The following is a 144,179-nucleotide window of genomic DNA, read 5'->3' as shown; positions in this document are numbered from 1 at the left end:
GAATTCGCGCTTTAGCACCCATCTCTCACTCGTTGCGTTCACACAGACCGAATACCAGATGTTTTGTTTATGTTTCACTCACTCCTGTTTATTTGGGAATGAAGAGTTGCTGTAGGACAGTCCTTTCCAATGGTCATTACCGTAACATATCCAAACCTCTGTCTTTCACCAATTTTTACAGAACCAAACACAGAAACGATAGTATGTTTTGGTAAACTGTTGCCTGAAGAAGGCTTAGTCTTGTGAAGTGTTAGTTGCTTATGCAGTCACTTTGCTTGTTTATCCACACTGTTACTGCAGAGAGACAGAGGGAGAACTGGTATTTTTTACATTGCGCCAAGCAGATGGTGTGTCCCAAAAATAGCACCCAATTCCCTATTTAGTGCTCTACTTGTTTTATTTTTTGAATTTGACCCCTTTTTTCTCCCCAATTTCATGGTATCCAATTGTTAGCAGCTACTATCTTGCCTCATCGCTACAACTCCCGTACGGGCTCGGGAGAGACGAAGGTTGAAAATCATGCATCCTCCAAAACACAACCAAGCCGCACTGCTTCTTAACACAGCGCGCATCCAACCCGGAAGCCAATGTGTCAGAGGAAACACTTGTGCACCTGGCAACCTTGGTTAGCGCGCACTGCGCCCAGCCCACCACAGGAGTCGCTGGTGCGCGATGAGACAAGGATATCCCTACCGGCCAAGCCCTCCCTAACCCGGACGACTCTATGCCAATTGTGCGTCGCCCCACGGACCTCCAGGTCGCGGCCGGTTACGACAAAGCCTGTGCGTGAACCCAGAGTCTCTGGTGGCACAGCTGGCGCTGCAGTACAGCATTGCGCCAACCGGGAGGCCCGTGGTCTACTTTTAACCAGGGCCCATTTGGCTCTGGTTAAAAGTAGTGCACGTTAAAGGGGAAAGGATGCCATTTAGGACAACGACAGCTTGTGAAATGGAGAGAGCTGGTATTTTTACACTGTAAAGCTGATAGAGAGCCTGTCGGTCCTTCAGTCTCTGCTCTGCTCCCTTATCTAAAGACCATTCCATTAGTAGGCCCCTTCAGAACCTCTTACTCTGTCCTTAATGGGCTATCTTCAGTGCTGCCAGATCGCTTAAGTCTTTTAGGCTGATTGCCATATTCAACAAACTGCATTGCTGACATTTTAGCTTTCTACACAATTGACTGTTTGCAAACCTGACCCCTTTTGCAAATGGTGAATTATTAGTGTTCTACTCTGTGGTTTGAATGCATATCTGTGTGTGCTCAGCACATACTATCAGTAACCTGGGCGGCATAGACCCCACTTAACCTCTGACCTTCGACCTGGATGCGAAGCTTTGTTCACATCTGACAGGAACCGTCTACTGCAGGACAGTGAATGTAGACTGTTTGTGTGTTGGCATCCATCCACGTGGTAAAGTTGTTTTCTCCTCTTTTGTGATAGTTTTTTCCTTCTCTTTTTACTGTCCCTCTGTTTGGCTCATCATCTCTTACAGTTGACCCACATCCGTCCCTCCTTCCATGGAGATTGTTCTAGCCAATGACTCCTTTTGCTATCCTTTTCTCTCAACGATAACGAGTTCCATTGCGCCAACGACAGTTCAGCCTGTTGATTGGTTAACTCTTCTCTGGGCAGAATCCTGTAGGGCCAGAGAGAAACACACAGTAGACTTAAGGGTGTGTCCTAATAGCACCCTATTTCTTACATACTTTTGGTCAAAAGTAGTGCAATATATAGGGAATAGGGTGCCATTTCGGATGCAGACTAGCTGTCTAATGGCCGTCCGAATAGGCAGGTGACAGCAGGCCAACCTTTTCCTGTCACCACCAAACCCTGTCACTGCCCCATGGCTTTGTGGGTCGTGTTGGCTGTGGTTACCGGTGGGGAGCCCTGGCCTGGCTGGCATAGGTAGTGTGTTCCAAATGGCCCCCTATTCCGTTTTATAGTGCTCTACTTTTGACCAGGACCCGTAATGCTCTGGTCAAAAGTAGTGCACTATATAGGGAATAAGGGGCCATTTGGGACGCACGCAGGAACTGGGAACCGCCAGTTAGTTTCTCCCCCAGTCTGGTTGTCATGTGACTTAGTCCTGCCCTGCCTCCCTCTTCTCTTTCTTTCTCTTCCCACTCTGGACCAATCTGGCATCGGAGGTTGTTTGTCAGAGGACAGATCTACACCGTTCACTGAGACAAGGGCATCATGAAAGGTAGGCTTCCGTGGCTCTTTAGGGTTACCAGACGCAGCTGCCTTTTTGGGCCATGCATAGGCCTCCTCCTCTCATTCTCTCCATGTCTCTGTGTCTTTGTCTTGTTACTACTGTTCATCCATATTTTGAGCTAACATATCTGCATGTTAATGCATGTAATTTATTTGCTGTGGCTGGCCTGGGGCTGCCGAGCAAAGTGGCAGGCTGTGGTGGAAAGGAAGGGGTCTGGTTTGTGTAACTGATTTTGTCGTCTGTTGAGTAAGCATTTAGGTCAGAGAGGGGTGGGTGTTTTTTTTGGGGGGGCGGGGGGGTGAGAGAAATTATATGAGAGCAGGGAGAGCCTCCTGCCAGCACTGAAGCCTGCTCAGATAAGAGGCTCTGACACACATGGCTCCCAAAAACCTCTCCTCTTCTCTCTCCCTCTATGCACCAGTTCTTTGAAGGCTTATGTATTCTGCAGCCTTATCTCTCTGTGTCTGCTTCCATGTGGGGTTGCTGTATTTTGTTGGAATTGTGCAATCCACAGCGTCTTGTGCAGTAACTGGTGAACTTACATACACCCACCCAGCCAGTCTGTCTGAAGTGTGGTGGGTTACTGGGGTTGAGATGGGAGTATATCTGTATAGTACTTGTAAAGGGATACTCTTTTCTTTATCAGAGTGCTTCAGCTCCCCTGGTTACTGAATAAGCAGTGTCTAAGTGTGCTTCTGGGTCATGGTGGAAATGTTGAGGTGTCATAATAATCGTGGGGGGGGGGAGTGCGAGAAAGAGCCTATTTGAAATCTGAAAGGAGCTGCTGCGATTTCATTTTGGCCAGAGCCAAGATGTGGTCTGTGTAGTTGCCACTTAAAGTACACTTTTTGAAAAGAAAAGCTTGGTATAGTCCAACCCATCCCTAAAGTTGGATTGATATTTGGCATGAGGCTGTGCCGTTTTTGTCTTTTGTTTTGAGGACACAATTTAAACAGGGCTCTCATTGTCTCACTTCAATGGGGACTGGGTGCTCATGCTCAGTGCGCTGTGTGAATGAGGAACCTGGTTGTGCCGACAGAGGGAGAGGGAGAGGAATGGAGAAGGGGAGAGCAAGGAGAGTAGATAGGATCCAGTCTGCTTTGGCCCTGTGCTTGAAGAGTCCAGAGACGATGGTCTGAAGAAGGTCCTGCAAAGAGGAATGTTTTAATTGAGGAGTTTTTGTTGTGCTAAATGCTATAGACAATAGCCTTTGAGTACACTCTGGCATGGTTGTCTTTAGAGTAGTGTGTATCACACAGCAGAGGAGTGGTAGTTTTATATGTGCAAATATTCCCACTTTGTCACCATCGTCTCTGGCATTGTTGTGGTACATTTGCTGGTGTTATGGAAAAACAGAAAGGTAGTTGGCTAGCTATTTGCGGTGACTGGACAATTTGTCTCAGTCTGTTGTGCTGACTGTTCCCATGTGATCAACTCTGGGCATTTTTGTAATTAGCATTCTGCCCTGCCTCACAACACAAGAAAGCTAAATTGAAAAGTCATTCGCAACTCTCTCTACCATGTGTCTACTGATCCCGTCTTTGAGCAGATGTCCCGGTATTTTCAAACATGTTTGATTTTATCAGAACAAAGGCTGTAAGAACGGTGATCAGCAGCAGCTAATGAGCGCTCGCCAGAGACGAAGCCAGTGAGACGATGTTTCGCATCACCATGACTAGGCTACTACTAGTAGGCCAATGTGTTTGTACTTGCCTTTAACCAAAGCCAAAGTGTCAAATCGTTACAACTCTGAAGTTCACAATAAATATTATTCGATTGGTTCGATTTTTTTTTACTCTGTATGGCAAGCATTAATGTCTGACTGAAAACGTTTATTAGGCTACTTTGAGCTACAACTCGTTCTAGCTATGTTAACAATCTATCCACATCATCACATTGTTTTCACGAGACAGCGTGGGGGTATCGAGAATCTTCACGACCAAGTGAAAAATCTTGTAGTGTGTGATACCTAGGGTTGAATGGCGGGAACCAGGTTACCAAAACCACACCCCTTTCCCGGGATAAATAACTGCGAGAAACCAGGAAATTATAAATCAATTATTTGTATAAACAGCGTGATGTGAAATGGAACTGTTAAATTCTATGCAATGTCTAAATGTGCCTTCTCTCTGCTCTCCATATGATCAATCATCAACACTCAGGGTGGAGACCGACAGCCCATCTCGGTATGCATGTAGGCCTATCATCACATCATGGTATCTTTTTTTTTTCTTGTGACAGGTAGGCCTAAATTTGCTGCAGCATAGCCTATTCAACAGTAATATAAGGACCGAATGCACATCTCCATCTGGCTTTCGGAGGTCACTTTTTTTTTTTATTGTTAAGATTATATTTTTTTTAAATTGAAGCTGCAGTGTTTTTTAAAACAGCCTATCGCTCGAATATCATTAATTGAAATCAGTGCACGTGCGAGCACTCTCACGCAGTCTTTTTCTACAGCAATTCCGTTCAAATTGCATCCAAAATAGATCATCCTGTTCAAGGTTGATATAGATACAGTACCAGTCCAAAGTTTGGACACCTACTCATTCAAGAGTTTTTCTATATTTTTACTATTTTCGAATTGTAGAATAAATAGTGAATATATCAAAACTATGAAATAACACATGGAATCATGTAGTAACCAAAAAAGTAGTAACCAAATAAAATATTTGATATTCCTCAAAGTAGCCACCCTTTGTGCAAATGTCATCAAGGCAATCTATGCATTCTCTCAAACAGCTTTATGAGCAATGCTTTTACAACAGTCTTGACGGATTACCCATATATGCTGAGCACTTGTTGGTTGTATTACTTCACTCTGCAGTCCAACTCATCCAAAATCATCTCAATTGGGTTGAGGTCGAGTGATTGTGGAGGCCAGGTCATCTGATGCAACACTCCATCAAATAGCCCTTACACACCCTGGAGGTGTTTTGAGTCATTGTCCTGTTGAACAAAAACAAATGATGGTCCCACTCAGCACAAACCAGATAGGATGGTGTATCGCTGCAGAATGCTGAGGTAGCCATGCTGGCTAAGTGTGTCTTGAATTCTAAATAAATCCGACAGTGTCACCAGCAAAGAACCACTACACCTCCTCCTCCATGCTTCACGTGGGAACAACACATGCGGAGATCATCCGTTCACATACTCACAAAGACACGGAGGTTGACACAGAGGAACCAAAAGTCTGAAATTTGGACTCATCAGATCACAGGACAGTTTTCCACTGGTCTAATGTCTATTGCTCGTGTTTCTCATCCCAAGCAAGTCTCTTCTTATTATTGGTGTCCTTTAGTAGTGGTTTCTTTGCAGCAATTTGATCATGAAGGCCTGATTTCACGCAGTGTAGTTAACTCTAATGAACTTATCCTCTACAGCAGAGGTAACTCTGGGTCTTCCTTTCCTTTGGTGGTCCTCATGAGAGCCAGTTTCATCATAGCGCTTGGTGGTTTTTGCGACTGCACTTGGAGAAACTTTAAAAGTTCTTGAAATTTTGCAGATTGACTGACCTTCTTGTCTTAAAGTAATGATGGGCTCCTGTCTCTCTTTGTGTATTTTAGCTGTTCTTGCCATATTATGGACTTGGTCTTTTACCAAATACGTCTATCTTCTATATACCAGCCCTACTTTGTCACAACACAACTGATTGGATCGAACGCATTAAGAAGGAAATAAATTCCACAAGTGAACTTTTAACACACCTGTTAATTGAAATGTCATCTAGGCGACTACCTCGTGAAGATGCTTCAATGAATGCCAAGAGTGTGCAAAGCTGTCATCAAGGCAAAGGGTAGCTGCTTTGAAGAATCTCACATATAAAATATATTTTGATTGGTTTAACACTTTGGTTACTTCATGATTCCATATGTGTTTTTTCATAGTTTTGATGTCTTTACTATTGTTCTGCAATGTAGAACATAGTCAAAATAATGAAAACCCATGAGTAGGTTCGTCCAAACTTTTGACAGGTACTGTGTATATTGAACAAAAATATAAACATAACATGTAAAGTGTTGGTTTCATGAGCTGAAATAAAAGACGCCAGCATTTTTCCATGTGCACAAAAAACTTCTGGTTTTCTGCACATTTGTTTACATGCCTGTTAGTGAGAATTTCTCCGTTGCCAAGATCATCTATCCACAAAACAAGTGTGGCATATCAAGAAGCTGATTTAAACAGCATGATCATTACACAGGTTCACCTTGTGCTGGGGACAATAAAAGGCCTCTCTAAAATAGGCAGTTTTGTCACACAACACAATGCCACAGATGTCTCACGTTTTCAGGGAGCCTGCAATTGGCATGCTGACGGCAGGAATGTCCACCAGAGCTGTTGCCAGAGAATTTAATGTTAATTTCTCTACCATAAGCCGCCGCCGTCATTTTAGAGAATTTGGCAGTACGTCCAACAAGCCTTACAAATGCAGACCACGTTTAACCACGCCAGCCCAGGACCTCCACAGCCGCCGCCTTCACCTGCGTGAATCTCCCGAGACCAGCCACCCGGACAGCTGATGATGAAACTGAGGAGTATTTCTGTCTGTAATAAAGCCCTTTTGTGGGGATAAACTCATCCTCATTGGCTGGGCCTGGCTCCCCAGTGGGTGGGCCTATGCCAACCCATGGCTGCGCTCCTGTCCAGTCATGTGAAATCCATAGATTAGGGCCTAATGAGTACTTAATTTGAATGATTTCCTTATGAACTGTACCTCAGTAAAATCATTTAAATTGTTCCGTGTTGCGTTTTATTTTTGTTCAGTGTGTATATATACACATCTCTCCGTATCCTAGCCTACCTCTTTCGGCTAATAAATTCAATGCAGTATTAGCCTTATATTTAGCTAATGGATGATGGGTTATTCATAATAAGCTTATAATTTATAGACTGTCTCGTGAACAGTGCGCATGCACCTGTGGTCTGCTGGCCTCTCCTTAAAACATGCTCCTTAGCTATTGGAGTCCCATGCAGGAAAAGGTAGACTAGAGTAGTTAGCAAGACATTTTTTTGTTCTTGCATTTCTTATACCAATAGACTATTTAAAGAGGGATGCAAGTTCTTGTTTGCCCAATGTTAAATAGAGAAGCCAAGAGAGCGGGCAGGCAGGAAGGCAATAGCAGTTCTTTCAGACCCACAGTAATGATTTTAGCATGTAAATCTTGGTGGGGCAAAAAAACTCTACTTTTTAGATACTTGCCAGCAATACCACTAAATAATACACTATAACAGTACATAAAGCTGTCCCTACAGCAGAGCTTTCTTTTCAGCACCATGGAGTGAGTTCTTACCATCGCTACACCTGGCTATCAGCGGAGCCTTGTCTGGCAGCAAAACAGTTAATTCAGCCTCATGTACTGCTTTTTTAAAAGTAACATAGCTGATATGGCTGACTTGCTTTGGCAAATATGGTTTCTACTGACAATTGAGATGTACAAACTATGGCATAAGTGAACGACAAGCGCATAAGAGGCAATCCGTTATTTCAATTAAGACCTTAATGAGCGAGCTACTGTAGGACGGACGTGGTCAATATAACTACTTGTTCAACACTTTTGAAATGTACAGCGACAGAATTCAGAACATGCTCCGTTCTTACAGTATTCTCCCTGTACACCAAGTTAGAAGCATAGGATAAATAAAGGGGTTATATAAGCAGTCAATGAAAGCTCTTAAAATATTCAATTACATTTCTCTAAAACAGGCTATAGGCTACATGTGCACCACCAAGTCAGAACAGTAGGCTAAAATTATGAGGGGGGAAAAGTGACCAAATTATGCAAACCTAGTGACACCCTGCCCGTGCCATAACGTTTAGTGTGTGCACCATTACCTTGTGCAAAAATAACCACAGGAAAGATTGTTTAATGTGAGGGGCTCAGCGACATTACGATTTTGAAAGTTGTGTTGTGGTCGGCTACGAAAGTGCTAATATTTCCCCTCAGCTAATTAGTCTGTGAGTCAGTCTCCTCTCCTCTGCCTTCTAAGCTAACCGTTGCTAACCCACTGAGAGAAAGCACAAAGCGATGTGCCTTGCCTTTGTGCTGAATAACCTCAAAGCTCTGGCCTCATGCCCAGGACCCAATTTCCCAACCAACTGACAGAACATAAATCAGCTTCAGGGTTGACGTTTGTAACACAAAGATAAACAAATCAATAAAAAAAATATGTTTTGAAATACAGTTAATTCATGTTATTGTTGAGCCAGCCGTTGGCTAAGTAAAGGGGGATTCTCAGTCAGTACCTGTCGGTGAACACCAGAGGGTACTGTTTGATGAGAAAATATCTCTTTGAGTGGCAGGTGACTATTTAGGCTCTGTGTTGCTTGCTGACTTATTGAGTACTTTTCCTGAGATTTTAACCTATAACGGTCAACATGTCTTTTCATTTAATGGGTGTATTGTCCCAGTGTGAGTCCAAAGAAGACAGAACAGCCGTCCTCATTGAGTCTTAGTTACGGTTAGTTGCTCTCGGTCAGTTTCATCCCATTCTTTTTGAACCCTCCACCCACACTTAGTTCCCATCGAGTAAATATAGACATGATGACAGTGGGATGATAATTTTACGCCTCTTCTCCTCTGTTAGTTAAGTGACAAGGTGTTTGGCTGCTCTTTATGTACAGTAATGTGAATGTCATGAGCAAGGCATGGACACAGAACAATGAGCCAGATATTTAATCGGATGTATAAATGTGAAGCATCCGGTTGGTGTTTCCATTCACTAACAAATATGGTGATGAGAGCAAGCCCAGTGGCCGTCAGTGGGAGAAGATGGAAAGGCATGGATTTTGTCTGAAATTCTGCTCATTTTCTCATCTATGAAACATTTGATCTCCATACAGTTTTCTGTTTCCAAAACTATAATCTGTAACAGAGTGGACTGCATTTTGTGCACTTTACCCTTTGCCCAAAGTTAAAAAGAACGCGGTGTTTAGGAGAACACAGGCGAATTGAGTTATTGCACATGCGCAATTCAGTGTAGCCATTCCCTAACGGAAATTTGGCAAATAAATGCTAGAACTCGCCAATAGGATCTCACTAGCTTGTGCTAGGCTCTGCCCACCACGTTGCTTGTTCTGCTCGCTATGATTCATTTTCTTCCATTGGAAACGACAGGCTCTGGTGTCTTGTGATGGTTATAAAAGTATTTGGCATGGAGGCTGCCTTCTTGGCTGTCTTGGCAACAGGACAATAGTGTTTAGTAGTGGCCCACATCCAGAACATGCCCTCACCCTGTCATCGACACAGGACAGATTTAACCCACCACATCAACCCGAAACGCTATGGCAAACCTCATCTTTCATCACTTCCTATAGGCCAATATGTTACACGAGTTACTGCCTATGGGTTGTTGTTATGATCTTAAAATAGTGGTCCAGTGAACTTTTCTCTTAATGCTTTTGAACCCATGTGAAACCTTGACTTACATCTTGTTGTCACCTGTACACCCTCTGGAGAAGGTAGTAGTTATCACTAGTCATTAATAAAATATATCAAAGGGATTCTGACAAGATGGCTGCCTCATCCTTAAACACTACCAAGTACATAATGACTAAACCCTCCAGGCAAGCTTCAATGCCATACAACTCTCCTTCCGTGGCCTCCAATTGCTCTTAAATACAAGTAAAACTAAATGCATGCTCTTCAACCGATCGCTACCTGCACCTACCCGCCTGTCCAACATCACTACTCTGGACGGCTCTGACTTAGAATACGTGGACAACTACAAATACTTAGGTGTCTGGTTAGACTGTAAACTATCCTTCCAGACCCATATCAAACATATCCAATTCAAAGTTAAATCTAGAATTGGCTTCCTATTTCGCAACAAAGCATCCTTCATTCATGCTGCCAAACATACCCTTGTAAAACTGACCATCCTACCAATTCTCGACTTTGGCGATGTCATTTACAAAATAGCCTCCAATACCCTACTCAACAAATTGCATGCAGTCTATCACAGTGCAATCCGTTTTGTCACCAAAGCCCCATATACTACCCACCATTGCGACCTGTACGCTCTGGTTGGCTGGCCCTCGCTTCATACTCGTCGCCAAACCCACTGGCTCCAGGTCATCTACAAGACCCTGCTAGGTAAAGTCCCCCCTTATCTCAGCTCGCTGGTCACCATAGCATTTCCCACCTGTAGCACACGCTCGAGCAGGTATATCCCTCTAGTCACCCCCAAAACCAATTCTTTCTTTGGCTGCCTCTCCTTCCAGTTCTCTGCTGCCAATGACTGGAACGAACTACAATAATCTCTGAAACTGGAAACACTTATCTCCCTCACTAGCTTTAAGCACCAACGGTCAGAGCATCTTACAGATTACTGCACCTGTACATAGCCCACCTATATTTAGCCCAAACAACTACCTCTTTCCCAACTGTATTTAATTAATTTATTTATTTTGCTGCTTTGCACCCCATTATTTTTATTTCTACTTTGCACATTCTTCCATTGCAAAACTACCATTCCAGTGTTTTACTTGCTATATTGTATTTACTTTGCCACCATGGCCTTTTTTGCCTTCTCACCTCATTTGCTCACATTGTATATAGACTTGTTTATACTGTATTATTGACTGTATGTTTGTTTTACTCCATGTGTAACTCTGTCGTTGTATCTGTCAAACTGCTTTGCTTTATCTTGGCCAGGTCGCAATTGTAAATGAGAACTTGTTCTCAACTTGCCTACCTGGTTAAATAAAGGTGAAATAAAAAAAATAAAAAAATAAACCAGCAACATTGAGAAAATAATAGCTAGCTACTGTTTTAAAAAGTTGGCGAAAAGTCTGTGTTTTAAGTGTCGAAAGTTTGGTGTCAATCCGAGAGTGGATTCTTGCCCTGTGACCGCTGACTTGTTCCTTTTTTGTGTTGAGACTGAGCAAGAGAGAAATATATTTCTGGGAGATTGAGGGCTATCAAAGCTCCAGCATTGAGGCCATCAATGGTTGCTGGCGTATCCAGTTATAACCTAGGACATGAATCATGGTATAGCTCTCTCGCTCTCTGTCCTTTCCTCTTCTATCCTCTCTGTCTCTGTTTGTTTGATTGGCCTGGCATCGCCAGAGTGTAAAAGCAGCTTTCTAAATTGGTCAGCTCCCTGAATCATGCCTGTTGCAGATGAAGCTACCACACATGCTTTCCTGAGAGGGGGGTGAGCAGGGGGGAAGGTGGTCATCATTCCACTGGTGCTGGCTACTCGTGCCTCATGCCACTCCTGTCAGTTGTCCCGCGAGCCCTCCTGTGCTCAGCTGTGACTTTATTCCAGACCCACTGTGGAACTACCCACCCAAACTAGGTACTACTACCAACAGACCTACCCCGGCCCAGGCATTACTCTGTCACATCTAATGTAGCCTGAGAGGAAAACTTGAGCCAAGTAAGTAAGGAGTTGTGTTGCTGACATGGCAGGAGAGAGTTTGTAGTGAGAAGATAACATTTTTAGTAGACTCATTGAAATACTTACTGGCTTCTAAATGCTTTTATATGGTTTGAAGCGAAAGCTAGCTGGGCTGTGTTATTATGTGTTCAGTGAAGAAGTGGTCTGATTGATATGATAGTTGGCTGGATAGCTCGTATCAATTTGATCGCTAGCTGGCCCAATCCTTATCTATTGGAAGGGAACTGGTTTGTAGAACCCATTCTGGTTCTTGCGTAACATTCCCAATTCCCTATGAGAACCTGGCTGTTTGACTTGGAGCTGATCAGCAACTAACCTAGCCCAGGACCTTGTTTCCTCTATGACAGGATTCTGACAAGATGGCAGCCTCATCCTTAAACACTACCAAGCACATAATGACTAAACCAGCAACATTGAGAAAATAATATCTATTATTACCTCTTAGTAATAGATGATATGCACAGATATAGGTGAGCTTTGAATTGGGCAAACTCTATTGTCTGATTTAAAATGACAATTGTGCACTTTCTGTTGATCAGTATAGCTCTTTATTTATACAGCATTTTATATATACACTACCGGTCAAAAGTTTTAGAACACCTAAGGGTTTTTCTTTATTTGACGATTTTCTACATTGTAGAATAATAGTGAAGACATCAAAACTATGAAATAACACATTCTGTAATAATACAGCATTCTGTAGTGATACGCCACATCCCATCTGGTTTGGGCTTAGTCCCACTATCATTTGTTTTTCAACAGGACAATGACCCAACACACCTCCAGGCTGTGTAAGGGCTATTTTATCAAGAAGGACAGTGATGGAGTGCTGCATCAGATGACCTGGCCTCCACAATCCCCCGACCTCAATCAAATTGAGATTGTTTGGGACGAGTCGGACCAAAGAGTGAAGGAAAAGCAGCCAACAAGTGCTTCGCATATGTGGTAACTCCTTCAAGATTGTTGGAAAAGCATGGTTGAGAGAATGCTAAGAGTGCGCAAAGCTGTCAAAGGCTTTGCCAAGAGTGTGCAAAGCTGTCAAAAACCCTTGAATGAGTAGGTGTTCTAAAACGTTTGACCGGGGGTGTGTGTGTACACCTACTCATTCAAGGGTTTTAATTTTTTATGTTTTCTACATAACAGAATAATAGTGAAGACATCAACTATGAAATAACACATGGATTCATGTAGTAACCAAAAAAGTACAAATCAAAATAGATTTTATAGTTGAGTTTCTTCAAAGTAGCCACCCTTTGCCTTGATGACAGCTTTGCACAATCTATGCATTCTCTCAATCAGTTTCATGAGGAATGATTTTCTAACAGTCTTGAAGGAGTTCCCACATATGCTGAGCACTTGTTGGCTGTTTTTCCTTCACTCTGCTATGGTAGCCATGCTGGTTAAGTGTGCCTTGAATTCTAAATAAATCCCTGGTAGTGTCACCAGCAAAGCGCCCCTACAGCATCACACCACCTCCTCCATGCTTCACGGTGGGAACCACACATACGGAGATCATCCGTTCACCTACTCTGCGTCTCACAAAGACATGGCGGTTGAAACCAAAAATCTCACATTTGAACTCATCAGACCAAAGACAGATTTCCACCTCTCTGTCTATTGCTCGTGTTTCTTGGCCCAAGCAAGTCTCTTCTTATTAATGGTGTCCTTTAGTAGTAGTTTCTTTGCAGCAATTTGACCTTGAAGGCCTGATTCACACAGTCTCTTCTGAACAGTTGATGTTGAGATGTGTCTGTTACTTGAACTCTGTGAAACATTTATTTGGGCTGCAATCAGAGGTGCTGTTAACTCTAACTTATCCTCTGAAGCAGAGGTAACTCTGGGTCTTCCTTTCCTGTGGAGGTCCTAATGAGAGCCAGTTTCATCACAGCACTTTATGGTTTTGCAACTGCACTTGAAGAAACTTGAAAAGTATTGACTGACCGTCATGTCTTAAACGACAGTCCATCATTACTTTATCTTCTTATTTGAGCTTTTCTTGCCATAATATGGACTCAGCCTTATTTGGTAAAATACAATTTTCTGTATACCACCCTGTGGCAAAGAAGGGGGACGAGTGATAAATGGCAGATATGTGAGAGCAGAACTAATAAACGGGCTCTGCCCGATCACTAAAATGGCCACCCCTGTCAGAACTACAGATCACAAAATGGTCGACCGCCAAAACTACAAGTCCCAGAAGCAAGGGGAACCCTCAGAAGGTGGAGCCGACCCAGAGATAAAGAGTTAAGGAGAGGGCTGGAGAGAGGGCTGGAAGGATCTATGAACAATAGAGAAAGAGACTATAGAGAGTGGCTGGATTGTTTTGGATTTACCTGTTGGCGTTTGGACCAGGAACTACCGAGAACCCGACTCGAGTACCGAACCCTGCTATACTTGACCTCGCCTACGGCCTGGGTGGACCAGGACGGAGAAACAAACACACAGGTACTGTCCTGTTCGAAAGAACTCTCATTCTTGGGTGATTTGGTGACAGTTTACCACTTAATTTATGACAAACGCTCCTAACCTTGAAGAGGTTTGCCACACGTGGTGGAGAATGCGGGGATGAACTAACCATACCACTGGTTAGGTAGAAGAAAAATAAAAATGTTCAGTTAGCACTCCAAAGGGGAGTCAGGTTTTTTTGTGGCTTTGTTTGGTTAGGACAGTTTCTCAGGAAAATGAGTATGGAGGGAGCCATACAGGCCCTGTTACATGCGGCGGCCGCCCAACAAGAGGCAACTAGAGCTCAACAAATAGTTTATCAGGATGCAATGCGAATGTATCAGGACACGTTACAGGTCCAGCACCGCACCAACCAGCTGCTCAGAGAAGAGCAAGAGAGAAACACCCGGGAGTTAAGAGAAGGCCTAAAGGGGCTAGCGGACCAAATTGGGGCTCAATTACCAGCTGCAAATACCCAGTTGCGGGCCAATCATTTTCTTACAAAAATGACAGCACAGGATGATGTGGAAGCATGTCTTACCACCTTCGAAAGTACGGCAGAGAGGGAGAAGTGGCCGAAAGAAGAATGGGCAGGGCTTCTGGCACCATACCTGGCAGGGGACGCTCAAAAAGCGTCTTTCGACCTGGAGTTGAAAGATGCACAGGATTACGATAAACTAAAGGGAGAGATCCTGACTAGACTGGGAGTGACCAATACCGTGAGGGCACACTGCTTCCACCAGTGGTCCTACCAACCGGGACAACCCCCACGAACACAGATGTTCGACTTGATTCACCTGGCACGGAAATGGTTGCGACCAGAGACCCGGTCATCCGCCGAGATCGTCGAGACCATCGTACTCAACCAGTTTCAGCGAGGTCTACCCCAAGAAGTGAGACGATGGGTTGGCCAGAACGAGGTACTTTCCGCCGACCATCTCCTGGGCCTGGTTGAACGGTATTGTACGGCAGGAAAAGCTGAGCAGGCACAGGAGGAAAGATTCCCGTTCCCCAGGCCTGGGCGAACCAGCGGACAGGGTAAGGCTGTCCCAACATATGGAGGGGGAAGAGAGCAGCGTGGGGCCATGAGGAAAGAATCAGAATCAGGCCGAAACACTAAGGAAAAAAACGGAAACCGGGACTGGGTGTCGAGGGGGGCCTCCCCCCCCGAACCCCTATTATCTGTTACAATTGTAATCAACCAGGACATATTGCAGCCTACTGCCCTAGTAAAGAAGAGCCAACGCTATGTAACCTCGGTGAAAATGAAGATGATATACGGTATGCATGTCCTGTTGTAACCACTGTACTTGAAAGATCAAGAAACAAACATATATGCAGGGTGAAGGTTGAAGGGAAAGAGGTTGAAGCACTGCTGGATTCCGGCAGTATGCTAACCCTGGTCGTTGCAAGCCTAGTGCCAAATAATAAACTGGATACAAGACAGGATATCAGTGTTACATGCATTCATGGGGATACCCGTCTGTACCCCACGGCCTTAGTGAGCATACAAACAGAGGACGGTCTGCTGGATTATGAGGTCGGCGTGGTCCCAAAGATGCCATATGATGTAATATTGGGTAGAGACTTTCCTAACTTTGCAAAGTTAGGCCACAAGAATGACATATTTGAGAAGCCAACAACCCTGACCAAGCAGGAAGAAGCATGGGACCTTCAACCAAAGCCAAAAAAAGAGGTCTCCCAGGGGACAACATCACAGGTGCTAGTAGGGGAGGAGGAGGATGAAGTGGCAAACTTTGACTAATTTTGGGACGGCCCAAAACCAGGATCCGACCCTGCAGCAAGCCAGAGCAGATGTGCAGGTCTTAGATTGTACTCCCATAAATGTTGGGATGATGCCTAATAGTTTTCCCCACTTCATCATGAAAAAGGGTTTGGTGTACAGAGTCTCGAAAATAGGGGTTGATGTGGTGGAACAGTTGTTGGTTCCCACCCGGTACCGGAGGACAGTACTGGATCTAGCTCATGGGCACATTCTGAGTGGACACTTTGGTATCGAAAAAACCCGAGACCGGATTGTAAGGAGGTTTTACTTGCCAGGAATTCAAGCTGAAGTGGCTCGGCATTGTGGAGAGTGCCCGGAGTGCCAGTTAACAGCTCCCCGACCAGCTGTTAGAAGCCCGTTAGTGCCACTCCCCATAATCGAAACGCCATTTGAGAGGATAGCGATGGATTTAGTGGGCCCACTACCCAAATCCACCAGAGGGCACCAATACATTCTGGTCATTCTAGATTATGCCACTCGCTACCCAGAAGCCATTCCCCTTCGGACGATGGCTTCCAAAAATATCGCAAAGGATTTAGTGCTCTTGTTCACCAGGGTAGGGGTTCCAAAGGAGATCCTTACCAACAAGGGGACCCCCTTTATGTCCCGCCTTATGGCGGACCTTTGTAAACTGTGGCAGGTAACAGTTGAGGACATCGGTTTACCATCCTCAGACGGACGGGCTGGTTGAGAGATTCATCCGGACCCTTGAAGTCAATGCTCAGGAAGGTAATCGATAAGGATGGGAAAAACTGGGATTGCATGTTGCCGTATCTGATGTTTGCCATTAGAGAGGTTCCTCAAGCCTCGCTGGGGTTTTCTCCCTTTGAGCTGGTATATGGGAGGCATCCCCGGGGAATCTTAGACATCGCCCGGGAAACCTCGGAGCACCAATCCACCCCGTATACTAGTGCCATAGAGCACGTCACGGCAATGCAAGACAGGATAGCCACAGTCATGCCCATCGTCAGAGAGCACATGAGACAAGCACAGGAGCACCAGTGGCACCCTTATAACCGGCAGGCTACCCTGAGGGAATTTCAACCGGGAGATAAGGTGTTAGTGCTGATCCCCACGGTAGTGTAAACTACTAGCCACGTGGAAAGGACCATATGAAGTACTGGAGAGAATAGGAGAAGTTAATTATCGGATCAGACAGCCAGGTCGATGGCCCCAGGAACAGATTTATCACATCAACCTGTTAAAAGCATGGAGAGAGAGAGAAACACTAATGGTCACATACCCCACACACACTCAGGAGACAGCCGAAGTAAATATTTCACTCACTCTGTCCCCAGCACAAGTACAGGAAGTAAAGCCCCTGATCCAGAAAAACAGATGTGTTTTCAGAGGTACCTGGCCGAACGGAGGTTACGGCTCATGATATCGTTTCCCTACCAGGGAGAAAAGTGAGCATGAGGCCATATCGGGTACCCGAGGCTCGACAGGCCGCGATTCGAGCAGAGACCACACACCCCTACCTTGTCACAACACAACTGACTGGCTCAAGCGCATTAAGAAGGAAAGAAATTCCACAAATTAACTTTTAAGAAGGCACACCTGTTAATTGAAATGCATTTCAGATGACTACCTCATCAGGTGGTTGAGTTAATGCCAAGAGTGTGCAAAGCTGTCATCAAGGCAAAGGGTGGTAACTTGGAAGAATCTCAAATATAAAATATTTAATTTGTTAACATTTCGTTGGGGTTACTACATTCCACATGTGTTATTTCATAGTTTTGATGTCTTCACTATTATTCTACCATGTAGAAAATGGTAAAAATACAGAAAAACCCTTGAATGAGTAGGTGTGTACAGCGCCTTGCGAAAGTATTCATCCCCCTTGGCGTTTTTCCTATTTTGTTGCATTACAACCTGTAATTTTAAATTGGACATACACAAAATAGTCCAAATTGGTGAAGTGAAATGAAAAAAATTACTTGTTTAAAAAAAATTTAAACGGAAAAGTGGTGCGTGCATATGTATTCATCCCCTTTGCTATAATAATAATAATAATAATATAATAATGATGAATATGAAGCCACTAAATAAGTTCTGGTGCAATCAATTACCTTCAGAAGTCACATAATTAGATTGCACACAGTCTAATGTATGTATGTATGTATGTGATTTTCTGGATTTTTTTTTCTTTTCATTTTGTCTGTCATAGTTGAAGTGTACCTATGATGAAAATTACAGGCCTCTCATCTTTTTAAGTGGGAGAACTTGCACAATTGGTGGCTGACTAAATACTTTTTTTTCTGTGTGTGTGTGTATATATATATATATAATATAAATCCTTTGCGATATATATAAAAACCTGCAATATCGGCAGTGTATCAAATACTTGTTCTCTCCACTAATCTCTCCACATATATATATATATATTAGTGGAGAGAACAAGTATTTGATACACTGCCGATATTGCAGGTTTTCCTACTTACAAAGCATGTAGTAGGCAACCTTCCTCACCCTTGGACCACTCCTTTTGTTAATCGAGTTTCCAGTCTCTGGGAATAGGTGTTCTATCTTTGCCAGCAGCATCTTCTGGTGCTACAGTTGTTTTGGTATGCCAAGGGAACAGTCTCCTACCCGTTGGTTTACCTTGTGTTCTGTTGACTGTTCTGGCCCTTCAGTGGATGGAAAAGAGATACTAAGTGTTTCCAGTATCGACATCTCTCCCAGCTCTTCCAATACACTAAACAACGGGATGACAGTTCCCGGGAAGACTGTGTGGTGAGAATGGAACAGAATGGGAATAACACATGGAATACTTTAGCAAATTGGATCAGTGAAGTATTCTGGTACTGAATGTTGCGTCTCACTTGATAGAGCTGCCAATATCACAAGTGGACTTCTGTTTGTGTTTTCTGTTTTTCTCTGTGGAAATGTCTTTGTACCTGTGTGCACATTTTTCTCAGGGTGTACAGTAAATTAAAATCTCATGTCAGGTTTCAACTCTCAAGCTGCATGCTGTTGACCACCACTGTGGGGGTAGTAGTCGATGGTGCCCTTCAGAGATCATTCCACCTTGAGCCATTGAGCCCATTAGGCACACTTTTATCTGGTTTATTTTGGGTTAACCTGTCAGGGGTGAGGCAACAGGGCATGGCTAGCTGTGTGTGTTCCAAATGATGGTGTTGGGACGACGTTATCTTGGTCCTCCTATTCGTGTCAGTTATGTTGAAGACCAGGCTTGGGTACAGTAAGTAGAGGCCGTGGTCTTTTTGAAAATGTTGACGTTTGTGTGAACTGTCTTGGACATTTCCATGGTCTGGTCTTTTGAACTGATACCTGGGTTTTGTGACTGGCCATGGACCCTATAGAGATGGTCTGGGTAAGGCCAGACCACGCCTGGGTACCAGCCAGTAAACAGTGACGGTACATGCCCAGCCACTTGGTCAACACCTCACCTTATTAGGGTAGATAGAACAGTGAGCTACAAACAAGGTCAACCTACCGTCCAAGCTGTGTCAGCATGCATGCGTCTGAGTGTGTATTGTGAAGGGAGCATGTCTGACCTTGTGCAATTCTCTCTAACTGTCCAAGGACCATTATAACAGGAAAACAATCAAGTAAATGTGGACCCGTGGTCCTTTCAGAGCTGTCTGAGGAAATGTATCTGTCCCAAATGGCACCCTCTACCCCATGTAGTGCATACATTTTGAACAGAAACATATGGGTCCTGCTCAAAAGTAGTTACCCTACTATACATAGGGAATGGGGTGCCATTTGGAACACAGCCTCAACTGTTGGGTTGAAGGTGTACTTTGAAGTCATCAGTGTTGCCTTGTACCTTATCTCTACCGTATGTCCTCTATGAAACAATGGCCTTTTACCATCAACCAAGGTGAACTTTGATTCCCTCCATCCCAGTTCTGTACAAGCATGAGTGCGATTATCTGAATATCTTTGACTTTCATTTTCTACCCCCTGTATTAATTTAAGTCTCTGTTGGATTCAAGAGCTCTGGGCGGAGCACTACTATCTGTCTGTAGAGCCAAACGTGCTGGTCCACTCCATTTGTCAACTTGCCAGAAGAGAGGGATATTTGTCCTGTGGGAGAAACCAGTATATCTGGACTATTTCCGAGAGAGGCCTGGGTCCGGAGTTTGAGACAAACCTGCTAAAGTTTTCCTTCCAAAAGACAAATTATTGAACAAACCGTGTTAACTTCCAGGATTTCACACACACCCAAGCATGCACACACTTCATCACCGGGCTTGAAACGGCAGGGCTCATTTAAAGTGCCACACTGTCGCTGGATCTCTTTTTAAGTGTTTTTATATAGAAATCACCGGTTTCACTGTATGCAATAATACAAGTCTTCTATGTCGAATTATTGTGACATCCAGTCATCAGTGTTGTGCATGATTGGTGAGGAGGTGTGGACATGCATACATGTGCTGTTATGATGATCGAAGACCTGGGTCTGTATCCATAAAGCATCTCGGAGTAGAAAATTGTCACAAGTGCTGAGAATAGACATTTTACGCTTACTCTTATGGGGCCTCTTTAGTCGTGTGTCCCACCTAGTTGACAGATATTTAAGACAACTCGTGAGCTGTTCTAACCAGTTAGGAGTTACCACCAGGTGTCTTGATAATAGAAAAAGGGCAGTGAGTCAGTGGTTGTTGCGCCACATACAATTGCTTTGGAATTGTTGCAAGAAGGTTTCTATATGATCAATCCATAAATAGATATTCCTAAATACTTATAACCACAGAGTAGTAAATAATCACATATTTCCAGAGATTATTTAATTAACCTACGTGTTATTTCAAGCTATCCCTTTGTAGCGCAATATCACATTGTATTTTTAATTGGGCATGCCCATAAGTGGGCAATTGAAGGCAACTAGGACCTATGTTAACGTTGACTGTGTTCAATGAACATTATAGACCTGTAAAATGTGTTATGCAACATTATTGGCAAGTGAGTTGATGCCAACTGTGCCAAAGCTATTTCGTTGTTAATTGTACAAATTCCACTTTTAACAACCATCAGAATTGGTTAAAAAAAAGGTAATGCATGCCATCATATTAGCCAAGAGTTAAGAGTAGGCAAAGTGATTTCTAGACGAAAATGACAAAACGTTTTACCATTGCAACATTTGATGTACAGTTACATTCATTGTGGTTGTCTGAAGTGTGCACAGCTTGCGGTTTGATTATTCCCCATTTTCAGCCATGTCAATGAGCGTCGTCGCTTTCCTGTGCGGTACCTCCAACCGTTGTGATTACTAGCATAGGTAAACTTTTATCAGTTGATTTTACTCCTGGCTCAGACTTTGTCTGGTCAGTGTCTTAACATCATCCTAAAAACCTTATCTGATCTGGGATTTTGTTGTGGTCTTAAAACAGGTTTTAACAGGATTCCTAGGACCTTTTCTGAGTTGCTTTGTGGATACGGGCGCTGATGTCTCATCGATGGCCTGTTTCTCTTCAAGATCCCCCACAAAAAAAGCGATTTGCTTTGGATTGTACCTGTCAAATTACTGACATTTGTTTAGTATTACAATCTCTCTCTCTCTCTCTCTCTCTCTCTCTCTCTCTCTCTCTCTCTCTCTCTCTCTGTCTCTGTCTCTGTCTCTGTCTCTGTCTCTGTCTCTGTCTCTGTCTCTGTCTCTGTCTCTGTCTGTGTGTGTGTGTAGCATCCCACTGCTGCCTTGTCACTGGGCCAAGGGAACAGAGCAGCACGCTCTTAGTACTGGAATCGAGTCAATCATATCTTGTTAAAACATGGCATTTTGATCTTTGTCAGTACAGGTGCTGAAGTTAGGCCTACATAGACTAACATTGTGTTCTAGTGGTTTACCTTGAAGATTTGATTTGGGATGCATTTGCCATATTGGGTAACCTTTTTGGCTTGAATGACCTGTAATCCCTCCTAATGTGGAGCAGCAAGGTTTGACTGTAAGGCGTGTAACTACAAATGAACATGCGTGTGACGGCATTTTGAACTTGTGCATAAGCGTGATCTGTTTTGTGCTGTCTTGCCAATTCCTATGGTCATTCATTGTTATGTTGGCTACGCAGCACAAACAGATCTGGGACTGGGCTAGTTAACTGTCTCCGTAATTCTGAACTACATTGGTAATCACAGAGCTAGCTACAGTACACGGACAGGGCCAGGCATGTGTTATAGCAGAGCCTGAATCTACCTGCCCATCCTTTGACACGGTAGGGTCGTCATATTTAATGATAGGCTTCACCACCAAGTCATTTCAAGTCCTGATGTCATCCTTAAACCAGGTGAGTAAATCACGTACAGATGCATTTTTCCCAAGGCTTTGACTGTGCCCATCGACAGATGGGGGGCTGGGGATGGGGGGGTGGAAGCTGGGACAGATGATAATAATAAGGACGTTAGTCTGCAGGTCTGGTATGCGTCAGATGGTGATAGTTTTCCATGATAAAGGTGGATCAGAAGGCTCTGTTCTCCTGTTCTCTATTAGGCTGTTAGCCCCACCCTCTATGTGAGCCAACCACACCTGGGTTCAAGTAGTATTTTGTTTTCGTTGAAATAATTTTGCTGCACTTGAGTGAGGTTACCCGGGAGAATGGGACCGGTGGAATAGTTTCAAAAGTACAGACCCGGCCCCATTTGGGACACTAGACCGGCTCAATCAAACACTCAAAGTATCGGAAATACTATTAGAACCCAGGTCTGGAGCCAGCAGTAGAGGCATGAACACCAGAGCATGGCCCATGTCTGTTTCTTCCCAGGCCTCTCCACAGACTCGATACTGCATTTCTCCAGTGACAGACCCCAGTCCTCTTCAACTCCTCCTCGGTCTATATGGGATGAGTGTTAAGTGTCAGTGAGAACACTGCTGTGTAGGTCTGGGGTGCTTATGGTTTTTTTATGGCTGAGCTGCTGCGGCGTCCTGCTGCCACTAGAGACAGTAGAGCTGAAATGTTTTGCTTTTTAAGAAAATGTTTGGTTTCTCTCTGCTTTGGTATGGTGTAGGCTACAGTAGATGTTTCTCTTTAGCCATTTCCACGTCTCATTTGGTATGTAATTCAACTAGCTACATACTTGAAAATTAATGGGTTTACAGTGCAAGTTAAGCAGGTCTGTCAGGTGGCAACTTTTACTGAGGATGATATGGTTACTAGCCTAGCATGTAGACTACAGCCCAAACGTATAGCTGTCTGTCTCACCCACGGTGTGACTTGTGAGGTCTGAAGTGCGTCTGCTTTTATTATAAAGGTGCTTCTTTTATGGTGAAAATGATCTTCCCCAAGTATAACTCACTCGCTGCTTATGTATGCCAGTTTGGCTCTACAACCAATGTAAAGCGGATTCATGTGCTTAATTTTAAGACGTTATTTGGCCACTATAGGCCTATGGGCAAGGCTACATGATGTGTGCCACTATGATTCAAAAAAGTGAACAAAAAAAGGCGTTATTTCTTATGCTGGGCATCATTCACAAGTGACAGGTGAATATTGCCACCCATCATATTATTGTTGACTTCTTGTCTTTACATATACTAAATAATATATGTGTGAAATTTGTTTTAATTTACAATGGACCATTTGTTATGCACCTGTATCGAAACAACAGGGGCAGCTGGAAAGAATAGATGTCATCAACAGTTTGCTCTAATAGCGAATGGAGGACACTATTCCCCATTGGTTTATTTTCATGCCAGGTAGACTATACTCCTGTTTTTGTAAATATAAGCAATGTGCTTAATATTAGGAAAGTAAAAAAAAAAATATATATATATATATAGTGGGCCTAGCCTATAGTGAAAGCTGAACTTCCTCTTTTCAGTAGAGGCCATCACTGTTTTTCAATTGCATAACCTATTGAAATGTTACACAACATGAGCTCATGGGCTCTCATGAAGTACTTGATTCGATTTTCGAATAAATTTGCATTGATGTCAGAGAGATTTAGAGGGACAATTAGTGTGCTGAGTAGCAGGCAGTTAGCAAACCTGCCACCTCTAATAAACTGATCGACTGTCTTTCATCCCCTCCTTAAGAACACTCCACATCACACCTGGGTTCAAGTGGGATGTGTTTGGACACATCGCATGCATTTCTTGGCTGAGAAATCAAAGTAATCGTCTTTGTCGCCCTGTGTGTGTACACTATCAGTTATTGTGTGATTCTGCACGTCTGAACATGTATCCTTCTCCTTTTCAATCTCATTCACTTTGTGTGTGTGTGTGTGTGTGTGTGTGTGTGTGTGTGTGTGTGTGTGTGTGTGTGTGTGTGTGTGTGTGTGTGTGTGTGTGTGTGTGTGTGTGAAGCTGTCAGACAATAAATCAATATTTTTCCTCCCACACTGCTCCTCTTTTGCCTTGCTCTGGGGATGGATTGCTTGAGTATTTACCATAATGATACGATTAGTCAGACGAACAATCCCATGATCTGAGCTCCATCGCAGCTGATTTCCCATTCTCTCTTTCTCTCTCCTCCCGCTGTGCGTCTCTCTCTCTCCTCTCTCGCTCTGTAGCATCCCACTGCTGTCTTATCACTAGGCCAAGGGAACACAGCAGCACACTCTTCGTACTTCCTGACTATACATTTCTCTCTCTCTCGCTCTCCCTATCTCTTCACCTCTCTCTCTCTGAGTTTCTGTAGGAGAGGGATGTCCTGCCTCTCAGGTCCAATCTGTTAGCGTAGCGATGGGGCCTAGACTAGCTAATTTCTTGGCTGTAATCAGATTAGCAGGCACTGAGCAGCTTTAGTAAGCCCCTGTCTCCCTGCATGCCTGCAACCTGTCTAGTTAGCCAGTTAGCTATTAGCGTTAGTGCTGGAGGAGACGAGAGGGGAGCTCTCAAGAGACTCAGCCTAGTGTCGTAGCCACAGCCTCGACGCTCCACTCAAACGCGACACTGCCGACGCTACTACGTACTACTACTCCTGCTCAGCTCACTCCCTCTCCTGTCTTTCTGTCCCTGTCTATCTCTCTCTCTCTCTCTCTCTCTCGTGCTGCTCATCCCGGGGCAGTTACTGACTGCCTTTGTTTCTCTGCATCACCTTGCAGTCAGTTGCCTGCCTGTGGGTTGGACCTCAGCAATTCTCACTTTTTTTCTCTCCAGCTCTCTTTTTATTTCAATCTGTCCGCTGTACCTACCTGGTCTTGCAAAAATGTATCGGAGCGCAAACCCATGGATCTCAAACTACCTGAGCCATGTCAAGTTCTGCGGCCAAGGTAAGAGAGAGGCTGGGACTGAGGATAGGGTTGGAATTGTGGGCTGTAGCTGGCTCTCTTTTTAAATGCCCCAGTTTCCAGCTTTCCTTGCGCTGTCTGCAGCTGTAGCCTCCAAGGACAGTACGTAGCAGCCAAGATGAGAGACTAGCTGATTGCAGGAGGAGGGAGAGCTATTTCTGGGCTCAACTTTGTCTGAGGTTTATTATGGAGAGTTATGTTCAGGCATATTATGTGTGTGTGTGTGTGTGTGTGTGTGTGTGTGTGTGTGTGTGTGTGTGTGTGCGCTTGTGTAGCCAATGTTTCTCATTCTCATAGCTGTATACCATTCTCACCCTCTCAATAATGCTTCCCGGGTGTTGAACGGAGTGTTGAATGGGGGTTCTGCTTGGTTAACTGGCTGAGAATTCACAACAGATGTTCCTGGTGGTGTCCCAGGATGGGTTCCCAGCCATTCAAACCCAGTAGGAGGGGTTGCATCCCAAATGGCACACTTTTCCTTAACCTAGTGCACTACTTTTGACCCAGGCCCATAGGACTCTGGTCAAAAGTAATACACTATGTAGGGAATAGCATGCCATTCTGGTCTGGTGAGGGATTTTGTGTTTGTGGTTCAGGTTTTTACAGCACATTGACCATACATAAGAGTCTCCTGTACACGCCATGTACTTAGCCATCTGTCATTTGATCAGCTATTAACTACTTGCGCACAACTAACGATTCCACAATGGCTACACATGCAATGCTCTTGCTAATGGAATAAGACTAGGCTTTGTTAGCTGTTCATTGTCTTGATTGATTGTCTATAATTGGCTTATAGTAGTATCTACTGTAAGTCCTCTGTTTGTAGGGAGGGGTTTTAGACTTTAGTTGGCTCAGTCTCACCTGACTTACCCCTCCTTGGTTTTCTGAATAAACTAAACCTCTCCCTCATTTTAGCTCTTTACTCTATAAGCCTCTCATGCCACATCCTCCTTTGATTACCTTGTCTCTAGGAGCAGAACATCAGGGAGGTCAGGGCAGGTGGGCGTCTGTGTGGGTGGGGGTGGGTTTTTATTTTATTAGGATCCCCATGAGCTGCTGCACATGCAACAGATACTCTTCCTCGAGTCCAAAAATAACGTACAAATACACGATGATGTACAGAACAAAAATAGACAAGAACAATATAAGATATTACATTAAATTCTAAATAAATGTTATACAGTACCAGTCAAAAGTTTGGATACATACTCATTCAAAGGTATGTCTTTATTTGTGTCTTTATTTTAACTTTTTAAAAAACTTTTAACTAATCCCCCCCCCTCATCAGTCTATATACAATACACCATAATGACAAAGGAAAAACAGGTTTTTAAATCATGTAGCAATAAAAACATAGACCCTATTTACTTAAGTAAAAACCTGCTCCAGAGCGCTCAGGACCTCCGACTGGGACGAGGGTTTACATTCCAACAGGGCAATGACCCTATGCACACAGCCAAGACAACGCGGAGTGGCTTCAGGACAAGTCTCAATGTCCTTGAGTGGCCCAACCAGAGCCCGAACTTGAACCCGATCGAGAGACTTAAAAGTAGCTGTGCAGCCACGCACCCCATCCAACCTGACAGAGCTTGAGAGGATCTGCAGAGAAGAATGGGACAAACTCCCCAAATACAGGTGTGCCAAGCTCGTAGTGTCATACCCAAGAAGCCTTGAGGCTGTAGTCACTGCCAAAAGGCGCTAAAACAAAGTACTGATTTAAAGCGTCTGAATACATACAATGGGGCAAAAAAATATTTATTCAGTGCAAGTTCTCCCACTTAAAACAATGAGAGGCCTGTACTTTTCATCATAGGTACACTTCAACTATGACAGACAAAATGAGAAAAAAATCCAGAAAATTACATTGTAGGATTTTTTATTTAATTATTTGCAAATTATGGTGGAAAATAAGTATTTGGTCACCTACAAACAAGCAAGATTTCTGGCTCTCACAGACCTGTAACTTCATTGGACACCAGAAACAAAATTGTAGACCTACACCAGGCTGGGAAGACTGAATCTGCAATTGGTAAGCAGCTTGGTTTGAAGAAATCAACTGTGGGAGCAATTATTAGTAAATGGAAGACATACAAGACCACTGATAATCTTCCTCGATCTGGGGCTCCAAGCAAGATCTCACCCCATGGGGTCAAAATGATCACAAGGACGGTGAGCAAAAATCCCAGAACCACACGGGGGGACCTAGTGAATGACCTGCAGAGAGCTGGGACCAAAGTAACAAAGCCTACCATCAGTAACACACTACGCCGCCAGGGACTCAAATCCTGCAGTGCCAGACGTGTCCCCATGCTTAAGCCAGTACATGTCCAGGCCCGTCTGAAGTTGGCTAGAGAGCATTTGGATGATCCAGAAGAAGATTGTGAGAATGTCATATGGTCAGATGAAACCAAAATACAACTTTTTGGTAACTCAACTCGTCGTGTTTGGAGGACAAAGAATGCTGAGTTGCATCCAAAGAACACCATACCTACTGTGAAGCATGGGGGTGGAAACATCATGCTTTGGGGCTGTTTTTCTGCAAAGGGACCAGGACAACTGATCCAAGTGATCCCAAACACACCGCCCAGGCAACGAAGGAGTGGCTTCGTAAGAAGCATTTCAAGGTCCTGGAGTGGCCAAGCCAGTCTCCAGATCTCAACCCCATGGAAAATCTTTGGAGGGAGTTGAAAGTGTGTTGCCCAGCAACAGCCCCAAAACATCACTGCTCTAGTGGAGATCTGCATGGAGGAATGGGCCAAACTACCAGCAACAGTGTGTGTGAACCTTGTGAAGACTTACAGAAAACGTTTGACCTCTGTCATTGCCAACAAAGGGTATATAACAAAGTATTGAGAAACGTTTGTTATTGACCAAATACTTATTTTCCACCATAATTTGCAAATAAATAAATTAAAAATCCTACAATGTGATTTTCTGGATTTTTTTCTTTCAATTTGTCTGTCATAGTTGAAGTGTACCTATGATGAAAATTACAGGCCTCTCATCTTTTGAAGTGGGAGAACTTGCACAATTGGTGGCTGACTAAATACTTTTTTGCCCCACTGTATGTAAATGTAATATTTCAGTTTTATATTTTTAATAAATGTGCATGTGTTTTTGCGTTGACATTTGGGAGTTGTTGTGTGTAGATTGGGGGATCCCCTCCCCCCCTCCCCAATCCATTTTAGAACAGGACTGTAACAAAACAAAATGTGGAAAAAGCCAGGGTTCTAAATACTTTGTGTGTGTGTGTGGACAACCAATCAAAAGTTTGTAAATACCTAGAAATTCAAGGGTTTTTCTTTATTTTTACTATTTTCTACACTGAAGAATAATAGCGAAGGATTCAAAATGATGAAATAACACATGGAATCAGGTAGTAACCAAAAAGTGTTTAAACAAATGAAAATCAACGTTACTTTTGAGATTCTTCAAAGTAGCCATCCTCTTCCTTGGTTACAGCTTTGTACATGCTTGGCATTCTCTCAACCAGCTTCACCTAGAATGCTTTTCCAACGTTCTTGAAGGAGTTCCCACATATGCTGGGCACTTGTTGGCTGCTTTTCCTTCAATCTGTGGTCCAACTCATCCCAAACCATCTCAATCCGGTTGAGGTCAGGTGATTTGCGGAGGCCAGGTTGTCTAATGCAGCACTCCATCACTCACCTTGGTCAAATAGCCCTTACACAGCCTGGATGTGTGTTTTGGGTCATTGTCCTGTTGAAAAACAAATGATAAGCCCACTAAGCGCAAGCCAGATGGAAAGGCGTATCGCTGCAGAATGCTATGGTAGGCCTCCTGAGTGGCGCAGTGGTCTAAGGCACGGCATTGTTGCTAGCTGTGCCACTAGAGATCCTGGTTCGAGTCCAGGCTGTGTCGCAACCGGGTGACCCATTGGGAGGCGCACAAATGGCCCAGCATCGTCCAGGTTAGGGGAGGGTTTGGCCGGGTGCATGCACGCTGACAAAGTCACCAGGAGTATGGTGTTTCCTCCGACACATTGGTGAGGCTGGTTTCCGGATTAAGTGGGCATTGTGTCAAGAAGTAGTGCTGCTTGGTTGGGTCGTGTTTCGCAGGACGCATTAGTTTTGACCTTCGCCTCTCCCGAGTCTGTACGGAAGTTGCAGCAATGAGAAATTGGATACCACAAAATTGAGGAGAAAAGGGGTAATAAAGAATGCTATGGTAGCCATGCTGGTTAAGTGTGCCTTAAATTTGAAATAAATCACCGACAGTGTCACCAGCAAAGCACCTACACACTATCACACCACCTCCTCCATACTTCACAGTGGGAACCACACTTGCGGAGATCATCCGTTCACCTACTCTGGGTCTCAAAAACATGGTGGTTGGAACCAAAAATCTCACATTTGGATTAATCAGACCAAAGAGCAGATTTCCATCAGTAAATGTCTATTGCTAGTGTTTCTTGGCCCAAACAAGTCTCTTATTGGTATCCTTTAGTAGTGGTTTCTTTGCAGCAATTCAACCATGAAGTCCTGATTCACGCAGTCTCCTTTGAACAGTTGATGTTGAGATGTGTCAGTTGCTTGAACTCTGTGAAGCATTTATTTGGGCTGCAATCTGAGGTGCAGTTAGCTCTAATGAACTTATCCTCTGCAGCAGAGGTAACTCTGCGTCTTCCTTTCCTGTGGAGGTTTTTGTGACTGCACTTAAAGAAACTTTCTTGACATTTTCCATATTGACTGACATTCATGTCTTAAAGTTATGATGGATTCACGTTTCTCTTTGCTTATTTTACATGTTCTTGCCATAATATGGACTTTGTCTTTTACCAAATAGGGCTATCTTCTGTAGACCAACCCTACCTTGTCCCAAATCAAATCAAATGTTATTTGTCACATACACATGGTTAGCAGATGTTAATGCGAGTGTAGCGAAATGCTTGTGCTTCTAGTTCCGACAATGCAGTGATAACCAACAAGTAATCTAACTAACAATTCCAAAACTACTGTCTGATACACAGTGTAAGGGGATAAAGAATATGTACATAAGGATATATGAATGAGTGATGGTACAGAGCAGCATATACAGTAGATGGTATCGAGTACAGTATATACATATGAGATGAGTATGTAGACAAAGTAAACAAAGTGGCATAGTTAAAGTGGCTAGTGATATATGTATTACATAAGGATGCAATCGATGATATAGAGTACAGTATATACGTATGCATATGAGATGAATAATGTAGGGTAAGTAACATTATATAAGGTAGCATTGTTTAAAGTGGCTAGTGATATATTTACATAATTTCCCATCAATTCCCATTATTAAAGTGGCTGGAATTGGGTCAGTGTCAATGACAGTGTGTTGGCAGCAGCCACTCAATGTTAGTGGTGGCTGTTTAACAGTCTGATGGCCTTGAGATAGAAGCTGTTTTTCAGTCTCTCGGTCCCAGCTTTGATGCACCTGTACTGACCTCGCCTTCTGGATGATAGTGGGGTGAACAGGCAGTGGCTTGGGTGGTTGATGTCCTTGATGATCTTTATGGCCTTCCTGTAACATCGAGTGGTGTAGGTGTCCTGGAGGGCAGGTAGTTTGCCCCCGGTGATGCGTTGTGCAGACCTCACTACCCTCTGGAGAGCCTTACGGTTGAGGGCGGAGCAGTTGCCGTACCAGGCGGTGATACAGCCCGCCAGGATGTTCTCGATTGTGCATCTGTAGAAGTTTGTGAGTGCTTTTGGTGACAAGCCGAATTTCTTCAGCCTTCTGAGGTTGAAGAGGCGCTGCTGCGCCTTCTTCACGACGCTGTCAGTGTGAGTGGACCAATTCAGTTCGTCTGTGATGTGTATGCCGAGGAACTTAAAACTTGCTACCCTCTCCACTACTGTTCCATCGATGTGGATAGGGGGGTGTTCCCTCTGCTGTTTCCTGAAGTCCACAATCATCTCCTTAGTTTTGTTGATGTTGAGTGTGAGGTTATTTTCCTGACACCACACTCCGAGGGCCCTCACCTCCTCCCTGTAGGCCATCTCGTCGTTGTTGGTAATCAAGCCTACCACTGTTGTGTCGTCCGCAAACTTGATGATTGAGTTGGAGGCGTGCGTGGCCACGCAGTCGTGGGTGAACAGGGAGTACAGGAGAGGGCTCAGAACGCACCCTTGTGGGGCCCCCGTGTTGAGGATCAGCGGGGAGGAGATGTTGTTGCCTACCCTCACCACCTGGGGGCGGCCCGTCAGGAAGTCCAGTCCCCAGTTGCACAGGCGGGGTCGAGACCCAGGGTCTCGAGCTTGATGACGAGCTTGGAGGGTACTATGGTGTTGAATGCCGAGCTGTAGTCGATGAACAGCATTCTCACATAGGTATTCCTCTTGTCCAGGTGGGTTAGGGCAGTGTGGTTGAGATTGCATCGTCTGTGGACCTATTTGGGCGGTAAGCAAATTGGAGTGGGTCTAGGGTGTCAGGTAGGGTGGAGGTGATATGGTCCTTGACTAGTCTCTCAAAGCACTTCATGATGACGGAAGTGAGTGCTACGGGCGGTAGTCGTTTAGCTCAGTTACCTTAGCTTTCTTGGGAACAGGAACAATGGTGGCCCTCTTGAAGCATGTGGGAACAGCAGACTGGTATAAGGATTGATTGAATATGTCCGTAAACACACCGGCCAGCTGGTCTGCGCATGCTCTGAGGCGCGGCTGGGGATGCCGTCTGGGCCTGCAGCCTTGCGAGGGTTAACACGTTTAAATGTCTTACTCACCTCGGCTGCAGTGAAGGAGAGACCGCATGTTTTCGTTGCAGGCCGTGTCAGTGGCACTGTATTGTCCTCAAAGCGGGCAAAAAAGTTATTTAGTCTGCCTGGGAGCAAGACATCCTGGTCCGTGACTGGGCTGGGTTTCTTCTTGTAGTCCGTGATTGACTGTAGACCCTGCCACATGCCTCTTGTGTCTGAGCCGTTGAATTGAGATTCTACTTTGTCTCTGTACTGACGCCTAGCTTGTTTAATAGCCTTGTGGAGGGAATAGCTGCACTGTTTGTATTCGGTCATGTTACCAGACACCTTGCCCTGATTAAAAGCAGTGGTTCGCGCTTTCAGTTTCACGCGAATGCTGCCATCAATCCACGGTTTCTGGTTAGGGAATGTTTTTATCGTTGCTATGGGAACGACATCTTCAACGCACGTAATGAACTCGCACACCGAATCAGCGTATTCGTCAATATTTTTATCTGACGCAATACGAAACATGTCCCAGTCCACGTGATGGAAGCAGTCTTGGAGTGTGGAGTCAGCTTGGTCGGACCAGCGTTGGACAGACCTCAGCGTGGGAGCCTCTTGTTTTAGTTTCTGTCTGTAGGCAGGGATCAACAAAATGGAGTCGTGGTCAGCTTTTCCGAAAGGGGGGCGGGGCAGGGCCTTATATGCGTCGCGGAAGTTAGAGTAACAATGATCCAAGGTTTTGCCACCCCTGGTTGCGCAATCGATATGCTGATAAAATTTAGGGAGTCTTGTTTTCAGATTAGCTTTGTTAAAATCCCCAGCTACAATGAATGCAGCCTCCGGATAAATGGTTTCCAGTTTGCAGAGTTAAATAAAGTTCGTTCAGAGCCATCGATGTGTCTGCTTGGGGGGGATATATACGGCTGTGATTATAATCGAAGAGAATTCTCTTGGTAGATAATGCGGTCTACATTTGATTGTGAGGAATTCTAAATCAGGTGAACAGAAGGATTTGAGTTCCTGTATGTTTCTTTCATCACACCATGTCTCATTAGTCATGAGGCATACGCCCCTGCCACTCTACTTACCAGAAAGATGTTTGTTTCTGTCGGCGCGATGCATGGAGAAACCCGTTGGCTGCACCGCCCCGGATAGCGTCTTCCCAGTGAGCCATGTTTCCGTGAAGCAGAGGACGTTACAGTCTCTGATGTCCCTCTGGAATGCTACCCTTGCTTGGATTTCATCAACCTTGTTGTCAAGAGACTGGACATTGGCAAGAAGAATGCTAGGGAGTGGTGCGCGATGTGCCCGTGTCCGGAGTCTGACCAGAAGACCGCTACGTTTCCCTCTTTTACGAAGTCGGTTTTTTTGGGGGTCGCTGCATGGAATCAATTCCGTTGACCTGTTTGTAAGGCAGAACACAGGATCCGCGTCGCGGAAAACATATTCTTGGTCGTACTGATGGTGAGTTGACGCTGATCTTATATTCAGTAGTTCTTCTCGACTGTATGTAATGAAACCTAAGATGACCTGGGGTACTAATGTAAGAAATAACACGTAAAAAAACAAAAAACTGCATAGTTTCTTAGGAACGCGAAGCGAGGCGGCCATCTCTGTCGGCGCCGGAAGCAACACAGCTGATTGGCTGAAACGCATTAAGGAACGAAATTCCACAAGTGAACTTTTAACAAGGCACACCTGTTAATTGAAATGAGTGCGCAAAGCTTTCATTGAGGCAAAGGGTGGCTACTTTGAACAATCTATTTAGATTTGTTTAACACTTTGTTTTGTGTAGTACATGATTCCATAATTGATGTCTTCACTATTATTCTACACTTTAGAAAATAGCAAAAATAAAGAAAAACCTTTGAACTTTTTGATTGGTAATGTATAGTGGAAAGACACCAAGAGACAACAACAACAATACTGTTTACACACTATTCATAGATAGATATATTATTATATACAGTACAGTTAAATTAGATATTTAGTATGAGGAGAGGTACTGTGATTCAATATATATATTATTTGTTTTAAAGCTAAACTTGCTTTTTATCTGAGTAACCTCTTGTGGCAGGTCATTTCACGATGACATGGCTCTATACGTAACTGAGCGATGTATTAAATCAGTTTTTATATTGGGTTTCTTGAAGACCCATAGTGGCGTGTCTGGTGGGGTATGTGTGCATGTTTAAAGTGTATGTGAAAGATTATACAAGTGGTTAGGCATTTTCAACACACAAACTGTAGTGGTGGGGGGGGTAGTCGGAGTAGTAATGTAAGTGATCCTGTTGTGTAATTTTAGTGACATTTCCTTTTGGGCGCTCTCTAATCGCGGGCTGTTCTGCTCAGGGTAATCCCATCTCAGCAGGGACATATGCTCTTGAATGGAGTGAGTATTTTCTGCACACACTTACTTAATAAGCCCAATGTGGGATTATTGCCTTCTCCAAGTATTAGCATTAGTGTATAGAGCCTGTAGCTAGAAAGAACTTATAGAACAGTAAAGGGGCATCTCGCTGTCAAACACAGTCGGTTTGTCATTAAATAAATCATGTCTAATGCAGTTTCAAGCAATCAGCATTCAGGATCAGATCTACTGTGCCTTCAGAAAGTATTCAAACCCCTTGACTTACTCCATATTTTGTTGCAACCTGAATTCAACATTTATTAAAATGATATTGTGTTTTACCCATCTACACACACTGCCCCATAATGACAAAGTGAAAACATGTATTTAGAAATGTTTAGCAAATTTATTGAAAATGAAATATGGCTAAATCAATGAGCAGTTTCATTCCTCTCCAGCAACTAAGTTAGGAAGGACGCTTGTGTCTTTGTAGTGACTGTGTATTGATACACCACCCAAAGTCTAATTAATAACTTCACCATGCTCAAAGGGATATTAATGTCACATTTTTTTATATCCAATAGATGCCCTTCTTTGAGAGGCATTGGAAAACCTCCCTGTTCTTTGTGATTGCATCTGTTTTTGAAATGTACTGCTTGACTTATGGACCTTACAATTATGTGTATGTGTGGAGTACAGATTTGTATTCCTGAACCTATTTAGACTTACAATAACAACGTGTTGAATACTTGTTGACTCGAGACATTCCAGCTTTTCATTTTTTATGACTTTGTGACATGTAATTCCACTTTGACCTTATGACGTGTGTGTGTAGGCAGACCATTTGACCAAATAATCTCAATGTAATACATTTTTTATTCAGGTTGTAACACAACAAAATGTGGAAAAAGTAAAGGGGTGTGAATACTTTCTGAAGGCACTGTACCTATTGAAGTTGAGCACATACATTTGATTAAAATGTATATATATTTTTTAATTGAACCTTAAATAGTCAAGTCAGTTATGAACAAATTCTTCTTTATAAACGGGGAACAGGGGTTTAACTGCCTTGTTCAAGGGCAGAACGACAGATTCGTACCTTGTCAACTCAGGGATTCGATCCAGCAACCTTTCGGTTACTGGCCTAACGCTCTAACCACTAGGCTACCTGCCGCTCCATAAAGGGGTATGAAGTCTATGCTATGATCTTTTGATATCTCAGCTTAGACCTAGGGGGGCGGGGGTGTATGCCTATGAGACTCCATTGAATCATGAAATCAGTTCATCCCCATGTTTTACTAGTGCAGGGCAACTTTAATAGCTCTGTCTGCGTGCATATTATGTTCTTTTAACACTAGCATCCCTAATGGCCTGTAGATTACATCTTTAACATCAAAGGGTTTGGGACGTCTGTGATGATCTTAGTGGTTTTATGCGTGTGTGTGTATGGAATGTGTAGTGCATTGAAGCACCCTCCTACTATTTATCTTTCCTCTGCTCTAAATGGACCTGCATGCTGCCATTGAGGCTGTTGAAGTAACACAGGCATGTATCTGATGTCCTTCTATGCCCCCTGTAGGCTCCAACATGTTGACTCATCCAGCACCATTTTAACACTAGGATCTCAACAGCTAAATGTGGTTTTACACTGCAGTGATAGTATGGTATAGCCTGTTTGTGGCGTCTTGCCAATTCCTCTGCACAAGCAGATTAGTGACCAGGTTAAATCAAATGTAATTTGTCACATGCGCCGAGCACAGCGGATGTAGACCTTACCATGAAATGCTTACTTACAAGCCCTTAACCAACAATGCAGTTAAGAAAATAAGTTTTGTTTATTTAGTAAATATTTTAAGTAACACAATGAAATAACAATAGTGAGGCTATAGACAGGGGGTACCGGTACTGAGTCAAAGTGCTGGGATACAGGTTAGTTGAGGTATTTGGGTTAAATGTACATGTAGGTAGGGGTAAAGTGACTATGCATAGATAATAAACAGAGTAGCAGCAGTGTTTAAAAAAACATGGGTGGACCTAGACTGTGCACTCCGAGACCGCTTGTCTTGCAGTAGCAGAGAGAACAGTCTATGACTTGGGTGGCTGGAGTTTGACAATTTTTGCGGCCTTCCTCTCATACCGCCTAGTATAGAGGTCTTGGATGGCAGGAGGTTGGCCCCAGTGATGTACTGGGCTGTATGCATTACCCTCTGTTGCGCCTTAGTCGGATGCTGAGCAGTTGCCATACCAGGTGGTGATGCAACTGCTCAGGATGCTCTCGACGGTGCAGCTATAGACGTTTTTGAGGATCTGGGGACCCATGACAAATCTTTTCAGTTTCCTGAGGGGGAATAGGCATTGTTGTGCCCTCTTCACATCTTGGTGCGTTTGGACCATGATATTTTTGTTGTTGTTGTGGACACCAAGGAATTTAAAGAGCTTAGTTTTCCTGAAGTCCACACTCAGCTTCTTTGTCTTGCTCACGTTGAGGGAGAGGTTGTTGTCCTGGCACCACACTGCCAGGTCTCTGACCACCTCACTATAGGCTTTCTCATCGTTGTCTGTGATCAAGCCTACCACCGTTGTCGTCAGCAAACTTAACAGTGGTGTTGGAGTCGTGCTTGGCCACACAGTCATGGGTGAACAGGGAGTACAGGACTAAGCATGCACCCCTGAGGGGCCCCCGTGTTGAGGATCAGCGTGGCAGATGTATTGCTGCCTACCCATGCCGCCCCCAGGTGGTCCAACAAGAAGTCTAGGATCCAGTTGTAGAGGGAGGTGTTTAGTCCCATGGTCCTTAGCTTAGTAATGAGCTTTGTGGGAACTATGGTGTTGAACGCTGAGCTGTGGTAAACAAACAGTATTCTCTCACAGGTGTTCCTTTTGTCCAGGTGGGAAAGGGCAGTGTGGAAGGCAATTGAGATTGCGTCATCAGTGGATCTAGTGTGCAGTAAAGAACCAATAAATACTGTATATTCTTAAAATGGAGTATACAGTTCCGTTAAGTTAAAATGTTTTGCCTACATAATTAACCACGTTTCCATCCACAGTTTTTATGCGAGTAAAGTCATACCGTATGAAAAATAATAATGACAGCTATAATGGAAACAGGAAGTTTCATAACATTTTTTAAAATGCCGACAGGTTAGTTCGACATGGTGGGTTATTTTTGTGTCTGTAAAATTAATTACGCTAGAAATGGTGGTGGAAACGTCTTTCTGCGCAAATATTGATATAATAACCATTACATCGAAGTAAACGCGACAATATGGTGTGTGTGTGTGGTCCGCCCACTATGACTCGGGAAACCTTGCAGTTTGTTAGGCTACAGATGAAATAAGTTAGGATGAACTTCACAGGGTGGTGAAAGTGCATGGTGATCTTGATGCTCCTTTCGAAATAAATATTGTCTGTCTTATTCTGGTGACATGATGATCGTTGCTTGACTGCTGTTTAACAAATAAATATATTCTCGCTGTTTTCCGTAATAATTTCATGTAGACAGCAAGCTGTTGGATGGAGCACATGTGCCAAGACCAGGGCAGGCACATTTGCTATTTAACACAACAGTTTGTGTGACAAAACTATCGGTAGAGTTTAAAATACAATGGAAACACATTCAACTTTCAATTTTTATTTGATTCATGAAAACTTAAGCAAAAAATAGATTTTGTGTGCACTGTCATCACACACTGATTTTTATATGCAACAGGTTTGACGGAAATTCCGCATATTTTGGATTACGGATACGCAAATTCTAGAATACTTGCATAAAACTCTGATGCTAATTTGAGAGAAACCTAGCTAGTGATGGAGAAGATTAATAGAAGTGTACATGAATACATTGTTGTTTTCGTTCTCTGATATTAATCTATCCCTGTCACTTTATCAGCTAGTAAATGTACCTGTAGGCTACAATATGAGAGGGATGTTTAAGGCCTGAGCTAGTATGTTTTTACGGAAAACTTTTTACATAATTTGTACATAATGTTTCTGCCACCATATCTTACAGCAACAAGAGCTTCTGGATATCAGGACAGCTATCACTCACCTCGGATTAGACACACATTTTTTCTTCAACAAGCAGGAAGCACAGGATATACTGCGAACACCCAACAAGGCCGACGTCCCCGTTATTGGCAAGATAAAGAGACACAGGTACAGAGCACACAGCGGGATGCCTCGTAAGGATCCAGAGAAGGCGAGTGGGAAATCTGCCATTACCGTCAATATTACTTGCTAACGTACAATCATTGGACAATAAATTAGACGAGGTACGATCACGAATATCCTACCAACAGGACATCAAAAACTGTAACATCTTAAGTTTCACGGAATCGTGGCTGAATGAAGTCATGGATATTCAGCTAGCAGGATATACGCAGCACACTCCGGTAAGATGAGGGCGGGCAGTCTGTGCATATTTGTAAACAGCTGGTACACAAAATCTTTTTATTTTTTACCTTTTTTATTTCACCTTAATTTAACCAGGTAGGCAAGTTGAGAACAAGTTCTCATTTACAATTGCGACCTGCCAAGATAAAGCAAAGCAGTTCGACACATGCAACAACAGAGTTACATATGGAGTAAAACAAACATACAGTCAATAATACAGTACAAAAATAAGTCTATATACAATGTGAGCAAATGAGGTGAGATAAGGGTGGTAAAGGCAAAAAAAAGTCCATGGTGGCGAGATTAATACAAGTAAAACACTGGAATGGTAGATTTGCAGTGGATGAATGTGCAAAGTAGAAATAGAAATAATGGAGTGCAAAGGAGCAAAATAAATAAATACAGTAGATGAAGAGGTAGTTGTTTGGGCTAAATTATAGATGGGCTATGTACAGGTACAGTAATCTGTCAGCTGCTCTGACAGCTGGTGCTTAAAGCTAGTGAGGGAGATAAGTGTTTCCAGTTTCAGAGATTTTTGTAGTTCGTTCCAGTCATTGGCAGTAGAGAACTGGAAGGAGAGGCGGCCAAAGGAGGAATTGACTTTGGGGGTGACCAGAGAGATATACCTGCTGGACTGCGTGCTACAGGTGGGTGCTGCTATGGTGACCAGCGAGCTGAGATAAGGGGGGACTTTACCTAGCAGGGTCTTGTAGATGACCTGGAGCCAGTGGGTTTGGCGACGAGTATGAAGCGAGGGCCAGCCAACGAGAGCGTACAGGTCGCAGTGGTGAGTAGTATATGGGGCTTTGGTGACAAAACAAGTGGCACTGTGATAGACCGTATCCAAATTATTGAGTAGGGTATTGGAGGCTATTTTGTAAATGACATCGCCGAAGTCTAGGATCGGTAGGATGGTCAGTTTTACGAGGGTATGTTTGGCAGCATGAGTGAAGGATGCTTTGTTGCGAAATAGGAAGCCAATTCTAGATTTAACTTTGGATTGGAGATGTTTGATGTGAGTCTAGAAGGAGAGTTTACAGTCTAACCAGACACCTAGGTATTTGTAGCTGTCCACATTCTAAGTCAGAACCATCCAGAGTAGTGATGCTGGACGGGCGGGGCAGGTGCAGGCAGCGATCGGTTGAAGAGCATGCATGTATCACAATTCACAGAAGTTTACATACACTAAGTTGACAGTGCCCCCCATATTTTACACTGCTGCTACTCTCTGTTGCAACAGGTCTGAATACTTATGTAAATAATATATTTCATTTTTCTCTTCATCATTATGGGGTATCTTGCGAAAGGTGTGTGTGTGTGTAATATATATATATATATATATTTTTTTTTTTAAATGTTGTTGCTTGTTTTCAATGTTATTTTGGATTTAATTTGTCACATATCAATTTGCAAACAATGTTTAGAATTAAATAATTGAGTAAATAAAGCTGTATACAAACATGGTCTGTTTTTTTGCTTCCTTGAGTAAGGCAGCTCCAAAATGCAGGTGTTTCAGCCTAGCTCAGTGCTTTCTGTGGTGGAGGGGCAGCCAACAGAAAATACTGAACATTGGGGTTGGTAATGTACTCTGGTTGCGCCGTGATTGGCTCATGGCTCATTGATGGGGACACTACATCACCTCAAAATCTACGAGGAGAACTGAAAAATTCAAGCCCCTTGAGTTACATTAGAAGTGCCCATCCTAAAAGGCTCAAGGTCATTGGCCACAGAATGATGTCAAATCATGTTACATCTACCGTAGCTTTGATTGGACTGATCATGTCAATATCATACTTTCCAAATCTTAGCTAGCAAGCTAGACAAGCAGTCATTATCATGAATCACGTCGACAATCTACTCGCAAATTATAGATCAAATGTATCGGTGCTCATCGGCCATTGGACATTACACAACAAGTTGGAAATCGCAAATTCAACAATGTGTGGTTTGGAAGGAATCAGTGGCTAACTGCAAGTGTTGCAAAGCAATCACAAGCCTGCTATTCAGTGGAGTGGCTGTGTGGTTCAAGTCTGGGTTTAAGGGTCTCTTTTCCAAGCTTAAAAGGATAGACATTCAACACCATGGGCCAGAAAAGTTTGATTACATTGGCCATGCTGTCAATCCAGCATGACTTCTGCCACGTTCAAGACAACTGGGAACTCTGGAGGGGGAACATTTTTAGCTATGACTGGGGAAAATACATTTTGAATAGTCATCCAATTCGGAATTCCAAGTAGGGAACGCAGGTTGTGTCATCGGCAAACTTAATGATCGGCCTGAAGATCACTGACGTCATGATTCGACCTTGTAGTTCCCTGTTGTTTTGAAAGCACTATAATCTCCAGAGAATGAAATACTTTGACAAAGTTTGATGACTGCTGCGCCAACTTTCTTTTCAAGTGAGCACATCACAACAAGGTGAGTCCAAAAATGTATTGTATGCTGTTGCATAAATGATGTAATATGCCAGGGAGACATGTATACTGTAGCTAAGAAAGTAATACTAAGTGTATGTTGTGCAGTAAGCTGTTAGTAGCCCATGTGCCTCACCCTAATAACTTAGTCTACTTTTCTGACTTGGTGATGCACATGTAGTTTATAGCCTGTTTTAGAGAAATACCATCAAATATTGTAAGAGCTTTCATGTCCCCTCTATTAATCCTACAGTTCTGACTTGGTGTACAGGGATAATACTGTCGCTGTACATTTCAAAAGTGCTGAACAAATAGTTTGTCTTAATTGAAATGACGGATTGTCTCTTATCCGTTCGTTGTCCCCTTATGCCATAGTTCGTACATCTCAATTGTCAGTAGAAACCACATTTGTTTAAGCAAGTCAGCCATATTGACTGAATTAACTGTTTCGCTGCCAGATAAGGCTCCGCTGATATCCAGGTGTAGCAATTGTAATGATTCACTCCACGGTGCTGAAAAGAAAGCTCTGCTGTTGGGACAGCTTTATGTAGGCCCTAACAGTGTGTGGGCACCGTTTGTCACCTTTATAGTGCAATTAACTGTTCGAAAAGCACAATAAATAAAACAATTCTGCACATTTTCTTATCTCCTCCGCTCTTGCCTGCATGGGCTGCCATAGACAGAATGAATATAACGGCCGTCCCCATTTAAGTCCATGTTGGCATAATGGGTGGACTGGTGGCCATTGCGAAAGTACCCATAGGAGCAAATCAGGAAGTGTACCCATCAATATGTGATTTGTTGATTCCTTCCATGTTTATGAGCCACATCAGTTAACATCACTTGAATGAACATTCTACATTACCATGGAAATTATTGCATCCCAATACCCGGTAGACATTGTGAGTGTACAATGTACTCAGTCAAAGTGCCAGGGTTAGAGGTTTCATTCATTTTTTTTATTCCAAGCCAGTTTTATTCATTCTATTTCTATGTGTGCCAGTGCAGGCAATCTAGGATGCGTTCCCTAGGCAACTGAATACTTTTTTTTGCTACAGCACCTTGCTTGTATCAGCAAGGAGCAACAAAGTTTCACGTTGTAAAGAATCCATGTTTCCACAAAAGGACTTAACTACACGAAGGGCTCCCGAGTGGCACAGTGGACTAAGACACGTCATCTCAGTACAACAGGCGTCACCTGATTTCGAATCCAGGCTTCATCACATCCGGCCGTGACCGTTGGTTACATGGTTAATTGTGCCAGTCCTACATGCGATCAGACTTTAAAGAATCCAATCCGTCTCAATGAAAAGCAATCAAACCTCTAACGCCTTGAGCTGTGACGACATAGAGACAAGCCACTTTAGAAAGAGCTGTACCGCAATTGACTGTGTGCGTGCGTGTGTCTTTGTGAGTTAGCTGTCTCAATTCTCACCTGGTTTCATTTTCAAATAAACACTGGTCTGCGGCTCTGTTGAAAAGTACTGCACTATATAGGGAATAGGTGCAATTTTGGATGTGCTCACAGTTACATTGTTCTCATTACAACCCAAAGGCTGCACAGATCTTATTGTTCAACATGATTCAATAAAACATGTTTTAGTTTTCTAATGTATTTAATTCCTCTGCAGTGCTGCAAGTCCACATGACTAATGTCATGCATAGAGAAATGTTGTCGAATGACCTTAAGATGCCTCTAATACACTCGTTTTAATGTTTTGTCATTAAAAAAATGTAAAGTTAGGCCATTGTGAATGGTCCGTCTCCTCTCACTCAAGTGATGAAGAACTGAGTATGGTCTTAAAGTCTAAATGATGTTTTCTCTCTCCTCTCTAGAACTTGGGAGTGAGACCCCCGTCAAACTTGGGAAGGCAAGACTTTTACAGAAGAGGGCTCTTAGGTAAGATGCTATTTTCATGGATAATATAAATATTTGTGTATTGTTTCAGTTCTGTATACAGTATCATTGCACATCTAATATTTTTCAACGGTATTCTTTTCCCATCTGTAATGGATACACACGTAACATGTAGACAATGGATAGACAATGGTAATGGACAGACGTAACAGGTGCCTTAGATTTGAGTCAGTGTGAATAGATCAACAGGATCTACGACTTTGACGTAATCAGCCTATTACTGAAAATAACTGCACATAGTTTTGATAATGACTTATTTTAGTTGCTAATAGGAAGAACTTAGGGCCAAGATTTACTGGTCGGCTATTTAGATTCTCTCTCTCTCTATCTTCCAAAGATATTTTTTTTAACATTTGGATGTCCTCATGACCTCCTAAGAATCCAGTTCCCCGTTTTCTAACCCAGCCATTGATTCCTCTTTCAGTGCATTGTTTTTACCCTATTCCCTATATCAATACTTTTGGGTAGTGCACTACAGAGAATAGGGTGGCATTTGAGATGCAACCAGAATATAATTACATTGTTAATTTCTGCTTACTGAAATTAACCCATGGACATTGTTCTGACCAATTCTTTATATACTATGCACACTAGATGACTGACAGGGGGAGCTGATTTGAAACCGCTGCTCCTCTATTTTACTACTCCCCAACAGTTTGTAACAAAAAAATATATATTTTGTAAGCTGTAGAAATGCATTTATTAATGTAATTTGCTTATGCCACATTTATTATATTACAGATGCCTTAATGTATACTTTAAATTATATTATGTGAGCTAAACATACAAATAAAAACATTGAAATATAGAAAAACATTTGTTTCAACATTTTAACGTAACATTTTTGTAGAGCACCAATGTTACTGTCCCCACTACCACAACAAGATACTTAAATACGTGTCATTTTGTCCTTAGCATATATAATTGAAATATAATTCTACTGCGTCTTCTGAGAAGAACCAATATGGCCGACCGGTAGCTTCAAAGCCTTTCATTGACCAATACAGTTGTGGCCAAAAGTTTTGAGAATGACACAAATATGAATTTTCACAAAGTCTGCTGCCTCAGTTTGTATGATGGCAATTTGCATATACTCCAGAATGTTACGAAGAGTGATCAGTGAGCAATTAATTGCAAAGTCCACTCTTTGCCATACAAATGAACTGAATCCACCAAAAAACATTTCCACTGCATTTTAGCCCTGCTGAAAAAGGACCAGCTGACAGTGATGTCAGTGATTCTCTCGTTAACACAGGTGTGAGTGTTGACGAGGACAAGGCTGGAGATCACTCTGTCATGCTGATTGAGTTTGAATAACAGACTGGAAGCTTCAAAAGGAGGGTGGTGCTTGGAATCATTGTTCTTCCTCTGTCAACCATGGTTACCTGCAAGGAAACACGTGCCGTCATCATTGCTTTGCACAAAAAGGGCTTCACAGGAAAGGATATTGCTGCCATTAAGATTGCACCTAAATCAACCATTTATCGGATCATCAAGAACTTCAAGGAGAGCGGTTCAATTGTTGTGAAGAAGGCTTCAGGGCGCCCAAGAAAGTCCAGGAAGCTCCAGGACCATCTCCTAAAGTTGATTCAGCTGTGGGATCGGGGCACCAGCAGTACAGAGCTTGCTCAGGAATGGCAGCAGGCAGGTGTGAGCGCATCTGCATGCACAGTGAGGCAAATACTTTTGGAGGATGGCCTGGTGTCAAGAAGGGCAGCAAAGAAGACACTTCTCTCCAGGAAAAACATCAGGGACAGACTGATATTCTGCAAAATGTACAGGGATTGGACTGCTGAAGACTGGGGTAAAGTCATTTTCTCTGATGAATCCCCTTTCAGATTGTTTGGGGCATCTGGAAAAAAGCTTGTCCCGGAGAAGACAAGGTGAGTGCTACCATCAGTCCTGTGTCATGCCAACAGTAAAGCATCCTGAGCATCCAAGGGATTTGGCTCATTCACAATCTTGCCTAAGAACACATCCATGAATAAAGAATGGTACCAACACATCCTCTGAGAGCAACTTCTCCCAACCATCCAGGAACAATTTGGTGACGAACAATGCCTTTTCCAGCATGATGGAGCACCTTGCCTTAAGGCAAAAGTGATAACTAAGTGGCTCGGGGAACAAAACATCGATATTTTGTGTCCTTCGCCAGGAAACTCCCCAGACCTTAATCCCATTGAGAATTTGTGGTCAATCCTCAAGAGGCGAAACAAAACCCACACATTCTGACAAACTCCAAGCATTGATTATGCAAGAATGGTCTGCCGTCAGTCAGGATGTGGCCCAGAAGTTAATTGACAGCATACCAGAGCAGATTGCAGAGGTCTTGAAAAAGAAGGCTCAACACTGCAAATATTGAATCTTTGCTTCAACTTCATGTAATTGTCGATAAAAGCCTTTGACACTTATGAAATGCTTGTAATTATACTTCAGTATTCCATAGTAACATCTGACAAAAATCTATAAAGACACTGAATCAGCAAACTTTGTGGAAATTAATATTTGTGTCATTCTCCAAAATTTTGGCCACAACTGTACATAGCATCAGCAATCTAGTGTTTATATACATAATTGGTTATGACTGACTGCGCTGTTCTGTTTATATTTGTTTTTCCTGCAGCTTCCAGAAAGGGTTCTTGTTCGAAGAGAAAAACACCCCTGCCAAGAACACCAATGATATAGATGTAAATCTCTTGGCAAGCCTCCCTAAAGGTGACTCACAGCTTTCTGTTTCAGCATGTTGTGGTGCATGAAACACATGACTCTATCTCACAAAGTTTGCATCTCAAATGGCACCCTATTCTCTATGTAGTGCACTACATTTGACCAAAGCCCTTTTGGCCCTGGTCAAAAGTTGTGCACTATATAGGGAATTCCATTTGGGGCATATTCTCGGACAAAGGATACTTTCCCAGAGTTATGGGGTTGAGGGAAGTGGTGCCTGTTGTATAACTGAGGGTGCTTACTGCTTTGACAAGGTTCAGTCAGAAATAATATAAATCTTTTTTCACGTGAACAGTGTGTAAGCACTTCAAAACACTTGTACGCTAACGCTCAGACCACTCGTAGAACAGCTAAGTGAGTCTTTAGATGCTTTTTGCTCTCCATCACTTTATACACGCGAGTTCTCCGCTAAATGTAGAATCACATGGAGTATCCATCTCTCAGGCTCCCGAGTGGGCACTGCATCTTCGTGCTAGAGGCGTCACCACAGACACCCTGGTTCGAATCCAGGCTGTATCACAACCGGCCGTGATTGGGAGTCCCATAGGGCGGTGCACAATTGGCCCAGCGTCATCCGGGTTTGGCCGGTGTAGGCCGTCATTGTAAATAAGAATTTGTTCTTAACTGACTTGCCGAGTTAAATAAAGGTTACGCATCTGATTAACTTCAGAACAAAGTTGACTACAAATACAAAGTTCTCTATGCAAGTGTTACAAAGAAACAATGAATAAAAATATGTTTCAAATGAAAACTGAGTGCATTAAAATATAAACAGTAGGCTTCAGGTCTATTTCAATCATATTGAAATACATTTAATGTTCAATCAATTGTTTTTTTACTAATCGTAGGCTAGTGTCTGTAATTTGTCTCAATCTATTTCTTGAGTAGCCTAACATGTGCGCAATGATGTGCCAAATCGGTGATTTTAGTGCAATTTATTGGGGAAGTATAGAATAAGTTGCCTTAATATTTGGAGCTGTAGGTAGTAATATTTCTAGGAGCTGATGTTGTTGGTAATGTGAAATAATTGTAATGTTAAGGAAAGATTTGAATGAAGAAAGCTGATCCAAGAGCAGCTCTCCCTTTCTTTCGATCCTATCAGTATCGACACATGCTCCAACAATGCACTTAGCGACCGTTCTCCCTGCGCGATGTTGTGGGAAACGCATGTTACATCTTTGGCTGTTGTAGGAAAGATGCATTGTTAAAACACTTGTACGCCTAAGTTCCATCGCTATCGGAAAACCAGGCCCTGGGCGATCCATATCGCGGTAAATTGACTGAATTGTCACGATAGCGATAAATAAAACGTTAAGTTTATACCATGAATGTGCACCACAGTTATTTATTTATTTTACCCTTAAACTTGTACTACTACATTGAATGTTGTAGCTATCAATTTCTCCGTTAACAATCAAAATGATTTAATTTCTAACATCTCATTTCTCTAGTAGGGCCCTAAAGTTTATTTATAATAATAAACGATATCAGCAAAATGTCCACGATAATTGTTCTGTTTGGTCAGTGTCGATAATTTTAGGTAACATTTTAGGTTTCCCTCAGTGTGTGCTCACATAGAGAGGCCAGGGCACATGGCACTTGGAGTGCGTTTGGGTGTTTTGTTTCTGTTGTGTATTGAAAAGTTGCTTTATTACATGTGGTGTCCAGCAGTAACACGTGTAGTAACAAGCTGTACTGTACTGTTCTGTTTATCCTGACTACAGTGCAGCTCCTTTCCTACGAGCTCATGGATAGGACTCTGTCTGTCTGTCCCCATAGAGGGGCTGTCCGGTTCAGTCCAACCCAATAGGCCATTACCTGACTGCTGTGTTTACACAGGCAGACCAATTCTGTTCTTTTTGCCTGTAATTAGTATTTTGAACAATCGGATTAGATCTTTCGCTAATAATTGCCCAGAAGATGAGAATTGGGATGCCTGTGTAAACACAGCCTGTGGGTCTGGGTGCATTTTGTGTGATCTCTCAGTCTCTATGTAGGGCTCGATAGATTCAGAGTGTAACTACTTCTTTCGCTAAGTCAATTAGTCAGTAGCAGATTGTACTCTTTCTATTATCAAAGCGGGATGCAGATTTTGTCAGTTCCTTGTGAATGTGTCTCTCAGCGATTTGTCACTGTGTTGTAGAGAACAGAGTCTGCTACTGGAGGAATCGGTGGCACCTTATAACAAGACCCACAAACAAACCGAGATCTATTCTTGCTCTAGATGTGACAGTAGCCTGTCCAAGATCGGTTTGAACTTACAGTAAACTCTGTTGGCTAATGTGAGCTTAAACTGTCCATCCTCATCTGCTGTGAAGTGTGTCTCTCTCTTATAATGACTACTGAATTGAATAGACTTTATTATCTACTTTCCAGTTTTATCCTGTTTAACCTACCTGTGTTTTCATCTGTCCAGTTTCAGAATTGAGGAAGCGTTTTGAAGGCTTCAGCCCAAGCACTAGCTGTGACTGGGAAATGAACAGGTACAACTGAGACATTCGTGATGGATGAGAACGTGTGTGTGTGTGTCACTGTGTGTGTGTGTCACTGTGTGTGTGTGTCACTGTGTGTGTGTGTGTCACTGTGTGTGTGTGTGTCACTGTGTGTGTGTGTGTGTCACTGTGTGTGTGTGTGTGTGTGTCACTGTGCGTGTGTGTCACTGTGTGTGTGTCACTGTGTGTGTGTCACTGTGTGTGTGTCACTGTGTGTGTGTCACTGTGTGTGTGTCACTGTGTGTGTGTCACTGTGTGTGTGTGTCACTGTGTGTGTGTGTCACTGTGTGTGTGTGTGTGTGTGTGTGTCACTGTGTGTGTGTGTGTGTCACTGTGTGTGTGTGTGTCACTGTGTGTGTGTGTGTGTCTGTGTGTGTGTGTGTGTCACTGTGTGTGTGTCACTGTGTGTGTGTCACTGTGTGTGTGTCACTGTGTGTGTATTTGACTCTGTCTGATTGTGTAGGAAGGAGAGGTTTGCCCGGCGGTTGGAGGGCATAGAGAGCGAAGTGCATCCTGCCATATTACCCAGCTGCCCAGGCCTGGTGATCAATCAGCTGGTAGAGGAAGACATGCCCCGTTACACACACGCCTCGGACACCTGTGACCCCTGTGTTGGTGAGGACACACACACCACACAGAGTACCCTTTGTCAGTGAGGACAAGGACACCTAGGCACAACAGAATACAGTCACCCACTCACTAAACTTGTACCTGGAGTTCCTACATGGCTGCATCAGCTACCTACGCAACCCACAGAATGACAGCACTAGAGCATAGTCAGAGCTCCATATAGCATATAAATAAAGAGACCTGACCCATGCTTTTTAATATGAATTTGGTCAATATTTGCTTACAGTATTAAGTCATTTGCAAGATATACATTGACATCATGCATTATATATTACTTGCGTAGTGTTTTAGTCCATACATAATGTAATAGTCTGAAGCAACAATGGTCTCTCCCTCTATCCCCAGTCACAGTACAACGTTACAGTAAGGAGGACATGGAGAGTCCAGAGATGATGATCCATCAGCTGGTCACTGCTCCGGAGAGGCAGTCCAGAGCCCGGTGCAGACCTGAGGAACAGACCCAGACCGTCCTCACCGAGCCCACAGACCCCGCTGGTTCCGACCTGGACTCCAAGGTGGAGCGGATCACTCGCTACAAGGCAGAAAGGCGTCGCCAGTTGGCCGAGCGCTATGGTATCTCGCTGGACCAAGAGCCAGACACCACTGTCACCGACCACTTCTCTTCCCGATACGGTGCCTCCTGTGGACTCAAGGAGTTGGCTTCTTCCTCTGAGAGGCAACAGGGCTACACACACCCAGAAACACGCTGCAGGGCAGAGTCTGTGGGGGACGAACACTCCTACACATCCAGTAGATCCAGGGTGGGTAGAGTGGCCCCCCCACCACAGGGCTACGGCAAGCCTGGCCAGGGGCGACCCAGGGTTGACTCCTTCACAGAGAGGGAGAGGGTGGAGAACCTGGAGAACCAGCGCAGGGCGGCTCAGCAGGAGAGGAACATCAACCTGGAGAACCAGCGCAGGGCGGCTCAGCAGGAGAGGAACATCAAAGCCCCCGAGCCGCAGCCGCCATCTTCCTCCACCTACATGGATGTGACGTCGTCGACCTCTGCCAAAGTGCCCGTTGCTAAGCACAACACCATCATGGGGTTGCCCCCCAGCTCACCCAAGACTGGCCGGAAGTCCTTGCTGCCCTCCCCCAAACAGAAGGTGTCCCCTGGGGACCTGTTCATAGAGCAACAGGCCCACAACATCCTCAGCAGACAGGGGTGAGTGGCCCTACCTCCTACACTATGTCTAGATCTGCTTTGCTCTTTCTCTGTCCCCTTACTGTAAACATAACAGATGGAGAGAAAGAGAGTCTCTGTATCTCCCTCACACACCCCCCCACACACACACACACACACACACTGCATCTCCTAGATGCCTTTAACAGAACTACAGTGCCTGCGCTCGCTCCAGCCCAGAGCCTGTCCCCCTCTCTGACCCCGGCCCTATGTTTTTTCGGGTGTGTGTGTGACTGTGTTAGCGTGTGCGTAAGGAGATGCTCCTGTGTGTCTGGTTTTTAATGTCCTCCTATGGAAGGATGGGTGGGCTGCATTTGGGACTGGAAGATGACACATTATCCATTAGGCTTGCAGCACACTCATCGCTCGCCCCCTCACAAAGTCGTCCTCTTGGCAGGAACATTGTCTGTGTCCCAAATGGCACCCTATTCCCTATATAATGCACTACTTTTGACCACCACACATTATTTCAAACCGCAATCTGAACCTAGAGCAGTTGTCTGGAGTGGAATTAAAGTGCAGCGCAGGCAGGCTCAGTCAGTCCAAAAAGGTTCAAACAGACACGCAGCTGGGACTGAGAGGACTTAATTCTGAATTGACCTCAGATCAGGCATTGATGTTAGTGCTGCATGTCTTTCATGTATAACAGCAACCTGTACTGTTAAGATGATAATTTAGACTAGATAAAAGGAGTTGCTTTGGGGATTTAGTTGAAGTCAAAATTATTTTAAGAATCTACTATAATTGCACAATTGCTATCAGACTAGAGCGGTGTTCGAATCCTCACACTAACTGCCCTAACCATACTATTTGTGACGTGATTTAAGTATGTAGTATGCTTATTGGTCAAAGCATGGATATGGTTAGTAAGCCAAAAGTTCCCGGATGTCGTACTAAATTTGCCAAAATATGAAGTATACACGCAGAGGACACTATTTCCGTACTTTAGGGCCCATAATGCAATTCTTCAGGAAATGGGCGTGGCTTCACATCGTTTTTAGATTTGAGGGAATGGCGGAAAATATGCAGCCAAAGTACGACGAGAGCAGATACAAATTCATTGCTTTAACGAATGAATACAGATGTTAAGAAAATGTTGAACAATGTAATTAAGCAATGACTTTTCAAATAAGTTACCTTACACGTTACCACATAGCATATAATTATAGCAGTATGTACCGGTATGTTAGTTGGCTAATAAAACATCAAACTTGCCAGTATATATTAACTATAGGCTGTCTAATTGCTAACTATCCAATGGTTTATTGACTTGATTATTCTTGTCGTTCTTAGCTAAATGGTATCGTCATTGTGCGTTCTCAATGGACATTCGGGTGCTTTCGTAAATAAACTCTGGCTATCTAATCTATTTCAGAGCACTCGTCTGAGTGTACCAGAGCGCAATAAATTTACTAGCGCTCCACACCCGTTGAATATGGCCGGTGTCTGTAAATGTTGGCAAAAAACGTTATTAAATGGTTGCCAGCAGCACATAACTTCCTAACTGGCATTTGTGTCTGGAAGTAACTAGCAAGCTAGCCAACGTTAACTTAGGTGCTTGACTGCAGTTGTATGGTCAGAATGCTCAAATCACCCTACTCCTCAGCCCGAGGGTCCAGTGTGCGCTCTCAGAGCGAGACGCTCTGAATTTACAATCTGACAACACAAGCACTCTGGCACTCCAGATTGAGTTTAATAACACCCCTGAAGTCGTAAAATGTCTAACTAGTAATTTGTTATGCTAACAAGCTAGCAAAAGGTTGCATAGCAACAGCATCAACTTCCGGTAGACCGGCGAAGAGCTAGTACGCTTAACTGAAAGGATATTGTTCGTGTACAGTATACTAAAATGAAACATTAGTATGCCGTTTATACTCATTAAGTGTGTAGCATACAGTATGTTAGTATGGGTTTTCGAACACAGCTTATGACTGAGCCAAAGTCACCCAAAGCCCTTTATTTCAGATGGTGAAACTGTAATGGTGTCATGTTCTAAAACATGGCACTGTCAATGTTAGATATCCTCACCAAATAGTTAAGGAATTCTTCATTTGGCATTCACAGTCCTGGCCAATGCAGTTCGGTGTCCGAAGGCATTGCATTTTCCAATGTTTTTTCCAGTGCTCTTCATACTTCATACCTTGCTGTACCCTGCAGGTAGTAAATGTGTACTCACTAAGGGGGGCATTTATATTCCACATCCCACCAGGCATTACTCTTTCCCTCATTTGTCTCTGTGTCGGTCTCTCTGTGTCTGTCGCTCTCTCTCGCTGTCTCTCACTCTCAGGTTTCAAAACTTAGCAGCAGCTGTGTTGCGTTAACCATCAGAAGGGGTGTTGGGTTACGGGGTGCACTGTGTGACTCCTCGGTCAGAACTATGACAGCATACAGAGACACAGCTGGGGCTGATGAAGGCCAGCAACACCATTCCAAATGCCAGCCTGGAGAAACAGTTTAGGGTTTAGGTCATGGAGCAGAGGGCTAGCTGTCTATCACTCACTAGCTCTCTTTTTTTTCTTATCCTCTCTCTTTCACTCTGTCATTTATTTTCTTACATTTTTTTTCACCACATTTTCCTCCCTGATTTCGTCATATCCAATTGGTAGTTACAGTTTGTCCAATCGCTGCAACTCCCGTATGGACTTGGGAGAGGCCAAGGTTGAGAGCCGTGCGTCCTCCAAAATACAACCCTGCCAAGCGGCACTACTTCTTGGAACAATGCACGCTTAACCCGGAAGCCAGCCGCACCAATGTGACGGAGGAAACACCATACACCTGGTAACCGTGTCAGCATGCATGCGCCTGGCCCACCACAGGAGTCGCTAGAGCGCGATGGAACAAGGACATCCCGGCCAAACCCTCCCCTAACCCGGACAAGGCTGGGCCAATTGTGCGTCGCCTCATGGGTCTCCCGGTAATGGCGGGCGGCAACACAGCCCAGTATCAAACCAGGATCTTTAGTAACACAGCAAGCACTGCGATGATATAGCATTTTCTAGCTCTGAGTCTCTACTTTTATCCAATGTAAAAAATTAAATAAAAAATCTAATTTTGATACATAGGACCGAGCCAGTAGGTCACATATCGTCCCACGACACCCTACTTCCTTCCTTTTGTTCTCCTCTACAGAAAGACCTATGACTAGTTATTTAAATATCTCTCCTTTCTGCATAGAATAGATAGAAGTCTCAATCCGGTACAGCCCTCTATACTAGGAAGTTATGGCTCTGGATATCGGAAAGACAGATAAGGAAGGACATATACTATGTAGCCACATGGGACCGGACTACACAGGGATTTTTTTCATTCCTTTTTTAGGACCAAATCATGCACGCGCAGTGTTTACAATAAGCTACATCAGTTGACTGTATACTTATTCTTTCCCATGTACAGTGCCTTTATAAAGTATTCAACCCCCTTTACCTGTTCCATGTTTTTTTGCATTAAAGCCATTAAACTGTCATTTAAAATAACTTGCCTTATGGTGAAATCCGTAAGCAGTTTCCTTACTCTACGGCAACTGAGTTGGGAAGGATGCCTCTATCTTTGTAGTGCCTCAGTGTATAAATACACCATCCAAACTTCACCTTGCTCAAAGGGATATTCAGGGATATATAAGGGATATATATATAAAGGTGTATATATATATATATATATATCTCTCTCTTCCAAGTGGTGCCCTTCTTTGCGAGGCATTGGAAAACCTTGGACTGGTTGAATATGTGCTTGAAATTCACTACTTGACTGAGGTAGTTTTTCAAAAATCATGTTAATCAATATTATTGCATACAGAGTGAGTCCATGTAACTTATTATGAAGGCACTGAACATGTACAGTACAATGTGTGCAATGCAATACATGCTGCTGTTTTGTGTTATGTCTGTATTACAGGAGGTTGGTGGCACCTTAATTGGGGAGGACGGGCTCATGGTAATGGCTGGAGAGGAATCAGTGGTTTGATGCCGTTCCATTGGCTCCGTTCCAGCCATTATTATGAGCCGTTCTTCCTTCAGCAGCCTCCACTGGTCTGACTCTGTATGGTCCTATTATTTTCATAAAACCCAACCCCATAAACCCCAATTCATTGTTAATTTTGATGAATGTTCCTGGAGAGGATTTGTTTCATATATCATCGTTTGTTGACATTTCTCCAAATACCAGTATCTTAACAGAGCGTGCACTAAACTACTAGAGAATGGGATATCCATTGAAGTACCAGGCAGATGTATGGTCTTTTTTGGTCAAGTTCAATACGAAGTCAATCGTGTGTGTGTGTGTGTGCTACAAGTGAAACGCTGGGCAGTCTAGCCGCTAGCCACGCACTCACCCAGTGTGCGTCCAAAATTACACCCTATTCCCTATATTGTGCACTGCTTTTGACCAGAGCTCCACAGGGCTCTGGTCAAATGTAATGCACTACATGGGAATAATAGTGCCATTTTGGACATGCCCAAGTGTGTCGCTGACTCACTGCATCTCCCGTCCCATTGGTACAGCCCGGAAGTGAAACCACCCAGCGATTGGTTCCTCCAGACTGATTTGGCAGGCAACACCCAGTCCCTTATCAACTGGCCCTCCAGGTACAGTGGGTGTCTGACCTTCACTCCCCCCCCCCTCCACATGCCCATCTCTTAACCTATCCCATCATGGCATTGTCACATCTGACCTCACCCCCCATCAACATGGTGTTGCTGAGGTCTCATTTTATTGACCAAATTCTCCCCCTCCCCACCTCCATTCAGGTTGTCCAATGACTGAAGATGTTTCTATCTCAATGACTTATAGATTTGTAGAGTTACTTACAGTAAGTGCTCTATTGAGGTACTCTCTCTGTTACTCTCTGTTTCTCTGCTGACGAGGCCAGACTGAGGGAGAGGGGAGGATGATGCTGAGAGTCACAGTGGGGGAAAAACCCTTTTAGTCACGACTCATCCCCCACTCCTCTCTGTCTTGACTCAGCAGATATATCCAGTAATGTATCCTCTCTCTCTCAGGCCCATACACATAGTCAGAGAAATGTGAAATTAGAGCTGTTAGTGCCATTAGCTCCTCTTCTTTTCCTTTTTCTAGATTTCAACAATCAGATCATTGGATCTGGACTCAAAGCAGTGGTAACCTTGTGATTACAGACAGACAATGGAGTCCAGTAGAGTTATGCGGACTAAATTTCTATATTCAAGACATTGACATCATAGGAGACCATTTCTGACCCACTATACCTGATTACCGGATTTAGTCATAAAGGAATGTGTCGTTCAGAGATTAGGAGAAAAGCAGACTAAGCTTTGCTTAACTTTCCTCATAAGTCTATAGTTAAAGATCCAATGCAGCCGTTTTCATCATCAAATCATTTCTGGGTAACATTTAAGTACCTTACTGTGATTTTTTTCGATTTGAAATGGTCAAAAAGAAACAAAATAGCTTCTTAGCAAAGAGCAATTTCTCAAGCAAGATATTTGTTAGGATTGTCTGAGTGGGGAGGAGAAAGCTGAAAACTAGCTGTTATTGGTAGAGCGGTTTGGAACTCTCTTATTGGTCAAACTAATTTACTGCTGTGATGTCCCCAGGCAGGCCAAAGCTCCCACCCCACCAACACAGGCTTACATTTCAGGTATTCTTTTCAAACAGGTCTTACACTAAAAGGGCATTATCAATATTTTCACAATTTCACAGTGTTATTCCAACTTCATAGTGTGGAAATGTATATAAAACACAGGGAAATCACGTTGCTGTCTGCACTGGGCCTTTAAGGGAAAAATGGCAGTTAAGAAGAGATTTCTTCTGAAGATATGTGATGTGAATCCAGGCCCAGGCCTGCTCAGCTGTGGAAGTCTTCCCGGACCTTGAGTAGTAGAGGCCAGTGAAGAGAGAGAGGAAAATAAGGAGAGGGCACTCTGTCAACTGTTCCAGTAACATCTTAGATGTACTATAGGAAAATGGTGAAGAGCTGAGTGTTTTTATGCCATATGCTAGCCGCCTTCCAGAGAGATTAACCTGTACAATACTGCTGGCTTTAACTCTCCCAGAACCACAAAATCAAGTCTTATGGAAAAGAGCTACTGTTTTATATTTAACTACTGTTGGAAAAGCATTTAGCCACCACCTGACAACAGCTGTAGCCTAGCGTGTTGTCAACCAACCGACCCCTACCATCGTCCAGCATGTGATCTGTCTATGCTCTGCATCCAATTGATTCCCTGTTTGTTTAAGTTTGGTGACTTGGTGTTCATCATGTGTTTCTCATTAGTATCTCACTGGTCAGATGGTTTTACATTCTTATTTCTGGGTTATATCATTGATTACATTTAGACTGTTTTCTCTAAATGGAGCCACGCTTGAATAAGAGAGGGGAAGGAAGGGTGGAGGTGAGGGAGGGATGGGGGGCAAAGGTATGTTTGTGGCTGAGGGAAGGGGATGTGTTGGGCATTTACCATAATTTATCTCTGCACTCTGAGTTTCAGTACAAACTGGAGCGTGTTGTAAACCCTCTTTCTCTCCCTAAAGAATCAGAGTTAGGGACAGACTGGCCAGGGAGGAGGGAGTTCGAAAGAGGAGTCCAGAGCTGGGCCACCATGTCCCCGAGGCCCCCCTGTACAAGAGACACCCCCAGATCACCACCCGCTCCACAGCCTACCACCATGACCCCCAGGCTCCGGCGTATACCACCACTGACTCTCCAGGCCCCAAGTCCTACTCTCACCACCAGCCTCAGCTCACCCGTTCTGGGCAGAGTGATGACCCCAGCTATCTGTCCATGACTACTGGCCCCGGTTCCGGGGCACAGCAACCCCAACAGCCTCTGCCAGAGGAGGAAAAGGAGATGGAGGGAGAAGAGGAGAAGAGGGGAGCCCCTAGGGAGGGCAGGAAAGCTGTGCTGCCATCAGAGATCAGAGGAGTCCAAGGAGTGGGACAGGGGAGGGAGGCTGAGCCCAGAGGATGGTACATGGAAAGAGGGGGAGAGAGACCCAGGATGAGATGGGAGGAATCGGACACAGACCCCGAACCAATCAGACCTATGGAACAATCCATGACCCGCCTGCAGGCCGCCAAGGTCAGAGCAGAGCTCAGAGCCTCCAGGGAGAAGGGCCAACAACCGTGGAGTGACAACTCCATCTACATCCAGAGAAGCGTTGCCCCCGCCTCTACCCACATCCAGAACAGGGGAGGAGGCCCAACCGCCACCACCATAACCACTGATGCCTTCATCTTCTCCATCCGCTCCTCATCCGACACTGAGCCCCATGGGGCCCCTAGAGGCTCCATCCCCAGGGCCCAGGAGCCATGGTCGGTCAAAGAGGCAGCAGGCCTGCGGAGGGGGGCCATTGACGGTGGGATCAGAAATAGAGACCAGAGACCACTAGAGACCAGGGATGCTCGTATCTCTGTGGCCAAGCTTCGTCACTCCTACCTGGAAAGTGCTACGACTGCTACTGCCCCAGTCGTCAGGAAACCTGAGCTGTAGGTGGTTCTGTAATACAGTGCTGCTCTACAATGCATTCTGCTAAGAGTTGCGGCTGGCTTCTCTGTTTGGAACTCAGTCATCCGCTGCCTAACACGAAATGATAATCAGTGTGATTGTTGCATGAGTGTGGCCTTCATTGCTCCTCCAATTATAAAACCAGGGGTTGGGATTCTGTGTGGGGAATCAAATGAAAAGTATGCTTCAATTCTTAAATTACTATTTTCCTGCTCTTACTTGTGTTCTCTCACCCTGCTATTTTTCTTTCCTTTCTTCATCACCCGACCCTTCATCTCTTTGTTGTGCTCCAAAGAGAGGAGGAAATAAAGTGGGTGTACCCAGGGGGGGCGGAGGTTCCCTGGAGAGGGGTGCAGGACAATACAGTGGTCCCATGGAGGGGGGACAGGGGGCGCAGACTCTCTATCTCGCCTGGAGAGAGTAGAAGGACCTCAGAGAGGTTTAGGACCCAGCCCATCACCACCGCTGAGAGACACCGGTCTGATAGGTACTGTGGGTTGTGTGTGCTGTGGCTAATGCATGGCAAACAAAATGAATTAGTCCTCATCTTTTTCAGCTCTAGAGGAACATACACACATTCACACAGGCTAATCCAGAAACCTATGCTTTCTCTCTCCGGCCGCATGTACTGTTCCTGACATACAGTAAGATGTGTGTTGCCTTTTTATTCAAATCAAATCAAAATGCATTTCTCACATGCAGCGAATACAACAGGTGTAGTAAGACCTCACAGTGAAATGCTTACTTACAAGCCCTGAAACAACAATGCAGTTTTAAGAAAAATTCCTCAAAAAATAAATAAAAGTAACAAATAATTAAAGAGCAGGCTATATAATAATTAACAATAGCGAGGCTATATACAGGGGGTACCGGTACAGAGTCAATGTGCGGGGAACTGGTTAGTTGAGGTAATATGTACATGTAGGTAGAGTTATTAAAGTGACTATGCATAGATAATAACTGAGAGTAGCAGCAGCGTAAAAGAGGGGGGCAATGCAGATGGGTAGCCATTTGATTAGATGTTCAGGAGTCTTATGGCTTGGTTGTTTAAGTTTAGAAGCCTCTTGGACCTAGACTTGATGCTCTGGTACCACATGCCGTGCGGTAACAGAGAGAACAGTGGATGAATAGGGTGACTGGAGTGGCAATTGTAAGGCCTTTCTCTGACACTGCCTGGTATAGAGGTCCTGGATGGCAGGAGCTTGGCCCCAGTGATGTACTGGGGCCTACCCTCTGTAGTGCCTTGCGGTCGGAGGCCGAGCAGTTGCCATACCAGACAGTGATGCAACCAGTCATGCTCTCGATGGTGCAGCTGTAGAAGATTTTGAGGACCCATGTCAAATCTTTGCAGTCTCCTTAGGGGGAATAGGTTTTGTCGTGCCCTCTTCACGACTGTGTTGGTGTGTTTGGACCATGTTAGTTGGTTAGTAATGTGGACGCCAAGGAACTTGAAGCTCTCAACCTGCTCCACTACAGCCCCGTCGATGAGAATGGGGGTGTGCTCGGTCCTCCTTTTCCTGTAGTCCACTATCATCTCCTTTGTCTTGATCACGTTGAGGTAGAGGTTGTTGTCCTGGCACCACAAGGTCAGGTCTCTGACCTCCTCCCTATAGGCTCTCGTTGTTGTCGGTGATCAGGCTTATCACTGTTATCATCGGCAAACTTAATGATGGTGTTGGAGTCGTGCATGGCCGTGCAGTAATGAGTGAACAGGGAGTACTGGAGGGGACTGAGCACGCACCCCTGAGGGGCCCCCGTGTTGAGGATCAGCGTGGTAGATGTGTTGTTACCTACCCTCACCACCTGGGGACTGCCCATCAGGAAGTCCAGGATCCAGTTGCAGAGGGATGTGTTTAGGCCCAGGGTCCTTAGCTTGGTGATGATCTTTGAGGGCACTATGGTGTTGAACGCTAAGCTGTAGTCAATGAATAGCATTCTTACATAGGTGTTCCTTTTGTACAGGCGTGAAAGGGCAGTGTGGGGTGCAATAGAGATTGCGTCATCTGTGTATCTGCTGGGGCGGTATGCAAATTAGAGTGGGTCTAGGGTTTCTGGGATAATGATGTTGATGTGAGCCATGACCAGCCTTTCAAAGCACTTCATGGCTACAGGCGTGAGGTCCACAAGTCTGTAGTTGTTTATGCAGGTTACCTTAGTTTTTTTGGGCACAGGGACTATGTGGTCTGCTTGAAACATGTTGGTATTACAGACTCAGACAGGGATAGGTTGAAAATGTTAGTGAAGACAATTGCCAGTTGGTCAGTACATGCTCGGAATCCGTCCGGCCCTGCGGCCTTGTGAATGTTGACTTGTTTAACGGTCTTACTCACATCTGCTACGGAGAGCGTGATCACACAGTCATCTGGAACAGCTGATGTTCTCATGCATGTTTCAGTGTTACTTGCCTCGAAACGAGCATAGAAGTAATTTAGCTCGTCGGGTGGGCTTGTGTCACTGGGTAGCTCTTGGCTGTGCTTCCCTTTTGCAGTCTGTAATAGTTTGCAAGCCCTGCCACATCCGACGAGCATCGGAGCCAGTGTAGTACGATTCAATCTTAGTCCTGTATTGATACTTTGCCTGTTTGATTGTTCATCGGGGGGCATAGGTGGATTTCTTATAAGCTTCTGTGTTAGAGTCCTGCTCATTGAAAGTGGCAGCTCTACCCTTTTTGGTCAGTATGAATGTTGCCTGTAGCCAGTGAAGCCAGTGACTGATGTGGTGTATTCCTCAATGCCATCGGAAGAATCCCAGAACATATTCCAGTCTGTGCTAGCAAAACAGTCCTGTATCTTAACATCTGCTTTATCTGACCAGTTTTTTTTTATTCCTGCTTTAATTTGCTTGTAAGCAGGAATCAGGAGGATATAATTATGGTCAGATTTGCCAAATGAGGGGCGAGGGATAGCTTTGTATACATCTGTGTGTGGACTAAAGGTGGTATAGAGTTTTTCTTTTCTCTGGTAGAAATTTGGTAAAAACGGATTTAAAGTCCCCAGGTACGAGGAGCACCACCTCTGGATGAGCGGTTTCCTGTTTGCTTATGGCTGTATACAGCTCATTGTGGGCGGTCTTAGTGTCAGCATTGGTTTGTGGTGGTAAATAGACAACTACGAAGAATATAGGTGAAAAGTCTATAGGTAGATAGTGTGGTCTACAACTTATCATGAGATACTCTGAGGTTGCTGTTCTATCCTGCCGATACAGTGTACAACCCACCAGCTGTATGTTATTCATGTCATCGTTCAGTCACGACTCGATGAAACATAAGATATTACAGATTTTAATGTCTGTTGGTAGGATATACGTTCTTGTAGTTCGTCCACTTTATTATCCAACGATTTTACGTTTGCCAATAGTACCGATGGCAAAGGGAGATGAGCCAATCGTCGCCAGATGGCACCCCGATCTCCTTCCACGACTTCCTACTGCAAATTACAGGGATGAAGGCCTGTTAGGGTGTCTGATGTAAATCCCTCTCGCCCGACTCATTGCCTGGCCAGCAAAGGAAATTATGGAGAATGAAGTGTCATCCCTCATCACTCCCCATGGGAAAAGACTACAGTGTATAGATCCTATTGGGTTTAGTATGCAGGGAGTGTTTGTTTAGGCTGACGTGAGTTCTTATAAATCAACAGCATGTGTTCACATACAGTTGAAGTTGGAAGTTTACATACACCTTAGCCAAATACATTTCAACTCAGTTTTTCACAATTCCTGACATTTAATCCTAGTAAACATTCCCCGTCTTAGGTCAGTTAGGATGACCACTTTTATATTTAAGACTGTGAAATGTCAGAGTAATAGAAGAGAGTGATTTATTTCAGCTTTAATTTCTGTCATCACATTCCCAGTGGGTCAGAAGTTTACATACACTCAATTAGTATTTGGTAGCATTGCCTCTAAATTGTTTAACTTGAGTCGAACGTTTCGGGTAGCCTTCCACATGCTTCCCACAATAATTTGGGTGAATTTTGGCACATTCCTTCTGACAGAGCTGGTGTAACTGAGTCAGGTTTGTAAGGCCTCCTTGCTCGCACATGCTTTTTCAGGGCTTTGTGATGGCCACTCCAATACATTGACTTTGTTGTCCTTAAGCCATTTTGCCACAACTTTGGAAGTATGCTTAGGGTCATTGTCCATTTGGAAGACACATTTGCGACCAAAATTTAACTTCCTGAATGATGTCTTGATGCCATCTATTTTGTGAAGTGCACCAGTTCCTCCTGCATCAAAGCACCCCCACAACCTGATGCTGCCACCCCCGTGCTTCACGGTTGGGGTGGTGTTCTTCCAAACATAACAATGGTCATTATGGCCAAACAGTTATTTTTTTGTTTCATCACACCAGAGGACATTTGTCCAAAAAGTACCATCTTTGTCCCCATGTGCAGTTGCAAACAGTAGTCAAGCTTTTTTATGGCGGTTTTGGAGCAGTGGCTTCTTCCTTGCTGAGTGGCCTTTCAGGTTATATCGATATAGGACTTGTTTTACTGTGGATATAGATACGTTTGTACCTGTTTCCTCCAGCATCTTCACAAGGACATTTGCTGTTGTTCTGAGATTGATTTGCAGTTCACACCAAAGTACGTTAATCTCTAGGAGACAGAACACGTCTCCTTCCTGAGCAGTATGACGGCTGCATGGTCCCATGGTGTTTGTACTTGCGTACTATTGTTTGTACAGATTAACGTGGTATCGTCAGGTATTTGAACATTGCTCCCAAGGATGAACCAGACTTGTGGAGGTCTACAATTGTTTTTCTGAGGTCTTGGCTGATTTTCTTTTGATTTTTCCTTGATGCCAAGCGAAGAGGCACTGAGTTTGAAGGTAGGCCTTGAAATACATCCACAGGCACACCTCCAATTGACTCAAATTATGTCAATTAGCCTATCAGAAGCTTCCAAAGCCATGACATCATTTTCTGTAATTTTCCAAGCTGTTTAAAGGCACAGTCAACTTAGTCGATGTAAACTTATGACCAACTGGAATTGTGATACAGTGAATTATAAGTGAAATAATCTGTCTGTACACAATTGTTGGAAAAATTACTTGTCATGCACAAAGTAGATGTCCTAACCGACTTGCCAAAACTATAGTTTGTTAACAAGAAATTTGTGGAGTGGTTGAAAAACGAGCTTTAATTACTCCAACCTAAGTGTATGTAAACTTCCGACTTGAACTGTAACACACACAGGCTCATTCAGAAACCTATAGATTCACCCTCCCTCCCTTCTAGTCATCCAATCTCTGATGGCCTAAGCACAGACTCTAAGCTCTCTGGCCAGGCAGCAGAGCGTGACAGGAGATTAGAACCCAAAGGTTTGTTTCGTGGTTGCTGAGTGTATCCTGGCAGTGGACACTCCATGTGACCCGCGCTCGCCTCTCTATGCTCGCCAGGGTGAATGAATCACTCCTATTGTTGTTGTTTATTCTTAAGGTCTAGCAGTCTGTAATGCCTTAGATTGGGCAACTCTCTCTGTTAGAAACTCTGATTTCTGTGGTTATGTCCCAAATGGCACCCTATTCCCAATGTAGTGCACTATATTTGAATTGATCTATTTGTTCCCTGGTCAAAAGTTATGCATAAATAGGGAATAGGGTGCCGTTAGGGACACATTCTGTTTAATATCCTAACACCACCTATCACGTTACCTCTGTTTCTACTGCTGGGAAAATCTACTGCTTTCTTTCTGCTCTCAATCTCTCATCTCTGGGTAGCTGTACTCACAGTTGCAGTCATTTGCCATCGATTTCCAACAACTTGATTTGATTGTCTATTAATGTTTTTTCTTTCTGGTTTTCTTCTTGGCTTTTCTCCTGAAGGTCTTGTTTGAGCCCAGATCTACCAAGCACTGAAGGTAAGTTATTTTTGAACTTTTTCTCCATTGGTAAAAGGAAAACATCATTTGTATATAACTTTGAACAGGTACATGCCATCGGATAAATGTAATATGTTTGCGTTCCGCTAAAGAACATATCTGTCATTTTTGTTTGAATGATTCCCTTTAATGAGAAAAGCTTAATGATGCAAGGCTTATCATTAAACTTAAACTACATGACCAAAAGTGTGTGGAAATGTGCTCATCGAAAATCTCATTCCAAAATTATGGGCATTAATATGGAATTGTTCTCCCTTTTGCTAATATAACAGTCTCTACTCTTCTTTGAAGGCTTTCCATTAGATGTTGGAACATTGCTGCAGGGACTTACTTTAATTTAGCCACAAGCGTTAGTGAGGTCGGATATTGTGCGATTAGGCCTACCTCGCAGTCGGCGTTCCAATTCATCCCAAAGGTGTTAGATGTGGTTGAGGTCAGGGCTCTGTGTAGGCCAGTCAAGTTCAACACCGATCTCGACAAACCAATTCTGTATGGACCTCACTTTGTGCACGGGGCTTTGTCAAGCTGAAACAGGAAAGGGCCTTCCCCAAACTTGCCACAAGGTTGGAAGCACAGAATCATCTAGAATGTCATTGTATGCTGTAGCATTAAGATTTCCCTTCTGGAACTAGGGGGCCTAGCCCAAACCATGAAAAACAGTCCCAGACCATTATTCCTCCTCCACCAAACTTTAAAGTTGGTGCTATGCATTCAGGACGGTAGCGTTCTCCTGACGTCCGTCAATAGGCCAGGTGGTGAAGCGAGATTCATCACTCCAGAGAATGCATTTCAACTGATTCAGAGTCCAATGGCGGCAAGCTTTATACCACTCCAGCTGACGCTTGGCATTGTGCATGGTGATCTTAGGCTGTTTGGCATTGGAAACCCATTTCATTAAGCACCTGACGTTGCTTCCAGAGGCAGTTTGAAACTCGGTAGTGAGTTGCAACTGAGGACAGAGGGTTTTTACGTGCTACGCACTTAAGTACTCGGTGGTCCCATTCTGTGATCTTGTGGGGCCTACCACTTCGCGGCTGAGACGTTGTTGCTCTTAGACATTTTCACTTCACAATAGCAACACTTACAGTTGACCCGGAGCAACTCTAGTAGGGCAGAAATTTGAATTGTTGGAAAGGTGGCATCCTATGACAGTGCCACGTTGGAGTCACTGAGATCTTCAGTTCGGGCCATTATACTGTCAATGTTTGTCTATGGAGATTGCATGGCAGTGTGCTTGACATTATACACCGGTCACCAACGGGTGTGGCTGAAATAGCAGAATCCACTAATTTGAAGGGGTGTCCACATACTTTTGTGTATATAATGTATGATTCATAAAGGAGAAAGTAAAACATTGTAGTAACTATTGGTGCTCACAATACACTTGTGGCCAAAATTTTTGAGAATGATACAAATATTAATTTCCACAAAATTTGCTGCTTCACTGTTTTTAGATATTTTTGTCAGATGTTACTATGGAATACTGAAGTATAATTACAAGCATTTCATAAGTGTCAAAGGCTTTTATTGACAATTACATGAAGTTGATGCAACGAGTCAATATTTGCAGTGTTGACCCTTCTTTTTCAAGACCTCTGCAATCCGCCCTGGCATGCTGTCAATTAACTTCTGGGCCACATCCTGATTGATGGGAGCCCATTCTTGCATAACCAATGCTTGGAGTTTGTCAGAATTTGTGGATTTTTGTTTGTCCACCCGAACTTGACCACAAGTTCTCAATGGGATTAAGGTCTGGGGAGTTTCCTGGCCACGGACCCAAAATATTGATGTTTTGTTCCCCGAGCCACTTAGTTATCACTTTTGCCTTATGGCAAGGTGCTCCATCATGCTGGAAAGGCATTGTTCGTCACCAAACTGTTGCTGGATGGTTGGGAGAAGTTGTTCTCGGAGGATGTGTTGGTACCATTCTTTATTCATGGCTGTGTTCTTAGGAAAAATTGTGAGTGAGCCCACTCTCTTGACTGAGAAGCAGCCCCACACAGGATGCTTTACTGTTGGCATGACACAGGACTGATGGTAGCGCTCACCTTGTCTTCTCCGGACAAGCTTTTTTCCAGATGCCCCAAACAATAGGAAAGGGGATTCATCAGAGAAAATGACTTTACCCCCAGTCCTCAATAGTCCAATCCCTGTACTTTTTTTCAGAATATCAGTCTGTCCCTGATGTTTTTCCTGGAGAGAAGTGTCTTCTTTGCTGCCCTTCTTGACACCAGGCCATCCTCCAAAAGTATTTGCCTCACTGTGCATGCAGATGCGCTCACACCTACCTGCTGCCATTCCTGAGCAAGCTCTGTACTGGTGGTGCCCCGATCCCACAGCTGAATCAACTTTAGGAGATGGTCCTGGGGCTTGCTGGACTTTCTTGTGCGCCCTGAAGCCTTCACAACAATTGAACCGCTCTCCTTGAAGTTCTTGATGATCCGATAAATGGTTGATTTAGGTGCAATCTTACTGGCAACAATATCCTTGCCTGTGAAAGCCATTTTTGTGCAAAGCAATGATGACGGCACGTGTTTCCTTGCAGGTAACCATGATTGATGGAGGAAGAACAATGATTCCAATCATCACCCTCCTTTTGAAGCTTCCAGTCTGTTATTCGAACTCAATCAGCATGACAGAGTGATCTCCAGCTTTGTCCTTGTCAACACTCACTCCTGTGTTAACGAGAGAATCACTCACATGAGTCCTTTTGTGGCAGGGCTGAAATGCAGTGGTAATGCTTTTGGGGGATTCAGTTAATTTGCATGGAAAAGGGGGACTTTGAAATTAATTACAATGAATCTGATCACTCTTCATAACATCCTGGAGTATATGCAAGTTGCCATCATACAAACTGAGGCAGCAGACTTTGTGAAAATTAATATTTGTGTTATTCTCAACTGTACGTAACACAGCTACGGTTCTATAGAGCAGAGCACTCACTATACATCCATCTGGTTCCTATAATTACACACACTCACACACATGGTTAATACCCACCCTCAGTTAGTCAGTCAGCAGTGTACCCCATCGTCAGCCAAAAGGGGATGCTTACATAGTGATGTCCTGTGGTATTTCTCTTTTGTGTCCAAAATGGCACCCTATTCCCTTTTATAGTACAATACTTTTGACCAAAGCCCTGTTGGCCCTGGTCAAAGGTGCCATTCCCTGTAACCCTCTCAGATCACACCTGTATGCAGTGTTTCCCCTAGGAATGTTTTCGGCAGGGGTTGCGCTGGGGGGAGGTCTGGTGGTGCTAGTTGTTCTCATACTTCCAGTTATTGAACATTAAATACTGAAATCTAATTCACATTACAGCTGTGAGTCTTTCTGGTTGTCTCTAAGAGCTTTCCACACCTGGATTGTGTAACATTTGCCCATTTTTATTGTTTTGAAATTTCTTCAAGCTCTGTCATTGATTGTTATTCATTACTAGACAGCCATGTTCAGGTCTTGCCATAGATTTTCAAGTAGATTTAAGTGAAAACTGTAGCTTGGCCACTCAGGAACATTTACTTTTTGGTAAGCAACTCCAGTGTAGAATGGCCTTGTGTTTTAGATCATTGTCCTGCTGAAAGGTATATTCATCTCCCAGTGTCTGGTAGAAAGGATTCTGCCTCTCTAGTTCCAATCCATTTATTTTGTATCTAGAAAAACTCCCAATTTCTTAAGGATTACTAGCATACCCTTTATTTTCAGGACAAAAAGTTAATTGCTTTGCCAATTATTTAATTTTAGTGCTATTTTTGGGAATATTTGTATTCTGTACAGGCTTCCTTCTTTTCACTCTGTCAATTAGGTGCTGGGTAGACCGGTGCTGGGTAGACCGGTGCTGGGTAGACCGGTGCTGGTTAGATCTGGGCTCAAATCAAGTTTACATACACATGGTTAGCAGATGTTATTGTGAGTGTGCTTCTAGATCTGACAGTTAGCAGATGTTATTGTGAGTGTGCTTCTAGATCTGACAGTTAGCAGATGTTATTGTGAGTGTGCTTCTAGATCTGACAGTTAGCAGATGTTATTGTGAGTGTGCTTCTAGATCTGACAGTTAGCAGATGTTATTGTGAGTGTGCTTCTAGATCCGACAGTTAGCAGATGTTATTGTGAGTGTGCTTCTAGATCTGACAGTTAGCAGATTTTATTGTGAGTGTGCTTCTAGATCCGACAGTTAGCAGATGTTATTGTGAGTATGCTTCTAGATCCGACAGTACATCAGTGTCTATCAGGTAATATCTAACAATTCCACAACAAAACGTAATATCTAACAATTCCACAACGAAACCTGATATACACAATCTAGTAAAGGAATGGGATAAGTATATAAATATAAAATTTGTAAATGAGCAGTGACAGAGCAGCTAAGATGCAATAGATACTATAGGATAGATAGTGTAGGATACAGTATATACATATGAGATAAGTAATGCGAGATATGTAAACATTCTAAAAGTGGCATTATTAAAGTGACTAGTGTTCCATTTATTAAAGTGGCCAATGATATCAAGTCTGTAGGTAGGCAGCCGCCTCTCGGTGCTAGTGATGGCTGTTTAACAATCTGATGGCCTTGATACAGAAGCTGTTTTTCAATCTCTCTATCCCAGCTTTGATACACCTGTACTGACCTCGCCTTCTGGATGGAAGCGGGGTGAACAGGCAGTGGCTTGGGTGGTTATTGTCCTTGATTATCTTTTTATGTGACATCGGGTGTTGTAGGTGTCCTGGAGGGCAGGTAGTTTGCCCCTGGTGATGCGTTGTGCAGACCGCACCACCCTCTGGAGAGCACTGTGGTTGTTGCCGTACCAGGCAGTGATGCAGCCTGACGGGATGCTCTTAATTGTGCACCTGTAAAAGGTAGAGAGGGTTTTTGCAGATAAGCCACACTTTTTTCAGCCTCCTGAGGTTGAAAAGGCGCTATTGCGCATTCTTCACCACACTGCCTTTGTGTGTGGACCATTTCAGTTTGTCGGTGGGCGCTTCCTGTTTTAGTGTCTGCCTATTTTGTTTAGGAGGTGAGCAACAAGATGGAGTCAGATTTGCCATAAAAAGGGAGGGTGGGGGAGGGCCTTGTATGCATCTTGAAGCGTGGAAGTTCAGACCAGCGTTGGATAGTAGCAATGGTCTGCCTATAGGAGGTGAGCAACAAGATGTGATTTGCCAAAAGGAGGGCGGGGGAGGGCCTTGTATGCATCCGTGTACTGCAAACAATAGGCTGATAGAACTTAGGTAGCCTTGTTCTCAAATTAGCTTTGTTAAAATCCCCAGGTACAATAAATGCAGCCTCAGGATATAAGGTTTCCAGTTTGAAGTTCCTTGATGGTCGTATTGGTATCCACTTACGAGGGGATATACAGCTCTGACAATAACCGAGGAGAGTTATCTTGAGAGATAATTCAGTCGGCATTTGATTGTGAGGAATTCTAGGTCAGGTGAACAAAATGACATGAGTTCCTGTATGTTGTTACAATTAAACCATGAGTCGTTAATCTTGAAACATACATCTTCTTACCGGAGATGTTTATTCCTGTCGGTCGTGATGCACTGAAAAACCCGTTGGCTGTACTGACTCTGACAGCATGTCCCAAGCTGGCCATGTTTCTGTGAAACAGAGTATATTACAATCCTGGATATCTCTTTGGAAAGCAACTCTTGCCCTGATTTCGTCGAGTTTGTTAACTAGGGACTGGACATTAGCGAGTAATATACTTGGAAGCGGTGTGCGTGCATCCGAAGCCTCACTGGAAGACCGTTCCAGCACCCTCTCCTCCGGTGTCGTTGTTTTCGGTAGGCCTCTGGAATCAGTTCAAATGCCCTGGGAGGTGCAGACAAAGGATCCCCATTGGGAAAGTCGTAATTCCACTTTGACTATATGGAGTATTGTGTGTAGGCCAGTGACAGAAAATCTACATTTAATCCATTTTAAATTTGGGATGTAACACAACAAAATGTGAAAAAAGTAAAGGGGTGTGAACTTTCTGAAGGCACTTTATATAAAACAAATGGTGGGCCACTGCTGCTGAATTAATATGGGGGAAACACTGCATGTCTGGCTCTGTCTCCCAGACACACTGCAGTCACTCACACCACATGGAAGTCTCGCTTGTCTTTGTTCTATAGACATTACAGATGGTGACCATCATGATGATTATAAACCTTTGGCCTGTAGTACTTCACAGCACAAGCTGTGAGATCTAACTCAAATTGCAGCCATTGGACTGGCATTTAGTACTTACTTCACTACTGGTGGAACACACTTTAAGTAGGTTTTAAAGGATTCAAGCATGCTGTTTTATTATGGGAATTGGTTTTCAAGATTCTCAGACTCTCGCTCTATTTGAGACACTTGGAATTTTCCTTGTGATATTAATCTTGCTCTCTCTCTCTTCCTTTCCCTCTTGCTCCCTTTTTTTTGCCTATCTCTCTGTCTCTCTCTCAAGCCGATGAAGAGAAATTGGATGAGCGGGCCAAGCTGAGTGTTGCAGCCAAGCGTTCTCTCTTCAGGGTACGCACCAATGTGTCGGAGGAAACACCGTACACCTGGCGACCTGGTCAGCGTGCACTTCGCCCTGGCCCAGCGTCGTCCCCAACCCGGATGACGCTGGGCCAATTGTGCGTCGCCCCATGGGCCTCCTGGTCGCGGCCGGCTGCGACAGAGCCAGAATCTCTGGTGCCTTAGAGGCCCTCTCTTAATCTTTTCTATTGAAGTATCAATCTATTCCCTTAATACAGAGTTTGAGCTTTGAATTGGTTTGAAAACATGGAAGATGACTCTGGTCTCCCTGCATGGCCTCCCCAGGAGTTGGAGAGGAACACGGATGGGGGCTCCCCAAAACCCCCATCACGGAACGTGGCCATGGAGAGGCGACTGAGACGCACCCAGGACCGCTCCCATACCCAGCCAGTCACTACTGAGGAGGTGGTCATTGCTGCCACGTAAGTCCCAACTATACCTGCCACTCCATTCCTCCATCTGCTGTTACCTTTCTGCCTTGCGTCATTTTGCCTTAAAACAGTCACACAGGTTTGACTCTTCAAGGGCTTGACACTGAAACATAGTAAGGATCCACTGAAGCTTATAAACACTTAACACAATATAAACCCGTTTAAAGCAGCTTATAAACACTCCATTTACATTATACTCACTATTCTATTGTGAAGTGAACTACCTTAATTTAAAGCTGGAACCCTTTAGCGGTCAAACTTTCACAGCCATTTGCGATATTACAACAACAATTACTTCAAACATTTTTTTTTTTTTTACCCCATCTGACCTAATTTGCTCATCATTGCACGTGCAATAGACCAGAGTATATACTACAATTTGGATGATAGATTTTAATATCAATGCTGAATGCAAAAAGTCTCTGTTTCAAAACTTAACAATAACAAATGCGCCTGAGTCACCCAGTGGCTCTGTTTCACCTTTCTACAGATCTCCGCTTTAAAAAGGGAATTCCATTCAAAAGAATCATCTGGATCTCCTCTTCTCCTTCTCCCATCTCTCTTCCTGCGGTCACCTCTGTCTCTATATGACTCGGTCTCTGTCCCCTCTGTGTCACCCTATGTCTCTGTGACTCTCGATACCGTCACTGTGAAGTGCATACGGCGGGAGCACGCTTCCCTAGCCCCACACTAGTCAGCAGCAAACTGACACCATACAGGTACACAGGCACGGAAGTGAGCACACCCGTGTGGCATTAGCAGCCTATGGGAGTTTAGGGGTTATCCTAAACCAGAAACATACCTAATTAGCCTGCTCCCAAATCTGTTTGTGCCGTCTTGCTAACTCCTATGGTGAGAGTTGGCAAGACGGCACAAACGGATCTGGTACCAGGCTATAACCTAACCACAACCGCTACAGTACTGTACACTGGTTGAATGTATCGTTGGTTGTTTACTGGCTCCATCATGACGGAGATATTGTTGATGGAAGCTGACTAGCATTTGGTCCAAACAGAGCGTTTGTCTGTGTGTCATTATATGAACCTTTGCTGAAATTTCAACCATCAATCTGTTCTCACAAGGTCAGGAGGGGTGTTTGGCACCCCCTTGTGTATTTTGAGAGAACAACTTGCATGTAAAATCTGTTGCACATATTACTCTATTTTCCCTTTTCTCTACACGTTATGATGTTACACCATTGTCAATTTTGTGGTATCCAGGATCTCTTACAACCTCCTCAAAAGATGGAGCATAGAAATTGTGCTCTGTCAACCGGTCATTACAATGATACTGTATTTGTCCATATTTTATAGGCTATGCGCTGGACTGGACACCCTTTCTGTCTGTGTAGCATGGCCCTGGCCTTCATGAACTAGCCTGCCTTCCTGTTCATTTTCTCCCCCCCATCTCCCTATCTGTGTGTAATTCCTCCTCCCAGCCTGCATGCGTCCTCACAGGAGAGTGCTGCAGCCAGGGAGCAGGCCAGGCAGACCCATAATGCACCAGAGGTCCAGAGAGAGGCCCAGCGGACGTCCTCCAAGCTCCTCCAGACTTCTTCTCCTGAGGAGAACCAGCCCCAGACCCAGAATAATGTATGTATTCATGAATGATGCGTATCGTATTAATATACACTGCTCAAAAAAATAAAGGGAACACTTAAACAACACAATGTAACTCCAAGTCAATCACACTTCTGTGAAATCAAACTGTCCACTTAGGAAGCAACACTGATTGAAAATAAATTTCACATGCTGTTGTGCAAATGGAATTGACAACAGGTGGAAATAATAATAATAATAATAATAATAATAATAATATAATATATAATAATAATATAATATATGCCATTTAGCAGACGCTTTTATCCAAAGCGACTTACAGTCATGTGTGCATACATTCTACGTATGGGTGGTCCCGGGAATCGAACCCACTACCCTGGCGTTACAAGCGCCATGCTCTACCAACTGAGCTACAGAAGGACCAAATTATAGGCAATTAGCAAGACACCCCCAATAAAGGAGTGGTTCTGCAGGTGGGGACCAAAGACCACTTCTCAGTTCCTATGCTTCCTGGCTGATGTTTTGGTCACTTTTGAATGATGACAGTGCTTTCACTCTATTGGTAGCATGAGAAGGAGTCTACAACCCACACAAGTGGCTCAGGTAGTGCAGCTCATCCAGGATGGCACATCAATGCGAGCTGTGGCAAGAAGGTTTGCTGTGTCTGTCAGCGTAGTGTCCAGAGCATGGAGGCGCTACCAGGAGACAGGCCAGTACATGGAGGAGGGCGTAGGAGGGCAACAACCCAGCATCAGGACCGCTACCTCCGCCTTTGTGCAAGGAGGAGCAGGAGGAGCACTGCCAGAGCCCTGCAAAATGACCACCAGCAGGCCACATATGTGCGTGTGTCTGCTCAAACAGTCAGAAACAGACTCCATGAGGGTGGTATGAGGGCCCGACATCCACAGGTGGGGGTTGTGCTTACAGCCCAACACGTGCAGGACGTTTTTCATTTGCCAGAGAACACCAAGATTGGAATATTCGCCACTGGCGCCCTGTGCTCTTCACAGATGAAATCAGGTTCACACTGAGCACATGTGACAGTCTGGAGACGCCGTGGAGAACGTTCTGCTGCCTGCAACATCCTCCAGCATGACCGGTTTGGCGGTGGGTCAGTCATGGTGTGAGGTGGCATTTCTTTGGGGGGCCGCACAGCCCTCCATGTGCTCGCCAGAGGTAGCCTGACTGCCATTAGGTACCGTGATGAGATCCTCAGACCCCTTGTGAGACCATTTGCTGGTGCGGTTGGCCCTGGGTTCCTCCTAATGCAAGACTATGCTAGACCTCATGTGGCTGGAGTGTGTCAGCAGTTCTTGCAAGAGGAAGGCATTGATGCTATGGACTGGCCCGCCCGTTCCCCAGACCTGAATCCAATTGAGCACATCTGGGACATCATGTCTCGCTCCATCCACCGCAGACTGTCCAGGAGTTGGCGGATGCTTTAGTCCAGGTCTGGGAGGAGATCCCTCAGGAGACCATCCGCCACCTCATGCAAAGGCGTTGTAGGGAGGTCATACAGGCATGTGGAGGCAACACACACTACTGAGCCTCATTTTGACTTGTTTTAAGGACATTACATCAAAGTTGGATCAGCCTGTAGTGTGGTTTTCCACTTTAATTTTGAGTGTGACTCCAAATCCAGACCTCCATGGGTTGATACATTTGATTTCCATTGATCATTTTTGTGTGATTTTGTTGTCAGCACATTCAACTACGTAAAGAAAAAAGTATTTTATAAGAATATTTCATTCATTCAGATCTAGGATGTGTTATTTTAGTGTTCCTTTTATTTTTTTGAGCAGTGTATTTATAATCTGGTGTATGTATCATCATCAGTATGCCATCCTATTCTGCCTTCCAGCCAGAACGTACACTTTTAAAAGTTTGTGTTTTCTCTTCGATGGTTTGAAATGCATTGTATCAGCCATGTGTCAAGTAAATGAAATCAAATCAAAAACCCAGCAGGGCCAGGGGGACGCAGAGCCGGATCTGTCCACCTTAAGCTTGGCAGAGAAGATGGCTCTGTTCAACAGGCTGGCCCAGCCAGCCACCAGGGTGATCCGCACCAGGTCGGACAGCAGGGGGCGCAGGGCCAACGCCCGTTACCAGACACAGCCCATCACCCTGGGAGACCTGGAGCAGGTAGGGAGACAATGGAGCAGATATTATAGCAGGGGTTCTGACTGTATTTGTGTGTGACGGGGTCATCGTGGTGATTGTCACTGTAATCGTATACTATCCATAACCCTTCTTATATAGTGCTGTCCCTCATCTAGTTCAACATTGATTCAAGCCTCTTATCCCCTTTATTGACGTTCAACATCACCCATTGTGTGTTTTATACCATTTCATAGAAATGACACACTCACACACACACACACACACCGTTTTCCTAAGTGTGTGAGACTGTGTGTGTGTTCTCTGGTCCAGGAGCACTCAGGCACTGTCCCCTGTGATGAGCAGGAGCTAGGTGACAGGGGCCAGTGTGACATCACACTGGAGGCTAATGCAACTGGAGCTATGCTTGACTCTTGGCAACACTAGCTTTGTCCGTATATGCGTGACCAAAATTAAAAGATCTGATTCATTCGTAAACATGAATTGTTTGCTTTTGTTAGTTCTGTGAATAAAATAGCAATAGCATACAATTACTTAGAGAATCTATGGATAATTTACTGATGCTCTTCTAATGAATCTGAGGCTGCTTCATTTGAAAGTGAAACATAGCTTTTGAAGAAAGCCTAATTTAATTAGAGCGCAAGATACAAGTGCTATCTCCCTGACTGGTCTGTGATGTCAATTAAGAGATTGTTGTGTGATGATGTACGGACGAAGCCTGGGCATGGTTTCTCCCAAATGGCACTCTATTCCCAATATAGTGCATGACACAGGAGGATGGTGGCACTTTAATTGGGGAGTGCGGGCTGGTGGTAATGGCTGGAGCGTAATTAGTGGAATGATATCACATTTATGGTTTACATGTATTTGATGCCATTCCATTTACTCCGTTCCGGACGTCATTATTAGCCGTCCTCTCCTCAGCAGCCTCCACTGTTGCACTACTTTTGGGGCCCTGTCCAAAGTAGTGCACTAAATGGGGAATAGGGTGCCATTTGGGCTGCAGACGCTATTTCACTGAGCTGCTCTTTGGCATAAACAAGACCCTCTGTGGGAGAGGAGAGGAAAAGGGAAGAGAATAAAAAGCTGCTCCCTTGTTCATTCTCTGAATGGAGGGATGGACTGAATGCAGTTTATCAGCCGATGTTGATCTTTCACCAGTCACTGTTAGAAACAAGGTTGTTGTGACTGAAAGAGAGGGACGAATGAAGGAATGGGCTTCTTGAGACTGTAGTTAGTGAGCCATACAGTATAGTCTTAACATTATTCACTCCTAAATGGTATCAACGTTTGAGTACAGCTTGTTCAGACAGCATTGAGGTCTGCCTACTTTCCTCTCATAAAGAGTACAGCACTGTAAATGTACAGTACATTGTTGTAATCTGAGCAGATTACCTCAGAGGAAATACATTAGTTAGTTTTCTGTTATGTGTGTTGTGAAAGTGATTTCTAGGTTTGTCCTTCGACTTAGAAGATGAAGAATGTCCTTTAACTTGATTCTGTTTACACCACAACAGGATATGTAAATGATGTAACAACAAAGACGAGATGATTCATAAAAGTGAATGACTTTAGATGTTAGCGTTTTTGATAAACATCAGAGAAATTGTCTGTTTTTTTCTCAGTTGAAAAGTGACGTTTGTGGGTCAGTCCTAAATGAATGGACCATTGTGTCAATGTCTACTGATTCAGTGTTATTATTAGAGCATGATTCTGTGAATAGAGCGGGAGGGAGAGTGTGTGTGTGTGGCTGAACTCATCCTTTGCTTCACAGACTGTTGCAGCAGCTGCGTCACATTCATAAGTGCACACTGTAGCAAAACGTTTCGTAACCAAAAACATAAACAAGTCACTACATTTTTGGGGTCAGTTTCCTTCTGTTTGGTGCCCATTGAATATGACTCTGGACTCATTGTGCTTTGTGGTTGTCAGGGGGTGGGCCGTGATTGGCTAGGCAAACTGCAGTCCTTTTGATCCACACAGGAAGTGCTCAGCCTGTGATTAGTCAGCTTTATCCTGAGTTCCATTGTCTGTTGGTTAGCCTGCTGCCTCACTATTACTGGGCAGACGGGCTCATCTGCTGAGGGAACTTCAGCAGACTTTGTTCAGCAGACTTTGTCCCCTCTAGCTGACTTTGTTTTCTCTCTCTGCCTCTTTCATCCCGCGCTCTTGTCTCTCTCATCCCACTCTCTTGTCTCTCTCTTCTCTCTCTCTCGCTCTCCCCCTTTTCCCTCAACCCAGATCCATAACGGGGCCAAGTTGGGCCAGCTATTCTCATCTGCCCTCAGACCTGGGGCCACGGTCGCCACAGACCACGCAGGGGACATCCACTTAGCCACTGGGGGCGGGGGTAGCCCAGCAGAGGCACCCAACCCTGGGTACTACGAAAGGTCCATCCCCCACCACCCTAGCCCTCCCACCCAGATCACAGAACCCTCCAATGCCGTCTGGAGGTCTGTGCCTGGCCCCCACCACCAAGCCTCTCTGGATCTTCAGGCGCACCAGACTGACTCAACCACCATCCTCCCCCAGGGAGAGGAGGGCGATCTGTGGGGAGGGAAGAGAAAGTTGCCCTCTCCGGAGGGAGGTGTCAGAAAGGCCCCCATGCCTCAGGCCTGGTCTGGTGAGGGGGAGTGGGAGGAGGAGCAGCGTTTGGCCAGGATGGGTGGTGGTGAGGGTGTGGAGCCCCAGCGTGTGTTGAAGGGGACAGAGAGTGGTGGTGGTGGTGGTGGTCTCCACCAGGACCACAGGCAGCACCAGGAGCAGAGGGGCTATCTGAGACAGTCATCATTAGACCTCCAGGACCCAGACGGACACAGATCAAAGGTTGTCAGCACGGGTAAGCAGAAGCTATTCTGAAAATATAGTTTACCAAGCTACCAACTACTTCACACTGGAATAAGTAAGCTACACTGTAGCTGCTCTTAAGAAAAATATAGTGATAAATTATCATATTGAAATGTCATGGAGTACAAATTGCAAGAACAGATCACTCTGCAGTCAGATGTTAATAGAATGTGTAGTTTAGCCTATTAAACACACAAACTATGTTTCAAGTGAGAATGCTGACAGGTCTGGTGCCAACAAAGAAAGGAAAATCTTGCACACCCATATTATTGTTTATTTTTGCAGAACAAGTAGTGTGTAGTTCCAGTAGTTGGCTACATAGCAACAAAAAAAGTAATTAACAACTGAAAACACCAACAAGATTGAAGTTTAGTTCTACTACCAACAAAAATGTAGTTAAATGACATGTAGTTCACTACTCCCCAGCAATGCTGGTAAGACAAGCTTCCAGGGGCTGTGGTCTGACAGGGGGAAGGAGGGAGGAAGGGTTGTCTTTTCTGTTAGTCTTTCACTTTCTCTCACTCTGCCTCTCTTTCGCTCATGTTTTAAAAAATCCACATCAAATTCTTAAAAATTCTCCACTCTCTCTCTCACGCTTGCTCACACACACACATACAGTTGAAGTCGGAAGTTTACATACACCTTAGCCAAATACATTTAAACTCAGTTTTTCACAAATCCTGACATTTAATCAGAGTAAAAATTCCCTGTCTTAGGTCAGTTAGGATCACCACTTTATTTTAAGAATGTTAAATGTCAGAATAAAAGTAGAGAGAATGATATATTTCAGCTCTTATTTCTTTCATCACAAAGTTTACATACACTCAATTAGTATTTGGTAGTATTGCCTTTAAATTGTTGAACTGGGGTCAAATGGTTCGGGTAGCCTTCCACAAGCTTCCCACAATTAGTTGGGTGAATTTTGGCCCATTCCTCCTGACAGAGCTGGTGTAACGGAATCAGATTTATAGGCCTCCTTGCTCGCACACGCTTTTTCAGTTCTGCTCACAAATTTTCTATGGGATTGAGGTCAGGGCTTTGTGATGGCCACTACAATACCTTGACTTTGTTGTCCTGAAGCCATTTTACCACAACTTTGGAAGTATGCTTGGGGTCATTGTCCATTTGGAAGACCCATTTGCGACCAAGCTTTAACTTCCTGACTGATGTCTTGAGATGTTGCTTCAATATATCCACATAATTCTCCTTCCTCACGATGCCATATATTTTGTGAAGTGCACCAGTCCCTCCTGCAGCAAAGCACCCCCACAACATGATGTTGCCACCCCCGTGCTTGACGGTTGGGATGTGTTCTAAGGCTTGCAAGCCTCCCCTTTTTCCTCAACATAATGATGGTCATTTATGGCCAATCAGTTATATTTTTGTTTCATCAGACCAGAGGACATTTCTCCAAAAAGTACAATCTTTGTCCCCATGTGCAGTTGCAAACCATAGTCTGGCTATTTTATGGAGGTTTTTGAGCAATGGCGTCTTCCTTGCTGAGCAGCCTTTCACTTTATGTCGATGTAGGACTCGTTTTACTGTGTATATTGATCTTTTTGTACCTGGTTTCCAGCATCTTCACAAGGTCCTTTGCTGTTGTTCTGGGATTGTTTTGCACTTTTCGCACCAAAGTACATTCATCTCTAGGAGACAGAACACTTCTCCTTCCTGAGCGGTATGACGGCTGCTTGGTCCCATGGTGTTTTTACTTGCGTATTATTGTTTGTACAGATGAACGTGGTACCTTCAGGTGTTTGGAAATTGCTCCCAAGGATGAACCAGACTCGTGGAAGTCTACAATTTCCTTTTCTGAGGTCTTGGCTGATTTCTTTTGATTTTCCCATGATGTCACATAAAGAGGCACTGAGTTTGAAGGTAGGCCTTGAAATACATTCACAGGCACACCTCCAATTGTCTCAAATTATGTCAATTATCCTATCAGAATCTTCTAAAGCCTTGACATCTTTTTCTGGAATTTTCCAAGCTGTTTAAAGGCTCAGGCAACTTAGTGTATGTAATCTTTTGAAAATGACTTCTGTCATGCACAAAGTAGATGTCTTAAACTGACTTGCCAAAACTATAGTTTGTTAACAAGACATTTGTGCCGTGGTTGAAAATCGATGACTCCAGCCTAAGTGTATGTAAACTTTCGACTTCAACTGTACATGCATACATACATACATACCTTCAGGAAGTATTCACACCCTTTATAACTTTTTCCATTTTGTTGGATTAAAAGGTGGGATTAAATTATCAAAGTGGAAGAATAATTATAACATTTGTAAACAAATATGTCTTGATTAAAAAGGTATTCAACCCCCTGAGAGTACATGTTTGAATAATCTTTGGCAGCGATTACAGCTGTGAGCCTTTCTTGGGTAAGTCTCTTTATGAGCTTTCCACACCTGGATTCTGCAACATTGGCCCATTTGATTAATTTCTAAATTCTGCAAATCTGTCAAGTTGGTTGTTGATCATTGCTAGGCAACCATTGTCATGTCTTGCCGTAGATTTTCAAGCAGATTTAAGTTAAAACTATAACACGGCCACTCGGGAACATTCACTGTCTTTGTAAGCAACTCCTGTGTAGATTCGGCCTTTTGTTTTAGGTTATTGTCCAGCTGAAAGCTGAATTCATCTCCCAGTGACTGGTGGAAAGCAGACTGAGCCAAGTTTTCCTCTAAGATTTTGCCTGTGTTTACCTCCACTCTGTTTATTTTTTTATCTGTAAAAATTCCCCGGTCCTTAACTATTACAAGCGTACCCATAACATGATGCTTGAAAATAATAATATAATAATAATAATATATGCCATTTAGCTGACGCTTTTATCCAAAGCGACTTACAGTCATGTGTGCATACATTCTACGTATGGGTGGTCCCGGGAATCGAACCCACTACCCTGGCGTTACAAGCGCCATGCTCTACCAACTGAGCCACAGTACACAGCTGCATATGGAGAGTGGTACTCAGTAATGTGTTGTATTGGATTTTCCCCAAACATAACACTTTGTATTCAGGACAAAAAGTGAATTCCTTTGCCACATTATTTTTGCAGTATTACTCGAGTGCCTTGTTGCAATTGATACACCAGTGTAAATGCTAACTTCACCATGCTCAAAGAGATTTCAATGTCTGCTTTTTATTTTATTTTTTACCCATTTACCAATAGGTGCCCTTCTTTGCGACAATCTCCCAGGTCTTTGTGGTTGAATCTGTGTTTGAAATTTAGGGACCTTACAAATAATTTGTGTGGTACAGAGATGAGGTAGTCATAAAAAAATTATGTTAAACACTATTATTGCACACAGAGTCCATTCAACTTATTTTGTGACTTGTTAAGCAAATGTTTACTCCTTAACGTAGTTAGGCTTCCCATAACACATGGAGGGTTGAATAGTTATTGACTCAATACATTTTAGCTTAAATTTGTTTAAAAATTATTTTTTTTTTAATTCACTTTGACATTATGGGGTATTGTGCATAGGCCAGGTACAAAATCTAAATGTAATCCATTTTAAATTCAGACTGTAACACAACAAAACTTCAAAAGGTCAAAGAGTGTGAGGAGGAAGGGTTGTTTCAGTCTCTGGACTTAAACCCAATTGAAAACCTATGGTTTGAATTGAAGAGGGCAATCAATAAGCACAAACGAATGAGGCAAATGCATGAGGCAAATGTTGGTTTCTCCAGATCAAGGATCTGGAAAGATTCTCTACAGAGTAATGGTCTAACATCTCTCCCAACGTGCTCTCCAATCTCATTGTTTTTTGAAAGAAGCTCGCTGTCTTTATCCTCGTAATGGGAGGGTGATCGAGTATTGAAAACAGGGGTGCCAATCATTTTAACCCCAATGTTTTTTAGATTTGTTTTTATGACTTCTACACAATCTATTTCTCTGAGCAATTGTATTAGTATAATTTTCAGCATAAAATATACCTCAGTATTTGTTTAATTTATTTTATACAGTCTTTTTTGCTCCTCTTTATCAATGGTGCCAATAATTCTGATCATCGCTTGGCTGTGTGTTTGTGGGAGAGAGTTATGAAATTATTTCCGATGCCGACCATCTGACAGATCACATTAGCTCAATCAAATTAATTGATTTCCCCCTTGGTACTCCCACTATGGCTCCTCGCAAAAAAACATCAACATCAACACAGCCAATACTACGTACCTCACAGTGTAAACTTAAGTGTTAAGCTACAGATATACCAGAGATGCTGTATCTCTCTCATCAAAACAAAACTTCCTGTGTGTCTATGAATTATGTTCACACGCAGTGTCTGTGGTTTTCAAGCTTTCCCTTATTTGACAATTCACTGTGGGCGCAGACTCTAGCAAGCTCTCCCCTGTTTTGTCTTGTCAGTCTGTATCAGCGTTTGGCTTTTCTCGCAGCTTGTTAGGGCACGGACCAGCCGAGAGCGAGAGACTCTCTTATGGTGTGGCTTCTGTAGAGGGAGGTTCGCTGTACACAACTAGAAGAGCAACAGGGCGGAGGGTTTTAACATTGTGAGAGTGTTACGCTTTTCTACAGCTGTTTTAGAGATTTTTGATAAGTGTGTTTGCAAACATGATTGTGCTAGGGGAGCTCTACTAACGCCTTCCTGTGTGTGTGCAGAGCTGCCAGACTCTAGTGTGTCATCATCGAGAGCAGCAGAGCAGCTAAGGAGTGCATCTCTCTCTCCACACACACTGATGCCCCAGGCTCGGGAGCTGGGCGGGGCGGACACACACACGGACGGCAGCAGTGGTCTGGGACACACACACAGCCTGGTCCAGTCTGAGCAAGAGGACATAGAGCTCTCAGAAGCCATGTCGGCTAGACAGATGTCCATCAAAGACAGGTGAGTTCCTTTTCTTTTTCTCATCAAAGAAACCCTGGTTGATTAGGGAAAACCTTTTGTATCTAGACAGCATGTTTTGCTCACCATCCTCCGGTTTCCCATTTCACAGGCATTAAACTCTGTTTTAAAGTCACCTTTGGTCTCATGGTGAAATCCCTAAGCAGTTTCCTTCCTCTCCGGCAACTATGTTAGGATGGGCGCCTGTATCTTTGTAGTGACTGGGTGTATTGATACATGATCCTAAGTGTAATGAATCATTTTTGGCAAGGCAGTTTTGGTCATTCTTTGTACAGTATGTGTGTGAGCATATGACATTCTCTGAATCATTGTCTGATTGGGCTGTGTTTTTGAATGCAGTGTAGTCCTGTTTGTTTCAGTCTGTCAGACGGGACAGCAACAGACACATGCGTTATTTGAATTGTTGTTGACTCCTGTTGGATATTGGCACTGACTCAGTCAGTATGTTTACGCTTGTGGACTTTTTGATCTGCATGAGGTCAAAATGATAAGATGTAGTGTTTTATTTTCTTGTCCTTATATTAGTATGTTCGAGAGAGATGGGAGAGAGTTAGAGACTTACCTTGACTCTCATTGTGGAATGTAGGTTGCAAGACCGATGGATGGAAAGAGCGAGAGAGAAAGCAAGGCAGCACTGGGTGCGTTTTGATGTGAGTTAAAGGGATTTGTTTTGGGCGGTAGGTCGGTTGGTTGGTTAGAGCTGTGAGCACCCAAGGAGGAAGACCGCAGTGATGGTCGGCAGAAGAGGGAGAGAGAGCTGCTCAGCTCTAACCCCATCCCTCATCTCTCTGATAAGGAGGAAATTATACTGAACAAAAATATAAACGCAACATGCAATAAATTCCTAGATTTTACTGAGTTGCAGTTCATATAAGGAAATCAGAAATACATTCATTAGGACCTAATCTACAGATTTCACATGAATTGGAAAACAGACCTAAATCTATTTGCCACAGATATCTTTTTAAAAAAGCTAGGCGTGTGCATCAAAAAGACCGTATCTGGAGAAACCAACATTTGCCTCATGCAGCGCGGTTGTTGATTGTGGATTGTGGAATGTTGACCCACTCCTCTTCGATGTCTGTGCGATGTTGCTGGATATTGGCGGGAACTGGAACATGCTTTCGAACACGTCAATCCAGAGCATCCCAAACATGCTTAATTGGTGACATGTCTGAGTATGCAGACCATGGAAGAACTGGGACATTTTATTATTATTGCATTTTTGGGGGGCGGGGATAGATCCGCTTTAATATTGCAAATAGATTGTGGCTTCTATCAATGTAATTGTCTGCATAATTTCCAATCCCCCATATATATACACTACCGTTCAAAGGTTTTGAGTCATTTAGAAATGTCCTTGTTTTTTAAAGAAAAGCACATTTTTTGTCCATTTTAAAATACCATCAAATTGATCAGAAATACAGTGTAGACATTGTTAGAAAACCATTTTGCAATAATGTTAGCACAGCTGAAAACGGTTGTGTAGATTTAAAGAAGCACTGCACTAGTTGAGTATCTGGAGCGTCAGCATTTGTGGGTTCGAAAACAGGCTCGAATTGGCAAGAAACAAATAACTTTCTTTGGAAAAACGTCAGTATATTCTTGTTCTGAGAAATGAATGCTATTCCATAGAAAGTGGAGTGGGAGGCCCCGGTGCACAACTGAGCAAGAGGACAAGTCACAACGTCAACAGTGAAGAGGCAACTCCGGGATGCTGGCATCTAGGCAGAGTTGCAATGACAAAGCCATATCTCAGACTGGCCAATAAAAAGAAAAGATTAAGATGGGCCAAAGAACACAGACACTCTGCCTAGAAGGCCAGCATCCCGGAGTCGCCTCTTCACTGTTGACGTTGAGACTGGTGTTTTGCGAGTACTATTTAATGAAGCTGCCAGTTGAGGACTTGTGAGACGTCTGTTTCTCAAACTAGACACTGTAATGTACTTGTCCTCTTGCTCAGTGGTGCAACGGGGCCTCCCACTCTTTTTATTCTGGTTAGAGCCAGTTTGTGCTGTTCTGTGAAGGTAGTAGTACACAGAGTTGAATGAGATCATCAGTTTATTGGCAATTTCTCACATTTCTCAAAACAAGAATAGTCTGATGAGTTTCAGAAGCAAGTCCTTTGTTTCTGGACATTTTGAGCCTGTAATCGAACCCAACAATGCTGATGCTCCAGATACTGAACTAGTCTAAAGAAGGCCAGTTGTATTGCTTCTTTAATCAGAATAACAGTTTTCAGCTGTGCTAACATAATTGCAAAAGGGTTTTCTAATGATAAATTAGCCTTTTAAATTATAAACTTGGTTTCGCTAACACAACGTGCTATTGGAACACAGGAGTGATGGTTGCTGATAATGGGCCTCTGTACGCCTATGTAGATAATTACAACATTAGAAATTACACTGTATTTCTGATAAATTTGATCTTATTTTAATGGACAGAAAATGTGTTTTTCTTTAAAAAACAAGGACATTTCTAAGTGAACCCAAACTTTTGAACGGTAATGTGTATAAACTCAGGGGGAAAAAAATTCCTCTCACTGTCAACTGCATTTATTTTCAGCAAACTTAACATGTGTAAATATCTGTATGAACATATCAAGATTCAACAACTGAGACATAAACTGAACAAGTTCCACAGACATGTGACTAACAGAAATGTAATAATGTGTCCCTGAACAAAAGGGGGGTCAAAATCAAAAGTAACAGTGAGTATCTCTTGTGGCCACCAGCTGCATTAAGTACTGCAGTACTGCAGTTCTTGCTGTGAGATGTTACCCCACTCTTCCACCAAGGAACCTCCAAGTTCCCGGACATTTCTGGGGCTAGCCCTAGCCCTCACCCGCCGATCCAACTGGTCCCAGTAGTGCTCAATGGGATTGAGATCCGGGCTCTTTGCTGGCCATGGCAGAACACTGACATTACTGTCTTGCAGGAAATCACGCACAGAATGAGCAGTATGGCTGGTGGCATTGTTATGCTGGAGGATCATGTCAGGATGAGCCTGCAGGAAGTGTACCACATGAGGGAGGAGGATATCTTCCCAGTAACGCACAGCATTGAGATTTCCTGCAATGACGACAAGCCCAGTCCGATGATGCTGTGACACGCCGCCCCAGACCATGACGGACCCTTCACCTCCAAATCGATCCTGCTCCCGAGTACAGGCCTCAGTGTAACGCTCATTCCTTTGACGATAAACGTGAATCTGACCATCACCCCCGATGAGACAAAACCGCGACTCGTCAGTGAAGAGCACTTTTTGCCAGTCCTGTCTGGTCCAGCGACGGTGGGTTTGTATCCATAGGCGACGTTGTTGCCGGTGACCTGCCTTTCAACAGGCCTACAAGCCCTCAGTCCAGCCTCTCTCAGCCTATTGCGGACAGTTTGAGCACTGATGGAGGGATTGTGCCTTCCTGGTGTAACTCTGGCAGTTGTTGTTGCCATCCTGTACCTGTCCCGCAGGTGTGATATTTAGATGTACCGATCCTGTGCAGGTATTGTTACACGTGGTCTGCCAATGCGAGGACGATCAGCTGTCCATCCTGTCTCCCTGTAGCAATGTCTTAGGCGTCTCACAGTACAGACATTGCTATTTATTGCCCTGGCAACATCTCCAGTCCTCATGCCTCCTTGCAGCATGCCTAAGGAACGTTCACGCAGATGAACAGGGACTCTAGGCATCTTTGTTTTGGTGTTTTTCAGAGTCAGTAGAAAGGCCTCTTTAGTGTCCTAAGTTTACATAACTGTGACCTTAATTGCCTACCGTCTGTAAGCTGTTAGTGTCTTAACGACCGTTCCACAGAGGTGCATGTTCATTAATTGTTTATGGTACATTGAATAAGCATGGGAACCAGTGTTTAAACCCTTTACAAAGAAGATCTGTGAAGTTATTTGTATTTTTATGAATTATCTTTGAAAGACAGGGTCCTCTAAAGGGACTTTTTGCTGAGTTTGATTTATATATTATTACATTTTATATATTATTTTAAATTCAGTGCCTTCAGAAAGAATCCTAAACCCTTAACTTTTTCCACATTTTGTAACGTTACAGCCTTATTCTAAAATATTATTATTATTATTATTATTATTATTAAATTATTGTTTTCCTCTCAGAAATCTAAACACAATACCCCGTAATGACAAAGCAAAAATAGGGTTTTAGAAATGTTTGAGAATTTATAAACAAATTAGAAAATGTAAGATCACGTTTACATAAGTATTCAGACCCTTTACTCAGCACTTTGTTGAAGCACCTTTGGCAGCGATTACAGCATCAAGTCTTCTTGGGTATGGTGCTACAAGCTTGGCACACCTATATTTAGAGATTCCCTCCCATTCTTCTCTGCAGATCATCTCAAGCGCTGTCAGGTTGGATGGGGAGCATTTCTGCACAGCTATTTCCAGGTCTCTCCAGAGATGTTCGATTGGGTACATGTCCGGGCTCTGCCTGGGCCGCTCAAGGACATTCAGAGACTTTTCCCGAGGCCACTCCTGTGTTGTCTTGGCTGTGTTTTTAGGGTTGTTGTCCTGTTGGAAGGTGAACCGTCGCCCCAGTTTGAGGTCCTGAGCACTCTGGAGCAGGTTTTCATCAAGGATCTCTCTGTACTTTATTCCATTCATCTTTGCCTCAATCGTGACTACCATCCCAGTCCCTGCCGCTGAAAAACCTCCCCACAGCATGATGCTGCCACCACCGTAGGGATGGTGCCAGGTTTCCTCAGACGTGATGCTTGGCATTCAGGCCAAAAAGTTTTTATTTTTTTATTTCATCATGGTCTGAGAGTCTTTAGGTGCCTTTTGTAAAATTCCAAGCGGGCTGTTGTGCCGTTTACAGAGGAGTGTCTTCCATCTAGCCACTCTATCATGAAGGCCTAACTGTTTGAGTGATGCAGAGATGGTTGTCCTTCTGGACAACTTCTCCCATTTCCATAGAGTGACTTTGGAGCTCTGTCAGAGTGAGCATCGGGTTCTTGTTCACCTCCCTGACCATCCCTGACCAAACTGAGCAATCCCTTGATTGCTCAGTTTGGCCTGGTGGCCAGCTCTAGGAAGTGTCTTGGTGGTTCCAAACTTCTTCCATTTAAGAATGGAGGCCGCTGTGTTCTTGGGGACCTTCAATAATGCAATAATAATATAATATAGATCTGTGCACAATCCTGTCTCGGAGTCCTATGGACAATTCCTTCGACCTCTTGACTTGGTTTTATGCTCTGACATGCACTGTCAGCTGTGGGAACTTTATAAAGACAGGTAGAGTTGAAGTCGGAAGTTTACGTACTCTTAGGTTGGAGTCATTAGAACTTGTTTTTAAACACCTCCACAAATTAATTTTAAAAAACTATAGTTTTGGCAAGTCGATTAGGGCATCAGTTATTTTCCAACAATGGTTTAGACAGGTTATTTCACTTATAGTTCACTGTACCGCAATTCCAGTGGGTCAGTAGTTTACATACACTAGTCTCTATGAACTACTGTAACTAGCTGTCAATTGTAGTCAGTGTTGTTTTGTCATGTTCTGTAGCAAATGGGGAATGCAGAATATGTGTGGAGTCGTGATTTTTAAATCTAGTTCAAGGAACAGGAATGTTTCCGATCCATCAGTATTACAGACCGGTGATGGTTTTGCACATCCAATCAATTAGATAAGCATGTTTCTATCTGTTCTCCATGTCACCAAGCTGGCCATTGATTGGCTTTTAAATTGATTGGTGACATAATGGAACAACATTTGCTTCCAACGACTAGCAAAAGCTGTGTGTGTCTGTGTGTTTCTGTCACGGAAGCGTGTCAATCCCACCTCGTCCTTTCAAAACTCTGTCTGTGTGTGCGTGTGCAAAATTGAGTTTGTCCTCTTGAATCATCCATGAAGTGCACGATGCATCCATCATTGTACGCCCACTCATTTGGGACATAGGGGTGTTTTTGAGAGGAACAGAGGGGTACCACTGACCCAGGCTTTATGACCACTATGTCCTGCCTCCTACTAGGGATGTGTCCCAAATGGCACCCCATCCCCTATATAGTGCACACATTTTGACCAGAGCCCTATGCGCCAGGCTTAATCTGTGTCCGTGAAACCGCCCCATTATGACTTTGACTATGATTTGGATTTATGTGATTCTGCTTACAGTAGAATGTCTGCCTTCAAGTTAATGTTTTGTCAGATGCACAGATACAGTGAAATGCTTAACTTGTAACAGTGCAGTAATCAATATTAATATACTATAATAAATAATTTACGTAAATATATAATACAGAAAACATAAGAAATAATACGGGAAGCTATATACAGTTATTTTCGGCGGGCGATTAGGAGAAAGAGACTGGTAGCAGGATAAATAATAATAATAGTAAACAGTATGTCAACAGCATAAGGTGGGTTGGTGTGTGAGGGTGTTCATGTGTGTGCAGAGTGCCAGTGTAGGCGTGATAGGCAGATAAACATGTAAATGAGGCTGAAAAGTGACTGGAAAAAGGAGTATACATAGAATTATAATATATACAGTGCCTTCAGAAAGTATACACACCACTTGCCTTTTTCCACATTTTGTTGTGTTACAGCCTGAATAACAAATGGATTACATTGAGATTATGTCACTGGCCTACACACAATACCCCATAATGTCAAAGTGGAATTATTTTTTAAATTTTTTTTACATTGTAATTAAAGATGAAATGTCTTGGCTCAATAAGTATTCAACCCCTTTGCTATGGCACGGCTAAAAACAGTTCACAAGTAAGAGGCAACAAAAAAAAGCATGTTGAAGTTATTAATTTCACTTTGAATGGTGTATCGACACACCCGACGCACACAGGCGTCCTTCCTAACTTGCTGGAGAGGAAGGAAACCGCTCAGGGATTTCACCATGAGGCCAATGGTGACTTTAAAACAGTTACACAGTTTAATGGCTGTGATAGGAAAAAGTTGAGGATGTATCAACAACATTGTAGTTACTCTACAATACTAACCTAATTGACAGAGTGAAAGGAAGGAAGCCTGTACAGATGAAAAATATTCCAAAACATGCATCCTGTTTGCAACAAGGCACTGAAGTAATGTGGCAAAGCAATAATTTTTTGTCCTGATGACAAAGTTTTATGTTTGGGGCAAATCCAATACAACCCATTACTGAGTACCACTCTCCAAATTTTCATGCACAGTGGTGGCAGCATCATGCTATGGGTATGCTTGTAATCGTTAAGGACTGGGGAGTTTTTCAGGAAGAAAAAAAATGTACTGAATGTAGCTAAGCACAGGCAAAATCCTAGAGGAAAACTTGGCTCAGTTTACTTTCCACCAGACACTGGGAGATTAATTCACCTTTCAGCTGGACAATAACCTAAAACAAAAGGCCAAATCTACACAGGAGTTGCTTACAATTAAAACAGTGAATGTTCCTGAGTGGCCGAGTTACCATTTTGACGTAAATCTACTTGAAAATCTTTGGCAAGACCTGAAAATGGTTGTCTAGCAATGATCAACAACCAATTTAACGGAGCTTGAATAATTAAAATAATAATAATGGGCAAATGCTGCACAATCCAGGTGTGGAAAGCACTTGAAAGACTCACGGCTGTTATCGCTGCCAAAGGTGCTTCTAAAAGGTATTGAGTCAGGGGTGTGAATATTTATGTATGTAAATTTGATTTTTTTCTGTATTTCATATTCGACACGTTTTCATTTGATCATTATGGGCTATTGAGTTGTCGACGTACACATGCGAACAGGACTAATAGTGAGCAGTACCAGGATAAATAGATACTGATGATCATGGCAATCAATGAACAAAATCGTAGTGGTAATAATCCATAATGATTTTAGTAGCAGCGTAGGTGTTAGGAGGAACAGTAGGAGCCATTTCACAGTCTTAGGGGATTATAGCTTTGCTTTTACTTGTCAGCACTATGTAGTATATTTAAAGGTTACAGTATGTGCCCATTTGTAGCTTCATTTCATTTGCTGACTACAGTATTTCTACCTACACAACATGGCCAAATGTATGTGGACACCTGCTCATTTCATTCCAAAATCATGGGCGTTAATATGGAGTTGGTCCCCCCTTTGCTGCTATAACATCCTCCACTGGGAAGGCTTTCCACTAGATGTTAGAACATCGCTGCGGGGACTTGCTTCCATTCAGGCACGAATATTCGTGATGTCGGGCACTGATGTTGGGCGATATGGCCTGGCTCCCAGGTGGCATTCCAATTCATCCCAAAGGTGGCATCCGCCAAACCCAGATTCAGCCATTGGACTACCAAATGGCAAAGCGTGATTTTATCACTCCAGAGGATGTGTTTCCACTGTTTGGGTTCAATGGTGGCGAGCTTTACACAACTCCAGACAATGCTTGGCATTGCACATGGTGATCTTAAGCTTGTGTGTGCGCGGCTGCTTGGCAATGGAAACCCATTTCTTGAAGCTCCCGACAAACAGTTCTTGTGCTGATGTTGCTTCCAGAGACAGTTTGGAACTCGGTAGAGTGTTGCAACACATGACAGCACTCTGCAGTCCCATTCTGTGAGCTTGTGTGCCCGACCACTTTTCCGCTTAGACACTTCCACTTCACAATAACAGCACTTAGAGTTGACCAGGGCAGCTCTAACAGGGCAGAAATTTGACAAACTGACTTGTTGGAAAGGTGGCATCCCATGACAGTGCCACATTGGAAGTCACTAAGTTCTTCAGTAAGGCTGTTCTATTGCCAATGTCTGTCTATGGAAATTACATGGCTGTGTGCTCAATGTTATACACCTGTCAGCAACGGGTGTGGCTGAAATAGCCGAATCCACTCATTTGAAGGTTTGTCTATATACTTTTGGCCATGTAGTGTATGAAGTCTATATAATATCTCCATTGCCAATGGTACAATTTACTGTTTACTTTGATGATGTTTATAAGAAGAAACTCCTTCAGCTCTTCCTCTGGTAGAGATTTGAAATGAAGCTAAATCAAACATTGGCAGCAGACTCCCAACTCGGGTTCCATCCTGACTGACCGTCACCATCAGTGTGTGTAGCTATGGTCCAGGTCCATGGCTGAGGCTGATGCTATGCCTGTGGTCTGACCTGCTCTATTTATTCTCAGCTCTGTTCTGTTCGCCTGTGTCCCAAATGGCACTCTATTCCATATATAGCGCTCTACTTTTGATTGTGTTACTGGTCAAAGTAGTTCACTATATAGGGAATAGGTTGCCATTTCACACTTTTGGAGGATACGCACTAAACCCAAACATGGAGTCGTTTAAGCATCCAGACCTTCCCGGCGCTCTGATTGGCTCCTTGTAGAATAGGGGAAAGATTCCAAATTCTAAACAATGGACCTAGTCTAGGTTCTGACTTTATGACTGAGCTGAGACCATAGGGGGAATGGTTTATCATCCATCTCTCACAGCTCGTTGTCATTGATCCAATTGACCTTGTATTGGACAGGTGGCTCAAACAATCCACTGTGCGTGCTGTATTACGTGTGTCTCTGTGTTATACAACCATGGCCCCTTGGCAGAACCAAGACTGACATCTCTCTCCCAACCCCCCCCACAGGCTGGCCCTGTTGAAGAAGAGTGGCGAGGAGGACTGGAGGAACAGGATTAATCGGAAGCAGGATGTGGTGAAGGTGGCCGTGTCAGAACGTCACGCTCAGCTATGGGAGGTGGAGCAAAGCTTCAAGAAGAAGGTAACCTGACTCACTACTGTATACACTCTACGGTACGCTCCTTTATCAACAGAAAACTATACCTCTACTAAAGACTTTTCACCAGCACATGGTTAAAGTATTTTGTCCGACACTTTTATGTAATGAAAGAGTCAATCAGGCAGTTAAGGCATATTTTGGGGGGAAATCACAAACCCCTTAATTTGCTTTCTACTTTTCCAATCAAGGAATCCCAACAGGGGAAATTGTAAGAACACTTGCCTGAATGAATGAATCCTTTTGCCATGTGCAGATGTTGTCGCTTCTTTCAGCTATCGCCTTTAGACACCTTTAACTGGTATCGATGAACCATAAATAAAGTAAAATTGTTGGTTTAATATGAACTCGTTGTAAATTCATATCAAGACACAGTTGTGGATATCTCTAAACAGAGGGGTTGTGTATTGTCATCGATATTGTGTGGGTGTGTCTGTATGTCTTTTCCTTTTCATCTCAGTCATGTTAGAATCACTTATAAATCATGCTTCTTATCATGCTTATAAGCTTATTGAGGCCAGAATTGCTGTGCATATCTTAAACTGCACTTACACTAAAATATGATAGTCATTGGTGTTTATTTTGATTTTGGAAACGAGTAGTAGGCCTATATCAGTAGTACTGTATTTACACTGTTTTACCATATTCTGTAAGCCATTTAGACAAGGAACTTAGGCTATCTCACCATGTGTGTATTCTGAAGACATTGTACAGTAGTTTTCAAATAAATGTAATACTAAGAAGACCAGATTAAGGTTGGCATCATTTCCTTAAATCCGGTATTCTGGTCAAGATAACTTCCTGAGCAGTATCAGGAATTGGATTAATTGATATCACATATCCGTTGTGGTTTTGCACATTTATTTGGCAGGCATGAAGTGTAGGATATGAATCTAATGCATGTTTGTTGTAATTTCTGTATCTTGTCTTTAGCCTACAATAACCAATGCATGTTCTATGTCATTTCTCCTATTCTATCTATTTGTCTTTCCTTCTGTTTGCGTGTATTTCTGACATTCAAAATAAACCTTTTATTTCAAATTTCTGCGTGCGCACTTTAGTTATGTTTGCATGAGGGTTTTTAAGTGGTGTGGGGAGATTTTTTACACTTTACCTCTCTGTTTTGAACTATTCACAACCTCGCCTATTCTCTGTCCAATCACCGAAGCAGAAATACCATGTTTTGTTTTGGCTCACCAATCCTATTTTCTTTCCGTTGCTTTGGTCAGTTTTTATTTTTATTTTTTCACAGTACGGGTGTAATTGACATAACTGAATGAAAACATTCCTCAGTGTTCCACGTGGTAACCTCTGCCGAGTCGCCAACAACTGGATGTTCCGGTTTCAGGGGAAATGAAAAAAGAACCTGTGACTCGACTTCCGCTTTCGGCGACACTCCCTCTTAAACTCCTCCTCCACATTTACCGGATTGGTGGAACAGTGCAGAAGAGAAACTCCCCTGACAGTTCTTTTTTTTTTTTCTCGTCAAGACCAGTATATAGGGGAATTCGTTTTAGGCGTTTCTTTTACGCCTACTATGATAGATTACACATGCGATGACAGCTGCCATTTATCAAGTTATGACAGCCTCTGAAGATTTTGCGATAAACTTGATTTCCTTCCCCCCTCGTGAAACCAAAAGGAGGCTGTTGTCTGGCCTGAGTCGTCTGAATTGATCATGCGTCTTATAGTAGGAGTGCTCTTTTAGAGTAAGTTTTCCCTTTAAATCATAATGAACAAGATTACACGGGGGTGGGTCTGATCCGAGGTCGACACTCCTACTCTGAGACACTTTATGACTATGGGACCTGATCTTTTAACTCTGTAGAGTAAGATAAGAACGGTGAGGAAACTAAATGTATAGGATCAAAGCATAAAAGAGAAGAGCAGTGAATCAACTGAAATACTCCCGTCTTAGGGCTTCAAATGAGGTCAAGGATGGATGGATGTTTTTGTTTTAACCTCCCATTCAGCTTGGCCAGGAGGCTCAATCAAAACCATGTCCCTCTGACGTCAAAGGAGATATAATGTAGCCTACAATACAGTAGGAATTAGAAATCAGGAAAGGCAACCCCTTTATGAGATTATTTTCTAGGATGTCATTGAATTTTAAGAGTTTGAACTATACTGAATCATTGCTTAAAATGTTAAAGGTACAGCTCACAGCAACTTCAGGGACTGGTGATCCGAAAAACATTGTTTAAATCAGGGGTTCCCAACCTAAGGGGCATCGACCCCCATATGGTGTATGTGTATGCGTCTTGATTTGATAGATTGAGAATGTGTCTCTGATAGGTGACAATTGATCGAATCACTTTCTCTAAAAGAGTATGTGTCATTTAATTTAAAAAAGTGTTCATATAAGTGATCATAAAACATTTGGTAGTGGAATAATATTTACATTTACATTTAAGTCATTTAGCAGACGCTCTTATCCAGAGCGACTTACAAATTGGTGCATTCACCTTATGACATCCAGTGGAACAGCCACTTTACAATAGTGCATCTAAATCTTTTAAGGGGGGGGTGAGAAGGATTACTTTATCCTATCCTAGGTATTCCTTAAAGAGGTGGGGTTTCAGGTGTCTCCGGAAGGTGGTGATTGACTCCGCTGTCCTGGCATCGTGAGGGAGTTTGTTCCACCATTGGGGGGCCAGAGCAGCGAACAGTTTTGACTGGGCTGAGCGGGAACTGTACTTCCTCAGTGGTAGGGAGGCGAGCAGGCCAGAGGTGGATGAACGCAGTGCCCTTGTTTGGGTGTAGGGCCTGATCAGAGCCTGGAGGTACTGAGGTGCCGTTCCCCTCACAGCTCCGTAGGCAAGCACCATGGTCTTGTAGCGGATGCGAGCTTCAACTGGAAGCCAGTGGAGAGAGCGGAGGAGCGGGGTGACGTGAGAGAACTTGGGAAGGTTGAACACCAGACGGGCTGCGGCGTTCTGGATGAGTTGTAGGGGTTTAATGGCACAGGCAGGGAGCCCAGCCAACAGCGAGTTGCAGTAATCCAGACGGGAGATGACAAGTGCCTGGATTAGGACCTTCCTGTGTGAGGCAGGGTCGTCGGATGTTGTAGAGCATGAACCTACAGGAACGGGCCACCGCCTTGATGTTAGTTGAGAACGACAGGGTGTTGTCCAGGATCACACCAAGGTTCTTAGCGCTCTGGGAGGAGGACACAATGGAGTTGTCAACCGTGATGGCGAGATCATGGAACGGGCAGTCCTTCCCGGGAGGAAGAGCAGCTCCGTCTTGCCGAGGTTCAGCTTGAGGTGGTGATCCGTCATCCACACTGATATGTCTGCCAGACATGCAGAGATGCTTGCCACCTGGTCATCAGAAGGGGGAAAGGGGAGAAGATTAATTGTGTGTCGTCTGCATAGCAATGATAGGAGAGACCATGTGAGGTTATGACAGAGCCAAGTGACTTGGTGTATAGCGAGAATAGGAGAGGGCCTAGAACAGAGCCCTGGGGACACCAGTGGTGAGAGCGCGTGGTGAGGAGACAGATTCTCGCCACGCCACCTGGTAGGAGCGACCTGTCAGGTAGGACGCAATCCAGCGTGGGCGCCGGAGATGCCCAACTCGGAGAGGGTGGAGAGGAGGATCTGATGGTTCACAGTATCGAAGGCAGCCGATAGGTCTAGAAGGATGAGAGCAGAGGAGAGAGAGTTAGCTTTAGCAGTGCGGAGCGCCTCCGTGATGCAGAGAAGAGCAGTCTCAGTTGAATGACTAGTCTTGAAACCTGACTGATTTGGATCAAGAAGGTCATTCTGAGAGAGATAGCGGGGAGAGCTCAAGGACGGCACGTTCAAGAGTTTTGGAGAGAAAAGAAAGAAGGGATACTGGTCTGTAGTTGTTGACATCGGAGGGATCGAGTATAGGTTTTTCAGAAGGGGTGCAACTCTCGCTCTCTTGAAGACGGAAGGGACGTAGCCAGCGGTCAGGGATGAGTTGATGAGCGAGGTGAGGTAAGGGAGAAGGTCTCCGGAAATGGTCTGGAGAAGAGAGGAGGGGATAGCGGGCAGGTTGTTGGGCGGCCGGCCGTCACAAGACGCGAGATTTCATCTGGAGAGAGGGGAGAAAGAGGTCAGAGCACAGGGTAGGGCAGTGTGAGCAGAACCAGCGGTGTCGTTTGACTTAGCAAACGAGGATCGGATGTCGTCGACCTTCTTTTCAAAATGGTTGACGAAGTCATCTGCAGAGAGGGAGGGGGATTCAGGAGGGAGGAGAAGGTGGCAAAGAGCTTCCTAAAAGGAGGAAAATGTAGAGAGGAGGGAGTGAAAGGATGCCAGGTCCGCAGGGAGGCGAGTTTTCCTCCATTTCCGCTCGGCTGCCCGGAATGAGTCGTCGAGCATTACATATTTGGTGAAATCAGCTCTAAACTTTTCTTCGTCTTCGAACCTAAAAGATGTAATTAACTTGTTAAACCACGTAAAATTGAAGGAAATGAGCTTCATTTTCCTAGGTCCCTTAAATAAAAAAATAAAAAAAATAAAGCTGGTGTTTGTATTTAATATAGGGAGAGGGAAGGATTGGGAACCCCTGGTTTAAATGACACCTGACAAGAATATAGCTTGTATTTCAAAGTCAACATCTCAATAGTCAGTTAAGGTTTATAGGGTGCTGAGGTAGAGGTTGATGTTTTAGCTTAGCCTCAGCCAATCGGATGACAACTTAGTCTACAGACAACACTTGTCCTTTTTCTCCTGGTTGTCCTTTAGGAAGAAGGGATGCTGATTAATGAGTTGGTTGTGTCTGATCAGCTCTGGGTAAGACCAGTGTGTTATAGCGGGGAACCTAACACATACCCTGGTGTGTTGTTGGTATGGTGTTTTATACACAGTAGTATTGATGCTTGAGGGGGTAAGGCACTAATGACAGGGGTGTGGTCTCTTTTTTTTTTTTACATAGGGTTGCAAAATTCTGGTAACTTTACCAGGTTTTCCAGAAATCCTGTTTGGAGGATTCCTGTATTTATTATTCCCACCTGATTTGGGAAATCTTCCAACTTGGATTTCTTGAAAAGCCTGGGAATTTGGGTTAAGTGTCCAGAAATGTGCAACCCTATCAATGTTTTAATTTATTACCATGGTGATGGTGTGTTGTCATATTGATCTACTCAAATTCAGTCCTGCTGCTTATCAGATGTCGTTAATGTGGTTGTTGCTGTAGCTTCAAGTCTCAAGGCTTGTTGTATAAAGTGGTGATGGCATGGCTTTGCATCCCAAATAGCCCCTTATTCCCTATAAAGGGATTTTGCGAGGGTCAAAGGTAGTGCACTATGTGGAGAATAGGGTGCCATTTGGGTTGCAGCCTTGGTTTCAGGCGTAATTCTGAAACCAATTCACCAGCTCGTAGTCCCTGTCTATACAGACATTTAAATCCAGACTCATAAACTGCATGACATTGTTTGTGTTGAATGAAGTTGTGCGGGCAGGCCATGACAACAATCCACATTTACAAACCTTTGTCAAAGTACAGTTGCATATTGGGTTGGCGGTATCCTGGTTTTTCCATCTAATGTTTATTCCCCTCTGTCATTGATTCTTCCGTTTGACCTTTCTGTCTGTGACTTCCATGGCCCTCCCTCCGTAGGAGCCGGTCTTTACCTCCACTTTCTCTCCTCCTGATTTCCCTGACAATGATATTAGTCACTGTCTTGATCAGTACAGCCAGGTGAGATCAGGCATCCAGTTTGATGACCTGGATACTATAGCCAGCCTGCATAGCCTACCTACCTGCTTTATGCAGTTAGTGTTATTGAGTAGTAATGTGCTTAGTATCTACACCAAATATCATGCATGCATCTGTAGGCTTTGCATGGTAAGCTCATCTACTATATGGATGCATAGCATTCACTATATCCATTACTGTATGCTCTCTCAAAAAAAGCCCAGGCTTTGAGCCTGTGTGAGCTGCTGTGAGCTTGTGTGTTAAATCCGCTACCCTACAGTTCTATACGGTCTCTATAGTTGTCCTTACTCCTAAAGTGCTATCCATATGTCTGCAGGCATTGTAATGATGTTGCTCTGCTGCTGCTCTCCCTGTCCTACCGCCGCAGCACAATTCTGAGGCAACTTTTTTCATGGCCTATTTAAAAACATGCCTACTCTTCCAAACGCCTAGTTCTGCCAATGAAGAGCATGGTTATTTATAATTTACTATAGATTTGACGGTCAGTGCTTCTAGAGCTTTGGTTCTATGGATCTGTAGCTTTGACGGTACATAGCCTAGTTGCGTAATAGCTTTGATGCTACAAACAGTACCATTTTGGTCATTCCAAGGTTTTTCTACATTGTGGAATAATGGTTGAAGACATCAAAACTATGAAATAACACATATGGAATCATGTAGTAACCAAAAAAGTGTTAAGCAAATAAAAATATATTTTAAATTCTTCAAAGTAGCTACCCTTTGCCTTGATGACAGCTTTGCACACTCTTGGCATTCTCTCAACCAGCTTCATGAGGTAGTCACCTGGAATGCATTTTAATTAACAGGTGTGCCTTGTTAATTTGTGGAATTTCTTTCCTTAATGCGATTGTGCCAATCAGTTTTGTTGTGATAAGGTATGGGTGGCATGCAGAAGATAAGTCCATATTATGGAAAGAACACCTCAAATAAGAAAAGAGAAATGACAGTCCATTATTACTTCAAGACATGAAGCTCAGTCAATCTGGAAAATGTCAAGAACTTTTAAAGTTTCTTCAAATGTGGTCGCAAAACCATCAAGCGCTATGATGAAACTGGCTCTCGTGAGGACCGCCACAAGAAAGGAAGGGCAAGAGTTACTTCTGCTGCAGAGGATAAGTTCAGGATAAGTACCAGCCTCAGAAATTGCAGCCCAAATAATTGTTTCACTGAGCTCAAGTAACAGACCCATCTCTACATCAACTGTTCAGAGGAGAGTGAGTGAAATCAAATCAAATGTTATTTGTCACAACAGGTGACCTTACAGTGAAATGCTTACTTACAAGCCCTTAACCAACAATGATTTTAAGAAGTTAAGAAAAATAAGTGCTAAGTTAAAAATAGATAAGTAAAAAATGTAATAAATAATTAAACAGCAGCAATAAAATAACAATAGTGAGGCTATATAAAGGGGGGGACCTATTCCAGGGTCCATCAAAAGTAGTGCACTATACATTGCATTCTGGCCCCTTGACTTTTTTATTCAGGCCCCTTGACCCCTTGACTTTTTCCACATTTTGTTACAGCCTTATTCTAAAATAGATTTTTTTTAAAAATCCAATCTACACAAAATCCAATCTATACAAAATGCCCCATAATGACATAAAAACATTTCAGGTAGCCTTCCACAAATTTCCCACAATCAGTTGGGTGAATTTTGGCCCATTCCTCCTTACAGAGCTGGTGTAACTGAGTCAGGTTTGTAGGCCTTGCTTGCACATGATTTTTCAGGTCTGCCCACAAATGTTGTATAGGATTGAGGTCAAGGCTTTGAAACGGTCACGCCAATAGCTTGACTTTGTTGTCCTCAAGCCATTTTGCCACAACTTTGGAAGTATGCTTGGGGTCATTGTCCATTTGGAACACCCATTTGCGACCAAGCTTTAACTTGCTGACTGATGTTTTGAGATGTAGCTTCAATATATCCACATAATTGTCCTCCCTCATGATGCCATCTTTTTTGTGAAGTGCACCAGTCCCTCCTGCAGCAAAGCACCCCCACAACATGATGCTGCCACCCCCGTGCTTCACGGTTGTGATGGTGTTCTTCGGCATGCATGCCTACCCCTTTCCCTCCAAACATAACAATGGTCATTACGGCCAAACAGATTTTGGAGCAGTGGCTTCTTCATTGCTGAGCGGCCTTTCAGGTTATGTCGATATAGGACTCGTTTTACTGTGGATATAGATACTTTTGTACCTGTTTCCTCCAGCATCTTCACAAGGTCCTTTGCTGTTGTTCAGGGATTGATTTGCACTTTTTGTACTAAAGTATATTCATCTCTAGGAGACAGGACGCGTCTCCTTCCTGAGCGGTATGACGGCTGCTTGGTCCCATGGTGTTTATACTTGCGTACTATTATTTGAACAGATGAACGTGGTACCTTCAGGCATTTGGAAATTGCTCCCAAGGGTGAACCAGACTTGTGGAGGCCTACAATTTTATTTATGAGGTCTTGGCTGATTTCTTTTGAATTTCCCATGATGTCAAGGAAAGCGGCACTGAGTTTGAAGGTAGGCCTTGAAATACATTCACTGGTACACCTCCAATTGACTCAAATTATGTCAAATAGCCTATCAGAAGCTTCTAAAGCCATGACATAATTTTCTGGAATTTACCAAGCTGTTTAAAGGCACAGTTAACTTAGTGTATGTAAACTTCTGACCCACTGGAATTGTGATACAGTGAAATAATCTGTCTGTAAACAATTGTTGGAAAAATGACTTGTGTCATGCACAAAGTAGATGTCCTAACCGACTTGCCAAAACTATAGTTTCTTAACAAGTAACATGTGGAGTGGTTTTAATGACTCCAACCTAAGTGTACGTAAACTTCCTACTTCGTGTGTGTGTAAAAAGTGAATTCACAGTTACGTAAGTATTTTGACCCTTTACTCAGTACTTTGTTGAAACACCTTTGTAAGCAATTATAGCCTCGATTCTTCTCGGGTATGACACTACCAGCTTGGCACAGCTGTATTTGGGGAGTTTCTCCCATTCTTCTCTGCATATCCTCAAGCTTTGTCAGGTTGGATGGAGAGTGTCGCTGCACAGCTATTTTCAGGTCTCTCCAGAGATGTTCAATCAGGTTCAAGTTCAGACTCTGGCTGGACCACTCAAGGACATTCAGAGACTTGTCCTGATGCCACTGCTGCATTGTCTTGGCTGTGTGCTTGGCTGTGTTGTCCTGTTGGAAGGAGAACCTTCTCCCCAGTCTGAGGTTCTGAGTGCTTTGGAGCAGGTTTTCATCAAGGATCTCTCTGTACTTGGCTCCATTCATCTTTCCCTCTATCCTGACTAGTCTCCCAGTCCCTACCACTGAAAAACTTCCCACAGCATGATTCTGCCACCACCATGCTTCACTGTAGGGATGGTGCCAGGTTTCCTCCAGATGTGAAACTTGACAGTCAGGCCAAATAGTTCAATCTTGGTTTCATCAGACCAGACTATTTTGTTTCTCATGGTCTGAGAGTCTTTAGGTGCCTTTTGGCAAACTGCAAGCGGGCTGTCAATTGCCTTTTACTGATGATGGTTTCTGTCTGGCCACTCTACCATAAAGGCCTGATTGATGGACTGCTGGTTTTGATGGTTGTCCTTCTGGAAGATTCTCCCATCTCTACAGAGGAACTCTGGAGCTCTGTCAGAGTGAGCATCGGGTTCTTATTCACCCCCTTGACCAAAGCCCTTATCCCCCGATTGCTCAGTTTGGCCTGGTGGCCAGCTCTAGGAAGAGCTGGTGGTTCCAAACTTCATCCATTTAAGAATGATGGAGGCCACTGTGTTCTTGGGGACCTTCAATGCTGCAGACAACTTTTGGTACCCTTCCCCCGATCTGTGCCTCGACACTTTCGTGTCTCGGAGCTCTACGGCCAATTCTTTCGACCTCATGGCTTGGTTTTGCTCTGACGTGCACTGTCAACTGTGGGACCTTAACAAAACAGATGTGTGTGCCTTTCTAAATCATGTCCAATCAATTGAATTTACCACAGATGGAAACAGGAGGCACTTGAGCTCAATTTCGAGTCTCACAGTAAAGGGTCTGAGTACTTGTAAATTAGGTATTACTGTTTTTTATTTTTATAAATTTGCTAAAAATTCTAAATCTGTTTTCGTTTTGTCATTATGAGGTATTGTGTGTAGATTGATGAAGAAAAAAATATATTTGATCAATTTTAGAACAAGGCTGTAATGTAACAAAATGTGGAAAACGTCAAGGGGTCTGAATACTTCCCTGAATGCACTGTAGGTAATAGGCTGCCATTATGTACATAGACAATATTTCACATCACTGATTACACCCAGAGTCTCCCTATCCCAATGTCTCTGTGTTCTCCAAGCAGAGGATGGGAGGGGGAGAGGAGACTACGGAAAACCAGAACCAGCCTATCGAGATGTCTATCCATGAGAGGAAGCAGCTGATCGTGGCCCAAGAAGAGGCCTGGAAGTCCAAGGGCCACGGGGCCGCTAACGACTCAACACAGTTCACTGTGGCCGCACGCATGGTCAAGAAAGGTCGGGTCATCTAATGGGCACACTTGCACAAAAACACATGTACAGTATTTGCACACGCATCTGAGCGCACACGGAGCCAGGGTTTGTGTCAGTCAGTGGATAGTGGTCTTCCGTGTCAATTCGCAATTCAGTTACACTCATTCCATTTAACCCTGCAGTTTGTTTTGGCAGCCAGTGCCTAGAATTCTCCCTACAGCCTTCCCAGACCCTCCCAGCTCCCATAGAGTAGCAGCAGTCAGTGTGTATTTCAACCGGGCCGAAAAGTATGTGTTTGGTCTCCTATTATCCAGTTAGCAGTGGTACAGAGGGTCTTGGCGGTTCCTGGTTGAGTCAGGTTTACTGCTGAGTGAGATTGAGTGAAGCGTGGTGCATTACTGTAAACACTGACTGACAGACAGTTACTCTTACAGTACTACTGTTGCTGCTGGGTGGGTGGCTAGCGTATCGCTACAGTAGCTCAAACACAACATGTGTATGTATGTATATATACACACACACACACACACACACACACACACACACACACACACACACACACACGTCTGTAAAATAGAAGGAGCATGACCTACATTACAGTAGTTCATTTACATTATGCCCTAACTTTTCAGATCTCTTCTGTTGTTCCATGTGGTGGAACATCCAATTATATTGTTAATGTCTGTCTATCTGTGTGTGTTTCAGGTCTGGCTTCTCCTTCTGCTCTCCTGAACCCTGTGACGTCTCTCCCTTCCAAACCCAAGAACACCACTCCTGCCATCTCCAAGCCTCTGGAAGGTCCGTAGCCCAATTCAGTTTTTCCCTTTTCTCCCTCACCCTTAGGGATTCAAAAGCATTGGACAGATTGTCTACCATGTTTATTACACATATCCAAAGCTTTAAACTTTTGAGTAGGATTGAACAAGTTCACGTTTTTGTGAGAAAAGTAAAAATCATAATTGGACAATAACCTCTCTCTCCTCTCTGGTCTATGAGTTACCTTAAAGGGAAACTCCACCCAAAAACTATCTTTCAAAATACAGGAATTATCTCTGTATGATGTATTTTGCGTCACATGATACAAAACGCAGCATCATATGATGCAATTTGCATCATATGATGCAATTTGCATCATAAGGGGATCATTTCTGTATCTTGAAAACTTGATTGCTGACACGCAAAACAGTTTGGGTCTATGTCAACAATGGACTATTGAAACAAATACCAAAATATTGTTTTTGGGTGGAATTTTCCTTTAATATTATTTACAGTAAATAGTTTTGACTAGGGGTTAGAACCGGTTCAGGGAACAGAACAGAACCGAAAAAGAACACAAACATTTTAGGAACAGAAACGGAACCTGGAACGAAAGTGATCTCTAGTGTTCCAGAATATAACTTCTATTTTAAGATCTTGAGAACCGGTTAATGTCATTTTTTGTTCCAAAAATATGCCTAAGTATAAAATTCTGTAACGTTATAACGTTAGTAATAGCCTAAACATTCCAGTTCACGTCATGTCATGCTGATCAAGCCGAGCCCCCTCCATGTCCACCTCTCTCCCATTTTACATTTTAGTCATTTAGCAGACGCTCCTATCCAGAGCAACTTACAGGAGCAATTGCACTTAAGTGCCTTGCCCAAGGGCATGTTGACAGATTTTTCTCTGGGATTCAAACAAGCGATCTTTCAGTTACTGGCCCAATGCTCTTAAGCACTAGGCTTCCTGCCGTCGATCTCTCCTCTCCGGTGAGATTTCAGTCGCATCTCACGCATGCATTTATCTGACCAATCAAACATCAAATCAAAATCAAATCAAATGTATTTATATAGCCCTTCGTACATCAGCTGATATCTCAAAGTGCTGTACAGAAACCCAGCCTAAAACCCCAAACAGCAAGCAATGCAGGTGCAGAAGCACAGTGGCTAGGAAAAACTCCCTAGAAAGGCCAAAACCTAGGAAGAAACCTAGAGAGGAACCAGGCTATGTGGGGTGGCCAGTCCTCTTCTGGCTGTGCCGGGTGGAGATTATAACAGAACACGGCCAAGATGTTCAAATGTTCATAAATGACCAGCATGGTCCAATAATAATAAGGCAGAACAGTTGAAACTGGAGCAGCAGCATGGCCAGGTGGACTGGGGACAGCAAGGAGTCATCATGTCAGGTAGTCCTGAGGCATGGTCCTAGGGCTCAGGTCCTCTGAGAGAGAGAAAGAGAGAATTAGAGAGAGCACACTTATATTCACACAGGACACCGAATAGGACAGGAGTACTCCAGATATAACAAACTTACCCTAGCCCCCCGACACATAAACTACTGCAGCATAAATACTTGAGGCTGAGACAGGAGGGGTCAGGAGACACTGTGGCCCCATCCGAGGACACCCCCGGACAGGGCCAAACAGGAAGGATATAACCCCACCCACTTTGCCAAAGCACAGCCCCCACACCACTACAAACATGTACGTAAATAACTAGCAAGCTTCTCTATCCATGCTAATGGGGCGAGTAAATTAATGAGATGTTCTGTCCAACCCCTGGTTGTGACTGCATTATGTTGTTTGGGGTACTGTCATTAGACACATGCCGACCCAAATGTAAACGCTACTGAGGAGTTCTTGTGAATAATGTTATATTACTCATCTTCATCATAAAATGTGTGTATCAACCACTCAATATAAAATACACTAGCACTGATATGTCAAGAATTACCTCAACATAATCCAATCACTGCGTAGCTATTGTAGCCTCTGTGCTGTTTGACTCACGACCAAACTACAGTGCAATACTTATTTTGCCAATGGTAACATTTGGTTATAATCAATTGTCTTTGTTTTTATTCTTTAAGAAATGGAGGATTTATCTGATACTGAAGGTGTTTTATAAAATTCATTTTGCTGTTGTGTGTGCATCATATCGCCTGTAATTGTCATGTGTAATCCCTGTGACATTAATCATTGGTGTGGTCATTGTTATCTGGAAACCAATGTCTGATAGAATATGATCCCCAGGATAGTGTTTGGTTGCCCTCAAACTTAAACGCTGTGTTGATGCATGAGACAGATGTCACCTTCATTGCTATTGTGATTGACATTTTTTTTGTGGATAGATGTCTTCTGATTTCATTGAAATCCCAAATGGCACCCTATTCCCGTGCTGGCTAAGTGTAGATGTCAGTCTCTCTCCATTCATAGAGTAACTCTTGTGTGTTGCTTTGCAGAGATCGAGGCCAAACCGGACATGAACCTGGAGTCGGACAGGAAACTCGATAAGCTGGACTCTTTCCTGAGCAAGTTGAACAGTAAAGGTAAGTGCCTTGTTCTAGTACACTGTCTCCGTCTTTCCCAATTCGCTCCCAACTCTTCCGCTTTGGCACGAACTCTGTGATGTTTGCAGATCTGTAAGGTGGAAGGAATAGGGTGGAAGTTCCGCCCTGTCCAGACCCTACAGATCTGCAAAAATTGAAGATATAAAGCCAAGGGGGAGGGGTTGGGACCGAATTGGGACCGACGGTCTCTGTCTATCGAGGCCTTAGTGACTGGGTTATGTCTAGGGTTGCAAAACTACAGGTAATTTACTTAAAGTTACTGGAATCTTTGGAATCTTTAAAAACAGACGACTGAGGACATCTTGAGCATAATGTTATGTTACTCATCTTGTCTTCCATGCTTCTCCCGTCAGTGGGCGGCCTGCAGGAATCCACCATTACAGTGACGAAGAAGACGGTCAAAGATGTCATGAATCTGGATGATGAGATGTTCGACAAGTTTTACCGCCACATGGCCGAGATGCCCCTCAACATGAACAGCAAGGTGGACATCAATGACGACTTTGACGACATCTTCGGTGGTACCCAGATGCCCAAGTAAGGATGTGCACACATTCACTCACACACACACAAATACACAGTGCAGAGGTCAGGGGTGAGTCAACACTGTAAAAACCCGGCACCTGCTTTCTGTTGAACCCTAACTTCTGACCTAGGCTGACCTCAGCCATGGTGGAGCACAAGCGGTCGGTGCGTCCAGTGCGCAACGTCCAGTCGTCCAGGAACCCTCTGAAGATGCTGGCGGCCAGAGAGGACATCCGACACGAATACACAGAGCAGAGACTCAACGTTGGCCTGCTGGAGAGCAAGAGGATGAAGCAAGAGAAGAGTGAGTACACGAGAGGGAGTACATAGAGCAGGGACTCAACATAGGCCTGATCTAGAGCAAGAGGATGAAGGCTTAGAAGGGTTATGGTTAGTCCACAATAGGATTTTGCCATATTGCTTACCTTATACCTATCCATCCCTTCGGATCTACAAAAGTGCTTGTGGTTGGGGGAGTTTCGGTAACTAGGAATGTGGGGAAAATAAGTTTTAGATCTGATTGTGCTTGTATTCAGTTGTAAATGCATTGTCAGTCTATGCAGAGGTGGATGCTGTGTGCTGTGCTTTAAATTGCTTGCTTTACAGTATGTGTGACTGTAGTTGAGACACACACATTAACAGAACCACAACAGCTCTCTGATAAAATTTTCTCCAACACTTCCCACACTTCCCAGGGCAGCAAACTTTCCAGAGCACACTTTCAATCGTATGTTAATAACTCGCTTCCTTCCTATACTACAGTACCTGAACTGATTAAAATCAGGTTGGATGGGTGAGCTTGAGTGCGGTTGGCAGCTTCAGTAGGTCAAGGAGGAGCTGGTACTCAGGCCTTGTACTGTAGTTCTATTCTATAAATACATTCACACATTGCATTCTGGGATAGCAGACGTAAACGCTGTAAAAGTGACCTATATTTAAATGCCTTGTCTGAGTCCCAAAATGGCACAGTATTCCCGTATGTAGTTCACTACTTTTAACCGGGGCTCTGGTCAAAAGTAGTGCACTTTATAGGGAAATAGAGCGCATTATGGATGCAACCTTGCCTTAATTTCCTGGTATTGTGCAGAGCAATCATTCAAATGTTCACTGTTGTTTTTCTACCATTATTGGTTGAGTAATGTGCTGTGGGCTGGGTTGCAAAACACTCTTTTCATGCCAAAACCAATTGTCTGCATAATTTGCCTTGATAAATGGCCTTGATGTAAACAGGCCATACATGTCTCAATTCTTGTTGTCTTGGAAAGCTGTGTGTTATTACAATACAATATCAGTACTTGTTGCATTTACATCTTGTCTGTAAGTCAACTGATTTCAGCCAGTATATGGCTGTGGTTTGACTGCACTGTTTGAATGAAATGTTGGCATAATTGACAGTTAATTAGAAAACAATGGAATCGTTCCACTAAAACTGTCTGGATAGCTAACAAACATACAGTGCCGATAATCTTCAAATTCATTGCGCAGGCAAACCATGGTTGACCAACTGCCATACCATAATGGCTGACCTTTTATAGATGCGGTACAGAGGTCAATCGAAATCAACCGAAACAGTGGAATTGCCCCCCCCCCCGCAAAATTTATACATTTAGGCTATTGTTTTAATGTTTATTTCATATTGTTTTGAGGTAAAAAAAAATCTGCGTATGTTGCTTGTATGGATGTCAACACCAACATATGTTCATGTCATCGTTACAAATCAACTGCGGTACAGTTAAGAACGTCTGCGTTCCATTGACTCCTTTACCACATCTATGCCATCATAAGGTTCATTTCCATTCTGTTCTGGTGTTCTGATTCCTAATAATTATATGGTATATTGTATTTCTTTATAACTGATCTAACTTATGGCTCCATCTCTTTGTTCCAGTGAATAAAAATAGTGGATTCTCTGAGGTGGCTCTGGCGGGTCTGGCCAGTAAGGAGAACTTCAGCAGTGTCAACCTGCGTCGTGTCAACATCTCCGACCAGATGTCCAACAACAGCGCTGTGCCCTACAAGAAACTCATGCTCTTGCAAGTCAAAGGTGAGATGGTCAGATGACCTCTAGACCACTCAACCCCCCAAAGGTACAAGGTCATCAGTCAGTCATGATAAAGCCCAGATTAAAAACCCAGGGAAAGAATGTGGTTATGTCACGTGTGCTCCCTCTCCGGCCTCTAGGTCACCAGGCTGCTCATTATGGGGCACACCTGTCACCATCGTTACGCGCAACAGCGCATTATGACACTCACCTGGACTCCATCACCTCCTTGATTACCTGCCCTTTATAAGTCACTCCCTTTGGTTTCTTCCCCAGTTGTCATTGTTTCTGTTTTATGTCTGTGCGTTGTTCGTGTTTCTTGTTTTGTATTATGTTTTGATTGATTTATTAAATGATTCACTCCCTGAACTTGCTTCCCGACTCTCAGCGTACATCGTTACAGGTTAGCCTCACACACACACACACACACACACACAACCCTCTAAACAGGAATGTTTACATACTGATTACATACTAGGTATGTTATTCTCACTTTTTATGGGGATATAAAATATTTTCTCCCCAAAGGTTTCTTTATGATATGTATTAGTCTCTATGCCTGACCCTGCATTCTTTTCATATATTTTTTTTATCTCTTTAGCAGACAAACGCACCCATTTTAAATGCCTTGGAGTCAAAAGCTAAAGCTAGAAACTCTGTCGCTGATTGGCAGCTTTTCAGGCAGCTGTGAAATAGATGCACCTCCGCAATTAAGAATGCCAAATCAAGTTACTTCTTTTTATCCGACTCTGCTTGCGATCTGTCAAAATGCTGGAAAACAGTTAATGCACTGAGGCGTGGAAATTCCTCTCCTTCCCTGCTTAAGCAAGTTGTCAGACTACTGAGATTTATTTTTATCAGTGGTGCTTTTAATTAGCATTTTAGAGAAGAGGAGCTCTGTTTTGTCGAGCTGAGATATCTGCCAGGCACACAGAGAGGCCTGTCGCCAACTGGGTGTCAGAAGGGGGGTAAGGAGAAAAGTGGTTGAGTGTAATCCGTATAGCAATGATAGGAGAGACCTTGTGAGGATATGACGGAGCCGAGTGACTTGGTGTAAAGAGGACAAGGCCTAGAACCGAGCTTGGGGGACACATGTAGTGAGCGCACGTGGTACAGACACAGATCCTCTCTACACCACCTGGTAGGAGGGACCTGCCAAGATTGTGCAGAGCCTGAGACGTCCAACCCTGAGAGGGTGGAAAGGAGGATCTGATGATTCACGGTTTTCGAAAGCAGCGTATAGATCTAGGAAGGTGAGAACAGAGGAGCGAGTCAGCTTTAGAAGAGCGGAGAGCTTTTGTGACACATATGACAGTGGTCTTAGTGAGCTGCCTTGAAGCCTGACTGGTTAAGGTCATAAAGATCATTCTGAGAGAGATAATGAGAGACAATGCACTCAAGTGTTTTAGAAAGAAAATAAATAAGTGATACCAGTTTCTTGTTTTTGACAGAGTGGTCAAGTGTTGGTTTCTTGAAGAGGGGAGAGATTCTGTCCATCTTAATGTCAGAGAGGAATGCAGCCAGTAGTCAGGGATGAGTTGATGAGGAAAGTGCGGAATGGGATAAGGTCTCCAGAGATGGGCTGGAGAAGACAGGAGGGAATGGGTTTAGGTGGGCAGGTTGTTGGGCGGCCGGACATCCCTAGTTGCAGGATTTCATCTGGAGAAAAGAAGGGGGAATAAGGGAAAGATAGTTCTGTGAGTGGGCTCAGTAGGCTGAGTGAATGAGGACCGGATGTTGTCAACTTTTTTTCAGTGGTCTGCTTAGAGGGAGGATAGGAGGTGGAGGATTAAGGAGTTTGGAGAAGCTTCCCAGGGATGGAGGCAGAAGCTTGAATGTAGAGTGACAGAAATAGGCTTTAGAAGTGGATACAGAGGAAAGGAAGGTAGAGAGAAGGGAGTGGGAGGATGATAAGTCCTCCGGAAGTTTCGTTTTCCTTCAATTCCGCTCAACGGTCCGCAGCCCTTTTCTGTTAGCAAGCAGTGAATCACTCAGCCACAGAATGGAGGGGATAATTATTGTTATTGATTAATAATGACAAACCTCCTGGCATTAACAGGGTGGCAGGAAACCTAGTGGTTAGAGCATTGGGCGGTAACCGAAAGGTTGCTGGATCAAATCCCTGAGCTGACGAGGTAAAAATCTGTCGTTCTGCCCCTGAACAAGAGAGAATTAGAGAGAGCACACTTATATTCACACAGGACACCGAATAGGACAGGAGTACTCCAGATATAACAAACTTAGCCTCTGAGTTAGTTATTGCTGTTTAGCAGTCCGATGACCTTGAGATAGAAGCTGTTTTTCAGTCTCTCGGTCCGAGCTTTGATGCACCTGCAATGACCTCGCCTTCGCCTTCTGGATGGTAGCGCCCTTGTGGTTGAGGGTGGTGCAGTTGCCGTACCAGGCTGTGATACAGCCCGACAGGATGCTCTCGATTGTGCATCTGTAAGTTTGTGAGGGTTTTGGGTGACAAGCCAAAATTTTCAGACTCCTGGAGGTTGAAGAGGCGCTGTCGAACATTCTTCACCACACTGTCTGTGTGGGTGGACCATTTCAGTTTGTCTGATGTCTACGCTGAGGAATTTAAACTTTCCACCCTCTCCACTGCTGCCCCTTCAATGTGGATAGGGGGGTGCTCCCTCTGCTGTTTCCTGAAGTCCACGATCATCACCTTTGTTTTTTTGACATTGAGTGAGACGTTGTTTTCCTGACACCACAGTCCCGCGTGCCCTCACCTCCTCCCTGTAGGCTGTCTCGTCGTTGTTGGTAATTAAGCCCACTACTGTTGTGTCGTCTGCAAACTTGATGATTGAGTTGCAGGTGTGCATAGCCATGCGGTCGTGGGTGAACATGGAGTACAGGAGTGGGCTGAGCACGCACCCTTGTGGGTCCCCAGTGTTGAGGGTCAGCGAAGTGGAGATGTTGTTTCCTATCTTTACCACCTGGGGGCGGCCCTTCAGAAGGTCCAGAACCCAATTGCACAGGGCGGCATTGAGACCCGTATTCATCTTGTCCAGATGGGATCAGGGAGACAGGTAGCCTAATGGTAAGAGCGTTGGACCAATAACCGAAAGGTTGGTGGATTGAATCCCAGAGTGGACAAGGTTAAAATCTGTAATTCTGCCCCGAACAAGGCATTTAACCCACTGTTCCTAGGCCATCATTGTAAATAAGAATTTGTTCTTAACTGACATACCTAGTTAAATGAAGGTTAAATAAAAAATTAAAATAGGGCAGAGTGATGGCGATTGCATTGTCTGTGGACCTGTTGGGGTGGTATGCAAACTGAAGTGGGTCTAGGGTGGGTGGGTAGCATAGAGGTGATTAAGATCCTTGACTAGTCTCTCAAAGCACTTAATGATGACAGAAGTGAGTGTTACGGGGCGGTAGTCATTTAGTTCAGTTATCTTTGCCTTGGGTACAGGAACAATGGTGGCCATCTTTAAGCATGTGGGGACAGCAGATTGGGATAGGTAGCGATTTCAATATGTCTGTAAACACACCAGCCAGCTGGTTTGCACATGCTCTGAAGACCCGTCTGGGCCAGCAGCCTTGCGAGGGTTAACACATTTAAATGTTTCACTCACATCGGCCACGGAGAAGGCAGTCCTTGTTAGTGGGCTGTAACGGTGGCACTGTATTATCCTCATAGCGGACAAAGCTTTCCAAGATGGCGTAGCAGTCGGACGTGTGTTTTGTCTTGTCCCGTCCTGTCTAGTGTAAATATAGTTTTCTTCGTTTTTTTTCTGTATATATTTCGTACATATTTTAATCTCACTTTCAAACTAGAGCTGAATATACTCTCCTGCAACCCGCATCACCCAATGTGGTACGGATCTGCTTTTTCTATACTTTACTTTAGAACCGGAACCACCATCAGAAGCTAGCCAGCTAACTAGCTACTAGCTCGTACTCAGTTAGCCATTGCTAGCGGTCTTCTAAGCTAACTAGGACACCAGCGCGACATCAACCCAGAGCATATCAGACTGCTCTTTCTCTACCACATCTCCGGATTCCTACCGCAAGCTCTGAACCTTTACACCGGATCATCGCAACTAGCTAGCTGCAATCCGAGTGGCTACTCCTGGCTAACGTCTCTGTCCCAAAACAAGCTACAGTTAGCCTTGAGCTAAGCCCATCTCCCGACTAGCCGAAGAGGCCCAACAATACCTCTTTTGCCAATTGGCCTGGACCCTTTACTGCCGACACGGAGCCCCGCCGATCCATCACGACTGGTCCGCCGACATAATCGTCCGAGGTGGTTTCAACAGGCTTTTTCGTTGCGACATCGCCAAAGATCCATCTGCTGGCCAAGGCCCGCGAGCTTTCTGAAACGCTGTGTCTCCAGCTCACCCAGCGTACTAGAGCTCCTGTAGCATACTCCTGGGCTACAATTACCCGGGCCCACGACCGGTCTGTCGATGTCACCGCAAGAAGAGAAATAAACAGACTCACCCCATCGCGACGTCCCCCAAAGGTTAGCTCTCTAGCCCTCGCTATCTCCCTGCTTGCTAATTCGGCCTGCTAACGGCTAGCTTGTCTAGCACAGGCCTGCTAACCATCTGACTCACCGCATCCCAAACACTCTGAACCCATTTACTTTCTATCTCTCTTTGATTTTTATTTTGTTTATACCTTCCGGAAACCTGCCTCACCCACTGTGATACGGAATCGCTATCACTTTTAATTTTTATTTTATTTTTATGACACACTCAAGAACCTCCAGACGCTAACCAGCTAACTAGCTACAAGCTATTTAGTCATTGTTAGTTTTTTTTTAAAAACCTGGATAACACTCGCCAGCCCAGCTTCCCTGCCCATCCACCGCTGCCCCCTGGACACTGATCTCTTGGCTACATAGCTGACGCACGCTGGACTGTCCATTAATCACGGTACTCCATTCTGCTTGTTTGTTTTATCTGTCGGCCCAGTTGCCTAGTCAACGCCATTTTACCTGCTGTTTGTTGTGCTAGCTGATTAGCCTCGCCTACTGTTTTTAGCTAGCTTTCCCAATTCAACACCTGTGATTACTGTATGCCTCGCTGTATGTCTCTCCCAAATGTCAATATGCCTTGTATACTGTTGTTCAGGTTAGTTATCATTGTTTTAGTTCACAATGGAGCCCCTAGATCCACTCTGCATACCCCTGTTACCTCCTTTGTCCCACCCCCACACATGCGGTGACCTCACCCATTACAACCAGCATGTCCAGAGATACAACCCTCTCATCATCACCCAGTGCCTGGGCTTACCTCCGCTGTACCCGCACCCCACCATACCCCTGTCTGCGCATTATGCCCTGAATATATTCTACCATGCCCAGAAACCTGCTCCTCTTATCCTCTGCCCCCAACGCTCTAGGCGACCAGTTTTGATAGCCTTTAGCCGCACCCTCATACTACTCCTTCTCTGTTCCGCGGGTGATGTGGAGGTAACTTCTTTGTTGACTTCTGTGATCGAAAAGTCTTGGTTTTATGCATGTCAACATCAGAAGCCTCCTCCCTAAGTTTGTTTTACTCACTGCTTTAGCACACTCTGCTAACCCTGATGTCCTTGCCGTGTCTGGAATCCTGGCTCAGGAAGGCCACCAAAAATTCAGAGATTTCCATACCCAACTATAACATCTTCCGTCAAGATAGAACTGCCAAAGGGGGCGGAGTGCAGTCTACTGCAGAGATAGCCTGCAAAGTAATGTCATACTTTCCAGGTCCATACCCAAACAGTTTGAACTACTAATTTTGAAAATGACTCTCTCCAGAAACAAGTCTCTCACTGTTGCCGCCTGCTTCCCCGTCAGCTCCCAGCTGTGCCCTGACACCATTTGTGAATTGATCGCCCCCATCTAGCTTCAGAGTTTGTTCTGTTAGGTGACCTAAACTGGGATATGCTTAACACCCCGGCAGTCCTACAATCTAAGCTAGATGCCCTCAATCTCACGCAAATCATCAAGGAACCCACCAGGTACAACCCTAACTCTGTAAACAAGGGCACCTCATAGACGTCATCCTGACCAACTGGCCCTCCAAATATACCTCCGCTGTCTTCAACCAGGATCTCAGCGATCACTGCCTCATCGCCTGTATCCGCCACGGAGCCGCAGTCAAACGACCACCCTCATCACTGTCAAACGCTCCCTAAAACACTTCTGTGAGCAGGCCTTTCTAATCGACCTGGCCCGTGTATCCTGGAAGGACATTGACCTCATCCCGTCAGTTGAGGATGCCTGGTCATTCTTTAAAAGTAACTTCCTCACCATTTTGGATAAGCATGCTCCGTTCAAAAATGCAGAACCAAGAACAGATACAGCCCTTGGTTCACTCCAGACCTGACTGCCCTCGACCAGCACAAAAACATCCTGTGGCGGACTGCAATAGCATCGAATAGCCCCCGTGATATGCAACTGTTCAGGGAAGTCAGGAACCAATACACGCAGTCAGTCAGGAAAGCTAAGGCCAGCTTCTTCAGGCAGAAGTTTGCATCCTGTAGCTCCAACTCCAAAAAGTTCTGGGACACTGTGAAGTCCATGGAGAACAAGAGCACCTCCTCCCAGCTGCCCACTGCACTGAGGCTAGGAAACACGGTCTCCACCGATAAATCCATGATTATCGAAAACTTCAATAAGCACTTCTCAACGGCTGGCCATGCCTTCCGCCTGGCTACTCCAACCTCGGCCAACAGTTCCTCACCCAAGCCTCTCCAGGTTCTCCTTTACCCAAATCCAGATAGCAGATGTTCTGAAAGAGCTGCAAAACCTGGACCCGTACAAATCAGCTGGGCTTGACAATCTGGACCCGCTATTTCTGAAACTATCTGCCGCCATTGTCGCAACCCCTATTACCAGCCTGTTCAACCTCTCTTCATATCGTCTGAGATCCCAAGGATTGAAAGCTGCCGCAGTCATCCCCTCTTCAAAGGGGGACACCCTGGACCCAAACTGCTATAGACCTATATCCATCCTGCCCTGCCTATCTAAGGTCTTCGAAAGCCAAGTCAACAAACAGGTCACTGACCATCTCGAATCCCACCGTACCTTCTCCGCTGTGCAATCTGGTTTCCGAGCCGGTCACGGGTGCACCTCAGCCACACTCAAGGTACTAAATGATATCATAACCGCCATCGATAAAGACAGTACTGTGCAGCCGTCTTCATCGACCTCAAGGCTTTCGACTCTGTCAATCACCAAATTCTTATCGGCAGACTCAACAGCCTCGGTTTTCGGATGACTGCCTTGCCTGGTTCACCAATTACTTTGCAGACAGAGTTCAGTGTGTCAAATCAGAGGGCATGCTGTCCGGTCCTCTGGCAGTCTCTATGGGGGTGCCACAGGGTTAAATTCTCGGGCCGACTCTTTTCTCTGTATATATCAATGATGTTGCTCTTGCTGCGGGCGATTCCCTGATCCACCTCTACGCAGACAACACCATTCTATATACTTTTCGTCATTGGACACTGTGCTATCAAACCTCCAAACGAGCTTCAATGCCATACAGCACTCCTTCCGTGGCCTCCAACTGCTCAGCGAGTAAAACCAAATGCATGCTTTTCACCGATGCCTGCACCCGCATGCCCGACTAGCATCACCACCCTGATGGTTCCAACCTTGAATATGTGGACATCTAAGTAAGGTGTCTGCTAGACTGCAAACTCTCCTTCCAGACTCACATCAAACATCTCCAATCAAAATCAAATCCAGAGTCGGCTTTCTATTCAGCAACAAAGCCTCCTTCACTCACGCTGCCAAGCTTACCCTAGTAAAACGGACTATCCTACCGATCCTTTGGCGATGTCATCTACAAAATGGCTTCCAACACTCTATCAGCAAACTGGATGCAGTCTATCACAGTGCCATCCGTTTTGTCACTAAAGCACCTTATACCACCCACCACTGCGACTTGTATGCTCTAGTCGGCTGGCCCTCACTACATATTCGTCGCCAGACCCACTGGCTCCAGGTCATCTACAAGTCCATGCTAGGTAAAGCTCCGCCTTATCTCAGCTCACTGGTCACGATGGCAACAATCCAGCACGCGCTCCAGCAGGTGTATCTCACTGATCATCCCTAAAGCCAACACCTCAGCCGCCTTTCGTCCAGTACTCTGCTGCCTGTGACTGGAACGACACAAAAACTGAAGTTGGAGACTTTATCTCCCTCACCAACTTCAAACATCAATCCGAGCAGCAAGTCGCTGTTCTGTACATAGTCTATAGGTAAATAACTCACCCTTTTTCACCTACCTCATTCCCATACTGTTTTTATACTGTTTTTATTTATTTACTTTTCTGCTCTTTTGCACACCAATATCTCTACCTGTACATGCCCATCTGATCATTTATCACTCCAGTGTTAATCTGCAAAATTGTATTATTCGCCTACCTCCTCATGCCTTTTGCACACATTGTATATAGACTGCCCATTTTTTTCTACTGTGTTATTGACTTGCTAATTGTTTACTCCATGTGTAACTCTGTGTTGTCTGTTCACACTGCTATGCTTTATCTTGGCCAGGTCGCAATTGCAAATGAGAACTTGTTCTCAACTAGCCTACCTGGTTAAATAAAGGTGAAATAAAAATAAAATTAAAAAAGTAGGTGGTTAGTTTGTCTGGAAGCGTGACGTCAGAGTTCGTGACGTGGCTGGTTTTCTTTTTGTAGTCCGTGATTTCCTGTAGACCCTGCTACATAGGTCTCGTGACTGAGCTGTTGAACTGCGACTCCACTTTGTCCCTGTTCCAGCATTTCTCCTGTTTGATTGCCTTGCGGAGCGAATAACTCAACTGTTTATATTCAGGCATATTCCCAGACCTGGTTCGCACTTTCAGATTTGCGCGGATGCTGCCATCTGTTCACGGTTTCTGGTTAGAGTAGGTTTTAATAGTCACAGTGGGTACATCTCCAATGTACTTCTTTATCAACTCACTCACTGAGTCAACGTATAGATCGATATCGTTATCTGAGTCTGACTGGAACATATCCCAGTCCGCGTGATCAAACCAACATTGAAGCGTGGATTCCGATTGGTCAGACCAGCGCTGACTGATTTGTATGCATCGTGGATGTCAGAGTAGTCGTGATCGAGTGTATTACCCCCACGCGTGATAAAATCAATATGCTGATAGAATTTAGGTAGCTTTGTTCTCAAATTTGCTTTTTAAAATCCTGCAGCCTCAGGATACATGGTTTACAGTTTAAATAGAGTCCAGTGAAGTTCCTTGATGGCGGTCTTGGTGTCTGCTTGAGGGGGAATGTACCCAGCTGTGACGATAACTGACGATAATTCTCTTGGGAGGTAATATGGCTGGCATTTGATTGTAAGGAATTCTAGGTCGGGTGAGCAAAAGAACTTGACTTCCTATATGTTGCTATGATTACACCATGAGTCGGTAATCATGAAGAATAGACCCCCGCCCTTCCTCTTCCCATAGAGGTGTTTACCTCGGTCATGCCGACCGATGCATGGAGAAGCCCGGTGGCTGAACCGATTCCGACAACATATCCCGAGAGAGCCATGAGATACAGAGAATGTTACAATCTCTGATGTCTCTCTGGAGGGCAACCCTTGCTCGAATGTCATCTACCTTGTTGTCAAGAGACTGGACATTGGTGAGTAGTCTACTCGGGAGTGGTGGTCGATGTGCACATCTACGGAGCCTGACCAGGACGCCGGTCCGTCTTCCCCTTCTGTGGTGCCGTTGTTTTGGGTCGGCTTCTGGGATTAGATCCATTGCCCTGGGTGGTGGTCCAAACAGAGGATCCACTTCGGGAAAGTTGTATTCCTGGTCGTAATGTTGGTAAGTTGACGTCACTCTTATATCCAATAGTTCTTCCCAGCTGTATGTAATACGACTTAAGATTTCTTGGGGTAACAATGTAAGAAATAATACATTAAAAAAACAAAATACTAAATAGTTTCCTTAGGACTCGAAGCGAGACGACCATCTCGGTCGGCGCCATCTTGCATGTGCAGCGACCATACAACGCTTTTACAACATACAGAAAGAAGTGCACCGGTTATCAAGGGGCAAAGTATTGACACGTTTTTTTAAAAATTGAGAGACGAGCTTAAAGTTTCTTTACTGACCATAATTTTCACTTGTCTGACTGTTTGCATGATGACGACGTTTCTCACACGACTGGCCTATCTGGGTGATGTTTTTTCTCACCTGAATGATCTGAATGTAGGATTACAGGGACTCTCAGCGACTATATTCAATGTGCGGTACAAAATTGAGGCTATGAATAAGAAGTTGGAGCTCTGTCTGCATTAACAAAGACAACATACAGGTCTTTCTATTATTGTATGATTTTTTTGTGTGCAAATGAACTCAAGCTTATGGACAATGTCAAATGTGATATAGCGAAGCACCTGAGTGAGTTGGGTATGCAATTACGCAGGCACTTTCTTGAAACGGATGGCACAAACAACTGGATTCGTTATCCTTTTCATGCCTAGCCACCAGTCCACTTACCGCTATCTGAACAAGAGAGCATCATCCAAATTGCAACAAGTGGTTCTGTGAAAATTGAATTTAATCGGAATCCACTGCCAGATTTCTGGATTGGGCTGCGCTCAGAGTATCCTGCCTTGGCAAATCGCGCTGTTAAGACACTGATGTCCTTTGCAACCAAGTACCTATGTGAGAGTGGATTCTCGGCCATCGCTAGCATGAAATCTAAATACAGGCACAGACTGCGTGTGGAAAATGATTCAAGGCTGAGACTCTCTCCAATACAATCCAACATTGCAGATTTATGCATCCTTTCTAGCACATCATTCTCATTATTTATTATTATTATATAATTATTTGTGCCCTGGTCCTTTAAAGAGTTTTTTTGTCACTTCCCACGAGCCAGGTTGTGACAAAAACTCACACTCATTCTTGTGTTTAATAACTGTATAGTGTGTGGCAGGCTTAAAATGATGGCAAAAAACAACATTTGAGAGTGCGCTGACCCTGGTGCTAGAGGGGGTACCCAGCTGGAGGTTGACTGTTTGAAGGGGTACAGGACTATAAAAAGTTTGGGAACCACTGCTCTAGAGCATTTTTCTTGTTGAGCATAATTTGAATGAAGAGTGTATTTGTTTTCTATGATTGCTTTGTTCTCTGTTTTCCTTTTTATATTTATTCATTTGTATTTCTATAATTACAGGGGTCATTTGTAAAATAATCTTTGATCTCAGCATGACTCCCTATCAAAGTCAAGGTTAAATAAACAGCCTTGAAACCAGCCACGCGCTCCCTCCACTGCCATTTGCTAGTAGTTCTTTGGAGAGACATGCAGGTCAACAATGCTACATTAAACGCAACAGTTTAGAGGACACATCTGAGCTGGAATACCAAACACATTTCACACAAAGTAACAGACAGTCTCATAGTAGATCATCTTACAATGACAACAAAGGGACTGGAGTAATCAGTTATGTGTAGTATTCTGATAATGGTTTCATCCTCACGAAGAAGGAAGGCAGTGTGTTCTTTGACTGTCGTGTCACATTGAGGAGAAAAATATCTCAGGCTGTGTCTCAAACGGCTCCCTATTCATTATGTAGTGTACTACTTGTGAACAGTGCACTATGTAGGGAATGACGGTGCCATTTGGGATGCAGCCAGTCATCAGAGAGGTCATTCGCCTAGATTAGACAGATATTGAGGGCAGGAAAAACATCTTCCTCTTCCATGTATCAAGGAGACTGTAGCCTATAACAAGCATGCTAAGGCAAACCATACAGGACAGTGAGCAGCAAAACGTTGGCTACATCCTCAATGGCACCCTATTCCCTATATGGCACACGATTTTTGACCAGAGCCCTTTGGGAATAAAGGGAATGGGGTGCCATTTGGGATGCAGATGTCTGTCTGCTGTTGCATGCTAATTGACTAAATTATATTATTGTTTTGTCCTTGTTGTCTTCTAGTCTGGGGAAAGAAGAAAGGATTGTGTACGTTGTGCCTGTTTGCACTGCTTATTGCAGCCACATCTGTCACAGTAGTAACCCATTTCCTAGTGCTGCTGTGCTGAGGTCCACAGAGAAAAATGGCCTAATTGGCATTTTTACACAAAGCAACGAAGGATGCTCTTGAAGGGTGTCCTTTCTTTTCCGGAGGATGTTTTTGTGTTTTTTTGTGTAGTTGTTTTGGTTCCTTCTCTAAACCTCTTCCATGCAGCTCTGGTGCTTAATCATGTTTGTCCAAAATGGCACCCATATTCCCTATATAGTGCACTATTTTGACCCAAGCCCTGTTAACGACTCAATTAATGATTTCTTCTTAAATGCTCTTAAGATCAAGATAAAAACATTTGATAATATATGCATATCTGTCTCTGTCTGTGTTTGTTTGTTTCTGTCTGGTTTATAATAACCAGGCCGACGGCACATCCAGACCAGACTAGTGGAGCCCAGAGCGTCCTCTCTAAACAGTGGGGATTGCTTTTTGCTCATCACACCCCATCACTGCTTTGTCTGGACCGGAGAGTTTGCCAACGTCATCGAGAAGGCCAAGGTGAGTCTGCCATGTTAATTTTCATTTAGTCTTCTTGCTCTTGGTGTTACAAGTAATTTATTGTCCCTACAGGAGAATTCGGTTCATGAGCAAGGGGTAGCATGATAAAAGTACAGGCTTATCAGACACACTAATCAAAACACGTGCTTCAATGTTGTCGTACATATATTGTAAGCATTGATGCTCAGTGCTGTCTTATTCATACTGAACAAAAATATAAACACAACAATTTCAAAGATTTTACTGAGTGAAATAAGGAAGTCGCTCAATTGAAATAAATGCATTCGGCCCTAATATATGGATTTCACATGTCTGGGAATAAAGATATGCCTCTGTTGGTCACAGATACCTTTAAAAAAGGTAGGGACGTGGATCAGAAAACCAGTCGGTATCTGGTGTGACTACTATTTGCCTCATGCAGCGACACAAATCATTCGGATAGAGTTGGTTGTTGGTTGTGGCCTGTGGAATGCAAAAAAATTTGAGCACAACATTTTAGAGAAATTCGCCTTTTGTGCATATGGAACATTTCTGCGATATTTTATTTCAGCTAATGAAACATGGGACCAACACTATACATATTTAGTTTATATTTTTGTTCAGCGTAGTTACATTAGGTATGTTTCTCTACTCCATAGATGAATGCGAGTAACAATCTGTCAGTGAGGTTTAAAGGGACTTTGTTTTTATTAAGCGTGTGTTACATCACGTGTAGGAAGTAAATACTATTTTGCTTGTTATTTTTTATTAATGTACTGCATTGTTGTGGGAGCTAGCAACACAGGTGTGTGTGTGTGTGTGTGTGTCTGTCTGTGTCTGTGTCTGTGTCTGTGTGTGCGTGTGAGAGGAGCTGCAGTAACAGGAAGCCACACAGTGACACATCAACCCAGACCTAGAGCCGTTGTTTTAAACATACTCTGCTCAACTGAACTCTAAACTCTGTATGGCCAGGAGGAACACAGACTTCTTTCTAAAGTTCTATTTTTTTTTAAAACTATAATTCAGACTATAAAACCCCAAATAGATTGACATAAAGTGTAGTCCACTTTGTTCTAATGGCAGAAATTATTTGATTGGTTTAGGGCAGAACAAATTCGATTGGTTGCTGCTAGCTTGCTACATTTGACTCTTTTGCTCTTGAGAAAAGATGGTGCTGACAAACATGGTCACCCTGTTTTTAGCTCCTAGCCAACTTTGCACTATTTTTTGTCTGTTATTTCTTACATTATTTGCCTGAATGTTTTTAGTATTATTACCTACTTTTTGAAAATAACTTTTGGTTGTTAGATTGCGGTCACTCACCAGAAATGTGACTTTCCTGACCTGGTTTCTTTGTCTAGACTTCCTGAGGTAGCCCCATTCATCCCGGGTGCTACACCAAAACTTTGATGCTGGAGAAGAGGGAGGAGAAGTGGGGTGTTTGTCAGGCTCAGGCGGCGAGCAAACCATCCACCCACCGCTTTTGAGTATATTTCTTGCTGACCTTCAGTCCCTGGACAGTAAAGTAGACTAGCTCAGGGCGAGGATCGCCTTTCAGAGAGACATAAGGGACTGTAACATACTCAGTAACATACCCCCTCTGCTACATGCAGAGAAAACCCTTGACCTTTGTTACTCTCTTTTCCGGGATGGTTACAAGGCCCACCCCCGCCCTCCTTTCGGCAAATCAGATCACACCTCTATCCTGTTCCTCAATGAATATAGGCAGAAACTTAAGCAGGAAGCACCCATGGAAAGGATTGTTCAACGTCGGTCTGACCAATCGGAATCTACGCTTAAGGACTGTTTGATCACGCAGACTGGGGACTGAAAGCACAAACCACAGCATTTAACCACAGCAAGGTGACTGGGAAAATGGACATCTACAAATAGACCAGCTATGACCTCTGTAAGGAAATCCGAGGCAAAACGATAGTACGGGAACAAAGTGGAGTCGCATTTCAACAGCTCAGACATGAGACGCATGTGGAAGGGACTCCATACAACCATGGATTATACAGGGGAAACCAGCCGCGTCGAGAGCACTGACACCTTGTTGTATTATTTTTATTAAAATGTTTTATTTTACTGCATTGTTAGGAGCTAGTAACATTTAGAAAAACGTTACAACTAGTTTTATTTACAAGGTTCTCAGTTCAAACCTTTACCATGTTTTTAAAAGTTGTGCATCTGCTAAACTTCGCCCGTTGACCTTTTAGAAACCAATCACATTTGTTCTGCCCTAAACCAAACAGATTCTTTCAGCCCTTAGAACAAAGTTGACTGCACTTTGTCAACCTGCAAAACCCAATGAGGGTTTGTTCAAAACACTTGCATAGGAGGCCCATCTCAGGATATGCTTTTTAAGAACATATCTATTTACCAATAGCTAAATATCTAATTGTCGAACAATGAAACATCAAATCATCAGTGGTGAATTATTTATTTTGGTCCTAGAATGAACTGTTTTCTTATTGTCTGTGTCTTTCTTTCTCAGGCTGCTGAGCTGGCCCAGTTCATCCAGACCAAGAGAGACCTGGGTTGCCGTGCCAATTATGTAGAGCTGATCGAGGAGGGTATCAACACACACAGCTACGCTGCCAAGGAGTTCTGGAAGATTCTGGGTGGACAGATCAGCTACCAGTGTAAGGCTAACTGTCTGTTCATATTTTAATCAGTTTGGGGGATGCCCCTTTTTTTGTCTTGCTATGTAGTAGCAATCCCAAATTAGTAGCAACTTCTTATGAATGTGTTATGAAGTCCTTATGTAGGTGCCCTTCCAACTGAAGTGCTACCCAGAAAGGCTTCCCTGTTTTCCCGGTGTCATCAGTTTCTAACGTTGATGATAGTTTTATGAAATTTTGTGACCGTTTTTCTAATTTCCTGTGTCCTCCCTGTAGCTGCAGGGACACCAGACGAGGATGAGCTGTATGAGAGCGCCATCGTAGAAACCAATTGCATCTACCGCCAAGTGGACGACAAACTGGTCCCCGATGACGACTTCTGGGGGAAGGTTCCCCGATGCACGCTGCTCAGCCCCAAACAGGTCAGACATTACTTCTACTAACATTGTTTGGGCTGGATTTAGATTTCCATTCTGACTGGATCCCAATCAAGTTAAGACACAGAGAGAGAGATATTAACCTGGCTGATCAGACACTGCTGTAACTCCTTAATAGGAATTGTTTGACACTGACCGGTACACTCCTCTGACCTGACCTGCTACAGTTCCTCACTTTCAAATGACTATTTTGAGCTGAAGTGCATAGTAGCATTGTACTGGTACTGATTGTGTAACGATGGGTGAGGAGTCAAACGCAGAGAGCAAAGTAAACGGGGAAAAAACGCTTTAATGTCCTTAACAAAGTATGCCCTAAATACCCTAAAACACAGGTGCAAAACAAACCCAAAACCTAGTTACACAAACCCGGACAGCGAAAAGCCAAAACCGACGATACGCCACAAACGTAACACAATGAGCCCGCACAGACACCAGCGGGCAAAACAAACTTAAATAACACCCATCCCAAAACCCCAACAAGGAACAGGTGAAAACAATTTGACAAAAACAAATGAAAAGGGATCGGTGGCAGTTAATAGACCGGCGACGACGACCGCTGAGCGCCACCCGAGCAGGAAGGGGAGCCACCTTCGGTGGTATTCGTGACAGATCGCCGCCTCTCTGCTCTGCTCTCCTATAGGTGTTGGTGTTTGACTTTGGCAGTGAGGTGTACGTGTGGCATGGTAAGGAGGTGACTCTGGCCCAGAGAAAAGTTGCCTTCCAGCTGGCTAAACATCTGTGGAACGGAACCTTCGACTACACAAATTGTGACATTAATCCCCTGGACCCTGGAGAGTGCAACTCACTCATACCCAGGTATGGCTCACAGACACTTATACTCAGGTACCTTTCAGACACTCATACCCAGCTATATATCCACTCATATTCTGTCTCCCACACAAACATGCAACACACAAAGTATAATAATTACCATGAAAGCATTTCTCTTTAAAGTCCACCACTTTCAGTTAATTTGCATTTACAAATAACTTTGAGCTGCCTTCTTAAAACCACCCAGGTGAGTACAGGTTGTACAACATGCCCCCCTCCAATAGGTACCATAGCCAAGTATTCCACTATGTGTAAACAGCTAAGAAGCTAGGGGAGACTCCTATAAATGGGCAGGAGTGTCATTGTGCCACTCTGCACGAAACAACCTGTCTCTGCCTCTATGCCCATGGACAAGTTGGTAGGCTTCTTTAATCGCACTTGCCAGGTTGTCATTGGAAATATGAAATAGTTCTTAACTTATATGCCTGGAGAAATAAAGGTTAAAATATTTTTTCCTGTGTTTTATTTCATATTGTACAACAGCTGTGAAAACTAACACTGTGTTAGTGTTATTTCCTGATAGTTGCTGGTTGAAAATACAATCTACACAGGACCTTCTAATCAGCAGGTTTGAATGTGCGGGAGTTTTGGCTCTCCGTAGTGACATCATCATGAGGTAAATTGGTTAATAGACCAATAAGAAAGAGTTCCTTTCTGCTAGTAACAGCTAGTTTTCCCCTCCCCACTCAGACCACTCTGAAAGTCCTAGCAAAATTATAGCTTGAGAAATAGTTTTTTGCTTAAATTTTTTATGCCATTTAAATAGAAATATTTTACAGAAATGATATTGATATAAAACTTCTGCATTGGACCTTTAAATAAAATATCAAATTAAAAGCTACAAATAGCCTCTGTCCTCTCCCCCTCTACCTCTACCTCTCCCATTCCAACTCTTTTACCTCTCCTCTCCCATTTCAACCCGTACCTGTCCTCTATCTCCCTCTGTCGAGTGCAGGAAAGGCCAGGGCCGTCCAGACTGGGCTATGTTTGGAAGGTTGACGCAACACAACGAGACCACCCTGTTCAAGGAGAAGTTCCTGGACTGGACAGACTCCAAGAAGAAAGGTACCATCAAGAACGGCCATGAGCACCTCAACGAAAACAACAAGGTACAGCTCCAAATAGTTTTTAACATATTTTAATTTGTTCACCTCCTTCACCTCCTTCACCTCCTCCTTATTAGAAAGTAAGCCATACTGGCCAAATCATACAAAATTAGACAAGAAAACAAAACCTAATTCTGTTCCATCACCCATTTCCACCTCTCCTCCCTCACAACAACCATCACACGCATCTTAACCTCCCTACTCACCCTTCTCTTCCTAAACCCTTTTTGTTGCTTTCCCCTCCCCCCAGGAGCAGCAGAGCCCGGAACAGAACATGATGCGGGCCTATGATGCCTCCCTGATGCTGCCACTGCTCCAGACCCCGGTTCGTACGGTGTTGGATGGGGTGGACCTGGGCCGGGGCTATGGCCCGGTGGCGGGGGATGACCGCAGGCACTTTGAGATCAGCACCACCGCTGTGGACATCTGGCACATACTAGAGTTTGACTACAGGTGGGTGTGTATGGCTGTGTAGCAAATGGCACCATATTCCCTACATAATGCGCAACATGTAAGTTCTGAGCAGGGCCCATAGGGTACTGTATAAGGAATAGGGTGCCATTTGGGATGCGTACTATGTGTGTGACGCTGTGCGGTTGGGTTAAAGGACAATTGAAAAAGTATATCTCATATCCTACAGCCGGCTGCCCAAGCAGAGCATCGGACAGTTCCATGAGGGAGACACCTATGTGGTGAAATGGAAGTACATGGTGAGCACAGCAGGTTAGTATCGAGCCACCGTTGCCCACATCTCTGCACCATCACACACCACAAAGTTCTCTTTCTCTCGCTCTCTTTTTATTTGTTTATTTTTTTTGTCTCTCTTTTGCTACTGTCGCTGATGACACACCCGAAACCAGTGCAGGAGTTTGAAATCTGGATTTGACCTCGGTTATTTAACGGAAAGACACCCTGTGTTCCTCTCTTAGACTGAGCACAACTGACCTTTGCGTAAGGGGTAATAATTAACCATCACATAAACTCATGGCAGGGCCAGCCCAGTGCAACCAAACAGTAATTCATATAACTATGAGTGGGAAGACAGTTTGAAAGGGACGCTGGCAAGTGGCTGTGATTAGTTTTATTGGTTCGCAGTAGTGCGGCTAGTTCTCTTCCGCACAGAGAGAGGGAGAGAGAGACCATAGGACCTGTCAATGTATGGGCTGCTAAACATGCCAGCCGATTACAGTAATAGAGTATCATCTTTCATAGTACACAGATACAGGCACCATTGTCGTGCGTATGATTTGACAGATACACCGAATGTGCACAAGGGGTGCTATTCAGAAAAATAATAATAATTCAAAAATATATACCGTTCCAGTCAAAAGTTTGGACACACCTACTCATTCCAGGGTTTTTCTTTATTTTTACTATTTTCTAATATATCTTAGGTTCTTCAAGATAGCCACTCTTTTCCTTGATGACAGCGTGGCACACTCTTGGCATTCTCTCATCCAGCTTCAGCTGGAATGCTTTTCCAACTCATCCCAAACTGTCTCAATTGGGTTGAGGTCGGGTGATTGTGGAGGCCAGGTCATCTGATGCAGTACTCCATCACTCTCCTTCTTGGTCAAATAGCCCTTACACAGCCGGGAGGTGTGTTGGGTCATTATCCTGTTGAAAAACAAATGATAGTCCACTAAGCGCAAAACAAATGGGATGGCGTATCGCTGCAGAATGCTGTGGTGGCCTTACTGGTTAAGTGTGCCTTGAATTCTAAATAAATCACAGACAGTGTCACAACATAGCACCATCACACCTCCTCTTCCATGCTTCACGGTGGGAACCACGCATGCGGAGATCATCTGTTCACCTACTCTGCGTCTCACAAAGACACAGCGGTTGGAATCAAAAATCTCAAATTTGGACAGATTTCCAACAGTCTATTGTCCATTAGCCCAAGCAAATCTCTTCATCTTATTGGTGTCCTTTAGTAGTGGTTTTATTGCAGCAATTTGTCCAAGAAGGCCTGATTCACGCAGTCTCCATTGAACAGTTGATGTCTTGAACTCTGTGATGCATTTATTTGGGCTGCAATTTCTGAGGCTGGTAACTCTAATGAACCACCTGGAGAATTTTTTTGCAAATGTAATAAAATGGAAATATGACTTTTACATAAGTATTCTGACCCTTTACTCAGTACTTTGTTGAAGCAGTGATTACAGCCAACATTTTTCTTGGTTATGTTTCACTGTCGGGATGGTGCCAGGTCTCCTCCAGTCGTGACTCTTGGCATTTAGGCCGAAGTGTTCAATCTTGTTTTCATCTGACCAGAGAATCTTGTTTCTCATGGTCTGAGAGTCCTTTGAGTGCCTTTCGGCAAACTCCAAGTGGGCTGTCTATGTGCCTTTTACTGAGTAGTGGCTTCCGTCTGGCCACTCTACGATAAGGGCCTGATGGGAGAACCTTCCAGAAGGACAACCATCTCCACAGAGTAACGCTGGATCTCTGTCAGTGACCATCGGGTTCTTGGTCACTTCCCAAGGCCCTTCTCCCCCGATTGCTCAGTTTGGCCAGCTCTAGGAAGAGTCTTGTTGGTTCCAAACTTCTTCCATTTAAGAATGATGGAGGCCACTGTGTTCATGGGAATCTTCAATCGCTGCAAAACGTTTTTTGGTACCCTTCCCCAGATCTGTGCCTCGACACAATCCTGTCTTGTAGCTCTATGGACAATTCCTTCGACCTCATGGCTTGGTTTTTTTCCCTGACATGCACGATCAACTGTGGGGATATAGACAGGTGTGTGCCTTTCCAAATCATGTCCAATCAATTGACTTTACCACAGGTGGACTACAATCAAGTTGTAGAAACATCTCAAGGATGGTCAATGGAAACAGGATGCACCTGAGCTCAATTTCGAGTCTCATAACAGTATTTCACAACTGTTTATAGTTGCTCATTCGAGTTGTTTGTGAGTCCATGTCTCTGTCTGTTGATCCTAGTTGGGAAGAGGCAGAATCCGGATGCGGTGAGGAGCGCAGGAGCTGGGAAGGAGAAGTGTTCCTATTTCTTCTGGCAGGGCCGGAATTCTACCGTCAGTGAAAAGGGGACGTCAGCGCTAATGACTGTTGAACTGGACGAGGAGAGAGGAGCACAGGTAGTGTGTGTGTGTGCGTGCGGGCGGGCACGCCAGGGGAAAATGACTGCCCCCTCTCATTGAAGTAAAAGGCTGTACTGCTGGCATTGTTAGCAGAAAACAGGATCCCCATTATAGTTAATGTAAAAATGTCAATCTTTTTTTAAAGACAATCATGGTACCAATAATTGCTTCTGTTACCCCAGATGTATGTCATTGAACCAATTTTATAAAAAATAATAATAAAAAATGCATTCAGAAGAAGTTATAAGGACAATTTAGTTACTAATGGCAGCCTGCAGTACCCCGCACGGCCTTCAACTTTAATGACTCAATGAGAAGGGGCGGCACTAATCTAGCCTACAATGTCACTTCCTGGAGAAGCTCAAACTTTTCATGTTATGTCTCCATGAGACGCACTTGATCTTAACAACCATTTGGCTTCAATGCGCTGTTGAGTCTTCACATAGGAATGCATGGTGTCACGTCATCGATGTCCATTCATATATATACACAGTCATCGGTGCGTGTGCGTGCGCCTGCCTCCTTGTCCGTGTATGTATGTAACCACTCTCTCCTCTGCTCTTACAGGTCCAGGTGCAGCAGGGGAAGGAGCCTCCATGTTTCCTTCAGTGTTTTAATGGAGGGATGGTCATCCATGCAGGGAAGAGAGAAGAGGAGGAGGAGAACTCACAGAGTAAGTGACCATCCACACCTTTCCCTCTCATGTGTCTGTACGTTGTGTGTATGTTCGTGTTTGTTATATTTGGCAACACTTTACCTTAAATTGCCCCTATACGTACCTAACTGCATAGTATTAACTGTAGTAACAATGTTTCGTTACATAGAAACTGCTATGTAATTACACTTTTATAGAGAGGTATAGGTTATTACAATCCCAGGGCATCATCTTTCTCACCTCTAACTCCTCTCCCACATCAGATGACTGGCGGTTGTATTGTGTGCGGGGGGAGGTCCCGGTGGAGGGCCACCTGCTGGAGGTAGCATGCCACTGCAGCAGTCTGCGCTCCCGGACCTCTATGGTGCTTCTCAGCGTCTCTAAAGCAACCATGTACGTGTGGCACGGCTGCAAGGCCCAGCTCCACACCCGCGACGTGGGGTGCACTGCCGCCGATAAGATCAAAGAACAGTGAGTCCCAACATTCACAACACTTTACAATGATTTCTTTCCTAGTATTCTGACATGGCAGGCCGAAGACGGCACATTCATTCTCCCTGACATGTTATTGTCCAGTTAGGGTAATGGCCTACCGTGCCACTGTTAGAGGTCAAAGTGCACATCATGAAGGCTGATGTTGAGCACTCGCTGATATGATTTGTTTGAAGTCTAAATAATGTTGGTCTCCAATCCAATTGAATAAATTGATCTCATTAGTATAACTGTGTTCAATAAGACTGGGTGTAAGTCTTTTAACAGTGTGTGCGCATGCATGCCATGAGTGTGTGAGCCATAACAGCACCTGGTAATGAATGCTCCAAGGTCAACGCGATTGATGTCACAGTTGGTGTAGTCGAAGGTTCCGTTCCACAGGTGTTTAGCCAGTTGTTTTTATGCAGGTGTCCGTTGGAGGCAGGGCTCCACAGCAGCAGTAAGATGACCATCCATGAGTGTGACGAGGGGGCGGAGCCTACGGGATTCTGGGAAGCTCTGGGAAGGAGAGATAGGAAGGCCTACGACTGCATGCTCCAAGGTTAGAGTCCTTTTCTTTAATTAAAGGTCTATTTCTGTTAGTCCACGATCCTCCTGGTTGGTTGATGTGATGACCTTCAACCTTTGATCCACAGATCCAGGGAAGTTCAACTTCACCCCTCGTCTCTACCAGCTGAGCAGTACGTCTGGAGAGTTTGTTGCAATGGAGTTCTTCTACCCAGCCAGAATAACAGAGGAGGTCAACTCACTGCCCTTCCTACAGGAGGACCTCTACACTGCATCTCAACCAGGTACTGTACAGGATATACACACACACCCACACACATACAACCTAGGCTTCGGTGTATGGTATAACGTCATATTTCGAAATACCGATGGTATGATTTTCAATACCATAAATGTTTTTAAGATCTAAGGTGTCAAATGTAATTATATCCAGCTCAGTGCTCCAGCTATGCATTTGGTTTGCTAACTTGCTAGCCAACCAAACGTATTGGTTACAGCAGAGACATTAAATCCCTTCCTGGATCAAGATCCCTGTTGCCTAAATTGTTTTGTGCAAAAAAAAAACAACAGGGATCATTATCCAAGTGGGATTGATAGTCTCTTCTGTAACAAAGAAGCTTGGTTACAGCTTGACATCTAGCCACTTAGCTAGCAAGTCAGCAAACCAAAAGCATCGTGCGAGCCCTGAGCTGGATATAATTTGACACATTTTAGATTTCTTATAGTCATACTTCTAATTACAGTTTAAGCAATTGCTTATACTCAACCCCCAACCCCCCCAAACATTTTATTTATATATATACTGTATGTATGTACGTACGTACGTACAGCTTGCAATTGCTGTGCGCTTTTCTTAATGGAAATTATTTTGTATATTTTTGAGATATATCTAGTTCTAGAAATGACAGTATATTTCATGGAGACCTAATCTTAACAGAAAGCTAGTCCTATAGCGATGACCCCAATAATATAGCTCCATAGAGATACACTAGCTACCGTGGCTATTGCAGGTTGATTTGCAGCAAAAGGAGAAAACCTACATAAATGTAAACGCAACATGTAAAGTGTTGGTTTCATGAGCTGAAATAAAAAAATACCAGTAATGTTTTATTCGCACAGAAAGCTTATTATGCTCAAATTTTGTGCACAAATGTGTTAATATTCCTCTTGGTTAGCATTTCTCCTTTGCCAAGATATGTGTGACATATCAAGAAACTGATTAAACAGCATGATCATTTCACAGATGAACCTTGTGCTGGGGGCAATAAAAGCCAACTTTAAAATGTGCAGTTTTGTCACACAACACAATACCACCGATGTTTTGAGGGAGGGTGCAATTGGCATGCTGACTGCAGGAATGTCCACCAGAGCTGTTGCCAGAGAATTTAATGTGCTTTTTTCTACACCAATCAGCCTCCAATGTCGTTTTAGAGAATTTGGCAGTCCAAACGGCCTAATTTTTTTAATGTACTTATTATTATTACATTTTTTAAATAGCGCCCCTTGTGTGCACATTCAGTAATACCGTATATCCCAGTGTAGTACAGACACTGTATGATGATCTGAAAATCGCGATACTGCCCAACCCTAATACACATACACTAACAAATCTTACAACATGGCTAAAGACTACACTACAACATGTCACATAGATTTGAGCTCTCATTGTGTATGTCTATCATGACATCACGTCCTGTTCATCTTCCTGTAGCCCTCTTCCTGGTCGACAACCTCCACGAGGTCTACCTGTGGCAAGGCTGGTGGCCCCAGGACAGCGAGAGCCCTGGCTCTGCCCGTATCCGCTGGGACGCAGACAGGAAGTGTGCCATGGAGACGGTGCTGCAGTACTGCACAGGTACTTGAACACTATTTTATTTTTTAAATTGAACCTTTATTTAACTAAGCAAGTCAGTTAAGAACAATTTCTTATTTACAAAAAAATAATAATAATCTAAATATAGGACATAACACACATCACGACAAGAGACAACACTACATAAAGAGAGACCTAAGACAACAACATAGCAAGGCAACAACACAGCATGATAGCAACACAACATGACAACAACATGGCAGCAACACAACATGGTAGCAGTACAAAACATGGTACAAACATTATTGGGCACAGACAACAGCACAAAGGGCAAGAAGGTAGAGACAACAATATATCACGCAAAGCAGCAACAACTGTCAGTAAGAGTGTCCATGACTGAGTCTTTGAATGAAGAGCTTAAACTGTCCAGTTTGAGTGTTTTGTTGCAGCTCATTCCAGTCGCTAGCTGCAGCGAACTGAAAAGACGAGCGCCCCAGGGATGAGTGCGCTTTAACACAATGAGAAAAACCTTTAATACAATGTGACTGGCAGAATGGGTGTTTTATGTGGAGGATGAGAGCTGTAGTATATATCTCATATAGGGGGTAGTGGGTTTTATAAATAAGCACCAACCAGTGGGTCTTGCGACAGGTATACAGAGATGACCAGATTACATAGGACTATAGAGTGCAGTGATGTGTCCTATAAGGAGCATTGGTGGCAAATCTGATGGTCGAATGGTAAAGCACATCTAGCCGCTCGAGAGCACCCTTACCTGCCGATCTATAAATGATATCTCCATAATCTAGCATGGGTAGGATGGTCATCTGAATCAGGGTTAGTTTGTCAGCTGGGGTGAAAGAGGAGCGATTACGATAGAGGAACCAAGTCTAGATTTAACTTTAGCCTGTAGCTTTGATATGTGCTGAGAGAAGGACAGTGTACCATCTAGCCATACTACTTGTACTACTTGTACCTCAAGCTCTAAACACTCAGAGGTAGTAATCACACCTGTGGGGAGAGGGACATTCTTCTTACCAAACCACATGACCTTTGTTTTGTAGGTGTTCAGAACAAGGTTATGGGTAGAGAAAGCTTGTTGGGCACTAAGAAAGCTTTGTTGGAGAGCGATTTACACAAAATCCGGGGAGGGGCTAGCTGAGTATGACTCTCATCTGCATATACATGGATGAGAGAGCTTCCTACTGCCTGAACTATGTTGTTGATGTAAGAGCGTGGGACCTAGGATCAAGCCTTGGGGTACTCCCTTGGTGACAGGCAGTGGCTAAGGCAGCCGATGTTCTGACTTTATACACTGCCCTCTTTGAGAGAGGTAGTTAGCTTACCAGGCCAAAGACTCCTCAGAGACACCAATATTCCTTAGCCAGCCCACAAGAATTGAATGGTCTACCGTATCAAAAGCTTTGGCCAAGAAAATAAAAATAGCAGCACAACATTGCTGAGAATCAAGGGCAATGGTGACATCATTTAGGACCTTTATTCTCCTTTATTAACCGTTTTCTATAACTACTTGCTGTTAGACCCACAGGGAGAGATCTGCTCCTTAAAGTAACTAACTTTGGCCTTCCGGATAGCCTGAGGGAACTTATTTCTCATTTGCCTGAACGAGAGCCAGTCAGCCTGAGTATGCGTGTGCCGAGCCTTTCGCCAAATGCAATTCTTGAGGTGGACTAACTGTGCAAGGTCGAACCAGGGGCTGAACCTGTTTTTCAGTTCTCATTTTCTTTATGGGGGCGTGTTTGTTCACAATGCCTCTCAAAATATAGAAAAAGAAAAACAAACAAAATAAACCCTTATAAGATAAAAACAAAAAAAAGTGTTGCTATTGACTTAGTTGTGTTTGAGTTTAATGAATCTTGCTCACAGATAAAACTGAAGAAATGCAGAATTTACATAATAAAAAAATTGCTAAGCAATCACTTCAAATACATATTACACAACATACATAGAATACGAATACTACTTAAAACATTACAGGAAATGTTTTCATGGTGGAAACAAATGTCGAAATGTGATAGTTAAAAATATAATTTTAGGGGAAACTTTTATGAGCTCGAGTTGTTGTTCAAGTCTGACAATAGTGGTTAGAGCATTGTTTTTCAGGCGGTTTGAAAGTGCACTTATACAGGACAGTTTGTGGGTTGTTTTCAGAAGCCTGGTCATGGAGTTGCCTCTTTTTGGAGGGAGCAGGTCATGCAGAGGGTGTTCAAGACATTTCCTTCACCAGGTGCACTGCAGCCTGCTCTGCAGTGACGGTAGCTGTGGTTAGACTGCTCCACCTCTGGAGATGATAAGATAAGGCCTGACCAGTGTAGTGTAAAAAGTGACCAGATCCTCAGTGGGTAGGCCATTTCCGGCAAGAACAGTCGAAAGGTGCAGTCGTTTTGAGGCCTTCCTCACTGACTGCTCCACATGTGTCTCACCGCTGAGGTTAGAGTCTGGATGAAAACCAAGATACTTGGACGTTGTTACTACTTGTACTTCCTGTCCCCCTAGGATGAGTGGTGAAGGTTGTCTCTTAAAAATCATATCCGGATTTCCAGACTTTTCCCCATTTAAGAGCATGTTGCTGGATGTGTCCCACACGTCCAGCTGGTTTGCCTCCAAGCCCATGGATGTGTTCTCCTGGATGTTGTTTAGTAGTGTGGCTCGGGACAGCCCTACATTCTGCATACCCAGTGTCCAGAGTGTCACTGAAGACAGCGTTTCTGGTGTGCCACAAGGGGCCATGGTCTCACCATATCGGTTTCTCCTTCATATGTCCACCCGAGGCCACCTCTGATCAAGTGCTGAAAGTGCCATTCGCCATCACCCTCTGCCTTCTTCCGGTGGTGTAGCTGTGGAGCCAGACTAGTAACCTGGACAGTTCAATGTCAGGAGCTTTGCGTAATCTACTCTATCAAAGGCTTTGGACAAACAGTAACACCCTCATCATTGTTTGGTTTTCTGGAGTCTGAAGATGTCAGCCAGGAGTTTTTGGATTTCACAAGGCAATAGTAATGCTTGGCTTTGGGAGGTAGGCAGACTGGTTCGTGGACTCAGAGAGGACTGTTGGCATGAGTGTTTTCATGATGAAGCTCTTCTGGATTTTTCCAATACATGAAGTTAGAGATGGGCCTCCAGACACTCACTCATCTCATTGTACATGGGTTTGACACTTTAGGTATGGGACACACATTGGCAGTCTTCCAGGAAGCAGGAACAGTCCCCTGCCGGTAGGAGGTGTTAACAATGTGTGTGATGACAGGGGCATGGTCTTTTCGTAGCCAGGCTGGAATGCCATCAGGCCCACATGCTTTCCTTGGGCTGAGTCTGATCAGAGCTTGCTTTATCTGGCCGTTGATGCACAGCTCAACCTGCATGGTAGGCATGGGCAGGGGGACGGTGGCGAGAGGTTTGGTGCTTGTCCATGCCTCAGCGAAGAAGCCATTTAAAACATCAGGCATGTCGTCTTCAACTCCCTCGACCTGTATGTTCTATCCTGATGTTTTCTTTGGTTCCAGTCCTTTGTTAATGAAGTCCCACCATTCCTTTACTTCTTTAGGTCCTGGAGTTCAGTTTTGTAGTAGTTTTCGTTTGTTTCCTTGATAAGCATTTGCACTGTGTTTTCTCCATTTCATGGTTTTTCCCCATCTGTTGAACCGTGTTCTGTCTTTTCCTGATGGCAGCCTTTGTTGTTGTTCAGTCATCCAGAGCTTCTCCCGAGTGTTGTTGTTTTTCTTATTTATGATTGGCATGCATACATTCAAGTTCAGTTTGAATGCAGGAGTTTAACGTCACCACATTTGCATGAACCCTCTCCATCTCATCAGTGGCATACCAGTCAGTACTGGCCATACACCATGCCAAGGATGATACACCTTGTTCTAGGTATATCATCAAAAGAGAGAGGGAATGTGGAACTGTTTGATTTATACTAAACATAAAAAATGTTGCCCCCCCCCTCCACAGAGAAGAATGAGAAGAAGCCACCCAAGGCGTATCTGATCCATGCAGGACTTGAACCTCTAACCTTCACCAACATGTTTCCATGCTGGGAACACAGAGAGGACATAGCTGAGATCACTGAGAGGGTGGGTCACCTATCCATCACCTGTTTCCAATCCCATCCCATAACCATTACACCAAACACATCCCTATCGCCCACCTAAATATCCATTAGATCTACACTGCTCAAAAAAATAAAGGGAACACTAAAACAACACATCCTAGATCTGAATGAATAAAATATTCGTATTAAATACTTTTTTCTTTACATAGTTGAATGTGCTGACAACAAAATCACACAAAAATGATCAATAGAAATCAAATTTATCAACCCATGGAGGTCTGGATTTGGAGTCACACTCAAAATTAAATTGGAAAACCACACTACAGGCTGATCCAACTTTGATGTAATGTCCTTAAAACAAGTCAACATGAGGCTCAGTAGTGTGTGTGGCCTCCATGTGCCTGTATGACCTCCCTACAACGCCTGGGCATGCTCCTGATGAGGTGGCGGATGGTCTCCTGAGGGATCTCCTCCCAGACCTGGACTAATGCATCCACCAACTCCAGGACAGGCTGTGGTGCAACGTGGCGTTGGTGGATGGAGTGAGACATGATGTCCCAGATGTGCTCAATTGGATTCAGGTCTGGGGAACGGGCGGGCCAGTCCATAGCATCAATGCCTTCCTCTTGCAGGAACTGCTGACACACTCCAGCCACATGAGGTCTAACATTGTCTTGTATTAGGAGGAACCCAGGGCCAACCGCACCAGCATATGGTCTCACAAGGGGTCTGAGGATCTCATCTCGGTACATAATGTCAGTCAGGCTACCTCTGGCGAGCACATGGAGGGCTGTGCGGACCCCCAAAGAAATGCCACCCCACACCATGACTGACCCACCGCCAAACCGGTCATGCTGGAGGATGTTGCAGGCAGCAGGACGTTCTCCACGGTGTCTCCAGACTCTGTCACATGTGCTCAGTGTGAACCTGCTTTCATCTGTGAAGAGCACAGGGCGCCAGTGGCGAATTTGCCAATCTTGGTGTTCTCTGGCAAATGGCAAACTTCCTGCACGGTGTTGGGCTGTAAGCACAACCCTCACCTGTGGACGTCGGGCCCTCATACCACCCTCATGGAGTCTGTTTCTGACCGTTTGAGCAGACACATGCACATTTGTGGCCTGCTGGAGGTCATTTTGCAGGGCTCTGGCAGTGCTCCTCCTGCTCCTCCTTGCACAAAGGCGGAGGTAGCAGTCCTGCTGCTGGGTTGTTGCCCTCCTATGGCCTCCTCCACATCTCCTGATGTAGTGGCCTGTATCCTGGTGGCGCCTCCATGCTCTGGACACTACGCTGACAGACACAGCAAACCTTCTTGCCACAGCTCGCATTCATGTGCCATCCTGAATGAGCTGCACTACCTGAGCCACTTGTGTGGGTTGTAGACTCCGTCTCATGCTACCACTAGAGTGAAAGCACCGCCAGCATTCAAAGCGACCAAAACATCAGCCAGGAAGCATAGGAACTGAGAAGTGGTCTGTGGTCACCACCTGCAGAACCACTCCTTTATTGGGGGTGTCTTGCTAATTGCCTATAATTTCCACCTGTTGTCTATTCCATTTCCACAACAGCAATTGAAATGTATTGTCAATCAGTGTTGCTTCCTAAGTGGACAGTTTGATTTCACAGAAGTGTAATTGACTTGGAGTTACATTGCGTTGTTTAAGTGTTCCCTTTATTTTTTTGAGCAGTGTATATTGCAACCAACTCCTCCTGTTGCCGACTTATTCCAGACTGATTTCCTCCTGGCCAGCCCGAAGTTTCGAATTGGGTACTGAGGATAGGGGTGGGATTGATTTCGAAAGTGTGTGTACTGACCACAACGTTTATTTACATCTTTGTGTGTCCCAGGAGGCAGAGGTTTGTAACCAGATAATTCTGGTAGAGGATGTGTTGGCACGGCTGTGTAAGACCACCTACCCCCTGGCAGACCTGCTGGCACGGCCCCTACCCGAGGGAGTCGACCCCCTACGCCTGGAGATCTATCTAGACAATGATGACTTTGAGGTGAGGCCACGTCCACACCTACGGTACCATCAGCTCCCTGGTGAATTATGACTTTTTTTGTCTAGGTTTGCCTTGGCTCAAACCATATTATTAGAGGTTTGTCTACTCGATCTGTGGTTGAGCTATGTTTGCCTACAATAATGAGACTCTCGCCAGTGTGTGTGACAAGGGATCATACTGGAACATTGTACACTGGTAGTCAAGGCAAACGGGTCTAAAACAGTCCTTCTTTCTGAAATCCATACAGTAATCACACGGAAGTGTCCTTCAGTCTCCTTGTACTTTTTGTTGTCTGTGTTTTTATGTACATAATATGTTCTCCATCACTTCATCGCCTTCTGTCCTCATTTTCTCTCTCTGGCTCATCGTGTGTTTACCTCTGCCAGGGTGAAGGGGCTTATGGGAAGGTGAGATCTTTGAATTGAGAGCACAGGTGGCCCCAGATATGTACACAGCGTCCTCACTTTGACTAACTACATCACCCATAATCCTGTGTGTGTTGCTTTCTGTCTCACCTCCCTCCTCAATCTGTGTCTGGATCAACACTCTCTCACTCTGAACCTCTCTTGCATGGTTTGGTCTGTTTCAACTCACTAAGTAATAGCTGTGTGGATTTCCTGCACTAGATGCTCCTGGAGTGATGAACTGGACCAATGACCATGTTGTGACCTTGGATTTTCTTGTGAATATTGTTTTTTGCAACTCATGGGTATAAGGAATTTCACAAGAGTTGATATAGCGGTTGACAGATTTTGTGTTTATTGTGTGGTAACAATGTGTATTTGGCCCCCCTGTAGAAAGCTCTGGAGATGTCGAGGGATGAGTATGAGGTGTTGCCAGGTTGGAAGCAGGTGAACGTGAAGAAAGCCAAAGGATTGTTTTAGTACGTTGGACAGAAGGCTTGACCACCGGATGACATCATCAGCAAGCGACGGTCAGTGCATCGTGGTTCAGTTGTAACAGGAGCCCACCACTGAGAACTCTTTAATTTAACATTTCACCCCTTCATCTCCGGACTGGAGAGGGCTTGGGAACACACACTTCTGAGAACCCTACCCTGGTTGGAGGGAGGGAAGAGGAAGAGAGACGCAGTGGTGGAAGGAGTGAGGATCAACAGAGTTGTGCCAGCCTCGTGTACAGTTTTCTTCTTTTATTTGTATGTGTTACCAGTTTTGTTTTGTAATTCTAAATGTAGGTAGTTCAGAGGTGTGCGAGTGAATGTTGAGTGGATGTTTGTAATGTGTCGGCACCCGGCTTTTTAAATCCACACTGTGTGTGTGTGTGTGTGTGTGTGTGCTCGTGTGTGTGTGTGCTTGTGTGTGCTCGTGTGTGTGCGTGCTCGTGTGTGTGTGTGTGTGCGTGCTCGTGTGTGTGTGTGCGTGCTCGTGTGCGTGCTCGTGTGTGTGTGTGCTTGCGTGCTCGTGTGTCTGTGTGTGTGCTTGTGTGCTCGTATATCTGTATGTGTGTGGGTGTGACCATGCTTTTACAGTATCGCCTGTACAGCAGTTTATCTGCGAGCAGGAGAACCACTCTGTTTGACACACCCCAAACAGACCCTCTGCAAGCTATTCTTTGTGCATTAGAATAAATCATTTATATTTATATTTACTCCATATTAGGAATAAAAAGCCTTTTGAGTATTATCTGTGAGATAAGAAATGAAATACCTGTATTGTTATTCATGTTGTGGTTGTCATATATTGATTGATAAGTAGTTGGACAATAATGCTCCTTTCCCATGTCGCCATTTTATTGAACAAATCATGCATCTACTACATTCTGAAGTGTCTGTTGTCATTGCTAGGCTGTCCTGCATCATTCAGGTGCTCAGATTGAAGAGAATTGTTGTATTTTACAGGCATGAATTTACAGAATCTTGTAAATTCAACATTGTATAGTGCCTTGCTTTTATGTACAGTTTATATATAGAACAATATTAGTCTGTGTTTTAAAGACTCTCTTTGTGATATAAAGGATATTAGAGAAATAAACATTGAAATTAAATCTAAGCATGTTGTTTTACATCTTTATCACCTGAAATGGTCTCAATGGATATGTCACAAATAGCAACCTATTCCCTTCATAATGCACAGCTTTTGAACAGAACCCTATGGGCCATGGTCAAAAGTAGTGCACTATATAGGGAATAGGGTACCATTTGGGACATACACATAGTTTATTTAATCCCTTGGCTTTCAGTTTCCATATAATGCCTAAACCCTCAATGACACAGAAAACTGGTAAGTCTGGTATGTTCTCTCAGATAAAAAAAAACATAGGTGTGTGTTTATGCATATGTATCAATTGATTGAAGTATTTTGTTGCTTGGGTATGTTGATGCACAGTTTCTCCAACAGAGTGCGCTGAAAGACTGCTTATAAGGTATGTTCTTGTCACCTCTACAGTGGAGAGGATGATGCTTAAACACAGATAGATACTATGGGAGAATCTCAATCGCATTTCCTTTCCTCAACTTCTCACATCACGTTGGGTGGGTTTTGAGAAGGAGGTACAAACTCTCAATTGAATTTCCTTTGATTCACTGAGATTCTCCTCTTGGTTGCTGTTGAGTCATAGGGGTCATTTTAGGGTGTTGCACGAGTCAAGTCAGGTTGCTGTAAATTGCAGGCTTTTTTGCTTGCCGACATAACTAATGGTGTCACTGCGTAAAGTGCAGTCTGATTGAATAGTACACCCACAATTTGTAGTTTGAGGTCCTGTATTAAATGTTATTATTCCAGACTACATACATCATGATTGTCTCATGTAAAATGGACCTCTGAAATTTGGCATTGACTGGTGGTCTTTGTAGCTCAGTGTTGGTCATGTGAGTATTCAGACCAGACTCAACCTTGCTTAAGAATGTCATCACATAGACTTGTTGTCATTATCAGCTCCAAATATTTTTTTGAGAGGCGGTAGATCAGGTTTAATATTGCATATATATACTGTATTGTGGCGTCTATCAATGTAATTGTCTGCATCATTTCCAATCCCCCATATATATTTTTGTAAATATATTGTTTTTAATAATATATATATTTTCCTTTATTTTCCCCAAACCCTACCACCCCTCCCGTAATTGGACTAAACTTGGGATTCTACTTCCAGCTTATACATACTACATACATTTTACGGACACAGAATATTTGACATTAGTCATCTTTCTTTTGTTTTGTTTGTAGTCCCACCATTCAGCTACCTTCCACCCCTCCCATCTATCTCTGGAAACCATCCAGTTTTGATTTGTAATTGCCATATTCTTCAACTGTGCTGTGATGTTCCGCAAAAGTTCTGAACCTTTCTATTCTCATAGTTTCTACAGAGTTTCTACAAATTAAAGATGAACTTTAAGTATTATACCATTTGTCAAGTCACCCAGCAGTGGTATTTGCATAGTTAGCATGGGGGGGGGGGGTGTCAAGATCTGAGCTTTGATGTCTTATTCACGATCGTGTCTGAGCGCGTGCGTGTCTTTGAGATTGTGACGAAAGAGGAATGAGGGCCAATTTGATTAAGTTTGGTGCAATCACAGAAGAACAATACAGTATACACCACAGCCTGTCACTGTAGCTGTCTCTGTTCTGCTCATTGTGGATCCATCACTGTTCTGTTGTATTCATTGGAAGGGCAGGGAGTTTGTTTGTTTCAACATTACACAAAGTTCACAGGGTCTCTTGTCTGACAAGGCAGCACACTTTGAAACTGACGTCTCCTCCCTGCGTGCAGGATGGCACAGTTTTCTGTCTCTTAACACACACACCAACGCAAACACACACAGTGCTGAACACAACAATGTCAGATCTACTGTGTGTTTATTTGTGTGTGTGTACTAGCGTGCCACATTTTTGTTGATACACTGTAGCATCTCCAAACTTCCCATCTGTTTGTGAAGTCTCTTCTGAGCTCGTCCCAGTCTACCCTCTGAGGGCTTTGATACGCGACATGCAATGATTCCTCCCACTCTACCACCCACTCACTGTAAGATGCTCTGACTCTCCCCTCTCTCTCTGCTTTCTCTTCCTCTGTTTCTCTCTCTTCCTCTTCACCTCTCTCTCACTCGCTCTCTCCCTCCTCACTCTTCATCCCTCTCTCGCAACCCTCCTCTCACCCTCTCTTTTCTGTGTACCATCCATAATCCATAATACTGTGCAGAAAGGGACACACATAAAAGAACTGTAGGTAGTCCCACGTGTGGGTAGAATTGTTGCACATCCAGTCCGCCTTAAAAAGGTATTGTGTTTGTGTGTTACTCCTATGCATGAGTGACTCTGTATCACAGCCAGGATCTTGGCATCACATTCACATCATGTCAAGCTGCCCAAGGTAAGAGCCTGTCTCCGGTTAAGTATCCTGTCTCCGGTTAAGTATCCTGTCTCCGGTTAAGTATCCTGTCTCCGGTTAAGTATCCTGTCTCCGGTTAAGTATCCTGTCTCCGGTTAAAGAGCCTGTCTCCGGTTAAAGAGCCTGTCTCCGGTTAAGTATCCTGTCTCCGGTTAAGTATCCTGTCTCCGCTTAAGTATCCTGTCTCCGCTTAAGTATCCTGTCTCGGCTTAAGTATCCTGTCTCGGCTTAAGTATCCTGTCTCGGCTTAAGTATCCTGTCTCGGCTTAAGTATCCTGTCTCGGCTTAAGAGCTTGTCTCCATTTAAGAGCATTAGAGTAAATTATACAACAGTAGAAAGGAACAAATTCAAGCAACTGCCAACCACGCACATTATCATCACCTCAAGTTTCTTATCAAATCGACATGATTCCTCTATTTTGCCTACTCTCTTAAAGGGGAATTCCACCACTTAAAAAAAAACTCCAGCACTGTTTGTGATGAATTATTAGTTTATGCAAAGTATAATTAACATATCTGTAAATATTTAGCCTAGCTCGTCTATACACTACTAATAGACTAAATGTACGGGGAAGCAAATGGAACCCTATTCGCTATATAATGGACTATGGGCCTACAGGCCCTGGTTAAAAGTAGTGTACTATAAAGGGAATGGGGTGCAATTTGGGACACAAACGGAGCTTGGCAGCTATCTCCATAATGCTCTTAACCATCTGTCGTTACTTAGGCCCTTTCCACGAGAACATAATGTTTATGATAAGTGTTAATTCAACACGCAGGCTTGAGGTGCGAAGTGGCACAGTTGAGTTTTAGCACCTTTTTTTCACAATATTTGCATTTGGCGTGGTGCCGCTCTCCTCCCTCTCCTTTTCTTATCCCACTCTTCTTCCTCTCTTCCCTCTAACGATCCTCTCCTCCCTCGCTTCATCTCACCCCTCTTTCCAGAATCCATAGAAGATCACAAGCCCATAACAATGACGGGCGTAATAAGGTTGAGCAGATATTCTTCAGTGCTTCTGTTTTGGTTTTGTTGTTTGAGTTTCTATTTATGTTGGGAGCATCACAGAGATCCTCCATGCATCACAAAAGAGCTATGTTTCTTGCTTGTCTCTACTCCTTTTCTCCTCCTGCGTTCTCTCCTCTCTTACTCCAACTCGTTCCCTCATTTTATGGTTGGAAAGGAAAAGCCCCCTGGAGCCAGAGAGTTTACTATCCAAAGAATAATACTGTCTCAAATGGCACCCTATTCCCTATATAGTGCACTAAAAGTAGTGCAATGGGGTGCTATTTGGGACATAACCTAGGGAAAGCCACATCTGAAAGACCCTGAGCTGAAAAAGTGAAATGATTTATGGGAAATAAATGTTTTCTTTCCTTTTCACTCCTGCCCAAGCTTAGTCCTCTCAGTCAGTCCTTGTGTTGATCTGTACTTATTACCCCAGATTTAAACCTGGCTGGATTGAGCTATGTTGCATGGATGGAGTCTGATTGTGGACTATAGCCTGTTGTAGTTCCCCTTTGTAACTAACAGTGCACACCCTATCCCCTATGTTGTCAACAACTTAATTTTTTTTTTACCCCGGGCCCTGTTATTGGGACAACATCCTTGTCTTCCAGTTCAGCTCAACCTCTGCCATTTTGTTTAATAACACTGTTAATTAGCAGGAATGCGTTGTGACAGCAGGTCAGTCAACATAGATCTCAGGCACAAGGAGAACTCAAACAGTGATCTCCATCTAATAATTTACCCAATCACCTCCTTCCATCACTGGGTGTGTGCGTGCGTGCCCATATATGTGTGTGTGCCACACAGAGATGCGAACCCAGTTGGACCTGATGCAAGAGCTTGCCCTCCCATCATTACAGATCCTGCTTCTCTAATCAACAAGAACAGAACTCCTGCCTCCAACCTCCTCTTGTTTCCTCTCCTCCACCCCTCCATCCCCCTCTCCTCCACCCCTCCATTCCCCTCTCCTCCATCCCTCCTCCCTCCTTGCCTTCCACCTTCTCTGCTCTCCATCCCTCCCTCCTGAGTCCTACCTCCATCCTCCTCTCCTCCACCTCTCCATCCTTTTTAAATAACATCTCCATAATTTCACCAGTGTGAACAACGTACATTAACTTGACAATATAATTTTTTTTGGTGAGTATTTTTAGGAAAGGAGAGGGGGAGTCAGGTGCGGTTTGGGACTCACATGGAGAAAAACAAAATCACAAAGCTGTGTTACCATGGAGAGAGTGGCTCAGCCAAAGTCATTCCTTCTTTCTCTCACCCGCTCTTTCGCTCTCTTTCCCTCTCCTCCTCTCACTCATTCTCTATCGCTCATACTGTCCCTCCTCCTCTGTTTCACAGCCCAGATCCAAGGAAACAAAAACATTATCCCAACTTTAGATCCCAAGGTCTGACCGACCGCTGCTGTTTATTTTAAAACCT

At 43.9% G+C, this 144,179-nt stretch overlaps 1 protein-coding gene across 5 annotated transcripts; it reads left to right on the top strand.

The window, feature by feature from the left end:
• The first annotated feature begins 24,378 nt into the window (after positions 1–24,378).
• On the top strand, positions 24,379–139,405 carry LOC118374700 (supervillin-like). 5 transcript variants are annotated; one of them, XM_035761183.2, is made up of 39 exons: positions 24,379–25,026; positions 42,716–42,779; positions 45,421–45,512; positions 47,941–48,007; positions 48,480–48,631; positions 48,992–49,811; positions 56,334–57,287; positions 57,602–57,793; positions 63,130–63,164; positions 69,620–69,684; positions 69,979–70,115; positions 71,563–71,716; positions 73,646–73,825; positions 76,043–76,640; positions 81,273–81,498; positions 91,065–91,197; positions 95,931–95,978; positions 101,238–101,412; positions 102,094–102,186; positions 104,608–104,694; positions 105,069–105,252; positions 105,372–105,544; positions 107,129–107,284; positions 119,645–119,781; positions 122,258–122,405; positions 122,661–122,806; positions 123,462–123,637; positions 124,608–124,761; positions 125,009–125,211; positions 125,399–125,481; positions 127,704–127,858; positions 128,429–128,534; positions 128,780–128,987; positions 129,416–129,549; positions 129,644–129,799; positions 131,227–131,370; positions 135,301–135,422; positions 137,246–137,401; positions 138,199–139,405. In XM_035761183.2, the coding sequence occupies exons 1-39, from the start codon at positions 24,963–24,965 to the stop codon at positions 138,283–138,285; spliced, it is 7,164 nt and encodes a 2,387-aa protein (XP_035617076.1). In that variant the 5' UTR covers positions 24,379–24,962; the 3' UTR covers positions 138,286–139,405. The 5 variants fall into 5 exon arrangements, with proteins under 5 accessions (XP_035617076.1, XP_035617100.1, XP_035617113.1 ...); XM_035761207.2 differs by lacking the exon at positions 95,931–95,978; XM_035761220.2 differs by lacking the exon at positions 57,602–57,793 and having other exon boundaries at positions 24,380–25,026.
• The last annotated feature ends 4,774 nt before the right edge of the window (positions 139,406–144,179 follow it).

Source organism: Oncorhynchus keta, chromosome 4 (assembly GCF_023373465.1).
Source record: "Oncorhynchus keta strain PuntledgeMale-10-30-2019 chromosome 4, Oket_V2, whole genome shotgun sequence".
NCBI lineage: Eukaryota > Metazoa > Chordata > Actinopteri > Salmoniformes > Salmonidae > Oncorhynchus > Oncorhynchus keta.
This window is presented reverse-complemented; position numbering and strand designations above follow the sequence as displayed.

Bases quoted from the DNA above. Each gene is read 5' to 3' on its own strand.
- LOC118374700 (XM_035761183.2), top strand. From the start codon at position 24,963: ATGTATCGGAGCGCAAACCCATGGATCTCAAACTACCTGAGCCATGTC. The intron at 25,027-42,715 runs GTAAGAGAGAGG...TCTCCTCTCTAG, and splicing joins TGTCAAGTTCTGCGGCCAAG to AACTTGGGAGTGAGACCCCC. The intron at 45,513-47,940 runs GTGACTCACAGC...TCATCTGTCCAG, and splicing joins CTTGGCAAGCCTCCCTAAAG to TTTCAGAATTGAGGAAGCGT.